Source organism: Amphiprion ocellaris, chromosome 17, assembly GCF_022539595.1.
Source record: "Amphiprion ocellaris isolate individual 3 ecotype Okinawa chromosome 17, ASM2253959v1, whole genome shotgun sequence".
Classification (NCBI taxonomy): domain Eukaryota; kingdom Metazoa; phylum Chordata; class Actinopteri; family Pomacentridae; genus Amphiprion; species Amphiprion ocellaris.
Genome location: NC_072782.1, coordinates 11,411,807 through 11,555,985, shown reverse-complemented (window position 1 = coordinate 11,555,985; position 144,179 = coordinate 11,411,807). Strand labels below are relative to the sequence as shown.

Here is a 144,179-nt window from a genome sequence, read left to right as displayed (position 1 = left end):
AGCGTCCAACGTGAAAGAGATCCTGAACGCGGCTCAGATGCTGGAGATTCCCTGCATTATCAACGTTTGCATGGAGATCATGGACAGTGGTGATGGAGGTGGTGGAGGTGGAGGAGGGAGAGAGGAGGAAGGAGAAGAAGATGAAGAGGAGGAGGAGGAAGATGAGGAGGAGGAAGAAGAGGAGGATGAAGAGGAGGATGGTGGGTCAAGAAAGGATGAGCAGGAGGAGGAGGACAACGTCAGCGAAAGGTCCATGCAGACGTCGGAGAGCAGGGGAGGACAGACGCCTCCAGGGACAGAAGGTTCGCCGCCTCCGAGCACCTCCACGTACCACCAACAGTTTAACCTGCACAGAGAGTCGTCCCAGTCACAGTCTCCAGACGCCACGAGAGGAAAACAGGTACAGTTTACTCTACATTATGTTATTTTTGTTCTTTCTCTTGTATTCATAGTGCAAAAGGGAAAGTTTTAAATGGTCAACGCTGATGATGCTGTCTATTTTGCAGGAAAGCATGGAGAGTCGGGCTCTGAAGGATTTCTCCATTGAATCTCTCCTCCAGGAAGGGCTGTACCCACGCATGTCAACACTGGACCGGAGGGCAAACTTCTCTCCTCTCCTCCCAGGCTTCTACCCCTCCATGTGGGCTGCCGAGTTTCCAGCCTTCCCTCAGCAGCTGCTGGACCCTGGCCACCATCAGCATCCTCATGCAGGAGCCTCACCACAAACCAGGCTCCCTCACACCTTCCCTTCTTCTGCACCACTCGAGGCCTCCAGGCCCCTTGATCTAGCTGTGAAAAGAGAGATCATAAAGGAGGAGATGAAGGAGGAAGTGCCGCCCAGTCTGCTCCAAGGTGACTTCCTGAAAGAGTTTGTCGGCTCGGGTCTGGGCAGCACCATGAACGCTGGGTCAGTGCCATCAGAAGGTCACTCACTGGGTCCGATAAAGGATGAAGCAGACTTCAGGTCATATCTGAGCTTCCTGAGCTCCGCGTCCCATCTGGGTGCGCTGTTCCCTCCCTGGCAGCTGGAGGAGGAGAGGAAGATGAAACCCAAAGCATCGCAGCAGTGTCCCATCTGCAACAAAGTTATCCAAGGTGCTGGGAAACTGCCGCGGCACATGAGGACACACACAGGAGAGAAACCATACATGTGCACTATCTGTGAAGTACGATTCACCAGGTAAGTTAAGCAGCACATCTTAACCTCAAGAGTTTCATATTAGTAAACCCCAGAGAGATAACCTTGAGATGCTGTTTTTCTGTGCATTTTGCCTACAAAGCAGCAGGTTTTGTAAAACAGCAGAGTTAATGGAAAAGTACCCCATGCTCTTTTGACTGAGGTTAATCTGTTTGCAACTCATCTGAACATCAAAGACGTTCAAGTGGAAAGCCCCCTCCGCTGGTTTCTTTGCATTAGTGGCATCTTACATCCTCCTACTTTGGCATATTTTCCACCTGTATTTTAGAGCAGAGCTTAAATGTAGACTGTGAAGACAAATCATCTTTATTGGCTTTAAAAATCTGTCATTTCTACAAAACAAGATCTAAAAGTGCAAAGGAATGCAGGTGTGTATTTTTTGTGTTAACCTTTACACCCACAACATATATTGTATGAAAGCATGTGGTTTGTTTTTTCTTTCAGACAAGACAAACTCAAGATCCACATGCGAAAGCACACAGGTGAGCGCCCCTACATCTGCCTTCACTGCAACTCCAAGTTTGTCCACAACTATGACCTGAAGAACCACCTGCGCATCCACACGGGCGTCCGTCCTTACCAGTGCGAGCACTGCTATAAAAGTTTCACGCGGTCCGACCACCTACATCGACACATCAAGAGGCAGAGCTGCCGCATCTCCCGTCCCCGACGAGGACGAAAGCCAGCTGCTTGGCGGTCCACACCTACCAGCAACTTCCTGTGCCCCCCTGCTGCTGCAACCAACCGGTTTGAGGAGAACGGGTTAAGCCCTGCATACCAGGGGGTCAAGAGTCACGGACTTGGAGAATTGCTCGGCCTCAGCAACAGGGGTCTGGGATTTAAGAGTGTGGACGGTATGGGCAGGGAGAGCAGGGAGGAACGGCGAGCAGAGGGGAAGCACGTCGCAGAAGAGGAGAAAGCAGGCGCAGGGAGGCAGAGGGGAGTGTTTGCCTTCGCCCTGGCTGGAGAAGAAGTGCTTACCCACTCTCCATTTTATGCTCCGAGCTCTGACCCCTGGACCATGAGACTCGAGCGTGCTCCACCCATCCCTGAGCCGGCCAAATGAACTCTGGTTCTGTAGAAGAGAGAGGAAAAAAAAAGACAAGAAAATCTCTTTAATCTCTGTGTCTGTTCTGCTCCAGGAAGCTAAAGCACCTTTTTAAAAAGTGAAAGAGTGACATCAATGAACATTCTGAAGCCTGCTGATGTGGCAGTGGTAAAACAGACATTTTTCTAAAAACACAGTCCAATTACATAGTTAAATTAAACTATTGTTTTAGCCCAGAGAATGTTTACAAATACTTTCATAGCATTTAAGAAAAGGCCAACAATTTGACACTGCTAATGAATAAAACATATCGGAATGCTGCTTTAGATATATTATTTGCTTTATTTACCTAGAAAACTGTAAAGTGGTATTCATGGAAAACTGACATAATTTCTCAGTATTTCATCCGAAGGAAAATGAGGCTTTTGAAATTAAATGCAAGAAAATCTAAATCTACACTCAGAGCAGGGCCTCTCAACTAGTACAATTCGGAATTAGTGACTAAGATGAATGTAAAACAAATGATAACATGTAGAAAAATAATCAAGACTTTATTGTATAAAAATGGCATTTTACCAGTTCAGTCACATTGTAAAGGGAATTGAAGTAGGCAAAATTAAAACCCAACTGAGATATATAACCACACAATTCAGTGATTTTTATTTTGAATAATTGTGTTTGTGTTGAAAATAACCAGTGCTCTAGAAAAAAAGCCATTCAAAATGGTTGGATTATTTCATTATTATTTAATAATTTTCCAAAACAATGGGAACCCACTTGAAGTCTGAATCAGGATAATTGATACTGTGTTATTATTCTTCCACTGCCTTGTTCTGATTTAAGCTCCTTGTCTGCACTATTGTACATAGACACAAACCTTTGGCCATGGTGGTGTTAATTACGGTTCCGTTGCTGATGATGTAAACAAATATATAAATATATTGCTCTTTAATGACTTCCATCCAAAGATGTGTACTTTGATATTTCACAGACTTGAATAAGACTTTGTTTTAATGTTTATGAATATGTGTCTTCAGAGGATGTATATTTCTGACTAATCAATTGCCGCTTTAGCTACACAGTATGCTTGTGTTTTTTCTGCTGCAACAAATCAAGAGGGTTTCGGCCCCACTTTTCATATAATGTTCATCTCTGATTTGTGTATAAAGAAGTTCAAAAATTATTTGAATTGAAATGGGAAAGTATTTTCTTGCTATTTATGCGTATTTAAATGAATGAGCCTTGGCTATATTTTGCAAATCTTGTTTTATAAAGACACTAAGTGTTGAACTTTGCTCTTGTCTGGCAGTATAATTTTTGTAAAAATTATAAAATAGTGTGTCTGAGTGTGTGTGTGTGTGTGTGTGTGTGTGTGTGTGTGTGTGTGTGTGTGTGTGTTTGTGTGAGTGTGTGTGTGTGTCTGTGTCTGTGTGTGCGTGCACAAATAAGTTTGTCCTTGTCCTTGCCTGGATTGTGAGGACATTTTAATAAAGTGAGGACATTTTGGTTACAATGCTTTAAAATGAAGACGTGGCTTTAACATTAAGATTACTATTTAGTTTAGGCTGGAGTATAAGTTTGCGGTTAGACATGTAGTTATGGTGTTTAAGGTCAGGAGCAAGAGAATACAGCACAACATGTGAATGAGGGTCTTTACATTTATGGGACAAATATGTGTGTCTGTGTTTGAATAACAGCCTTTATATAGTGATAGACACAACATTAAAACCACTGGCAGGTGACGTGAAACACACTGATTATCTCATCACAATGCAACGTTCTGCTGGGAAACCTTGGGTCCTGATATTTATGTGGAAGTTGCTTTGACACATACCACCCACCTAGATATTGTTGCGGACCAAAGCACACCACACATAGCCACTAGCCTCCCCTACTAGGACAAATACATCCTGCCATACTGCAATAATGGCTCAGGAATGACTAAAAGAACATGACAAAAGCTCCAAAATCCCCAATCTGATGGCACATCTCTAGTATCGACAGAAACCCCATCTTACAAACCACAGGACTTCCACTTCCAACATCCCGGTGCCAGAGTCCACAATGCTACACTACATAATATTAGATAGATAACTACATAGTTAAATTAACAGATTATTAGAATATATATACCAAATGAAGTGATGAACTCTAGACTTTAGTGTTTTGCTTGGGACAAAACATAAGAAAGAAAGAAAATTATTCAATCAAACATCATTAAACTTAATAACCAAAAGCTCTTGATCATTTGTGAAAATGATCCAATTCCAGGTCCATTTGAATATTGTTGGTAGAAGTTGCACATACTGTGTTTATTTATTTTTTAAAAAAGGCCCTTTACACTTCCCCAGAGACGCTAGAAACCTAGGCACCACGTCACAGAGCATTTTAGAAGCCTGGTTATTCAGGCACTCATGAATAGCTTATTTAAACAAACTTAAATTTAGCTACTTAAGAATATCACAGTGACTTGTGCCCAAAAAGGTCCACAACAATTTAAATGTTTTTATTTGCACAAAAATGTTTGTAAAATTAGTTTCATACAGTAAAATCAACTGCATAAGCTCCATTACATGCTATCAGCTCTTTCCAATACCTGCCACTATGCTGTTTATTATTCACACCCACACAAATAACACCACAGAGCTCCTCAGCTGGAGGCTCATAGGTAGGCAGCATTTACTGTAATGTTGGGTCACACAGTAGTCATAGCCCTACTGAGGTCAACCAAGCTTTTCTGCCATGAATGGTACACATGAAATACAAATTTGTCATTAATGAGAGATGGTTAATTCATCACAACATAAGAAGAATATAGGTAAAATGACAGAAAACAGATAGACAGACAGTAAGCTGTGATTGATTGATCAAATCTGATTTGCTAAATGTGTTACAGAATCAAATAAAGCATCAGAGAAAATCCAAACCCAACAAACTCTGAACAACTTGTCTAAAATAAATCCAATCTGCTTTTTCAGTGCCACTTCACAGTAAGGCAGACACGTTCAACTCTACTTTCAGCAGTGTATGAGAGCTATGCACAGCTGGTTTCTGCTAAAAAAAAACAAACCTAAAATGACAATTACGTGATTTCACCATTAAGTTGAAGTAAAAAACATAAAAAGCACACCACAGTGTGAGACATAAACGTTATTTCAGTTAACAGACATGAGGTGTAAAGAGGTGGACTAACAGATCAATTAATTAATAAATAGTGCTGGTATTGCTGCTGAGTCATAGTGACCTTGTGAATTTTATCATTGTGTATCACATAATTGTACAGTTCATTCACAGTGGTGGGACTTTCTCTTCTAAATGCATGCATACCACAAAGAAGGTGCTGTGGCCTCTCACAGATTGAAAAATGCATTTATTTCCAGAATTTGGTTACAACCTCAATTTGTTTTCTCATGAAAAACCTTTTCATGACTTCAAGTGCGAATTTCATTAGCTGTGCCTCAGACAGTACAGCCCTCTTCTGCTTCTTTCCCCTGACCTCTAGTGGAAAGTAAAATGTACTGAATCTGACTTGTTTTTGACAGTGCCTGACACAGTATCATCCCTCCAGAGGGCGCCAACGATTTAAATTTAGTTTCAGGCTATGTGACACACAATGGGCTTAGTAATGGAAGAGGTAATGAATGATGGTTCGTGCATAAGGAGCATTATAAATGAATTAAAAAATATAATATTTTGCAGTAAAAGGAGGGGTAATTCTTTTTCATGGTAAAATTTTGGTACAATAATAAAAAGTTAAACAGAGCGCATAAAATAACGAGATGCGGTAGATGCTTTTAATGGGACACACAAACCACATCCTCCCATGTGGGGCAGAGACCGTCTGCAACAGCTGCTTTAAGATGGTTTTACTTTATGTATTTTTACACGGTTTGTTGAGGAAATGAATGATGTTATAAACTGTTCACTTACTGTCCAGTAAAGGATAGGTGATGACTCCGAAAATAACACAGTAAGCATTAATTTAAAGGTAAGCTTCACAGGTTTCTTTTCCCTATGAATGAAATCCCTTGCAGTAGTTTTTGTTTTTTTTTTTTTTAAGTTTGTAGTTTGCAAAGTTTTTTTTTTTTATAAAGATGTCTAAAGATGCTGACTAGCTGAATTGTTCTGATGGAAAAATTTGAAAAGGCATTAATGTAATCTGATGTTTCCCTTAAACTTGTATAACTAATATAAGATGACTGCAAATGCTGTAATAAACTACTGGCCGGAAAATGTAAATAATTCAAAAAGCACTGATGGTGGCTCAGTTTTGAGGTGATGCTCACAAGATATTTTAAGAAAGTTTAACTCACTTCTCTTGTATTACTGTACTGCAAGTACTGTTATCTTGCCTCTGTTTTAAGTTTCAGTTCGTCATCTATCTTTTGTCAGCTGTTAAATGTCAACATGTGCCCTGTTTGATTTCAAAGTGAGATTAAGTCCTAATTCAAACACTTTTTTCCAGTGAAGCAAATAAGCAGCCAGCATAATGTCTGAGCAGTTCCAGCTTGAAACCGCAGCGCACTGACGACTGTCTCTAAAGCACAGATGCAGACAGCTGGGTTTCAGATGTAACAAACCTAAAGAAACAATCCTGTCAGTTTGTGAGGTGAGGCTTTCTGTACCATTATTTTTCTTCAGAATCTATTTCAGGTTCAAACACGTATGAACAAATTCCTCAAATGCTACAACTTGTCATTGTACAGTGCAGAATAGTTTTACGGTGTTTGAGCAGGATCATAGGAGAGCTGGTGTGCTCAAGCTGCAGTGACTGGGGAGAGAGAGGCAAGGACTTCATAATGCTGAGCCTTTTTGAAGAAGCAACAGCGAGATGCCATTTTAAGGCACAAAGCGGAAAAATGTAACTTTGATACATAGAGATGAGATTTAGGTTTTTAACCAATGACCGGATGGGGACTTTAAATAAACAAGCAAAAGAAAGCTGAATCGTATCAAGTTACTTCCTCGCTCAAGGCCGTTACACCTGGCGGCACAACCAGGTGCTAAAGTGCCTGGCACTAGTGCTGGAAACGCAGCAGATGAGTGTTAACGTCCTTCCACCCACATCAATGGCAAGAAACAACATTTGTCCGGGAGGGTGAGGGTCAAGCCTCTCGCCACCTCAAGACCAGATCCTGTTCAGCTGAGAGGGGCTTGAGATGGGAGGATGCTGGTAGATCTGGACCAAAAGCTCTGCTTCCCACCTGAGATCACATCCACCAACCTGCGACCAGACCTAGTGCTATGGTCAGCTTCGCTTAGGCATGTCTACATCATCGAGCTCACTATGCCCTAGAAGAGCTCAGTAGAGGAGGCCTATGAGCGCAAGAACCTGAGATATATGGAGCTTCCCGCCAATGCAAAAACAGCGAGGCTGGAAGGTGAGGGTCCGACCAGTCAAAGTAGGCTGCAGAGGCTTCGTAGCCACCTCGACTTGTAGGTTTCTCTGGGAGATGGGAGAACGTGGGAAGGCCCACCGGCAGGCGATCAAGGACCTCTCCAGAGTCGCTGAAAAGGGAAGTCAGTGGCTGTGGATGAAAAGCCAGGACTCCACCTGGACCTTCAAGTGAGTAGATGGCATCTAGGGGGTGAACCTAGGACGCTGGGATTCACTGGAGGTGTCGTGGGCCTATCAGCGAAACACCAAGGAAGGAGGAGGATGCCCTCACTCACTTGACCATCCCACAGAGACTTAGGTGTCTCGTATGCATGAAGGGATATCAACATCTAGTCCTACACAACAGAGAAATGGAGCTCCAATCTAGAAACTAAAATCTATGTCCACGTTGCTATTATGTTGATTAAGGATGTGCAGCGTGAGTTCAGTAAAGCTGCACATCCATAAAGCTGCTCTAATCAATATTTTCACAACTGATCATGACTTTGTGTGATGTGAAGTGTCCCTCATAATGACAGACTCACAGATAATTATAATCTAACTATGCAGCTGACCTCAGGTTTACCAAGCTTTTTAGCACCTTCCTGCATGCGGTCCTTTTCACAGATATTTTGATGTACCACAGCAGGAAAAGCACAGGTGTAAATTATAAGATTAATTGTGGCTGAATTCTATTTCCAGCTCTGGTTTCAGGGTCACTCATGCTGTCATGGCTTACTGGAGCACTTGAACTGACCAGAACCACTGATCGTGTTACTTATAAAACCTATGGAATCCCTCAACATCTCTGTTGTGAAAATAACTATTATTTAGTTTTTTAGGTTTACTGTTCTGGTCACACTTACTACAAATAAAACAGAAAAAAAAGAAGAAGAAAAAAACAACCTCCAAAACAGCACCAAACAGCAGACAGAAAAGGTTAGTGAGTAGCTGGTCAATATAGTGGAGCTTTTAGCGGCCAAGGCAGACAGATATTTCCCTCAGGAGTTGGTGGAAACCAAAATAAGGGTAAGATGAGAAGGAATAATGGACTTACATTCAATCAAGTTGCCTGTAACATTACTCCAAATGAACACTAGTGTTGCTCAGTGTCTGCTGGCAACTGTTCGGCGATAAAGACATTAGCTGTATATCATGTTTATGGTGTAAATATTACACACTCAGTTATCAGTTAATAGGTGCAGAGTTAGGTTTCTTTTACACCATCATTTATATAAATGAGCGAGACAAAATACTAGGACATTCTCAAACAATTTACACAAAAGCTGAATACTGTGAAGGTAGGATTGTTGCAGAACTGTCTTAGACTGGATAGGTTTTATTAGATACAGCTGGATGTACCTCGATGTATCTACCTTTACATAGAAAAGACTTTGTATTTCTGTTCTCTGGGATAAAAATGACAATTTTAATAGTAAACCTTTTAGCCTTATGTAGTTGGGAAAGCATAAGCGTTAAACTTAATATAACTAATGGTTCTATTCTGTTCAAGCCTCCCTCTGGTCAAGGTGACAGTGAGCTGGCACGCACCAGGACTCTGAAACTTTAGTTACTGAACAGAATTTAGACATTAATTTCCTACTGTGAAAAGTGAAAATGTCTTCTGTGAAAATTTGTTAGTCTGACATTGAACAGCATAATATTAAACTACAGCTCAAGCAAAGTCAGGTTTTACTTTGCTTATTTGCTTTGATCTATTTTCTGAAATGAACACATATTACTGAAGCTGGATTACAGTAAATGCAACTACAGCGTCAGTGACATCAGACAGTGGTGGGTAACTGACACCAAGAAGAAAAGGCTTAAAATGTACATGCATGTATGGTGTATGTGTGTGCATGACTTCCCGAGAACCCAACCCTCCAGAGGTGTGAATTCCTGACCCAATAACCCACACTCCTTACTGGGTTCCTCTCCCTGGCTTTACTCAGTCATCACCCTGACGTTCCTCTGAGGCCTGCGTTGACACACACACACTGGTTCATTCTGTGTGCGGTTGTGAATGTGTGTGTACATTATGCCTGCACACACAAAGCCTTTCTAATGGGACATCCTCTAAGGAAGCGGCGTGACAATGCAGCTACACAATGCAGCTACAAGTTAGACAACAGGGACTGCTGAAGGTAGCACAGTCTGATGTTCTCTGTGGGGTTTCTGAGAGGCCGATGAGGAAACACCTTCAAAACAAAGAGCCTTGAAAATGCAACAGGTTTTTTTTTTCTCAAATGCAGGGAACAATATGTACGACATAATCAGAAAGTAGCCCAGTGACATCCACGTCAATGACTCCAAATTTACCAAACGTTTCAAATATTTGAGTGCTGATAGAAGTCCTTAGAGCAGAATCATTGTTATTTAAAGGATTTATTAGCAGAGCACGAGAGGTCACGAATGTCTTGCATAGTGCAGGGAAGTGTGCGCAAAGACTGTTTGAGTGTTGCCAAAAGGCCGCAACCACTTCCCTTTTGAAACACTTGCAAATAAATCTAAAAAAAAATGCTTTGCTGCAACAGTCTGATGACAGATGTCAAATTAAAGAAAGCATTTATATGACAGAATATCTGTCCAAATAGCGTACATCTACAAAAGCTGCTTCTTAAAAAGTTGATAAGAAAGGTGACATACTTTTTTTTTTGTTAACCAGAGTTGTTTGTCCAGAATATGCAAAGACATATTAGCATTAATTTTAACTATTTTCTTTGCAAATGTGTCAAATTTTAATTCTCCTTAGAGGTTCACTTTTAGTCCATACTAATATCCGGTTGTTCAGCTAAAAATAATCCTCTTTGTTCACCAACTAGTCATAAACTGTATCTATCTGATGTTTGCTGTTGAACATATGGTCTACAAGTACAGTGAATTTTCAAAGCGTTTTGCTCAAAAAAAAAAGTTGCTTGGGAATCAAAACAGTAAAGTTGGCGGTAAAACTGTAACAATGTCCTGAAAGACCTGACAGTAAAATGACAGAATAAATAACTATCAAGGATAACTTTCAGATCATATTTATTTAAATGTTAAAAAAAAATTTACTACAGCCACTTCAACCTATGCAAATGAGGCATTTGTAAATCTCTTCGGTTTATCTATGGATATACTATTAGTCTTGGTTCTCATTTTGCACAAACTCACTGGGAGATTATGCAATGTGATTGTTTTATATCGTGCTTTTAAAGTTCTTTGATACCAACTGCTGATTACTTCAGAAAGACAAACACAGCAATCCAGATGTCCATTTTCCATCCTCCGAGTTTGGATGAGCAGGTGACAAATATGCTAGTAGTATTTAAACAGTTTTATCTCTAAGGAACAGCGCTGGGCGATATGGAAAAAAAATCATATATCGCGATATGGATTATTTTATATCACGATAACGATATATATGACGCTATATCACAACAAAGTATGTTTTCAGTTCTCTGAAAAGTTTGACAAAAATTTCATTGCTTACTTTTCTCCATGAAACTTCAACCTGTTGCTAGGCCTGGACCCGAACATCCGAATATCCGGTCCCCATGGTGGTATGCGGATATTAATTTTGAGATCTGAATATTCGCCCCCTCCTACCTCCACCCCCACCCCCCGTCGGGCGTTACGAACCAAGCCGAAAATTCGGCTCTTTCCTCCGTTAGCTCACAGCCTCTGGCCTCACGGACCGAACCGAATATTCAAGTCATTCCTTCGTCCGTCCGTCAAATCCTCCCCCCCCCGGACGTTAAGTAGGGGGCCGAATATCCGGAGCCCAGAAGCTGCTATTCGGGTCAGCCCTACCTGTTGCGCGTCCACCGCTCAGCACTCATGAGTTAAGTAACGTAAAGCATGTCGCAAACCCGCGTGAGAATTAAAGAACGTAAAGCAGCGTCATGTCGCAAAAACCACAAGACGGAGTTTCTTTGCGAAAAATCTCTTATTTATTCTTCTTTATTTTCACATATATAAACTTAGAGTATGCATACTGACAAGAAAATACTAATACAATCGTCGCAGGCTATTTAATGATAAATTTGCTGTAATAATTGATAAAATTAGGTTAGAAACGATAGAAGAGAAATGGCATGATAGTTTTTTTTACTTTTATTTCATATCAATGTCAAAGAGGCTGGTTAAAATTTAGGAATAACAGTTAGTTTTGACAGGTAGAGATCAGATAATTTTACAACAGCAGATTCAAAGCAAGCCGAATGTTGTTGTTTTTTCTCAATAACTATTAAAACACTGATGGGAAAGTGAATTGGCTTAACTGTTTATTAACTGTTCAATGACTGGCATGAAATAAACAGAAGCTGGTAAGTTTCAGATTAGTACATTTGCAGTTGTCTACAAGAGTAAAAAAAAAAGTCTTGCAGCAGGAAGCAGTAAAACATCAAGTACTTTCGATTCCTGACGTCCGAGGATGGTGGATTATATGAATAAATACTGCAGATTATGCTGTTGTATGTAACATACTTCACTCCCTTTACACATCTAACTTACTGCACATTCTGCATTTTTCTCAGCTGCAGACAGTTTGTCAGCTGCCTGCTCTGGCTTTCGTTCAGACATTCACTCTGACTCCAAGACAGCCCTTCTACAGTCATCAATGAAAGACTGGACTAAAATGTGTGTGTGTGTGTGTGTGTGTGTGTGTGTGTGTGTGTGTGTGTGTGTGTGTGTGTGTGTGTGTGTGTGTGTGTGTGTGTGTGTGTGTGTGTGTGTGTGTGTGTGTGTGTGTGTGTGTGTGTGTGTGTGTCCTGAGAGAGTCACAGTCAGAAAGGCACCAGTCATGTAAGTTCTCATGAAATATGTAATACTATATCGTGAGGTTTTATTTTATGGAGCAGCTTTATGGTATTTACTAATGAGAGCAAAGTCTCATTTAACGTATCAATCCAAATCATAGCAGAGCTTGCAGCACACAAGCCCAAAGTGTAGACATGTACAAGAAAATATTAACATTAAATGAATGTGTTCGTGAAGACTTCTACCACTTTTATAGTTTAATCATATCTATTTTTTAAAATGATGTGATGGAGCCACCTTCACTGAAAATACTGTGTGAGGTATTGTGCTCTTTCAGGGAACCGGGCTTACTTTTATGACCTTGATAAAAATGGATTTTTCAAAGAATTAAATCGGACATTTTGATCCTCCTCAGGATCCACACAAACTCACAAATCGCTCAGGTAAAGTTTAACACGACAGAGTGGCATGATTGTCAGATGAGAGAGTGTAAATGGTGGTCTAAATATTTAATTACTTTGTGTCAGCACATACAAACTAGACTATCTTGTCTTACCCATGTTTAGAAGGTAGGTGGCGTTCTCATAGTCTCTGAAAGAAACAAACAGTCAAAACATAAGATACAATTAGTATTTTGTAATGTACCATTTTTCTCACTTTGTAGGTAAATGCCAAGAGATATTTAGAAAATCTGCATTTAATAATTATACTTTATATCTTGTGATCAGTGTCCTTATTTCTTTTGAAATGATTTCACACTAAACATAAAGGGTAAGTTGCATGAAACGTGCACAGAAAGATCAAACCACTTGAACATTTTTGTGTCCTTTCCCCATATTCTCCACAAGATGTCAAAATTATTACTAAGGTACAAAAGTTGTCAGTTCCAGATAGCATTTTCTTACATTTTTCTTGTCAGCAGAAGCTTTAAAGCCCACTCAATGTCTGTTTGAAAGTCTGTGGACATGTACGGATCATATATTGGCCTGGATGCACAGCTGCTTTGTAGGAAAATGTATACCTACATTCAATCAGACAGGCTATAATGGTTTCCTGTACGGTTACTATGCATCATGGCAAGTTTATAGCAAGCATAAGAGCGGTGTTATTGATTACACCAACAGGAAGAAACACATGGCTAATATTTTTTATCCCTCATAAGAAGAGTCAGCCTACTGGCATACTGGTAATATATTTGAGTTTAAATGAGAAATGAACTTCTACTGTATTGTGACTTGTGAAAACAGACCAAGAAAAATGTAAATAAAAGAACTGCGCACCTTGCAGGCTGTTATAACATCCTGACGTCTGGTGGATGCAAATGGAGATACAGAACATTGATCCAAAAGAACCTTTACTTGAAATAATCTTATTATATGAAACTAATGGTGTCTGTCTTGTGCAGAAATGCAATATACTGATGCTAACTGAGGCTTTCACTTGTGCATTTCAGACATAACTGGTTTTAAATACGCTCCTAATAGCACTTATGTTATGAGAAATTAATAAAAAATAAACAGTACTGATGATGGAAATATTGATTTGAAGTGCATTTTAAGCCAAGTAAACAATTTCATGTGGCTCCTTGGAATTTCTTCGCCTGCAGGGAGAGCGCTGAACTTTTTAATGTTGGCACTGGATAGTTTCAGAAGTTGTTGAGGATTAAACACTCTTGCTATATGACATGAAGAACCAGTTGAGATGTCTGCTGACCTAATTCTAAAGCTAGTTTTTTGAGATCAGTGGCTTGTCCTGTGGCAATGTGACCTACAGACAACAAAAAGTAACTAACACTAGAGGTTTTCTCAGTCAGCAGAGGAGATGAATCGAAAGTGCTGGCTGTAGGTTTGCCATCAAATTTAAAAGACGAAAGTAGAGCTTCTTAAGCCTTTGAAAACAGGTTCTCGATATTCACATTTATTATTCTCCTTCATGTATTTGTTACTTTGGATTGTTTTTAAATAAATATGTTCATGTAATGCAGGCAAGTTACAAAGAAGAGAGCTTTGAATAATGAATAAAATGTATGCACTGTGATATTAAAGGTTCTATATGGACTTAGCTCCACGGTCTATAAACTCCAAATTCCTTTCTGGTTAACGATAACATAATAGCCATCCATCCAGCAGTGAGTCAGGTAATGAATGAACAATGACTGCTGTACATCAATACAGCATGCTCTGAGTAATGTAGATCTAATGGGCCTGAGAAAGAAAAGCGCTGCTCAGCCCTGTGATCAATGGACTCTTGCTGCAAACCCACATTAACTGTCTGGTAGGCCAATGCAATTGCACTCAACAAAAATCACAGGAAGCTGCTTTGGTCGCTACCTGATGCAGTGGAGGGATACTGACCTACCTGACAACTTATCAGGGTCAAAATAAAGTTCCAGCATAAGGCAGAGATGGTGTTAAAAGAAATAGCATGGGCTGTATTTACAGTATAAAACACTTCTTAAAAAGTAGTAGTAAACCTCAGTATTAGTCTGAGTACAACAGTAAGATATAGCTGAGCAAAGTTCTGACAAAATTCTAAAAAAAACCAGTCTATTTTTGGTTCACACAGGAAGCAACTACGTGTTACAAGACAGAAGAGGTGTACGGAGAATTACTACTTCCCTCTAAGTTCAATTAACTGAAGATAATAATATCATGCCACAAGGGGAGTTTTAAATGATGACATATTTTACAGTGAAGAATTGTAAGAAGTACATACTGTACATTGTATCAAACAGAAGGCAAACAGTACTAGTCTCCAATAAGGGCCAGGGTTTAGCCATGGTGTAAAAAGAATAGAAATATTTGACTTTTACTGAAAATACTGAACTGAAAACTGATTTAAATCTGCATTTTGTGAATTCTTTTTTCTTATTTGAGTATAAAATGCATAAACCAATAATTTGTTAAATAATTTAGGGAAATGTTAATATAAACTGAATATATCTTATCATCAGGGCCACTGGTAAATTATTATAGGCTTTCCCAGATGTAAGTAAAGCGGTGCCTCGCCATATCACGGTTCACTTTTCGCAGTCTTACTGTATCGCGGATTTTTAAATTGCATTTGATATCGTGGATTTTTCGCTATATTGCGGGATTTTGCAGTATATAGGTATTTTTATACAGATTTTATTGTGGCAAGTTGTGTTTTTTAGAAATTATTTACAGTTTTTATTTTTTCAAAATTTTTTAAAAAATTTTTATTTCTTGCAAATTTGGGGATTTTAAAAAAAATTAAACTTTTAAGGGAAATTTTTAAGGAATTTTTGGAATTTTCTTCCTGAAGATTTTGCAAATTTTTATAAATTTGGGGAATTATTTTGTGTAATTTGTGGATTTTTTTTCAGAGAAAGGAACAATATTTTTTGGTGCCCGTAAGTGAGGACAACACGAGGGTTAAGATTTTGGGTGGTGTTGCATTGGATCATATTCCATTAAACCGCATGTCTAATATTTTGTTGCTTATGTGGAGGTGGACCAGCAGAGAGCAGGCACTAGCCTTGGCTGGGAACCATGCAATTATCACGGAAGCCTTCAGAATGAGTCTGCTGCAGAACAACTAGGGCTTCTGGGTTTCTTCCATGTTCAGTGCTAAGCGACTTCAGTCCATTAAATTTCAGCTCTTATGTTAATGTCAGACAGTTTGACACCGGAGACTCTGTTGAGGAGCCACTGATGTCTGATCTATTGGCAGAATCTCAAAAAAATAAACTCATGTGATCAATCTCCCAGCTGGAAACAAATGAAATGGAAAATTAAATGCGCTGCACTAAACAGTTAAAGAGCTAAAGGTAAGAGCACTAAATATCACTGCAGCCAAGGAAATGACAGAATTAAAGACTATTTCTGTTTGTGTGGCCTTCTGAAGTTGGCAGCTCTCAAACTAAACTGTGCCACAGTTGAAATTATGCCCTAGAAACATCTCCGAGGCCTTGTTCTGTTGAACTGCATGCAAGAGACCGCCATGCCTAGAAATACTGCCACCACAAAGCCACAGGGCAGGAGGGGACTGTCCGCCTCAGATTTGTAGCCCAGACTCACGGGGTGTGTTTTTGCCTCAAAATGGCGAGGGTGAAATTAAAGGCAGCGTTTTCGTGTAATTGCACATGGATGTGCCCACTGCCCACGGATCTGACCCCGGCTCTTGCACTCTAATGAAGGGTTCAGAGCACAGATTGTATAGCTTGAACAAGGCAAACACTGGCACAGTAATGGCTGCAGGGATGCCGGACAAATAGATTTTGTAGTATTGCTATAGAACAGGGGTGTCAAACTCATTTTAGTTCAGGGGCCACATTCAGCCCAATTTGGTCTGAAGTGGGTCGGACCAGTAAAATCACAGCATAATAGAGAAACAAAATGACAAAAAATAAGACAAATGACACGAAATGAAACAAAAAAATGAAAAAAGTGGACCAAAAAAAAAAAAAAAACTAAAAAAAAATCACAAAAATCACACAAATGAGACAAAAATGGCAAAAAAGAAACAAAACTACAAAACCATGCGACAAACAACTAAAAAAGACAAAAAACAACAAAAACAAGACAAAATATTACAAAAATAAGGCACAAAACGAGAAAATTGAGAAATAAAATGACAAAAAATGAGACAAATGAAACAAAAAAAGAGAAAAAAATTTCATTAAAAACTTACAAAGCGACAAAAAAGTCAACAAAAACAGGACAAAAAATTACAAAAATGACACAAACGAGACAAAAATGACAACAAAAACAAAATGACAAAAATAGTCCAACCACACAAGCGAGACAAAAAAAAACACCGAACGACAAAAACGACACACAAAACAAATAAAGCAAAACACAAAAAGACAAAAAAAACAAAAAAAAACCCAAAACACAAGCGAGACAAAAAGGAAACACAAAACCACAAAAGCATGAGACAAACGACAAAAGTCAGACTAAAAAAAAATACAACAATAACAAGACAAAATATTACAAAAATGAGACACAAAAGAACAATGAGCAATCTACTATTGTACTTTATGATCAAAACAACTTGTCATGGTCTAGAAATGATTTTAAATTCATAGTTTTACCAATTTACAATCTGCAGTTAATGTCTTCTCTCTAATTTTTACACTTTACAAAGTCGTCACGTGGGCCAGAATGGACCCTGTGGCGGGCCACTTTTGGCCCGCGGGCCGCATGTTTGACACCCCTGCTATAGAAGTAAAACACAGGGCCCTTATCTTTATTCTGTCCGGTCATTCTCATTTAACCATTAGTTCCCTGCTTTAAATGAGAGGCTATCAAGTTACGAGTTACGCAGCCTGCATTACAATCAACTATAATACTTTATACAAATAGGCATATGCTGGTGCACTTTGCTTTTATGATGCATTATGATTAATAATAAATATCTTGATGTCCTTACGCCCTGAGTCACAAGCTGTTAAATGCTTTATATCTTTCAGCAGGTTGATCCTGTACAAGGCTATTAACCCTCCTGTCATCCTGCAGGTCAAAATTGACCTGTTTTAAAGTTTGAAAATGTAGGAAAAAAAAATATTTTCACAGCGAAACTTCTGATGTCCACATTTTCAGGAAATCTTTGAACACTTATTGGTGGAAAAAAAATGCTCGATTTTGGTAATTTTTTTTTGTGAATGTTCTTAAATAAAATATTAGAAGTTTTACTGATATATATGTAATCACTCTAGATATTTTTAGGATTTTTTGGAAGATTTTTATTAATTTTTTTGAAAATATTCATAAGAATTTTCTTGCCAAATTTGGGGGATTTTTTAAGATAAAACTTGTAAAGGAAACTTTTAAGGGATTATTAGAATTTTCTTCCTGAAGGTTTTGCAAATTTTCAGAAATTTGGGGAATTTTTTTTGCTGAACTTTTGGATTTTTTTCAGACAAGAAAACTATATTTTTTGGTGCCCGTAAATGAGGACAACAGGAGGGTTAAACAGAAAGTCAGATATTTCATCTTCAAATTAACTGAATTAGTTTTAATGTATATTATTGCAGTCCAACACATCTCGGGTCAAAGTATGGCATTTATTTGACAGCTGAGAATATTGGTTATTATACAGATTTCTAAACAAAAACATATGATCAATTTGATGATAGATACGGATTTTTATGCTATAGAATAATCCACTTTGATCAGCTGCAACATTAAACTGTTGATGTCACTGTCATAGTAGAATAATGTAATATACACTAATAATATGCCACCAATAGGGGGCATTTTCAACATAATGACTACTTTTTGGTCTAATTCTTAAGCACATTTTGCTGAAAATACATCTGTCCTTTTACTTCAGGACATTTTGAATGCAGGGTTGGAGTAACAGAACAGTGTGGTATTGCTGTGTATACTTGACCCTCCTGTTGTCCTCATTTACGGGCACCAAAAAATATTTCCTTGTCTGAAAAAAATCCAAAAATCCAACAAAAAAAAATCCCCAAATTTCTGAAAATTTGCAAAACCTTCAGGAAGAAAATTCCAATAATTCCTTAAAAGTTTGATTTTTAAAAAAATCCCCCAAATTTGGCAAGAAAAATTGTAAATATTTACAAAAAATTAGTAAAAATCTTCCAAAAAATCCTAAAAATATCTAAAGTGATTACATATATATCAGTAAAACTTCTGATATTTTCTTTAAGAACATTCACAAAAAAAAATCAACCAAAATCCAGCGAATTTTGCTGGATTTTGGTTGATTTTTTGTGAATGTTCTTAAGAAACATTAACATTTCTTTTTTTCCACCAAAAAATCTTCAAAGATTTCCCAAAAATGTTGAAAATCTGGACATCAGAAGTTTCACTGTGAATTTTTTTTCTCTCCACATTTTCAAACTTTAAAACGGGTCAATTTTGACCTGCAGGATGACAGGAGGGTTAAACGAAAGGATGTGAATACCTACCCCTGACAAGATCACATAAAAGCTGTATACTGTAAAATGTCTGTGGGGCAGGCTGTAGCTAATGCTGTGGAAACTTTCCCTGTGGAATGGTTTTACCATCTGTAAGGTCAGCTAGACTAAGGGTAGGAAGGTTATATAGCACAGTGCTTTCAAATGAAGGGTTGCAGCTTGTAGGGTATACTTAAATAATATAGCATTATAATGGCAGGAAATCACACATATGGTGCACTGATGATTTAGGGGCATCTTACAACATCTGATGCTGAAATACAACCGCTACAGAGGGCTTTAATTACTGTCCTGCTGACAAAGATGACAGGAAAATTCAGCCTCGCTTAAACCAAAGACGTGGCTGCCTACGAAGTTTTAGTGAGGGTGGTCCTGCAAAAGTGAAAACCCTCCACCCAAGCTCCTCTTCAGTAGTCTATGAATACACAGACTTACCCTGACCACATATTATGGGTTAGTACTTGCTGATGGTTTCATATTTAGCCTGAAGTTTATGTAAATGCAGATGCGAGCCCCACATCACTGCAGTTTGCAAAAAAAAAAAAAAAAAAAAAAAAAAAAAGACAAGGTTTTTCCAACCATGTTCCCGGTCTGTTAATCCAGCTGCCTTTACGTAGACCTGCTCTGTGATTGGTCCCAGATTTGCTGTGGGTCCAGAGTTAACTATTTGGCTCTTTTCCCTGAAATTTTCCCATTGCTGCTGGCACAGTGCGACCTGCAGGAAATGACTGGGAATTGTGACTGTAACAATGCTAATGGAGCGATGCCAGACCACAGCTGTTTATTCAACCACACACAACATTCCTCCGGGTTAATAACCACATACACTGGAATAGATCTACTATTTAACGATTTGGTCTGTGACACAGTACAGTATGTGCTTCGTTTGGGGAAAATTGCAAGCAGCTAAACGTGTGGCACTATAAAGAAAAGCAGTAAGATTCTTAGCATTTGAGTGTGTGACTCATTTGTTCTGGGCTCCAGCTCTGGATTTTGTTTGAAAATAAAGTTTATTGTTTCAGTCTCACTTGGGTTCTTTTATGTTTAGCTTTTGTCAGGGAAGTTTTATGGATTCCACTTTGTCACATGTATTTTAAAGAGTCATCATCTGTCTTTCTGCCTCTCAGACTCCTTGCTGCCCGCCCTGCCCATCCTTCCTGGATATGAGGTCACAACAGACGAACCAGAACAAAGGATGGGCTGCAGTCATCTTAACTTAAATTCTTACAGCATATTATATGCTCTCTCTGACTGCTCTTGCTCCTTTTCATCTACATACAGTATTGCAATAGGAAAAATGCACTGAAGACTTTTCTTATAATCAGATATATTTATGATGTGTAGATTAATCTACACAGACAAGGTTGTTTTACATGGTGTTTTTAAGGTATTTGCTTGAATTTCTTCATAATATCGCTAAGCAGTTTGAGTTTATTTTAAAGAGTATTAGTTTTTTGTTAAATTTTGCTTCTGTTCTAAGTTTTTAATAGGGCTCCAAGCTACTGTTATTATTATTTTAATAGTAGTTACTAGGGATAGAATGATTCTTGGTTTGGTCGATAATCAGATCTGATATTCAGCACTATCTGCATGTTGTCTTAACTGATTCCCAATAGAAAAAAAAATATTTGAAAATGCCCTACTTTGGCTCTGGTGCAGTTGCCTTTCTTGATCTATAGTCACAGCTCTGTGGTCTTGAGTAATGTCCCACCCACAGCACGTCACGAGTAATAGCCTATCAACACTGAGGGATAATTGTTCAAAAGCTCTGTTTTAATGAAACATGTAAAACACAATAAAACCAGGATATTTAACAAAATTATTGTCATAATTGATGTATCATAATTTACATAAGCATTCTAAAAATGCTATTATTACGGCTGCCTTTTGTTCGATATCTGCTTTAAGGAGGAAGTTAGCTAGCAGTAAGTTCAACTAGCCTTTAGCCACCTAAGCTAAGTTATATTATGTGCATTTTTCTACTCAAAAGCCATTTAAGTAAAACAACCAAAGTTGCTTGAATGAACCAGTTTCTGACGTGTAGAAAAATTGAGACATTTTGCTTCATACCTACCTTTTGTTGTCAGATTTCTATAACTTAATGTCCACAAGTATTGATAAAATGGTAATATTAGTTCTGTTTTCTGATCTAGCAAGTTAGCTAGCTAAGAATAATCTAAGCTCGCCTTTAGCTAAATGAGATATTTTGTAGTATTTACATTAGTCTACTAGAAAGCCCTTTTGGCAAAAAAAACCAAAAACAAAGTTGTACTAATGGCTTGTGTATGGTTAGAAGAATCATAAGGTATTTTCCTTCATGCTTTCCATATTTGTTGTCATAATTTATGTAACTTAATGTCTATAGGTATTAATAAAGTACCACTGGTAGCTGTAGCTTCTGTGCTATATCTGCTCTAGTGAGCTAGCTAGCTAGGAATAATTTAAGTTAGCCTTTAGCTAAATAAGCTATTTTAAATTATTTACATTTGTCTACTCAAAAGCCTTTAGGGCAAATGAACCAAAGATGCTTTAATGTGTTTTTGTAGAAAAAAGTATGTGATATTTTGCTTCTTACCTACCTTATTTGTTGTCGTAATTTTTGTAACTTAAGGTCCACAAGTATTGATAAAATAGTAATATTAACTCTGTTTTCTGCTCTAGCGAGCTTGCTAGCTATGAATAATTTAAGCTAGCTTTTAGCTAAATGAGCTATTTTAAATTATTTATGTCTACTCAAAAGCCCTTAAGGCAAAAGAACCAAAGTTGCTTTAATGAGTTTGTGCAGAAAAATTGTGATATTTTGCTACTTACCCACGTCATTTGACTTATTTTTGCAACTTAGGGTTCACAAGTATTAATAAAGTACTAATATTAACTCTGTTTTCTGCTTTAGCGAGTTAGCTAGCTAGAAATCGGTTAAGCTAGCCTTAAGCTACATAAGGTATTTTAAAGTATCTACATTTGTCTACTCAAAAGCCCTTTAATGACTTTTGTATATGTAGAAAAACTATAATACATTATGCTTCTTCCCTACCTTATTTGTTGTCCTAATGAACCAATAAAGTACTATTGTTAGGTGCAGTTTCTGTGCTAGTAAGCTAGCTAGCTATCCTTTAGATACCTAAGCGTTTTTTTCAAATTATAAATATTTCGCAGCTCAAAACCCTTTAAGCAAAACAATTAATGAACCGACTTCTGACTTGTGCATGTGTAGGAAAATGATAAGAGAACATAGTTTTCTTTGGATAAAATAAATTCTGGCTAACTGACAACAAAAGAAACCTATTAGCACCAATAGGTAGTTAATTAACTGACCTGCTAATCCTGCTTTGTGACTGTTTTTTAGCAAAAAAAAAACCAAAATAAAATAATCTTTACACGTGTACTTACAGAAAACCAGATCAGGGAGCAAACTGTGAGAATGAATGATTGCGGCATATCTGAGTTTCCTCCCGGCTTTGATATGCTGGTGGATTGGAGTGACCCCTCCGCCGCCTCTCGGCTCTGCCTGCCCGGGCTGCAGGAGGGAGGGAGGGGTGTGACTTCCAGGCAAGCGTCCGCAGCTCCGGAGTTTTCAGATCAGCAAAAGATGAGGAGCTGCTCTCTCCCACCGAGCGCTGAAGGACCTCTAATTCATCGCCCAATCTAGGGAATAACGGAGAATGGACTACTCAGCAATGAAATGTATGTCTCCCGGTGTTGGTTTAACTTTGATGTGAACTGCGAGCGTCCAGCGGTAAGTCTGTGTTCAGGCTGGAAAAACTGCCCTCAGCTCAACTTAAATAGGTGAAGTCAGACAAAAGTAGACTTGTATCATGGTTGAAAATCAGAGAAATACATTATTCTTGTTTTTAAATGGGCTTCTTGATAGTTTTAATTTCAAAATTCCTATGTAAACAAACAGCATCAGTTTATTTTAAGGATTTAACTCTATTTTTTTTAAATTCAGCTTTATTTGGCAGATATTTGCTAGATTCAAACACAATGTGCTTCCATAGAAATTCTTAATAAATCAGACACAACTCTAAACTCTCTGCCTTACTGTAATTTGATAACATGATGACCTATAAAGCTGCTCTCTGTATTAAAGCTCCCATCTGGTGCTGCAGTTGAACACCACTGGACTCCCTGCTCAAGTCTGACCTCCGGTGTCAGCAGCCGGCGTTTCCAAGATGATCAGCCCTCAGATATACCTCCACTACAACTACACGGGAAAGCTGGACCACCGGCCCAGCGTTGGCACAAGCTCCGGCACCGTGGACGCTAAAACCATCGTGTTCCTCGTCGTGTGCGGCTTCATCGTCCTGGAGAACCTCACTGTGCTGCTGGCCATATGGAGGAACCACCGATTCCACAACCGGATGTACTTCTTCATCGCCAACCTGGCGCTGTGCGACATGCTGGCCGGGGTCGCCTACCTGGTCAACCTGCTCCTGTCGGGGGAGAAGACCCTGCAGCTGTCCCCGGCCCTCTGGTTCGTCAGGGAGGGCAGCATGTTCGTGGCACTCGGCGCCTCCATTTTCAGCCTCCTGGCGATTGCAATAGAGAGACACCTGACCATGATCAAAATGAGGCCTTATGATGCCAACAAGAACTACAGAGTGTTCCTGCTCATAGGGGCCTGCTGGCTCATTGCGATATCTCTTGGAGCGTTGCCTATCCTGGGCTGGAACTGCCTGGAAAACCTCCCCGATTGCTCCACAGTCCTCCCTCTCTATTCCAAGAAATATGTAGCTTTCTGCATCACCGTGTTCATGGTTTTGCTCTTAGCCATGTCAGTGCTTTACGCCCGCATCTACATACTGGTTAAGTCGAGCAGCAGGAAGGTGAGCAAGCACAGCAACTCCGAGCACGCCATGTCCCTCCTGCGCACCGTCATCATCGTGGTCGGGGTCTTCATCGCTTGCTGGACGCCCATCTTCGTCCTGCTCCTGGTGGACGTGGCGTGCGAGGAGCGCTGCGACATCCTCTACAAGGCCGACTGGTTCATCGCCGTGGCCGTGCTCAACTCCGCCATGAACCCGGTCATCTACACCCTGGCCAGCCGCGAGATGAGACGGGCCTTCCTGGGTCTGGTTTGCGGCGTTTGCTACAGGGGGAAGGTTTCCGTGAACGGCAGCGGGAACAAGCAGTCTCTGGAGCCCAGCCGCAGCCGGAGCAAGTCGTGGAACAGCCAGAACAATCCCAACCAGAACCAGCAGAGCTCCAGGCAGGCGGAGAAGGGGCCGGAGATGGACGGCGGCCGTGGAGAGGTGGCGGTGGTGGCAGGAGCAAGCAGAGGTGTTGCCGAGGCCATCCTGGAGGGTGACAGGAAAGACTGAAAGAAAGGAAGCAAGGAAGCGTCATATGGTGTGTTTACTGGCATTGGTGGAGAACATTGGTGACAAAAAGAACTTTGCTCCAATTCGAATGAAGGATTTATGTTTAACCCTCCTGTTGTCATCATTTACGGGCACCAAAAAATACTGTTCCTTTCTCTGAAAAAAAATTCAAAAATTCAGCCAAAAAATTCCCCAAATTTATGAAAAATTATCAAAAGCTTCAGGAAGAAAATTCCAAAAAAATCATTAAAAGTTTCCCATAAAAGTTTTATTTAAAAAAAAATAAAACTCCCCAAATTGGCCATGAAGTAAAAATTTAAAAAATAAAAAAATAAAAATTGTAAATATTTTCAAAAAATGAATAAAAATCTTCTAAATTTATAAAAAATTAGCAAAATCTTCAGGAAGAAAATTGCAAAAATTCCTTAAAAGTTTCCCATAAAAGTTTTATTTTTGAAAAATCCCCAAATTTGGCAAGAAATAATAATGTAAAAAAATGTTAAAAAATTGTAAATATTTTCAAAAAATGAATAAAAATCTTCCAAATTGATAAAAATTATCAAAACTTCAGGAAGAAAATTCCAAAAATTCCTTAAAAGTTTCCCATAAACGTTTTATTTAAAAAAAATCCCCAAATTTGGCAAGAAATAAAAATTTGAAAATAAAAAAAATTAACATTGTAAATATTTTCAAAAAATGAATAAAAATCTTCCAAAAATATCCTAAAATTATCAAAAATGATTCCATATATATCAGTACAACTTCTAATATTTTACTTAAGAACATCGGAACAACTGTATTTTGGTAGATTTTTTTTTCTGAATGTTCTTAAGAAACATTTTTAACATTTCTTTTTTTCCACCAAAACATGTTCAAGGATTTCCCAAAAATGTTGAAAATGTGGACATCAGAAGTTTCACTGTGAAAATATATTTGTTTTCCACTTTTTCAAACTTTAAAACGGGTCAATTTTGACCCGCAGGACAACATGAGGGTTAAATGAAGGACAGATTTCAGACATTTGCTGCAGGGCAGTAGTTTTCCTTTGTGCTTGATATTGACATATATGCATCTTCTACAAATGAGAAGTTAATTTATATGCTCACACTTCAAACTGATTAATATATGAGGCCAACAAGTAAGTTCTTCCTCTTTGTCAAATCAGCTGTCTAGCGAGAGCCAACTATCTCCAATTTGCTCATTTTACAGTTAACTCGACAACCTTTTATCTGAAAAATGCACTCTCACAAATCTAAAACAGGGTTTCTGCAGAAATCAGCAAGTCAAATTTAATGCTTTTTAATGCCATTTTAATACTATAAAGTAAAATTTTTAGTGCCACGACCACAAACTCAATAGATTACACGGGTTTGGGGGTTTTTTTGTAAAAGATGATTTTTAAATGAAAACTGTCCCTACATTTCACGATTTCTGAATCTGGAAACCACCCCTGACCACACACGGGCCGTAGTCATTCTCTGAAATCTACCTTTTTGAGCCGTTTTTGCTGGAATTAGGTAAACGAGATGCAAAATGACAAAAACGAGATGCAAAATGACAAAAACGAGAGCAAAATGACAAAAACAAGACACAAAATGACAAAAACGAGACACAAAATGACAAAAACAAGACATAAAATGACTAAAACTAGACGCAAAATGACAAAAACAGGACACAAAATGACAAAAATGAGATGCCAAGTGACAAAAACGAGACAGGAAATGACAAAAACTAGACACAAAATGACAAAAACAAGACACAAAATGACAAAAACAAGACACAAAATGACAAAAACAAGACACAAAACGACAAAAACGAGACACAAAAAGACAAAAAAAACACCACCCCTGACCATGAACGGGCTGTAGTCATTCTCTGAAATTCACCTTTTTGAGCCATTTTTGCTGGAATTTGCGTTTTCCCATTTCCCAGCTCTCCTCCACCTGGTCCAGCCTGCTGGCCACTTTAAAAACCTGCAGTTTTTGGCAATTGTACCCAACCGGCCGGAACAATTACCACAATGCTTTGGCATGTTTACGCAGATGCACATATCTGACGAATCGCAGTCTATAATTACATATATTATTATTGTCAAATATTTTTCTTGAAAACTGCAGAAAGAATTTTTAATGCCACTGAGAATCAAATTTAATGATTTTTAATGCCATTTAAGGCCTTAATTTTTGCGATATCAACTTGATGACTATTAATTCTTTTTAATGCCCTGCAGAAACCCTGTAAAACAGGGCAGCTCACATTTGGAAAACTCACATTTTTGGAGAGTCATGGTTTTCACAGAACAATGATTTCAGTAAATGAATGGTGCTCTTACCCCTGACAGAAAAGACATGTGCCTCCATGGTTACAGTTGTGACCATCCAAGACAAATAGAAACTGAAAATTCACCTGTAATCAGTTAAAAGTGCAATTATATGTAACTGCAAAAACAATGTAACGAAGAATGATTGTAGACAAAACATTATTGTAATGAGATACAGCTGGAGGTATTTATTATTCTATGTATTCTGTCATTTTGTATTTACCCAATAATGCTACAGTATGCTGTGCAGTTACTGTAGTCTGTGTTGTACATTGTATACTTGAGGTTTGAGACACAAACACAAGCTCAAACTGCTACACTTTTGTTATATTGGTAGCATCTTCTTCAACATGAAAGAACTGCATTAGTTACACAGTAAAAGCAAATGTAACTGATGCGTATAATTCAGCAGCAGTAGTTGTAGTGATACCAGGTCTCCATCTGCTGGTTTGTGTTCAGTACTGCTGCATGTTCAGTGCACAGCGGTTTCACCCGTCCTGTGTGCAAAGTTCCTATCAACCGTGAAAGCATGAAGTTGGTAACCTGAGTTATGAAACAAGTCTTGAGAGGCATGTGTATGCAGCATGTGAAACATAAGCTAAATACAGATGCAAAATATCAGCTTTGGCACAATAAAGTAAAAACAGAGTAAACACACTGAGTAAGGATGTTTCATACGTGGTCAGCAGAGTGTAGTTCTATTATATAGTTATATTCCCTTATTTACTGGGATATCTGGTCATGCTGACAGTTTAGATTTTGCAGGTCAAGAATTAGAGATATTAGTTTCTGAGATATTTGCAGTCTGTATGTAATTTGAATCATGTTTGTGTGTTGTGGGAACTCATTTAGTATCGTATTTTAAAACCAATGCCATGGTAGGTTTAACAGCTCTGGATTATCCAGCGCAACAAGGACACTGTTTGTGGAGGCTTTAATGCTGTGAGCATCCTAAACAATTCAGTTCACCAACATTGTGATGATTTGGAAGAAAAAAAAAGTCAAAAATTGGTGTCAGAATTAGAAACTGTAAATCAGTGTGTCTGTATGCCTGGATACAATGGTAGTAAAGGAGGAGCATGTTTTTCAAAGGCGCCCTCTGGTGAAAATCAAGGTTTTTACGTTGAAAACATGCCCAAATGGTGGTTTCTTTATGGTGGAAGACATAGAAAGAGTGAAGCAAGAAGCCAACGCCATGCCTGTCTTCTTGGAGGATGGAGCTTTTCCTTCTCATAGCTCTTTTTCAGAATTGGGGTGCATTCCAATATCCATAGTACCATACTATAAAGTGTGCCAGAAGAAGATTTAGTATATGTATATCAAATGTAGTATGGCAAAAATATTCAGATGTCCTACTCACTGTTCCCTCTAAGCTGCGCGCGTGTGCAATTGCGCACTGCTGTCACGGTCTCCGCGAAATTGTAAATAAAATAAACACGTCACAATTCATTCTGTGCTATTTTTCAGTGTGAGTCAGTGAGTGACCGGTGACTGGCTGCTGCAGCCAATGATGCGATTCACATACGTATTTACCATAGACTGTATATAATGGTATTTACGCAGCTAATCAACGTCAGGCGTCCTTATGTGCAGCCACTGTTGTTCTCATAGATATGAATGAGTAGATAGGACACGCCCCTTAGCTATGTGCTACAGCGAGGCTAAGCTAGTGGGGGCAAAGTTTCAGTGCATTCAGTTGATGTAGACGGCATGAAAACGGAAACAACAAGTATGCCAGCTCACTGTGCTACATACAGTTACACACTACGTCATACGATGGAGACAAGGAAACTTGGAATGACTTTTCATAGGTAAGAATAGTTTTTGGCTCTTTTTTCATGATAAAATCTTGTTGAGAGCTTCCAGTCTATGAGAGCTAACTAGTTAGCCACTAGCAAAACACTAAGGCGCGCTAGCAGCTTGGCAACCAAATACCAGACGATTAATAGTAGCTGTAGTATAGTTGTACAAGCAGTAGTAGTAATACTAAAAGTACAAGCAGCAGTAGTAGTATAAACAGCTGTTAGAGTCGTAGAAGTAGTATCAGCATTTGTAATATTATTCCAAGTTGTAGTAGCAGTGCCAGTATCAGCAGCAGTAGTGTGTACTACCACTACTACTAGTAGTAGTCACATTGCTATTACTACCACCAATACTACCAATAGTAGTTGTAAATCCTAACTCATATATATCCAGATTACCATCTATGTTCTTCCTCCAAACCCATTTTATGATTGGGATTACAGGCAGTTCTTTAGGACTTCTCTCAAATAATTGAGATGTTACTAAACAAGGTTATACTTATCAAATTAAATAGCTTTGGTCTCCAGTATATTAGCTAATTCGGTTCTTTGGACTTAATTTATTAGCATGATTTCTTTTTAAATATGTTGTGTACAGACTTATTTACTTGTCTGTCTACTTTTCTTACTCCATGTAGGTTTCCACTTTTCATAGTCCACTTTTAAAAGTTCAGCAGACAGGTGCTCTGCTTTGGAGTGTGACGATGTCATCGGTGATGTGGAGAGTGAAGTTTCCGTTTCACCCACAGCGGGCTTTAGGGCACCCAGGTTGGACTTGATGTTTGAAATACTGACCGACAGCTCAGATTTAACTGTCTGTTGTTCCGTTTTGATGGATGTTAAATTTTCACTCAAAGCCGCCAGAAGCTGGGTCTTTAAAATAACCACCATTTCTTTACAGAGTGAAAGTAGCAGTTCCTCCTTAAGGTCAGAGATTGCAGCATCTGAGGGCCTCTTCAAAAGAAGATGTAGTTGATGAAGGCGTTCTGGAGCAGGACCAGAAAGACCACGACCAAGCAGCCTTGAGATCTTAGGTAGCGTCTCCCTCAGGTGGGTGTCAACGGTGTTCACGGTCAGGTCTGTGGTAAAAAAAATCTATAAATCAACATGTAACCAAAGCACTCTGTGTGTAACGCCATAGTATAGGATGTAGTTCAGAAAATGTCAAAGTATAGTATGCTTTACTCAAGAATAACATAGTATGGCCTGTAGTTCATAGTATAGCATGTTGGCAAAAAACCCCCCATAGATTATTATGTGGTTCAAAATACACAAAATGATAGGATGTTGCCTAAAATTGTCATGTATGATATGTGGTTCAAAAAATGTCATAGTGCAGTATATTGTCAAAATAGTATGTAATTCAAGAAAACATCAGAGTATAATATGTCGTCTAAAAAATGCCATAGAATAATAATTTCATTGCACAAGTAAAAGTATAGTAACTTTTAAAACTGTTCAAATTCTAATATGTTGCTAAAAAACAAAAAAAACCCAAAAACAAAACAAAGTCATAAAAATATGTCAATTAAAAAAGCCTATAGTATAGTCCAAAAAACATCATAGTATAGCATGTCGCTCTAAAATTGTCATAGTGTAGCATGTCATCCAAAAAACGTTATGGTATAGCATGTCACTCTAAAAACGTCATAGTATAGCCTTTTGTCCAAAAAATGTCACAGTATAGCATGTCGCTCTAGAAAACGTCATAGTATAGCATGTCGCTCTAGAAAACGTCATAGTATAGCATGTCGCTCTAAAAACGTCATAGTGTGGCCTTTGGTCCAGAAAACATCCATAGTATGGCATGTCATCAAAATAACATAGTATAGCATGTCGCTTGAAAAATGTCATAGTATAGCATGTCGTCCAAAAAACATCATAGTACAGCATGTCGCTCAAAAAACGTCATCGTTTAGCATGTCGCTCTAAAAACGTCATAGTATAGCATGTCGCTCTAGAAAACGTCATAGTATAGCATGTCGCTCAAAAAACATCATAGACGAGCCTTTAGTCCACAAAACGTTATGTCCCAGCTGTCTGAAGTAGGTGAGGAGCAACACAAAAACAGTCCAAACGCTGGTTTCCAGAGGGTTAGACGAGTATTTATTTGAAAGAGGAAGTTTACAACAACACGTGAGGGGGTTAAAAACAAATGGGTTGTAGTAAAATAAAAATAAATAAACAGAACTAAAAGTGAACTTCATGTTGACATTGATGGGCATTCCAACCAGGAACAAAGTAAAAGATAATCAATACGGAAAAAAACTCTTCCTGTTCACCTCTTAAAACCCCAAAACAAACTGCAGTAGCACCCTAAACTAAAACTACCAATGGGTTTCCTGTTTTCCTATGTGAACAATTCAAAGGTCCCTCTCTATCTCCCCACACATCCACCAACCACTGGAACACATCTCCAAAGTTCTGCCGGGCCAGCTCAGCTTCCCCTCAGAAGAAGTGCCGCCACCTGCCAGATGAAGGAGCCTTTTGAGAGGCAGCTGGCATCGTGATTGGACTGTACTTTGGTCTGTTCCAATCCAGCTTCAGCTCCAGAGACGGCAGGCGGGACGAGTCAACGGAGGCCGGGTGGACGAAGGCATGCAGCTGAGTACAATCCAGAAAACAACAGAGGAGGAGTACAGTGGCCCAGGGACAGAACAGACAGAGTAGCATTGTATGTCTCTTAGAAAACATCATAGTATAGCCTTTGGTATGAAAAAACGCCATCATATACATCGTATATTGTACAAATAACAAGTCAAAGGAAAGAGACATACATTGTAGAATTGAAGTAATTGTGGGCTGACTGTTTTACTGATTATCAGTATTTTATTTTTTACTGATTTACAGTGATAAATTTAAAAATGGTGCTACTTTGGCTCTGAACCTTTATCTACCTGTGGTCACTCTGTCTTCTGGAGTGATTTGATTGGTTATACGTCACGAATAAAACTCCTTTAACTTAACATCTGTAACCAAAACAAAAACGTATCAACAAAGTTTTCTGTTAGAATTTGTGTTCTTCTAAGTTTAACTCCAAGATTTTAAGATAAGTCCTTTATTTCTCCCCACGCCAGGGGAAATTTACATTGTCACAGCAGCCCATGCAACAGTAGACGTAGTGATATGAACAATACAACAATAGAACAGTAGTAACAATATTTACAAAAATATACAAGGGTGAGAGATGAGGATAAAGTGGCTTAAAAGAAAAAAAAAGTTTAAAAGTGCAAAGATGTGCAGTGCAAGAATTGCTGTGCAAATTTTATGGTTTGGGGTGGTAATGATATAGTCCAGTTTATGTTAACATCAGCCAGTGATGCTGATGTTGTAAAGTCTAAATACTTTCATTTTCTGCAAATGAATATCTACTCCAAATGTCTCACTAATAATCATTATCAGCCTTAAAATCCCACAAAACCCCCCTCTATACTCGACCACACTTAGTACAGTCCGGTTCCCCTTCTATAAATCTGCTTGGAATCTTCCACTTCCTGTTTGTCAAAGAGGCCTTCTACCTGGACAGGTTTTGTTGGAGCTCATGCAACAAACATTTTGGGTAACTGCACTTTAGTATGGATGGATGACACTGAATTAGAGTCTGTTTTAATGAGACTGAGTTAAGATGTGTAGCTCTGTCATTAAATAGTCAATTATTTCTCAGAATTCACAGAGAAAAGTCTTAAATGTTTGCTAGGTTAGCATCTCACATGTTCTTTGGCTCAGCTAAAGCTAACTCTCTCCAACTTCTGGATCTCTTGAGTTGCTTGTTGTTAAAATATCTTGCTGTAGGTGCTGAAGCTCAGAAAGTCTAAGATGCTTGTTTAAAATAAGCTCATTCTCAAGTCTGATCTGAACTGTCCTCTTTTGTTTGAACTTTCCCTAAACTTAGGAGTTAATGACAGAGCAGCACATCCAGACTCAGTCTCATTTATGTAAAGATTAAACTTCAGTGTTATTCATTGATGTTAAAGTGCAGTTTTTAAAATGCTTGTTGCACATCCTCCCGACCAAAGCAGTCCAAGTGGAAGACGATGTGAAGAAAAAGCTCCAGAGGATGAATATCACACATTTACGTTGGAAATAAATGTCCTTTAATTAGACATTGTCATGCAAAAGTTGGATTTCCCTTTAATGGTGTTCAAATCTTTGTTGAGTGTTTTGTTGATGTTGGTTTCTAAATGTTTGTTGACACTCGGCCCCAAAGAGTAAAACCTTCTACGGCTCACAAGCTGCAACAATTCACACATTATCAACTATCTTTCTGACTAAACTAAGATAAAAAGTGAAAAACTGCCTGATTCCTGCATCATGAATGTAAATCTTTTTGGTTTTTATGACAGTAAACTGAATATATTTGGGTTTGACATTTTATAAACCAAAACAAGAAATGAATTACTGGAGAAAACAATCAACAGATTAATGGACAAAGAAAATGTGTTTTCCAACATATATGGCTGAATTACTCCAACATTACAAGATACGTACAATTTTAATTCAATTTTATTTATATAATGGCAAATACAGGTCAAATTGTCTCGACGCTTTATTTTTATATTTTTTTGTCATATTTAAAATATGACAAAGTAAGAAATTTAAACCTCTTGACTAATCCAATTTATTAAAATTGGATTAATAATAATTATATTTAATTAATAATAATTAAAATAACTTTCTCCACTAAAACTAATAAACATGAGGTCAAATAGAAGGAAGAGTTTTAAATACTGCAGTCCCACGACGACAAGAATAAAGTTTGTCAACAAAAAGTAAATCTGCTGGTGGATTCCATTAAAGTTCTAATAAATGAAAATAAAGTGTGATACTAAAGGTTTGTGATGCTAAAAATGTCAAAGTAAAGATATGAAGTTGAACATCTGGATGGAGGTTGATAAAAGTTGACCTTTCATTTCTCTGGAGCGACTCCATGGATTTTATGGATGGTGGTTAAAGACCTGCTCTTCTAGTCGTCTTCCTTCTAGTTGCTGTAAAAAGTCAGTCCATCCTGGCTGACTCCAACATCTCTTCATGACAACTTGTTCTGCCTCGGACCTTGTGGAAACTCCAGAAACTCGGGAAAACCCGTGGAGACTCGAAGAACTCGTGGAGACTCGAAGAACTCGTCGGGCGGGGGAAGGTGTGGTGGGAGGTGGGGGAGTAGAGGGGGGAGGCCACCACCCACCTCCCCTCCTACTCTCCGCCCTGACTCCACCCAGACTCCGCCTTGGCTCTGCCCACGTGGTCACTTCAGGAACTACGATGCCAAAGGGAGGACGAAATTATATCATTTTATCTGATCTGTAGCTCAGTGAGTTAAGGATTTGCCTGTGGAGCTGCAGGTCGCTGGTTCAAGACCAGACCCTTCTTAAATTTTGTCAAAATCCTGACAAAGACGAACAAAGAAAAATGCCAGTGGTGGGTCTTGAACCTGCGACCTTCCAGTCAGCAGTCTCTCTTCTTATCCTCCTGAGCTATTCGCTCAGATACTAATTCTCCTTTTTTTTGCGCATTTATCATCTATTTTTTGCCATTTTCGAGTTGTTTTTTAACTTGAGTCTCGACTCGACCGTTTTTCTCCGGAGGTTGGACTTCAGCCTTTGTGCTGGAGGGTTGAACCCTCAGTTCCAAGACTTTCCAAGCCTCCAGACCTCCCGAGTCCTCAGGACCTGAGCTTTCACACAGTCTGAGGGCTGAAATTTTCTAAGTCCCACAGTAGTTCTCTGTTAGATTTAACTTTCAGACAGTCCAAGGACTGATATCTTCTAAGTTCCTGAGTAGTTCTCTGTTAGTTTGAACCTTCAGACAGTCTGAGGACTGAAATCTTAAAAGTTTCTCAGTACTTCTCTGTTAGTTTGAACCTTTAGACAGTCTGAGGACTGAAGTTTTAAAAGTTTCTCAGTACTTCTCTGTTAGTTTGAACTTTCTGGTTAACAGAAGCCTTAAAACTTGTGACTATGAGTCTTGATTTCACATTTAGACCATCCATCTGAGTTCTTCTCAGACCTTCACCTGTGGGTTTTTTAGAAATCCTCAACAAACTTTGATTCTCTTCACTGAACAATAAAGTTTGTGGAGATCAGAAGGTAACATTAGTTTGATCAATGCCTTCAACTACTAGTAGACTTTATCTGGAAAGTAGTTTTCTGAAATGAGTTCTTAGTAAATCAGTCTACAATCAAACCAAGAACATAGAAAGAGGAAATGTTTGAAGAAACAACTTGATGTTTTCATTTCAGACTAGACTATCTGTTTTTGCTCTTTTTGATCGTTTTATTCTCTTCTGTTTAAATTGATCTTCTAAAGTCTAACTGGTGTCTTTTCAAATGTTTTGTCTTTAGTTTGATTCTTCTTAAACGTTTAGTTTTGCTCTTTTCTCACCTTTTATTCTTTTCTAATGTCTGATTTGATTTCCAAATGTTTTTTCTTTTTAATGTTTAATTGTTTTTTCAAATGTTTTATTGGCTTGTTTGAGTTTTTTTTTCCTTTCCCAATATTTAATGTTTCGATTACATCTTTAAGGTTTTTATTTTTAAATGTTTTACCACCTTTTAATGTTCAGTTTTCTTTTTAAATGCTTCATTGTATTTTCTGTTTAATTCCTGTTTGAAGTTTTATTGTCTTTAAGATGTAATTTTCTAATTAAGCATTTAATTTTTTAATTAAATGTTTTGTCTTTTTAAAGGTTTAATAATCTAATTAAATGTTTTGCGGTTTTTAAAATGTTCAATATTCTTCTTGTTTAGTTGTATTTTTTAAATGTTTAATTATGGAAAATATCTGTAATTTTTAATATTTGTATTTTAAAAATTTTGTTTAATTTCATAATGACATGTATCGTATCGTGTTGAATTCTCTCATTCCATATTTTGTCTGTTTAATAGAGTTAAACATTAAATTACATTAAATAAACCCTTAAATCACAATGGAAATACTTCTGTTGTCACAATCATGAGTTAGTCAATTATTCAGTTTATCAATTCAACTTTATTTGTTTAGCACCTTTTACACAGATGACAAAACTAAACAAGCAAAGAGAAAAAAAACTATGCTAAAACTATGATTAAAACCCAAAAACATTTTTAAAAAAAAGATTGAACATGGTAATAAAATATGTTGTGTCCAGGGGATGGAGGGAGTTTATTGAAGTCTTCTTGGGCTCACATGATAAATCATTTAAAATATAAACTTGATATTCAGTCTAAGGAAACTGCAGAGCGACAGAAGAACCAACAATATCTCCTGTTTTCTCCTTTAATGAGTCTACTTTTCTTGTGCTTTCAGACCAAAGAACTACAGACTCTTCACAACCTGCTCAAACTCTTGGTACATGACCTCACCACACGGGTCAAGAAGGTTTCCTTCTCCTCATTTCTACTCTGAAGCTCACCTTCTCCTGCTCAAACTGCTGACAAATGTTTCTGCTGCTCTAAAGTCTGGTCTCCAGAACTTCCTAAAAACTCTCAAAGTCTCTTCTGCTGTAGGTTGCTTTGTAGAACTGTTCCAGAAAACCTCACTAAACCACATGGAGGGGCCTCAAGATAGTCATCCAAATGAAACCATACAAAAACCAAACTAGCACAACCCAAACGCTAAAGTCTCCTGCAGCCTACCAGAGAACCTCTGAGAACAGAGAATCAGGACAGGAACTCTTACCTTCTGGACAACCAATGCTGGTTCACAAACAAGAATACAGAATGTGTCTGACCAAAAACCTCTAAAGACTCACTACAGCCAAGATAAAGACACAACACAGCTGCACCAAATCCACTAATCACTGCACACATTAGCACCATGTGCTAACTGTGGCTAAAGAACCACATTTACCAAGACAACTATCCAGTACAAAGCCCTAAAACACACCAAGAAACACATTAAAGACGATTTTACTGCTGGAAGCTGCAAGCCAACGCCTAAAGAACAAACTAATGCAACGGAGTCAAACCCGGTTCTGTGGTGAAGAGAAGCAGAGGAAATGTTTGTCTGCAGCTAAATAAAGCAGGAAGACACTGAGCTGCTCAGGTGTTCCTGATAACACCAAGCAGCCACCTGGACAGCCAATAGGAACACAGCTTACTGGAAGTCCAGAGGGCTGGGTTAGTGAAGGAAATTTAGTTTAAAGTTGAAGCAGAAAGTTAACAAAGAAAGTTGAAAACCACCTTCTGATACCTGAAATCTCTGAGTTTTCACACAAAGAATGCCTGAACATGTCAAACTGGTTCCATAGTAGAACCATCATTGTAAAAACATCATAGTATGGTGTGTTGCTCAAAAAACATTACGACCCGGCTGTCAGGGGACAAACATGTAAGAAACATGAGAACAGAGAGAATCCAACCAGTAGGTCACAGTTTATCATCCCCCAGTCATCTCCTGAAGTCCATATGGTGAGAGACATCAGTATCTGGTTGTTCATTTACCAGAGGATGCTTATAATCATGCTGATGTGGTCTGTACTCTACAGTATTTTAGTGACTCAATAAATGCCGAAGTTGTTTTTTTTTTTTTATGCTTTTCAGTTTTTAATAAACATTTAAGAGCCTATATGTAATCAATAAATGGCCTTTGCCTATCTTAAGAAAAACTCACTCAGAACTCTGATATGTTAACAGTACTAAATAAATCAATAAATACATGCATACACACAAAAATAAGTTAATACATTAACTGTGTTAAGATAAGATTTAGATTTTTAAAAAGTTGTTTATGTTTTTGCAGAATCCAGTATTACTCACTGGTTGGTCATTACATTTTGTTAGTTTGATTTCACTGTTTAAAATGATGCCACCTCTTTTCAGACAGAACCTGTGATAATAAAACAATACAAAATTTTTAGTTCCGTGTTAATAAAGCACTTAAAGCTTTAAGTATGGCTAAATGCTTTTTTCAAAATTAAATATATCACTCCTTAGGTGGTAGTGGCCCCAAGTTCAGTAAAGTTGGAAAGATATTCACAGATTCGGACTTCCAGCATCAATAACTCATTAGATGTAGGTTGTCAAAACATAAACAGTGCCTCTTTCCCATTGTTGCAAGGCAGACAATGTGCTACAAGCCCAGTTTTATCAAAAGTAGCTGTCTTTCAAGCTACAGGAATAACATTGGTGTCTATGGAGTGAACAGGGTCCATCTGCAATTTGCAAAACCGCTGCAACAGTAAAGAGAGACAAATATTCAATAACTTCACTCTTATACATTGTAGTGTCACTAAAATCACTGCAGCCTTCAACTGGCTCCTGTTGACAAAGTGTTTTAACAGAAATGTAAATGCTGTAATTTGATTCTTTTAATGAACCATGTAACTTGAATGGATGTGATGCTGGTGTGACCACAGTGCACACGTCTGATGTTGCTCACAGTGGTCCAAGGGACGCTCAGGGAGTTTGTGTGTTTGCTCAGACTCAGGAAAAATCAGAGGGAACATTGGTCCTACTACATCCAGTCAGATTTTGCAGTATGCAAGCCGGTGTACTGCATGAAACAGCATGTATATGTATGTATTGTAGTACATCATGGATGGATGGATGGATGGATGGATTCTCAAACCGAAAACCAGCTGTATGTACTACAGTACAGCTGGTTTTTGGTTTGAGCATCCATCCATCCATCATCTATACACCGCTTAATCCTCATTAGGGTCATGGGGGGCTGGAGACCCCGGACAGGTCGCCGGTCCATCGCAGGGCTACATATACAGACAAACATGCACACTCACATTAACACCTACGGGCAATTTAGAATAATCAGTTAACCTCAGCATGTTTTTGTACTGTGGGAGGAAGTTGGAGTACCCGGAGAAAATCCACACTGCACAAGGAGAACATGCAAACTACATGCAGAAAGATCCCAGGTCCAGACCGGGACATGAACTGGGGCTCTTCAAGCTGCAAGGCAACAGTGCTAACCACCGATCCACTGTGCAGCCCCGGTTTGAACATGTATATCTAAACTGCATCTTGTTATTGTGCAGCGTGGAGTAGTCTTACAGTGTTTCAGCAGTCGCAGGTGACCTGGTGTGCTGGAGCTGCAGAGGGGAGTGCAGAAATGAGAGAACATAGAGGCAGAGACTTCCAAAATGCATAACTTCTTGAGGAAATTCTAAGTAATTTCAAGGCAGAAATGGGCTATTTTCACAGAAAAGAACTTCTCAATATGTAATTTAATACACAGAAATTAGTTTTTAGGGATTTAATAATTTAAATGACCCAAACCTGTAAAGTTTTATAGGGGAATTGTGATGACATTGTGTGTAAACGCCGCGTGTACCATAAGCTGAAATACAACACTGGTTACTGCTATGGCACAGACAACAACAGAGATTCTACACATTCACGGTTTTATTGCCAACAGTCATACAGAATAATGATAAACCCATACAACCAAAAGATTAAATCTGTAAACATCATTTGGACTTGTTGTTTCTATGTTTTTTTTTCTTTTTTTTAATTTTTTTTTTTTTTTTACTATACCTGTCCCAAAATAGTGAGTTTCTGTGATCTTTCCCCTCAGACAAAGATTTATATTTAGAATCTGGAAATGATACATTTATAATATATAATAGAGAGGGAGGGAGGGAAAGAGACAGAGAAAACAGAAGTCTCAAGCAGCAACACGCAGCAGGGCGAAACACAACCTCTAGTGAACAGGCATGCCCCATTGAAGATCAGCTATTGCACTTTGAAGGGAGAGAGAAAGAGAAATAAAAACACCATTTGTACAAATAAAAGGCACATTTTCATCAACAGAAATCTGGAAAGACACCATGTTCTTATTTGTGTCCCGGTGCGTTTGGTTGGAGAATTTTCTTTACGTCTAATCATCACGTGATCCGATAGGTTCAAGCATGGAGTCGTTTTTTTCTGCTTCCTTCAAAACTTTGCACATCTGGCCAAAGTGACTCTACAAATTCACTCCCCAGAAATGAAGACTCAAAAGAATTTTTTGACATTAGCGTAGTGCTTTTTAAAAATTTTAGCGCGTTATTCCTTCTGACATGACATTTGATGAAATTTTGTCACAAATACTCAGACAACGTAAACGTAAATGGCGGAAAACTCCTCAGTGACTCTTTGTGCCTGTTTTCTTCTCGCTTTTCTTTTGAAATAATTCTTCTCTCCGCTAATGAATCCTGAGAAGCAAACCAGGATATGGGACACGAGGAATCAAGAAAAGCCAGAGTGGATGCGGTGGATATTTACTAGAATGATCCCAATACGGCAAACTTTTTGCTAAATGTGTGTTGTTGTGAGATGCATGTACTGTACACTCCCTCTTGCAGCAAAACACAGGCACGTTATATTACATTGCATCTGTCTTGTCAAACTCATTGAACACATGCTGATTTTGGTTCAATTGAAGTGGTCCAGTGCATATCAAATACAATGCCCCATTCATTTGGTATCCATCAGAGTCCTGACAATAGTAAGGATGAGAGCATTTCTTTTTTTTTTTTTTTTTTTTTTTTTTTAAAGGCTGTTTTTCTAGAACTGCTGTGTACTATTTCTATAAGCCATTTCAAAATTTGGATTCCTTCTCTACAAAAACAGTCTGTATAACCTAAATACTGAACTGTTCAGAGGAACGATTGTGTACAGTGGACTGCAAAATAAAACAATGTTTGATTTACCCTCAGCTGTAGTACTGAAAGCAACACACAGCGACATTTTCCTTCCCTGGTAAGAAAATAACAGAAAGGAAGTGACTGACGGGTATCAAAGCGTTTCTATGATGACATCTAGTGGCAAGACAGTAGCCCTGCCATTAGATGTCAGCACAGTGAAAGAAAAATCCATCTATCATCAGTAACTGAACGTGATCTAATATTTAACATTCTGGATTGAGTGCACACAGAGTGAACATGTCTGTCAGATTCAAAAAGTGTAAATTACATCTCAACACATTGGTAATTGGTGCAACTGACACAGATGATCTAAGTGGTCGAACTTTTTTTTTTTCTGTGGTCGAACTTGTTGATTGTGCTATTCATTTGTGATCCTTCAAATAATAAACTCTGAAAAGTTCGTCTATAAAGAAAGAAGCTGAAAATGTTAATTAAGAATGTGAGAATATCCATTGTGTGACTCAAGCCCCGAAACTAATCACCGACTACACACCTAAAAGAATTCAGAGAAAACCAATTCAGAAATAATCACTGGTTGAAAAGCATAAATATTTTACAGTGTCAGCATACACAAGCACCTCTTTCAAATAAAGGGGTATCAAGGTCTACGAACATGGCCACAAGAACAGTTGGTTTTAAGTCATGCGACTGCAGTGACACAAGAAAATACTTGATAAAAAAGTTTATCTTTAAAGCCATTGACAGCACTATGAAGGACATCTGTTTGCACCCCAACACTTTGTGACAACTGCAAAGCAAAACACATTCAGTTCTAATCTCCAATAAAAGCAGGTTTCATATAGTGACTAATTGAGTAAGCTGTCACACTATTGGTGAGATTAAAGGACATTTTTCCTTATGTAACTCATTATAAACAGCATTTCTGTTTCCTCAACATCTTAGCCAACAGTTCCTGTAGAAATGTGGTTGTGCTTGACAGACAAAACTAAAATTTTAGATTTTTATTCTAAAATACTCTTGTTAACACCTCTTTGAGGTTTGATTTGCATTTCATCTAAACTACAAGAACAATTGTCTTTTTTTAATCTTTTAAAACACCAAATCAAGATATTATGTCCAAATGCACCTATGTCTTCTTAAAAATATAGCATTTCAGTCATCACAACAAAATAATAACAGTTCTATAAATAATTATTTATCTTCAACAAATCTTCCAGTGGCTCCATTGAAGTAACTGCAGGTCAGTTTTCCTAAAAACTCTGTCAGCACAAAGAGCCTTTAGGCATCTTCTTCTCATGTTTCTCCTTCAAGTTCCAGGATGGGAGACCGATAACAGCTTCCCATTTCCCATCAGGCTTTGCAAGCATCACTGTTTCCTTCCAACAGGCTGCAGGAGACACAGTTCACTCCCGGCTGACACGATCGGCAGACTGTTGTCACGGTGATGCCCAATAAGGTGGCTAATGCTGTCAAATACATGATCTTTTGTCCGTACCTTTCAAAAGAAGAACAGAGATATGAAAAGTTAGTTTTTGTCAAATAACAATTGAGTCTTTTTCACTTGCACATTGGAAAATTTGTCTTTTTATGCATTCACAAATCTGTCATTTTTTAATCTAGAATATCTCTCTGAAACACAGTCTTCATGCCCTTTTACGCCGCTCTTACCGTTCCCTCAGGGTCCACCAGCAGCAGGTGTTTGGCAAGTCCATTGTGCATGCCCGTCAGTACGTAGGACCCTGGGTTGGTAGTGCTCTTACGGACGAGGAAATCCCCATCGTCTCTCAGCAGTTTCTCAGCATCGCGGCGACTCATTTTGCCGTGGTACCACGTCTGGCCCTCCAGCTCCTCCTGCGCCCGGAAGGCCAGCGAGCGCACAAGAAGAGGGCTTGAGTTGTCCACGGACGCCGCCTTGTGGAGACCCGACATCTGTGACTGCACCTGCCCCAGGGAGGGAGGCTGAGACTGGGACTGAATGGCATCTTCGAAGGGCTCTGGCATAGGTGATGGCCACAATGATTAATTAGGAGGAGAACAGTAAGTACAGCACATTAAAATTATCATTATGGCTGTCCATTAATTCTTTAGCTTGAGAAAGTTTTCTTTGTATTTTTAGAAGAAGGGAGAGATTGTTAATGTCAGAAAAATAATGTGGATATAGTTGCCTCTTCTATTCATCCAATAAAACAAGCCATAGTTGGGGAATCTCATTCACATCCTGCATTAAAAGACACAATACAGAGAGTGCAGAAGTCATGGTGTTAAGTCTGAACTAGCCTCATTTAGCATTTCTTTTGTTGGTCTTTCTCATACAGAAGCACGTTTCTGGGGTTTACCTGAAATGTTGTAACAAACAACTTAGAATCTACAGCAGTATTTGCATTTAAAGGTTGAGACCTTTGTGACTTTAATACGGTTAAATGACATTTTCCTGGTGAGCACACAAAAACTACAGTTTCCAGTATCATTTACCAGCACTGTAGGTACCAGACACCTTCATAATATTCACCATAACTCTCTTCTAAGGTCATTTTCACAAATTCTTAGATTAAACCTGTAGTGCAGAGCTGCTGTCTCCCCCGTCTGGAAGTGACAGTAATTACACAAACACTGCTGACTCATGATTATGACATCTATTTCACAGATAATCACTTGTTTAGACCGTAATCCTTTTTTTGAATGACTAGTTTCTTTTCTTATACGGAGCATCAGAAACTTCTCTTTTTTTCTGGAGCTGTAACCTATTCCATCTCCATGTGGGAAGGTCGCTACAGAAACCACATGTAAACTTCTGCATATGGCAAAAAAAGCGAGATTTACCTGACACTGATAGGCTTAATCAGCACTGTGTGAATTAGGTGGGTAAGGGCCTCACACTCTAGCTTTAACAGTGAAGAACCTTATAGTAAATCTGCAAGAATAATTTCTTCACACGTACTAATTTTCTTTACCTCTACTTATATTTTATGTTATATACTTTGGCAATTGATGCAATGATATGGTGATGTCACAGTGTTGCATGTATTCCCTTTATGAGCATGTATATTATTATTTTCTCCCATTTATTCGGGTTGCCAGTGGCCCCTGGTGCACACAGGACTTGGAAGGAGACAAAAACTGTTTGAATTTTACAAAAAGAGACCTGAACTATTATTCAAATCCTAGGATATGAGGCAGCAGACTTAAAAACCAAGCCTGCTTGCTTTGCAAAAATATTTTGTAAATATACTGAACCAACAACCTGTTATATAATACTGCAGTCATCAGAAAAAAAAATCTACTTTTGAGCACTACATCATTTTTCATCAAAAATTGGAAAAAAGTAGTAGTAGTGTTTTTGTTATTAGAGACATTCAGTAAAATGTGACTGTACAGTTAAAGAACTAGAGTAGAAATAGACTTCTTAACTATATCTCCCACGCCTCACATGTAGTTTGTACCAGGACTTCTTCTACATGGTTGCACACATATTTATGCAAATGATCTTCTGTGTCTAATAATAGCAAAGCTGAGGTTGAAGTTGAAAGGAGGAAGGAGTAAACCTAAACACCATCATTAATGCTGTGCTCCTTTTGTCTTCATACCGACAAGATGCTATTATAACGCCACACCAAAGTCACTAGGAAACAAAAGGTAGGAAACCTCTATAATTAAGGACTCCGATTTTATAGTCATCCAACGGTGTTACAATGAAAGCAAGGTGCAGATTCTTTTCAAATACTTGGTGTTGTTTTAACAGGTGAATCTCAACCCTCTCAACTGCAAAATCCCACCAGCAAGCTTGAAAAGCATCTTATCCTAAAAAAAACAAACAAGATGACACCATTTATCAGGCTAGAAACTGCCTAACCCTAACTGAAAGACTTGGATTTTAACTTTCCAATATCTGTGAAGTGCAGTTTTGTCAGTAAATTTTGCCAAATCAACCCTAAAAATTGTGATATTTCATCAAAATCACCTCATTCCACATGTCTCATTCATACATTTTAAAACAGATTACGTGAAAAGCAAAAAAAGCTGCGCTCCTTGGCGCAAATGAAAACTAAGATTGACCAAAAATCTTAAGAAAAATTCTGACTTTTTAGCTGAACTACCAGCTGTGTTTACACAGAGCAGATAGAGACAAGTATGAAAATAGATTATAAACAGAAAATACTTCAATATACATGGTATGTATATATATATATTTTTGCAGTACTTAAAACACCAAAAAACTCAGCTTGGAGTTAAGAGGGTCATGTCCAGTCTGCCTGAAATTAATCATAGATACACAGTAGATTGAATAAAATGTGCTCATATTCATACTTATTAAAATCAATGACTGCTTTCAAATCCAGGATAAGTCAGCCAAGTCTTACTCATGTCAAACAGGTCCTTCTGTGGGCTCTCCTTGGCGGCGGCTGCCATGCCCTTCGTCACGTTTTCTGCCTCTGCCTGGAGCGCTGCGAGCACCTGGGCATCAATCTGCTGCGTGTTCACATACGTGGGCATCTCTCCGGTTTTTGGTGCCTGGCTTTTACTCTCTGGTAGACTGTTTATATCAAATGATCCTAGACATGAGAAACAATCACAATCACACTGTTGAAATGAGAAACTTATACAGAATTAATTCCCGCATGTAGTGGACTGAATGGGTTTTCTCACCCTGTTGCATGAAGAAGGCCCTTCTATCATCTCCCCAGTTTTCACAATGCCGCCCTTGGTAATATGTCTGATCCACTGATCCTGGACCCATCTGCTGACATGCAGAAAAACAGTAAGATATTTACGAATTACAAAATGAAGATCAAATTAAAAAATAACTGCACACATATTATGAAAACTTTAAAACCGACGGGTGCAGAATTTTTGTAGATTTGTGATTTTAGCATAATTTCAAAAGCTAAACTTCAAACTTCCATCTGCTACCTGTTTGCTGTTAATCTGATAGCCATCTGCGTGAGCCCTGTATATAGTCATGCAATTAATATGACAACCATGGTTACACATATGCATGTCAGCATGTGAGTGGAGTCATTTTCCATGATCAGACAGATTGTGAATTTGAGTTTGTATCCTATTTGTATAATTTTTTAGCTCATTAAAAAGCATGGCACAGCGATCCCTCAGTAATGACCTAAAAAAATAATGCTGTTTAATATTATCATGTAGTATCATATAATGTGCAACAGCCTCATAATGTGCATTAAGTACCTTTGCAAACAAGTATTTTATTAATTGTTGTGTTTTTATCTATTTATGCTAATATTTGCACTGATAATGTGCTTAAGTGTGATTTATTTTGTGATTCTTTTTTTTTTTTTTTTAATTGCTGCTAAATAATTTTTTGAATTGGAGTCACGTACAAGAATTCCAGTGTACCTGTTACTGTGATGTACATGTGCAAATGGCAATAAACTCTATTCTATTCTGTTCTGTTCTGTTCTGTTCTGTTCTGTTCTGTTCTGTTCTGTTCTGTTCAGTCTGTCAGTCTGTATATCTTGGTTTATGAACAGTTGTTATGAACACAAACCAAACCTCAACTTAAAATCCAAAAATTATTTAGGATTTTTTCCTTTGGTCCAGACAAAATTAACCAGACTACAAGTCAGAAAGTCAACATTATTCTTTTCATATGTCTGGGATAAATCCAGATAAACTGAGCTGTACCTGGCAGCCATCTGTTGCTGCATTCTGATTGGTCAGCCGGGTGTCGATGAAGCCTCCAGGGGGAGGCATCTTGCCGGGGATGTTGTTATAGTAAGGATGCTCTGCTGACTCCTCCTCTTCCTCTGTCCACGGCAACTCCTCCATGTTTAATACCCTAAGAAGAAAGGGTACTTTGATCCTAATGCATTATTATAATTATTGTTCTTATTATAATCATTTCCATCTGTATGTGCTTGTGTATGTGTGCTACGTTTGCTATCAGCACCTAACCTGTCATGTGTGGAGGACAGCTTGGTTGAGGGACACTGCAGGTACTGCTGGAAGCGAAGGTCAAAGGCCTGGCCGATGGTGCTGATGACGTCCTGGGCAAGTCCATCAGAGCACTCCAGGATGTGACATGCTGACAAGCATCAGAGCAACAAATGTTTATTAGCATGTTGCCTATGAGACAATCTATAGAGAATGAATTAAATAAAATGCTCACCTCTTCTGTTAACAGGGTCCTTTGCTACATAGGCAACATAATCTGTTGTGTCCTAAAATAAAAGATGCATTTTGTAAAATTATATTTGAATCACACAAATGTTTTCATGTTGAATCTTGTGCCTCAGTGCAACATAAACTCTACCAGTTTTAGCTTCTCTCCTGCTCTATGTGCTCACACATGCTGCATTTTAACACCATCAAAATGACCAATAAAGCGGTCGTCATTCATATAATTTTCTGTTTCTGTGGTCAGATAGTGGAACAAGTATGTAACATCTACTAAAACGTAGCCAATTAGGACTGCATGTTTATCCGCAGTCACTTCAGAGCCATTTCCAAGCTGCTGCTGTGCACCGCTAAACTACTGCTTTTACAACCACAATGTCATCTGATAAACTTATCATACATGTGAGTTTAAAATAGCAGTTCTGTGAATAACTGCATTAATAAACAATGAAATAAATCCCTCACTCATCATTTAACTAACTTTGATGTTCATATTATAGGATTCTTTCATATTATAGGACGATTCTTTGGGTTACTTACAGGGTCTCCACCTGATGCAAAGGAGATGGACTGCATGTGATGGTTGGCTATGATCTGTGAGGAAGAAAGGAACAATGAATTAATATGTGCTTCTGCATACATACAAACAAACATGCAGTCATTATATCTGTATACATAGTTAAAAGTGTTTGTCAGAATTGTGTTATATTCAACTACATCTGCACCTCTTTCAACTGTTCTTTTTATTAGATAAACCTCAAAAAACACCCAATACCTAAAATGATGTTTCCTTTAGAGCAGCAGCCTACATAGGGAAACAAATCTCCTCCTTTTCTAAAGTAAGAGTGATGAGATAAACTGTCCAGGCTGACTGATAGCAGAAATTTACTGGACAAAAAACAATTTGCATGTAGACTAAAGGAGGATGAAATCAGCACTGTTTTTGTTGTGGCTCTCCATGCTGCTCGTTTTGGACAACTTCATTAAATAATCCCAACGTGATGCACGTTTTCTGCTATCCATTTTCTGCAGTGGCCAGTCAGTTGTCAAACAGTTGTCAATTCAGATGCTCAGATATACGTTGAGTTTCTTGAGTTTCATGTCATTATATCAGTCTAATCTGAGCATCTGCTCATGTGCTGCTTCTGATTGCTAGTGATATCAAGTCTTTTAGTTTGTACAGGTGTTTCTTTGTAATCAACTGGTGGCCGTTTCTCTGTTTAACCTCCTTGCTGTCTGGGCACATTTCAGTTCCAGAATATTTTCATTGTATCGAGATACTATAAGTATTTTGTACTTAATTTGCATAATTACATCGTAAAATGATAAAAGCTTGGCTAGGATTTGAAGGGAATTGCAACATCTTTTGCCTTCTCATAGACTTGGTACATTTAACTTTAGAATTTGAGGAAAGAAATGCTCAACTTCTTTAGAGAAGATATAAGGTTTGGGAGAGGAGTGAAGGAAGCCATCTACTCTAAACTGGAAGAGCGAACTCTGAACAGAGGAATGGGTCTATGACATCACATATCAGGTACTTATAATGCAATCTTAAGATCTCTCCACAGAAAGTTGCACTATCAATAACACTTTTTGAGGCATCCCTGATCTAGCAAGTGAATCTTGGATTAATTAATGGGCCTTTAGTCACGTGATTGGATTGACAACATATATCTGAGGCTACCTGTCAGTCAGTTAGAGCTGAAGAAGTTTCACAGATGAGAGACAAAATGCAATCAAGAACCGTAAAAATAAGTTCTCCCTCAGGGATTAACATGACCCGGATGATTGAGAATCTACAGAAATATTTATTCTAAAATGTTTCTTTTGAATCTTTATACAGTTTATATCTTGTTAAATGTTTATCTGACATATGCTAGTACTTCTCATATGAAAATGGCTTTGCTAGAATTCAAGGAGAATTGTATTTTAGAGTTTTTCCCTTGTGTCGAGATACATCAGCATGTTGCTGTATGTTCATCTAAGAGTACCAGTAAGGAATATTATTGAATTGTAGGTGAGAACAGAAGGCCTTGCTAGCATTCAAATTGCAACATGTTTGTTTTGTTGCTAATTCAGGATGGTGGCCTGCAGTGGTTCTGTTGTTCTCAGGGGTTCTAATACGCACCCTGCCAATGTTTATTAAGCAGTAATTCTGAACTAAGGCATTAGCTCTGAGAGAAATAAGTTTCAATGAGATCTCCCTCAAATATCAGTCTTTTCTGTTAAATCTGACAGTAAAGCTATTTGCTGAAAATGTCCTCTTACTTGACATGTTACTCAAAATTATTGTTTTGAGTGGATACTGGGAGATCCTCTAATTATAATATGGTAGCATTATGAACAGTATCATTCATTTTATCACATGTTCAGTCATTGCAACTGACCTGCTTGCAGTCGGGGGTCATCAGGTTGAGACTACTGGTGGAGATATTTAGGTTGATTGACATACCAGCAAACTGCAGATTACTTTTCCCCAAAATGCTGGACAAAGCTTTGGATGGTGGCTGAGAGGAAGACACAGTAAGACATAAATGAAACAACACTGGAAACAGCCTGTGCAAAAGTAACAAAAACACCAGCACCTCACCAGTAGACCTCCAGAGTATCTATTTCCCCAGCACTCTGACTTACTGGAATATCTACTGGTTTGCCCAGGGTGGCAGCAGGATGTCAGTGGGGAAAAAGCTAGTTGTTTCCCACTGTTTCCAAATGTTTATGCTAAGCTTAGATAACAATCTGCTAGCTGATGGTCCTTTAATCATTAAACTCTCAAAGAATACTTTCTATATGTAGAACCATTAACTTAACCCTCTGAAACTAAAGTCCCCAACCTTTATTGACACATCACCACCATGGCTAGAAGCAGAAAGAACTTAAAAAATGTCTTCTGCACTGTATCACAGTTATAATACTTAGAAAGATTAAGAAAAATTTGAGGCTTTTTTTTTATTATTTATTAAAAAACAAATTAAAAATCTAATCAACAAGTACAACATTTGTCCAAGTGCCTACAAGTGTTATCAATACTGTGAGAAAAATGGTGGATATATGTGATATAGTTAATTTACTGATAACAAATTTGTCTTTATTTATATGGAGTTCAACCAAAAACGCCATAACTATGAGTCATTATGTTTGTGCCAGGAGCACAGAATTTTAAATTTTTTAAATTAGGTAAAGTGTAAGATCTAATTTTTTGGCAAATTTTTAAATGCGATGTGCTGAATAAAGGGATTTAAGCAGTTTTAAGCTTACATTTTGTTAAGTTGTGTGATGGAACAGTATGGTTCAGAGTATTTACTGAAGAACCACTGGAAAGTTGCAAAAACGAACAATTTCCATGTACAATTTCTGGCTGACGGTTGTGGAGTTTTGAAAAGATAACACCTTTTCGGAGTTCAACGGGTTAAAGAACAGTGTTCATTCATTATTCATTGATGCAATTTCACCACGACTGGATGAATACAGTGGCAACATCATCGTTCATTACACAAAATGTGTGCTTCTCCTGCACTAAAATTCAGCCGGTTGTGCTGCCATTAAAAAATAACTATCTAGAACATAGTGAGGATTTTTCATCATAAAAAGAATAGCAAAATAACCATTGAATGTATTGTTCTTTAGGTGGATTTATTTACAGTGATACTGATATTAATATTTGTACTGATTATAGTATGAGCCTCACAAATGATATCTAGTATTTGGCCTGCGAAGTGTCGGACATTATAAGAACTGTTGAAGAGCAGAGGATTCAAGAGGGCCGATAAAATTAGCCAAACCCATTCAAAATTCTCAGTATGAGGTTGATGTCACCATAGTGTCTTTGTCGCACAGCCAAAATAACATTATCTTATATCTTACATCTATTCCGAGAAACTCGTCTGCGCTGATTCCGTGTTATATACTCTTCCCTGACATTTGAACAAGCTCTAGAGAGCAGAGTAATGCTTCATTTCACACCCCACATTAAGACACACTCTCCTCACACACCATGTGAACACACACACACACACGCACGCACGCACGCACGCACACACACACACACACACTAGCTCAGCCTCCTGATCACAGATATTGTGCACTACATGAGTCACTAAGCACTGTGTGCGGTGTGCAATGCATCGTGGGCTGGAGCTACACCCACGCACATACAGTCCCATACCTCTTCATCTCTTCTCAGCCTCTCTCTCCCCTAAGTACAATCTCTCTCTCTCATCATTTCTTCCTCTCTGTCTCCATTTTCCCTCTCTTTTTACATAAAGGAAGGAAGAGAGGAAAAAAACATACAGAGGGAGTGCTATATATAGACCGTGGAAGGGTAAATGAATATCTAATGCTGTTTCCTCTTTTTTCATCTACTGAACATTTCACCAACATTCATTTTTTAGGTCTTGCAGTGTGGGCATCACTTTTCCCATGATCACTCCATCGTTTTATCCCTCAATCTTTATCTTATTGGTCCATCCATGTACCTTTCTCTTTCGCAGTGCTCCTTTGGTCCCTGGAACAGCCTCACACACCAGGCTGATGGCTTCCCTAGAGGGAGGGCGAGACAGAAGGATGAAGCCAAGATGGTGACCACAGACAGACACAGAATCACAGTCATTTTGGCATTAAGTTGGACTGTGTTTACAGTCACTAATCATGACTAAATTCTCAAAAAATGCATTTTGTCATCTTGAAAAGAACTAACAGGGTCAGGCACAACAGAACTTTCAGCTAAAAAGCTAACGTCAGCAGGGTTGGTGGTTAAGGTGGTAGATTGGGATGCCCACTAATTGCAAGGTTAGCAGTTCAAGCTATTGCTCGATGGCATGGAAGCACCTTGCATTTCGACTCTGGAACCATTGGTGTGTGAGTATGGGAATAAGAAAGACATTATAAAGCGCTTTGTAGAATCGAGATAAAGTTAAAAGGTGGTATGTCAATGGTTTTCTTTACTGATTGAGAAATGAAATCTCTCATTTCTATTTTTATGGTTAGAAAAGAGCTAAATCTAGCCAACTGTTCATTGAGTTAATCCCCACCCTTGTCAGGCGTGGCTTTTTAAGGACAATGATCAGTTAGCATTAACAGTACAAAGGCACTCCTTTGACCCGTAACTATAAAAGACCATTTTAAAATGCAGATTTATTAAAATAACACAATGCCTAGAGAAAGATGACAATAGGCTATTGGTATGTTAGATGCTGGCATGTCAGTTAAAGCCATAGCCAGACACTTCAATGTCCACAACTCTACCATTTGCTGTCTAAGAAATCGCTTCAGATAGGTACAAAGGCCCACAGTTGCTCACACCAAATTCCTGGATTCAACAGCAGAACATTGTCGTGATCGTCTTCAGTGGGCAACCCCTCATGTTTCTTGGACACTTGGTGTCATACAGTGGAACATTGTGTGGATGTCAGCGTTGTATGGAGACTCATCCATAAATGTGGAGGAGTGATAGCATGGGCAGGAATACATCATAGACAAAGAACACATCTGCATTTCATAAATGAAAATCTTGATATCCAAGGAGTTGGCTATTCAGGTTATGTGACGGTATGTCTGCCTGTCTGTCTGTTAGCAACATTATTAAAAAACGGACTAATGGATTTGGATGAAAATTTCAGGGAAGGTCAGAAATGACACAAGGACCAAGTGATTAGATTTTGGCAGTGATGCAGCTTATAATCTGGAACCACGGATTTGTTAAAGATTTCTGTATCATTGCGAGATAGCGGCACGGCGTCACTGTAGCTATGACAACAAGTGAACACTACGTCAGCTGCCTGCTGGCAATCACATGTTTACAATTCTACTACAAATCGACCGCTGCGGACCACTAATTCTTTCAATATTTCGGCTGTCAAAAATTATACAATGACTGAGCAGCCTTGGCAGAGTACTGCGCTCTCTGAATGCTTTTCTTGTTCAATACAGGTATTCAGCATCAGTGTTAGATGGATCCTGTCAACTTCCATTATCACTGAATATTTCTCCTAGCGTCACAATGAGATGGACATGTTGGTGGGCTGAAATTTGGTAAAGACTGTCGTGGTGGCCAGAAAATAAATCCTAAGATCTTTGGTGATTCCTTTCCATCGTTGCCATCAACGGGCCAACATTTTAATTTGGTTTATAAAATGCCTTCAGAATTGACAGCATTTCCAGTAGCTTCAGCTGTGCTTTGCAATTAATTAACATATTATCATGCTAAAAAGTAATCCCATTTCACCTCAAATCCCATCTGTGCATACTGCCTTACCAGAACTGCTAGCACGACTGTAAACTTTTGTTTCTGATCTGAGAGTTGACGCAACATTATCGAGATAAAACATTGACTGGATGAAAGTCCCTGTTGGTTACAAATTTAAATACCAGACTTGAGATGTGTTATTGCCATGTTATAATTTCATCTCAATGTACTTTATGCTTTCCTTTAGTTATTACAGTCATTTATTTTCTTTACTCCTTTATGTTTTGTGTGGGATAGAAAAGGGTAGACTAGAATGGCTATGATCATTTGTTTTAATTCTGTGGCTGTTCAAAATTGACTTATTCACAATAAATGCAGGAAAAGATAAACAATTAAACAACATCAAAAAATGCTAGATACGGTATGACTGAACTATTAATAAAACAATGCATCTCTTAAAAAACATGTATCTCATATTACATGCCATACATTACAATACATTACAGAGAAAAATCTATTTTATCCACATCAGCCATCACTGCGCTGGGATTGTTACGTAAAACACAACAATATGTGGATTAAATAGTAGCTAAAGATAGAGCTGCTTTGATGCAAAAAGTCAAACTCCCCTCTGAGACAAATCGAATATTGGTTTCATGACAGTTCCAGAAATGTTGCTGTCTTTCTAGGTGGATAAATCCCGCACAGCAGTAGGTTCTTTAAAAAAAATGAGAGGTCTAATAATAGAGGAACGCTTTCTCACTCTCTTTTGCTTTCTTTCTCTTTATTAAAGAGAAATACATACAGACAGTGACAGAGAGAGCGAGTGCAGGCCTACTGCTGTGTGGCCTTGCCAGCCGAAGTTACTGACTTCAGGAAGTCAAGTGGAAAAGTGAACATGACACAAACCGATTCACTGCTGGCCTTTGGCTTGCTGCACACTGGTCAATGATTTCAGAGATACTCGTGGAGTCACAGAAAACTCCGTGCAAACAAATTACAATAAGAGGCAGGCTTAATGTAAATTCAAGCATAGGCAAAACCGTATCACATTTTTAAATACATTTTAAAGAATTTTCTTGTTGTAACTTTATCTGTGCAAAAGCATGGCACAAAGCAACCATTTTCTTTACAAATATTTTGATATAATATATTTGCTGACAGACTACAATTCAGTGGCTGGAATAAATGACTATTTTCAATGTTAATTAACCTGTCGATTATTTTAAAAATGAACCCATTAGTTGAAAGTATAAAAAATGTCAATCGTTGTTTCCCAAAGATGACATCCTCAATCGTCCTGTTTTGTCCACAACCAAAATAAATTCAGTTTATTATCATAAAGGAATAAAGAAACCAGAAAGTATTTAAATTTAAGAAGATTAAATCTGAGAAGTTTGACATTTTTAACTTAAAAATTACTCAAACCAATTAATTGATAATCAAAATGGTGGCGATTAAGTTAATAATTCACAACTAACCAATTAATCACTGCAACTCTCGGCTCTACAAATATCTGCTGCTCTTCTTGTTTGACATTTTCTTCTGTTTCCTTCACTGTTTTTGGGGGCTCTTTTCTGCTCACAAGGTTTTTTTTGTCTTTTTCTACCCAGACACGCTATTGAGTCATTGTCAGTCTCTGAGTCACTATCATTATTGTGTGTCTGTGCCAATAGACAAGAAGGCATCCATACTAACACAACTAGGAGCTTGGCAGAACTGAGCCTCACACAATCAAGATGTTCAGTAATTTAGAAACCCAACTAGTAAAATTCATCTCAGATTTGTACATGTTAAACACATTATTTGGTATCGTGTCTACAATAGTCACATTAATTTGGTGCTAGTAATGGTAATAGCAGTAATGTTACTGTTAGCATGTGATGTATTATTAATCTAAGCAAGTGAGCTAGCTTGATGTCTAGCATGTTGTCTGATGGTAAAAGTCAGAAACAGAAATTATATTTGGTTTGATTATTGCCAAATATTTACCAGTTGAGGGGTATAGGTCAAAAGTTATGACTTACTATCATTGATATTTGAATTCAAGACATAAAAATAATGTAAAATCAACAGCGATGTTTAGCTTACAGCAGCAAAGGATTCCAGCTAGCTAGTGCTACAGCAAGTTAATATAGCATAAGGCCTTCAGCGTAACCCAAAGTCAGCTCGATCGTCAGATGGTAATAAATCTTTTCACTGCAGGATAGCTCTAATGTTATTGCTTTAGGTGATAGTGTGCATATTTCATCAGAAATCTAACATTAGTGAGGCTACAGTTTTGAAAATCATTGATGCAGGGCAGCGTCTTCCTTCAAAACTCCTGTTCTTGCATTTTCCCACCCAATTATCATTTAAAGCAAAATATTAGGAACGCTCTTAAATGTACGTAATGTAATGGACCCCTGAACAACGTCGTCACCACTATAATCTTAACAATGAACATACAGTAGAATCTGAAATTTTTAAAAGCATCAACAAAAATTCAAAATGTAGAATATTCATAAGGGTAGGTGTACATAATGAAGGGACTGGCCTATACAGTATATATTTTCATCCATCCATCCATCCATCCATTATCTATACACCGCTCAATCCTCACTAGGGTCATGGGGGGGGCTGGAGCCTATCCCAGCTGACTCGGGCGAAGGAAGGGGACACCCTAGACAGGTCACCAGTCTGTCGCAGGGCCACATACAAAGACAAACAAGCACTCACACATTCACACCTACGGGCAATTTAGAATAATCAATTAACCTCAGCATATTTTTGGACTGTGGGAGGAAGCCGGAGTACTCGGAGAAAACCCACACATGCACAGGGAGAACATGCAAACTCCATGCAGAAAGATCCCGGGAAAGCCGGGACGCGAACCAGGGATCTTCTTGCTGCAAGGCGAAAGTGCTAACCACTACACCACTGTGCAGCCCTTTATATTTTCATAAAATATAATTCATTTCAATACAGTTTTAACACCCCTTGCTGAATGCCCAAATGTTCAAGAGATAACTTTTATGCAACTGAATCTACACACAACATATTTACATCTGTAATGTCATATATGGACAAATCATAACCAAAAGTGAAGTATTTGTCTTTTCCATTAAAATACACAAGAAAATGTATGTGCATGAGTGACTGCTGAAAAAATCTCTACCTGATTTTGACACAAACTGGCATTTCTTTGAGGTTCTGTCTTAGTAATGAACAATTAGTAATGAAAAATAACTATAACTTCAAATGCAGTAACATTTAATAACTTTTATCTCATCAAAGGTGCGTGTGTTATTTTTGAGTTTGTCTTAAAAGCCTTAAAATCTAGTGACTTCTGGTTAGAAAACTACATTGTGTGTGAACATACCTTGTTATTTGTGACCTCGTGGTAAAATCCAGGGATCTCATCGACCGAAGGACTTCTATACAACCCAGATACTGCAAAGCAAGAATGAAAAATCTGCATTATAGTAACAAAGATTATACATCACTGTTTACAGGATAACACATTGGATTCCTTTGTGTTACCAATCCAACCTTACTAAAAATAACTGCTGTCCTTCAGTGTATACCTAATCACTACACACACAACATCAACTTATTAGACAGCAAGGGCTTGTTTTAGAAAGGGAAAAAGCTTTAGCAAAAAAAAGAAAGCATCATTTAACATCGGACATGACACAGTTGTTTATGTAAACGACTTGTAACTTCCTGGGAACTACCGGTACTTATTTGTGAGGCGATATTATGATGATTTTCTTAAATCTTTGTCAGTGTCAATGCTTTCTCCCTCTTTTGACCTACACTCTTAATTCAACTTTACCTGTAGTGATGTTTTTTAATCTCTCCAATCTTATTTAGACTCTCATAATTAAAATCGGAGTTAATGGTGAAAATGCCACATTCTGTCTGAGCTCTTTTACCATTGCAGGGCCCGTCACAGAGACACTGGTCTCAATGTATATGTTGCCCAATATAGGCTGAAATGAAAACTTGTTTTTACAGAAGATAATACTGACAAAGATTCTTGGAATACTTTACAAACTGTGTCATTATATGTTGTATGGAGCTTACTGTGACTCCATTGTATAGAATACTCTCAGCACTGTCTTTAGCACATGTAGCAGAACATGCATCATACTTTGTCTTCATAGTAAATTGCTAATTTGCTCGTAAAATACATTACTGGAAAGTTATTAACCAAGACCCCATCATTTTCTATATTTAACATATTTCTAACATATAAATATCTATTAAAACAATATTGGCCGAAATATTTATGCTACAAATTCTCATTCCCTAAAATATGCATTGGCCCAAACAATCCAGCGTCGGTCAGGTTCTCTAAAAAATGTTACCCTGCCAAGAGACACTGCTCATTTTCTGACTACATTCCAATACTCGTTGTCCCAGGATGTGTTTGAGTGAGTCAAAGCGTTTAATATTAGGTCTGGAGTGCAAATTTGTCAAATAACCATTACACTGATCGTATAAATTGGGACATAAGGGACTGAAGTGACCAAACATTAAATTGGTAATTTGAATTGTACTTCTTTTCCCTCACCTTCGTCTGTTCATGCAGGTGTGAACCAGAATTGCAAGCAGACCTAAAAATGTGTCACAATAGAAGTTGTGTTTTCATAATTTTGCTAACATCGGATTTTTCTACACTATAAAGCACAAAAGTAATTCAAGGCGCCTAGTCACACCACTTCATTAAATGCATACTTACAAAATAATAATAATAATAAAACTTACTAGTATAGATAATCTTTTAAAGCTGCAAACATTATTTTGGCACATTGGGTTAGCATAGCAATGTTAGTAACTGCATCAACTTAATATTATGTGTAACTTTAACTGAAATTTCTGCATTAGTTGATTTAAGACTAAATTCAAGTTGTTGTAACTTAATAAAACTGGCCTGATAACTTAATTTTTCTGGATTTTCAGGATTGACTATGTGGCACTACTGCTCATAGTTAATGCCAGTTATGTTTAGCAGTGGAATCCTACCCGTGAGTTTAGCAAACTCGAGAATAAAAATGAAGAAGCTTCATTTGACAAATCTGATCAGCCAAAGAGAGCTTTTTATGTTTAGTTATAATTTCTGCAGCAATTTCGATTTGTGTTTTTCATTTGGCTTTCAAGATTAGAATATTGTGGGCTCAAATACAAAGGAATTCCAACAATTTAGTTGTTGATTTAAATTTGAATTCCCTAAAAGCTACTACATAAACAAAAACAAGAAAAAGGCAAAACCTTGAAGAAAATCTAAATGAAACAAGTAAAGCTTTTTTATGCTTGCCAACTTGTTAATAATTATGGCAACTAAGTTCGTAACATACAATAAATAATGTGATTTGTTGGTTCAACACAACTTCAATAGAAGTTGCTTTTTCTTCTGAGCCCAAACATGATTTTTTAGACTTTATCATTTAAAATAGAGAAATCTACCTAGACAAGGAGTTCACATTGCCAAATTCTGACACAAAGGTGACGCAAACTTTGAAAACAATCAAGTCAATGCTTATTCACAATAAAATGTGATAAAAAGTATGCTACTACGCCATGTGATGTGACTCCTCCTGTGCCATCAGTACCAGCACAGCTACTCACATTACAACACCTCCTCTGATTAATACTGCAGACCAGGAACATTTTGTGCTGACGAGTTCCTATCGTTATGAGAATCGCATTCATAATCTAGCTGTAAACAAAACAGGCATCCAGACACACTAACACTCCTCTTCATACAAGCACTGACTTATTAGAATAATACATTTCACATTATGACTCCTTGTCTCTTCAGCGAGCATTTTGCAAGCTCTAAAAAACAAGGGCGATTTTTGTCAACATGACATTCGCAAATTTGTAATGTTGTCTATTTTTAGAACAATGAGTTTGAAGTGTACAATTCAGCAGGGACAAAAATATATCAGACGGTTCTAAAATTGGTAGAGACCTATTCTGAGCACGACATGGACAGCTTCCGTCTCTCATGCTGTGCGATAAACACGCACATGGTTCACAACGTAAAATTGAACCTCAGATCAATTATGAAAATCTATGTGAGGCCAGCTCTAAAGAGCCCATTAATGACCCCAGTAAACAACACAACTTGTAAGTGATCGCATTTATAGCCACATCAGAGCAAAGGTCTTCTGAAACATCAAGTTATATATCACATTGGCTGCGGTTTTGCTTACTGCTTGTGCACATGAATCTAAAAATGTTTGCTTTTAGATCATTTAGTTAGAGATATCACAGAACTTGCAGCAGTGAACTCCACACTGTGCTACTGTAGCTAGATTGCTGTGATGTGTAGAGGCAGCATTACCATGTACTCTACACCATGCAGTTCTGTGCAGTCTGGACAGCACAGGTCAGGTCAAAAGGATAACACACTTGGCCAACAAATGGATGGAATAACTTTAACCCTCCTGTTGTCCTCATTTACGGGCACCAAAAAATATTGTTTCCTTGTCTGAAAAAAATCCCAAAATTCAGCAAAAAAATTCCCCAAATTTCTGAAAATTTGCAAAACCTTCAGGAAGAAAATTCCTTTAAATTTCCCTTAAAATTTCCCTTAAAATTTTTATTTTAAAAAATCCCGCAAATTTGGCAAGAAAATTCTTGTAAATATTTTCAAAAAATCTTCCAAAAAAAAATCATAAAAATATCTCAAGTGATTACATATATATCAGTAAAACTTTTAATATTTTCTTTAAGAACATTCACAAAAAATCAACCAAAATCCAGCGAAATTTTTAATTTTTAACATTTCTATTTTCCACCAAAAAATGTTCAAAGATTTCCCAAAAATGTTGAAAATGTAGACATCAGAAGTTTCACTGTGAAAATATATTTTTTTCCCACATTTTCAAACTTTAAAACAGGTCAATTTTGACCCGAAGGACAACATGAGGGTTAAATTCAATTAGTCGACCAACAGAAAATGAATTGCAAACTGTTTTGATCAGCAATTAATTATGTCAGACATTTTTAAAGAAAAAATGCTAAACATTTATGGGCTTCTGTAATGTGAAGATGTGGCGTTTTGCTGTTACAAACACAGAAATCACTGCTAATGTTGCTCTGTATCTCCTATGTGTAAATGACAAAATGTTTGCTAACAAGTTCAGCTTTATAGAGTAATTGTGAAGTGGACCAGAAATCAGCTATTGTAGACGGAGGAAGTCAATTAGTTTTAGAAATCTGACTTGGAGCATAAAATATAGATGTCCTGCGCCCCCTGGAAACACAAAGCCTTGCAAAATGGTTTGAGCTATAATCTCCATCAAAAACAAACAATTGAAATAGTGACAAAATTTCCTGTTTAACATACTGGGGGGATAAAATGATAACATTTAGGGAACAACAAAACAACAACAAAATCTGGTGTACAATTGCACAAGCACATACAGTAACCACCATGGGTTAAAAGTGTGATTGTAAACAGTGTCACTGTCAGTCAATGTCCCTTTAGAGTAATGGTGCATGATGTGCGAGGAGTGACCACATGACGCTAATTAAAAGTGCTGTGAGCAGAACACCACATTGAGCTCGATACACGCTGGACTCAAACCACAGGAAAAGCCGGGGGTGAGGGAGCACAGAGCGGACCCATTTCCCCTCTCACAGTGTGGATGCTTTCAGCAGCATTGACTGGACAAATAAGTGCTCTCTGCCTTAATGCAGTTAATGGAATGTCATGCTGGTCACAGATACTGTAGGCTTTGTTCAGGCAAGTTGTAGTAGGTGTCATATGATGGCAATCATACTGTCTAACTTGATTTGGAATATAACACATTTCAATTGGCAAGGCTGTTCTGCGTGCTCATTCCATCCAAAAAACTGTTTTGTTTTTTGTTTAAATAAATAAAAGACTAAAAAAAAATCTATCTTCAGTCAAATCAACAGTTTACTGTTATTTTGTGGTTTCAGTGAAAATGGTTTCTTCCATTTTTTTTCATTCATTTCACACCTTGAAGAGCCAGGGCTCAGCATCATCACTCCTTATGCTAGTGACTCATTGCCGGAATGATGACATTCACAGCTCCTGTAGTTGTGCGCCAACTTGTGCTCCTTTAAATGATGTATGATGGCTGAACAACATTAACAAGAAACACAGGTGTGATGAAACAAACATGCACTGGATGTCGTTTTTCATTCAACCGTTTCACTTTCTGCGAGCTAAAACAGTCATAGAGCTCATAGAGGTGCACAATGTACAGAAATAACACATCACCATGGTTACAAAAGCATAACGCTGTGGCTCCACATACACAAGACAGACAGAAATGCAGTGGAAAATTTAATGTTTATAATATGTTTAAACCGACACTGATAATTCCTGTTTTTTGCCATCACAGGTTTTTCCTCTATTTTTCCTCACTGTTGACCTTCTCCATTTCCTGAATTATTCAATGTCTATTTTCTGGTTGCTGCTCCTTTGCTCAGCCTTCTGCTCTAGCCAACCTACATACACCCACTCAAGGGCATGTTGTGATGTGCAAGTGAAACTACATCATCTCTCTTTTATCACCCCTTGCACATAGCTAAACTCAAGTCATTGAAAGAAAATAGAGAATGGGTAACGAAAGAGAACGATTACAAAGACCAAAATGAGACAAGGGGGGACAGTAATTCCACCAACCTTCACTATGTATGTCACTCCTGGACCAGAGATCTTCTCGTTTGAGTGTAGCCATCCTCTGGAGGGTTTGCTCACCAGTCCACCACCTCCACCTGAATTCCAGTCCTCTCCGCTGGGCTGGAGCTCATCCAGCCTGCTCTTCTTGCTCATGCTAACAGCTGGCTCTAGCTGCGAGCAGGGGCTTGAATGGGAGGCCGAGCTGCACAAAGAGCCGCCCACACCAGAGGCTGCTGCCGCTGCCGCTGCCGATGCGCTGGGGCTCTGGCCACTGGAGCTGCCCGAGCCTGATCCCCCACCCCCCTGCAGCTTAGACACAGCCAGGTCCTTGACTGCCGAGGGCAGACCCTTGATGCCGAGCAAGCTGCCTGAGTTGCTGAATTTCAGGCTGGACACCTTGTTGATGAGGGTACAGAGGGTGGTGCCTCCATCTTCCAGGTGGTCAGAGCCGTGGCTGGTGGGGGTGCTGGAAGAAGTGGTGGTGGAGGAGGGCTGAACCTCAGTCGGGGGTGTGTAAGATGTCTCGGCTGCAGACTGGGGGGTGGCCGAGACCTTGGGGTTCATGGACAGGCCGTGGAGAAGCTCATCGACGGATGTTACTGACTCATTCCTGAAGCGGTTGTATTTGGTACGGTGAAGCATACCCTTCTCTCTCTTGCTCTCTCCCCTCTCTCCACCAACCAACACGCACAGCCTGCCTTGTTCACAAGTGTGCTGGCAGACGTGGCTGAGCCGTGCTGATTATCCTCTCTTGTAACATAGCAGCAACGGTACAGGCAGCAAAACGCCTTTTGGAAATCACAGGCCACCTGACTGTAATTTTCTCTATTGAGGTTACAGTGGTGGTTGTGTTGAGCTGCTGCTGCTGCTGCTGCTGCTGCTGCTGCTGCTGTCGCCAAAGTCCAATCTGCTCTCAGTAAAATCCAGAGCTGCAATCCAATCCGTCAGAGAGAAATATACAGACACAATCCATGGAAACACAACACTGAAGCAAAGGAAGAAGAGGATAAAAGGCTGCCAGTGTTGTGGTTCACCTTATTTGGTTTCCAGCGGTGATGCTGCTGCTGTTGTTGCCGCTGCTGTTGAATTCTAGCCTCAAAATCCAAAAAGTAAGAGAACAGAAAAAGGTCTGTGTTGTTGATGATCACGGACACTGCGAGGGAAGAGCAAATACTCTCTGCTGACTGCTGCCTGCCGGCTCAGAGCTAAAGCATGACTCACTGATCTGAGAAAACCTTCTCAACAAAAGGCTTGCTGAACACTGCAAATCACTTCCTGTTGGAGGGAGAAAAAAACCTCCCACTTACAGCACACTAGAGCCAATCAATTTTTAAACTCCCCAGTCTCATATTTATTTACCATAACTCTTTCCCCCTTATTTGTTTTTCTGAGAAAAGGAAATGAAGAATGAGAGATAGCTCGATTATCTAACTTACTGAAATAGGTATTCATAATAATTCACTTGAAATAATGTTTTAAACAATGTCAAAAATCGATGATCTGAGTTGTGATCAAGGGATGACAACAGAAACTAATCACAGAGTTGCCAATAAATAAAGTAAAATAAGTAATGAAAGCTAACAGTAATTCAACTGACAGCTACAATTAAAGTGACTGCCAAAACCTTCTGCAACAAACGATACAGATTTCTTTAATTTAAGGATAAAACCTTGAGTTGAATGGATAATTAAGATTTACCTTAAACGGGTATAAAAGAAACCTCCCTTAATCCTCAAAAGAAACAATACAGTAACATTTCAGCATGAACGGGAATATGTAACATTATTACCAAATTGGCAATGATAATTTATAATCGCTGCAGAACATGAGTAGACATCACTCTTGTACCACAGGTTTGTACTGTCCAAAATCTACGACTAGTTAATGCACTTCTTGTTTCTCCACAAAATACTTAGAAACAAGCATTAATTCCAAAAAAAAGCAATTTTTTTCCATTTTTACCAAAAAAAAACTGTTTTGATACAATGTGTCTAATATGTAGCACTAATTCTGTATAAGTATTCTGCAACAAAGGAATAAAAAATTCAGTTCCACAACTAGGAAGCAGATACAGATTCACAGCCAGTCTAAAATCCCCAGCAATTGGTCCAGGCTGAACTACATGAATGATACAAGTCAAAAAAAACACAGAAGGAACGACATGTTTCTCAGGCAGATAAGTCAATGAAACAAGCAAAAGGATAACAGAAAAAGCTCAAGAGTCTCCTTGAAACCAGCAGCAATGAAGCATCTCTGTCTCCCCGGTAGCGGAAAGCACACATTCATATAAAATGTCCTCAGGAGCATCTAGCAAAGCCGAGAGACTGACACTCATTCATAAGCAGCTTCCGCTCTCACTGTGCCGCAGATTTCGCACTGCAGTCCCTCCCAATATCTCTCTTTCCTGCCTTGCAAAAGAAAAAAAAAAAAGACCGCACGTCTGCCTTCTCTCCTCAGAAACAAAGGCAAACACAAAAGCAGGGAAGAAAAGGCAGCCCCTCGCAAATCAACAGAGGAGGCAAAAAGACAAAGGAGAAAAGAGCAGAGGACAAAAAAGCATGCAATATTTAGTCTTCTATGTGAATGAAAGAGCAGGCTGGCATACCAGTGTTTCTGTGAATGGAAGCAAGGCCTTTCTGCCTCTGCAAGGCAATCCCTAGGGATGGCATGGTCTTGTCCAATGAGGAGCCAGCTGGATGACTCATTCAGGGGAGGCTTGCAGAATAGTGGAACAGACCATTCCAGACACAGGTGTACATTTTGTTTTCTTTGACTGCACCCTAAAAATGCAATGTACATGATCAGATATGAGATGTTTGCATAATTTAATACAATGATGCTCTGATAAAAAAATAAAAAGACAAGAAAAATGCACAGGACATAAAATAGAAGAAATAATGACACCCCCGTGGTTTTGTCACCATTATCACCTTTTCTCTTCACATTCATGTGAACGATTACCACCTACACATTTAATTAGTAATTTACTGTTTATATGTATGAGGGAAGATAGTAAAATGCACTAGAACAACACATATATTTGGATATTGAACATTTACCATATTAAATACATAATTACCACCCTAACATATTCTATTTGGGTATCAGTTCTGGTACTATAATGACAATATATGGATGGTAATATTTTATATTTGTTGTTTGGGAAGTTTAATCATATGCTGTAAAGTCATAACCGTCACCCTGTGCCTATCGATTCATTTGCCACTAATCTGGTTAAATTATTGATAATTGCTATTGGTCAAGCACAAGCTCTTTTTTTGACTGATTTGAACAAGCAAAAATTACAGAATTGATATTATGTGGGAAATAAAGCCTTCACATTCCCATTTTATGATCCTATCTAACACTTATTCTTTCTATTAACTGTAATATTTGCCTGACTGGCTTTCAATTAATAAACTCCAACACCAAACAGCAATTATTTAATAATTATTTGGCAACCCTACCTAGGCAAGACATACCTGTCAACCTTTGCATTTTCCCATGTGTATTATGAATACTGGATTTGGCAACTTAGCCTTGTTGACAATTTGTCGCTGTGGCTAGCAGCGGTACAACAGCAAAAAAATAAATAAATCCCTTGCAGCCCTAAAACAATTTTCCTCATAAAGGAGCAATATAAAAGAATAATCTGTAAAACTGTTGAAAGGACATCTCCATCTATTACCAAGGTCAATTAAAGAAAGTATGCAAAACCTTGTATCTGTAACCTAGAAAAGCATTTTTTATGTACATGACACACCAGCAAACACCGAAGTGAGCACATGCTATGTCCCAAAGGTCCTCTAAAAACGCATTCTGCCTCCTTGGGAGTTGACCCATTTTATTGCTTTTAAACACTGAGTTCTAATCAGTTTAATTTGGCTTTTGGACTAGATATTACAAAAAAAGACTCTTTCATCTCAAAGTGAGATTAAATTCCAATTAATTAAAAATCTAAAATTTAAAAAAGATGGCTCCATAAGTATTCACCCCCTTTAAAGTGAGTCATCACATCCAGCGTAGGTGCAGCCAATTGATGTTAGAAGTAACAAAATTAGGGAAATGGATCATCTGAGTGCAGCGAATGTGTCTTAAGTGAGTGTAGCATAAAGAAATCTGTATCCGGAAGATCCACTCACTGGTAAATCAGTAGTCCTGGCTATAATTATACCACGAAGAAGACTCAAGCAACTCTGTAGAAAGACAAAATATTAATGAGGGGATGGACACAAGAACATTTTTAAGTCACTGAATATCCCCTTGGACTGCAGTTAAATCCACCAGTAAAAAATGAAAGGAAAATGGCATAGAGCAGGCTGTCCACAAAACTGAGTGCAAGTGAAGGAGGCCAACAAGACACCTATGACTCCTCTAAAGTAGTTACAGGCCTCAGCAGCTGAAATAAGAAAGACAATACAAACAACAGTTGTTGCCTGTTCTTCACCGGTCAGCCCTTTATTGGACAGTGATGTGGGAGATGCTGAAGTCTAGTGGAAGAAGGTTCTTTGGTTTGATGGACTCAAAATGTAGTTTTTTGGCCATCAGACTAGACGCTATAGTTGGTCGACAACACATCATCACGAAAGACACCATCCCTGCTGTGAAGCATGGTGGTGGCAGCTTCAATATGAGCAATATGTGCAGTTGTAGTGGTTGGAATGAACGATAGTGACTGGTCACTGGGGGTGTTTCCTGCTTATTGACTGGCACAGCAGGAGCTGGTGGGGCAGTGCGGTGCATAGCGCACAATGTGGAGCTTCCTGTATGCTATAACGGGATCCATCTGTGAACAGGTCACAGAGCATCTGATAAATAATAAATAAGAGCTCTGACCTGCCTGCTTATAATGAACATTCAAAGCGAACTACTTCTTAATAACCTATAGAATCGAATGACAGGTAAAACTCTCAAAATGGTAGAGCACACTGACACCATCAGCAAATCTTCTCCTAATTTTATAAATCCCGCGCATTAACTAGGAACACACACATAATATACAATTTACGTCATCCAGATACCCAAAGTTGAAAGCAGTTAATGGATGTAAGAATAATTATTGTGGTGAGAGCATTTGTTCCATCGCGATTAAACATGTGATTCAATATCAGTCTCCAGTCTCATTTTTAAGACGTACATTAAGAGTGAATGAGAGAGACAGAGGAAAAGAGCATCCATTGGTAAGGAAAGCGGCAGACACTTCTCCACTTGGCTACTGTTGCCAGGTTACCAAAAACATTCAAAAAAGCAAAAAGTTATTTTCAGACTAGCCGGAAGCAAAATAACCAATGTTACAGAATGGGCAGACACATGCAACTGGTAAAATGTGACCACTTATTGTAATTATTACAAGAATACACCAGCAATGATGACAAAAGGCTCATGATGGTTTTGTGGTGTTTGAGGAGACAATCACAATAAACTATGAACATACAGCACATTGTTAGCAATATTCTCAAAGAAAGGCAAAGTATATTATTGTGACATTTTATTTATTTATTTTTGTCCCGTCATAGGTATTTTATTTATTTTAAACAGGCTATCTCCCTTTCTTGAAATGCTGCTGCCATTCGCCCCAAAAATCTAAAATCCACAGTGCTAAACTATGCCTGGAAGACTGTTGGACCCTCATCTTCAGCAGGCGATCTCCCACCACAGCTGATATTAAATTGATGCCATTATAACTACCAACAACCTTTTAAGTTTCCTCTGGTTACATAATTGCTACTACAACATTTTGTGTCAATAACTCTTGACTCCAAGTCTCCAAAGTTGAAATCAATTTGAAAGAGAACAGAAGTGTAAGAATTAATCGATTGTTTGCCAACTATTGAATGAATTGTCAACTATTTTGTTAATTAATTAATTTGAGTAATTTATAAAGAACAAAAAAGTCTAAATTTACTGATTAATGCTTTGTAAATGCATAAATTGTATATAGTTTCTAGATTCCTCCTTGGCATTTTACAGAGTATCTTTGGGTTAGAGACAAATAAAAGGCATTTTTCACCACTGTCTAACATTTTATGGGCTGCAACAAATGATTAATTGTGAAAATAATTGACTGAATTATTTACAATGCAACTTCTTTTCTGGCCGGGCAGTGTATATGCAGCCAGTACTACAGATCATGTGAGAATGGAATAAGATGAACTGAATGGTCTGTGAGCTCATGTCATTTTGAGAGCTTTCTGCACAGTCATAGCAGAAACAGGAACAAGACTGAATTTGTTCAAATTCATATTGATCAATAACACAATTTGAAAACTTACTCTTTGATTTATAATCACCATTACATATATGTAGCTTACTTCTTTCATTTTGATTAGAGTCATTTTGGAGCCTGAGTAATATTAAAGTGACTTCAATTTTGTTGTCGAACTAAAAATTAAACTACAAATAATTCATAGTTTCGGTATTTAATTATCACATTCATTTATTTGTTCCACTGGTGGTTGAACCCTGCTGAAGCATGCTTATGTCACACTTTAAAGACTGATGGCAGCAAATAGTCAACCCCATATACACAAAGTCAGTCAATGTCATATGAACCAGGTACACTTCTACACCTGATGATAATATAAATAAAGGTTATACAACATCTGATTACCATTATAGTCACGCTGAATGAAATTGTCATTTCTTGCCCTACTTCCATGACCTAATATTGGGCCTGTATGAAAACGTATTTCTATAACATTGTTGCCTGTGGTTATACAATCATGTGTCATGTTTCTAAAAATCTCAATGACACAACAAAATGAATAGCAGAGGGAAACAATATTGATAGCCTGCAAGAGCAGAGTGATGTAAGTATTTCCTGTGTGGACAATAACATCCACAGCCTTGAGAGCTGATTTTCATAATCATGGCCGGGCCATCATTTGAGCTTTCTGTGAATGGTTCATTAAAAAGCAGCAGAAGCACAAGAGGATCACATATGCAAGAGTGTGTTTGTGTGTGCAACCCTATAGGCCCATTAACCTTATACTGTATATGCCATCCTAATCACTTCTGTGAATCAGCTTTGCAAATGCTGTACACAGAAAAGGTATTTCAGCACATTAGTAACACCCAAAGCTAACTTAATCTCTTCAGTGTATAAAGAGGGAATAATACACAATAATTATACAAAATGTGCTACTTCACATTATTACTGTGTTACCTTTCAGAAAAGCAATAAATGCCTGCAGAGAAATATGATGCTTAAAAAAGGCATACAAATACATTACACACACACATATATATATAGACAAAATACTTAGACCAAGTCATTTTGCAATTATTTGTACAAATATTAAGAGAACAATATTACATAATATATAATATACTAATAAAATATTGCATTTTTAAATTATTGCATTAGGAAATAATACCTAAAATTACTAGTAACAGTAAAGCAGTAAAGTATTGCAATGCAAGTAATAGAATGCAATGTAAAATAAAATAAACTAGCATTACTGTCACTTATTTAGCTACTCTTAGAATAATAATTTATTTAGCGCTGTGCTTAGCAAATGACCTAAATTCATGTTTTGTTTTGATTTGTTTTTTTGATTGCCTATTTGAGAACCTACCTAATGGCTGCAAATGTTAAACAGCACTTTGGATATGTGTATTTGTAAACATGTATATATATTTGCCATATACTTCCTTTTTTATGGACCAGCATAGACCAATAAAATTACATGAAATAACAAAATTACTAGTAACACTACAGTTTAGAATCAGGACAGAGAGCATTTCTATGGAGGTGCTTTGAAAAGAATACAAATCAATTGGTTATTGATTAGTTTTCTATTTTCTTCTTCTGAAACCACAAATAAAATAGCTATAATAAAATCCATAATCTAATAATGCAGTCTATATTTTTGTAGCAACAGTTCCCAAATGTGTATTGTTTTCCAAGTATCTATTGAGCACCAATCTAGACACATTAAATTGTGGTAAGGAATTAAAGTTACTCCATACATAGCAAATTCTGGCTTTCCCACATTTTATGTAATTCCTAGCACAGATTTACAGGTTTTAAACTGTTTAGCGTAGTCAGATTAGCTAAGTACATTCTGTTGCTGTTTTGTTTTTTTGGTCCCTTTATTAGCTGTCATTCCCTGCCAAATACGAATTCCCGAAATATCTGCATCATACAGCAAGAAGAATGGAGGCTTCACGTTGCATCTGTTCTACAAAAACTACAACTCCCAAAAACTATCTACTACTAGCTAGCTAACTACTTTAGCTCATTTCACTCAAGCTAACTGTGTCTGTATATACGTGGAAAATAAATTTAAAGTATCCCTATGTGTGGGATTAGAACTACCTGCAAATAACTTACAGCTGATAAATAACCGAAGCACAGCTTTGAAAACAGTCAACAATTTGAAAATTTACCTGTTTGAGCGAAAACTACCTGCGAAAAGGCGAGAAGATTCGAACCGAACTTCTGGTCACATGATTGAAATCATCCAATCAGAGCTTTTGTGCAATTTACACGCAATTAGCTAAAAGTGAAATGGTCAGTCATTTTGTAACGTTGGTTTGTTGTAAAACTTTTCTGAAGACTGTACCTGGAAATATGTCTGGCAGTAAGATATACTATTCAGACAGGTACAATGACGACCAGTATGAGTACAGGCGAGTAGTTTTTATCACTTATCTCGTTATTTGCTAGCTAACTGTCAGCCGTTTTAACTGCTGTACCATTAGCTAACGGTACATTAACAGACGTATATTCGGCCGAAGAAACGTTAGGTCTTCATTCTTAAAGACTTTCCCCTGGTAAAATAAAATAAAATAAACTGTTTGGAAACATCTAACATTAAGCACAAGTGTCACCTTTTTGTGTCACTTGCCAATAGTGCGTTTTTAGGATGCTAGTTTGGTCATAATACTGCAGCACCTTTAGTTTGTTGTGTTAGAAAATCGTTAAAATGGTGCTGCCTATGCTATAACACTTGTTGACAAGCAGTAAAATTCACTGAACCAGCACCTTCCTAATGGTGTCACAGCTGCATCTAATAAACCAGTGTGATTGCTAAACTCATATAAGCCGAAAAGATTCAGTCACTTAAAATGGCACTGTATATATTGTACATACTGTATATTTACACCTCCAGAAACTTGAATTTTTTGATAAAGGTAAAATGTGCAACAGCATACCGTTTTAAATGAAGCATTGTGCTGCTACAGGGATGCCTTGGCTTATGAATTAAATTCTCCAGAATAAGGGAACATGCCTACTTAGTACAGTCTGCAGTAAAACTCATGTCATCATTTCTATATATTGTTTTCTGTGGAAAATGAATGCAAAAGCTACAATTAATTCCATCTAAAATTGTGACTCATATTGCAGTGTCGTTCAAAATCTTTTTTTTTTTGCATATTGTTAAACTCTAAAACTAACATTTCCAGTTGATGAAACCTCACTGCAGGTTCATACAGAAATAATCTTTGTTTCTCCTCACTAGACATGTGGTTCTGCCTCGGGAGATGGCCAAGCATGTGCCAAGATCCCACCTGATGTCTGAAGACGAGTGGAGACAACTGGGCGTGCAGCAGTCCCAAGGATGGATCCACTACATGATACATGAACCAGGTACTGTATGGTTTGTATGCACTATGTAGCTCATTGTCTTGTTAACAGTCCTTTAAACACACGTTGTGAGAACAATGACATTCTTGGTTTGGTAACTTCTTTGTATCATGTGTCTGTCATTGTCCTTTCAGAGCCCCACATCCTTCTGTTTAGAAGACCTCTACTAAAGCATTGACACAGTTCCACTGGAAGATTCCTTTTGGCATCTTTTCTTTTTAAGTATTCAGTGAATACTCTTTAGTTGCTAGTTATTTGTGCTGCACATTATGTGTATTTTCTCAACCAAAGAGCTCATTTTGTATAAATATTGCTGCTATTTCTCATTCTGATTTGTCTCACTGGAGAAATCAGGTGGAAAAAGAATTGCTTTGTAACTTAAAACCAAAATCAGGAAACAAGGCCTGAATTTATGAGAGGTGATGTGATAGCTACAAATATGCATAGATTGCTTTAATGTTTTTGTGTTAGATATTCTGAAATTTTCAGTCTGTTTTTGCTGAAAGAACGTTTAGATCACTTTGCTGCTAAGTCATTGAGATGAACAAACAACTCCCCACATCATATTTTTTTCTTTTTTGCTCATAGTTCCCTTACTTGGTCAGAAGAGGGCGCAGTTGTCTAGGTTTTGGTTGAAAGCATGAAAACAAATGAAGTCAGTACAGCAACATCCTGAGATATGGAAGTGTAGCTTTGAAAACCATGTTTCTGATTTATTTTCTTCAGCTTTTTTTTCTCATACATTAAATGTCATGTATAGAACATAACTAACTAAGGCTTATTGTATTAAGTATTCCAAGTTATACTGTCATTAAATGTCAATTAATCTATACAATCTATGAGGCGTAGGTGTTTCAGTCTACAACCGACATCTCTCTATAAAACTAGACTACAGGCAAATGTCATAGCTGACTTCCAAGGAGAAACATTTGCTGGTGCTTGCTGGAGGTGAGTAAATAATTCAGATAGCAGAAAGTGTTTCTATGGAAAAGGCTGACGTGTCACTGTAGTTTGAACCAGCAGGAGTCATAACTCATTTAGAAATGGGTTGAAACAGCTTTGTGAATATTTCATTGATCAGCTGGTGTCAAAGGTGATAATGGGCTTGAATTTCAACATAACCAGAATGTGATGCATTAGTGTTTAAATCAATGTAAGCCACAGATAAAACAAACGATTTATTTCTGCTTCAGATAGGTAGTCACAGTTTGAATGTGAAGAAAATAACAGCAGACAGGAAGTAAGTGTGAAACTATTAAATTACTCGGATAAAATGTCTTTTGAATGCATAGTTTTTCATGAATTAGACTTCATAGTGGCATAATGTTGTTGTGTATGTTGTCAAACATAAGACGTACACAGTGGTTAGAAAGAATTCTTCTAACCACAGTAGCTCCATTCCTGCTATCAGATCCCTTTCATAAGCTTGGGCTTTGACTTTCTGGAAGGAAATAGTGCCCTCTAAAGATTAAAGACATCGGATAATCTCAAGTGAAAATGTCAAACTCCAAGGTAGCTGTGAAGGACCAAACCAAGACAGTGAAAGTGCAAACATCTCAAGATAAATCACACTATAAATAAAACAGGTCTGAACTGCCACAGATGCTGCATTGCTTCCAAACACTGTCCTTATATACAGTTGTATTGTTCCATACAAGCACTGCTTTAAGGATGTTTGGTTTAATCAATAAAAATATTAATAAGTCAATTTTTGGGGGGTTGAAAAGCAGCCCAGAGGTCCTCAAACTGAGGTAACTAATGAGCTTCATCTCCTCGTAGGGTTTGGTAGGAGTCCCAACACCATCATCACACCCAGGTGTGCTCCCTGCAGGAGGCAGGTGCTCTCAATTCTTTGCTTCGTGGTTCATCAAGCTCCCATGTAGGAAGTGACACTGAGACTTCATTTTCCATCTGTTTATGATAGTTTCAGTGTCACAGCTGTGGTTCACCTGGACTCGGGACCAAGTTCACAACCTGATGCAGATGACACAAGTCTTCACAAAGCTCTGTGGCCATCACAGCTTTCCTGCAGGGGGAAGAACAGAGCTGTAGTGTACAAGCAGTGGAGGATGTGCGCTATTTGATGTGCTAAAACTATACTACGTGTGCATAAAGTGACAAGAAGCCATCGCTCACCATTAAAAAGGCAAATTCTTTTAAATGTTAATAAGTTAACTGGCCTGGGTTCTAGACCTGTAACATATCTGCCTGTATATCTGAGTTTATCACTAATTTATAAATAAAACTAAATGGTAAATGAGCTTAGAATTAAACTAGTTTAACATTTGGACACTTCTTTGCACTTGATGCATGCAAGTAGTACAAATTAAACCCAGACTACTGATGGACAAGATCCTTGTCTTCTGTTTAATAATATATAACCTAATCGACCTAAAAAAAATGAGAACGCACAGTTAAATCTATAAATTCAATTTTATATATTGAAATATCCAATTACTTTACAGTTCTGTGAAAAATGTCAAGACTTGTGCATGTATTTTTGGGAGATTTCAATTAGTAATACTTCTAAAGGATTAAACACAATTAGCCAAATGTGGTTAATTGATCATGTGGTAGAGAAAATGTAGTTAGATATAATGAAGTTAAAAAGCACTTGACAGAAACAGCTGCAGGGACAGCCGGTAAGTCTTTCATCTCTTTAACTATACATCAAAGCTTCCAAAACACTGTTGCTCTGCAGAGTAGAAATAATTTGCAGAAGGTGCTCCTTTCATGGAATCAACTTCCTTTAGGTTTTTTTATTATTTAAATTTTTTCTCTCTAATTAATTGCCATGGCCCCAATAAATCTGGACTTTGCACTTCTCAAACAGGTGGCAAGAGTTCACTGCTAAAGTCGAACATGCAGAGCAGGTTAAAACTGGTGCACACAATATAGGTCAATCCACTACACAATGGTGTTAATGAGATTGGGAGAAAACACACTCCAAGATCGACGACCTACCCAGGCCTTTTCCCATCTTTTTAGCAGTTGCTCATGCTCTGTGAGTGCACCTCTCCACTGGTTCAAATCCCTGGATGGAATGTTCTCCTCATCTGTTGAATAACAACACCTTTTATGGATTCAGATCTTTTCCATTATTCCGGGCACTAGACTGTTTCCACTCCGCATGCGGTGCTGTGATCACATAGAAACAGTTGGCAATATTCTACTCTACACACTCCACACAGGTCCAGATACCTCCAATAGTGAGGCGGAGGTCGATCTCAGACATGTCATTTCCTGTGCTGGCTTCAGCAACACAGTGGTATCGGGCGTCCTTGATCAGCGGCCCCTCTCGGAGCCAGCTGCTCACCAGTACCTTCCTCTGACCCAGTGGCCGGCGGTACTCCATTATGGGGGTGTCCAGACTGTGCCCGTTTATTAGCCAGTGAATGTGGACGTCACTGGGACCTGCGGGACAGAATCGGACTTCATGTTGACCCCCCTGACTGTGGAGACGCTGATCCTCCAGGCGCATGAATACTTGCCTTTCCGTTCAGTGTGAGTAAACGGTTCCAAAGGTCTGAGTATACATGCATACTACAGTACATAAGAATAATTCCTGGTGTTCTTTTTCAATTACACACACATTCTTTAATTTTTTTTTTTTTTTTGTCAGTAGAAATGAAGTCAAAAACGCAAGAAAACAAACCAGTTTTGAAAACGTTTGACAAGGTTTATTTCGCCTCCCTACTAAGAGCCACAGTCCCAGAAAGTCCCCTAAATTTATGTACATCTTCAAAGGTATTTTTCCATATATACAAATATATTTACATTTCTTTACAGGCACGAAAAATATCCAGATAAAGTATTGAGATGTAAGACAGTTGAGCAGACTTTAATTTCTTTCTCAACACCCTAGATAAGAAGGATTCATTTTTAAATTTTTTACATATTTCTCATCAGACTGTGGTTACATATTAATATACACAAAACTGAGAACTGTGAGACAACCTGATCGCTGGGAAGTTGACAGATTCGCAACGACTCCCAGCTTTGTCTTTTTAAACATTCACCCATTTTGACAGGTATTTTGAAAGACTCCTAAAATGGAGATCGATAAAGTCAGACACCTTAAAGCAAAGTGTTGGCTCGTTACAAACAAATCCAGGAACACACTCACTCCCGGTTAGTTTGAGTCATGCTAACATGCGAGGAGAGAGAATGAGTGGAGGGTGATGGGTTAAGAAGTGAGAGGAAGAGGTTTCCAAACCGAGCAGGAGGGGAAAGTTGGGGTGTGAGCTGAGTCGGTGTCACAGGCAACACTCACCCAGGGCGAGGCAGAAGAGCAGGAAGGCCTCCTGGGCATGAACACCCCAGGCCTGGTCCTTCAGCAGGGGAGGCAACAGTCTCACCTCTGCCTCCCGAGCCTCCACGTTGTGGGGCTTGGTGGACGAGGAGGACGTTGAAGAAGAAGAGGAGGAAGAGGAGGAAGGGAGGACAGAGGGAGTGCTACTTCCAGAGGAGAGCAGGGAAGATGAAGTGTCGACAGAGGATGCTGTGAGAGGGAGTGATGGAAAAGAAGAGTTTTGAAGACAATCCAAACAAGGGATGACATGCAAACCAGAAAAAGGGAGACTCGTGAGTGATCTAAAAACCCAATCTGTCGCAATAAATAAAAGAAAATAGGAAGATCTCAACTCCTTGTGTAACACACAAAATGATATTACCACAGATCATTTTAAATAATCTAAAACTGAAGGCTTAATAACATCATAGCAAAAAAATTAGAACTTCGGATTGTTTCCAGGGCTCTGTTACCAAGCATCTGTACATTTTTATGTTATTAACAGACCACATGAGGGAAGATTACTAATGAGGGGTTAATACACAGGACCATCAGAGCTGTATCCATGTAGGAATGTTGACTTCACAGGAAGGAAATAAACTTAAATACACAGGGGACTCAGCAGTGTCCTTATGGAAAACTTGACACAAGACAGTGTTTGATATAATCCTGCATTTCTCCATCATGCAAGTTGTCACGTGTCCACTTGTACTTTTGTTTTTCTGACCTTCAAAGCCTGCAGTGCCACTGAACGGGGTGAGATTAAGGCCCAGACCAGCGGCTGCAGATGATAACACTGTGTGACAATGCTAGGCGGTAATGTACTGAGCATATCTTCCCTGAGAAATTACTAAAGACGAGACACTGCTTCCAAAAAAAAAAGATGCAAAAGCTTCAAGAGATTATTTTTTCACTCACGTTGTACAGAAACATGACTCCAATTTGGAAAACATCACAGTAACTTACCAATTTGGTAAACAATGTTTCCAATTTGGAATTATAAGAAATAGCTTTTCTTGCTGGACTAAGCTGAAAGAGTGCAGCTTTTTTTTTTTCTTTTAAATACAGTTTTTTGCTTGATCATCAAAAGCCCTAAAATCAGACAGCAAGAGTTAAAACTCTACAGCCAAATGAGACGCCTGACATCGGCCGTGTGTCCATACAGCGTTTTCTTCTGGCAGGAAAGCACTGGCAGGGCGCTGGAGAGCGCTCCATCAAAAATGCGCTCCCACGCTGAGTGTGGGATTTGTCTTTATCTATACAGCTTGAGATAGACAGACACAGCCAGAACAAGCTTCTCCTCCATTTTCTTGGTAACCACGGCGACAAGTCCCGCCTATATTGGCTGCCTGAAAAGAGGTGACACTGACGACACCAGTGCATTTCTAAAACGACTGCACAAAAAAGGTAGAGCTCTGGGTACACTGCCTTCTTTCATGTATGTTCTTTCCTCATTGGTAAGAAATTAAAAAAACACAGTGGTATTCAGAAAAAAAATGCAATATGGACACTCAGCCTCACGCCCTGCAGTGATTAAACTTCACGAGATGCTGTACACTGGACATACTTTCATATCGAGGACACCGTTCAGGCTTGTATGTCAAGGGCAGATGCAGAAAGAGCACCTGTATCCTCTAGGTTAAGAGAAACAAAAGAGGAGCAGAGGTTTCTGGCTAGCAGTAAGGTTAATCTGCATCTGCAAACTGGATGGGCTGCGATTCACAGTCCACATCGAAAGGTTTCTCCTGCGAGGGGCTATTGTCTCCAAAACTGTGAGATGGGATCCGACCGTTGCCGCACTCCGGTTCCGTCTCGTACCCGGTGTCACGCAGAGCTCGGAGGTTCTGAGTGGCCTGGCTGCCGTTCTGCGTTGGTTGCTCAGTCATGTTAATTTTGTCAGTTGTGGATGTTTCCATTAAACCTGCCTCACAGGCCGTGTACTCCTGCTGGTGGGTGCTCTTGTGGCTCCCCAACAGAGCAGCTCGCAGCTTGAGGCAGGGAGCTGGGAGATACTGCATGTAGCAGTTGTACACCAATGCAGCCAGGAAGAGGAGGAAGAACAGCAGAAAGAGGAAGAGGAGGGCCGTGCTGTTGTTGTGCTGCAAATACTCGGCCGCCGGGTCCTGGTAGTCTGGAGGGGGAACGTTGGAGTTCGGGGGAAGATACTGCTTTGGCGGGAACTTGATGGTGCTGCTGGGAGGCGGGGTTAGTGATGTGTCAGTTTGGGGTGGGAAGGTGAAGAAGGCTGTGGATGTGAAGCTGGGAGGAGCAAGCGCTGAAGTTAGTGGGGCTCTGTCTGTCTTAGCATTACCTTCTGCATCTGCATGTGTACCAGGTGTCTCCTGGCTGCTGAGGGTGGTGGTGGGCTGGCCTGCCTGGAGTGGGGGTCTGGGAGGAAGCTCCAGATTGAGAATGTATCCAGCCAGGAGACGGCTGAAGTTCTTCCCGGCAGCAGAGGCCCATTCCACAGACCAGCACTCGTAGTAGCCTTGATCCTCTGGAGCCACGCTGTAAATGAGGAGCCCATTTTCGGCGATGAGGTGGAAGCGAGACGCCTCAGTGAGAAGCGAGCCGTTGGATTTCCACATCACCTGGGCGAGGTTGGAGTGTACCAGGCACGGCAGCTCAGCAGAGCTTCCTGGTTTCACTGTCACACGCTGGTAGTCCGTCTGGGAAAGACCTGACACTAAAAAGGCCAAACAGAGAGAAAATAATTATTTTTGGGTGTTTAAAGTTGGGTCTAATAATGGTGGCCCCTAGAGAGCAATCACACAACATTAATTACATTTTGGACTAAAAAAACGTTGAGGAAACTGTAAAAAAAGTAAAAACTGATTTTCATTTGGTAATGAAAATACAGCATTCATGTTTTATAATCAATTCATAATAATTAACTCTTTGAAACCCAAAACCCACCAGTGTGCTTGAAAGGCATGTTATGTTTAAAAAAGACAAAACTAAAAAATGTCTAAGGAATAACAAAAAAATAAAATCTGTAAAATTACATAAATTTTCAGAGACAGACAGAATTACCAGATATTCATATTCCCAATGGTCTTAGAACTATGAATGGTGAACTTTGACATTTTATCAAAATCACATTATTCTACATGTCTCATTAAAAACTGCCAAAAACGAAACATTTGCACAAAACAAATTCTGTCAAAGACAAGATTCTGCAGTAATCGATGCAATCATGAAGCCATTAATGGTGTGACAAACAGTTACAAATTTGGGGACATTTTGGCTGAACTGAGCTAAACTGCAGGCTGTGTTTACATAGATCAGATAGAAGGCAAGTATAGCAATAAACTAAAAAACTAAGCAGTAAAAAACTATATGTTGCATCACTATTTGTGACACCTAAAGACAGAAGGAAAAACACTGTAGTACATGTTGTTTTCATTTTTAAAATTTTTTGTCGAAAAAATATTCAGAGAAAATACATTTTAAAAAAAAAGACTTATGTCTTTATATCTGATCTATTCTGCACAAGACATTTTTAAGGTTTGTCTACTTCTAGCTATGGTTGTGCTGCTTCCATAGATGTGAAGGACCTCATATTGTAGCCCACAGTGTAGAAAAATGACAGGATAAAAAGCCCACAAAATGCTTCAGAGGGTGAAGTCAACCTGGATGACATTTAGTCCAATATCCCACCATGTCTTATCTACACAGCACTGAGTTTGAGTCGCAGTTTGAATTGTATGGTGGGATGCTTTAGGCGAGAGAAAACACTGGCTCTGCCTAGATTCTACTCTCATTGTAGATGTTATTAAGCGTCTTTGACAGGTTGTCCGTGAGCACCTTACCTGAAGGACAGACATCTGCGTCGCCATTCAGGCTCTGGATTAGCCTCCTGAAAAACAAGCATTATTTTAATGAGTCTAAAATATGCAGAGATGACACAACATTTGACCTGAGATAGAAAAGCAGGTCAAACTGGACAGATTATGGTTTTAGCTTTGTTAACCGGCGCAATAATGCATGAGAGGAGTACTGGCATGCAGGAAAAAAGGTAACAATGATAGCAGGCTGTTCTTTTAGCTTGATGGTGAGTTACCTAAGCTTCTGGCTGGGAATATCAAAGACATTGACACAGGCAGCGGTGTGAGGGTCCCAGGCGCAGTAGGGGTCTCGTGCCAGGATACAGTCATGGCAGGACGAATACCTGCCACAGAAAGCTGTAGGTGACTGGACCACACCCGAGTCTGACCCAGCGTACAGGGAACGTGTCTGTGGAAGCGCCAGATTGTTCACGTTAATTTGCAAAAGAAGACTGCTTGAGCTTTCACATATATTAAGCAGTCTAAATCGTAGCTTGGTTTTAAAGCAGCAAAGCGGAACTCTTCAAAACCCACAAAGACAAACGTACTCATCTGAAAACCTAATGTGTAAAGATCATCTTGAATTAGAAGAAAAGCTGGTTTTGCCTTCAACAGTCATGCTATCTTGTCAGCCGCTCCTTATCATGAGCGTCTTCACAGCAGAGTAAAACGCATCAGAAAAATGTGCCACACACATACACAAACAACGTCACACTCTGGCTGTTTAGTTGTCGTTTGCTGTGCTAAAAAAAAGACACTTTCCATTTCTTGTTCTGCACTTGTTTCTTTGTACAGTTACTAACAATAACACAAAGTCACTGACCTCCGACGACAGCAGCAAGTTTTTGATGGGCTCAGAGTTCTTTAGGAGTTGGATCTCCTCCACAATGTGAACTTCTCTTTCAAACACCACTGACTTGTGCAAGACTCCTTTATCTAAACACGAAAACGGCATAATGCCAGTCATTCATCCAAGGTAAATGCAAGAAATGCTGATCTTTTTGACACAGATATTTCAATTTCAGCAACTCACACTAGCATAATTGGCTACTAATTCAACAACGATGTATAAACGTTTCCCATGCACCATATTAACTGATATGTGGTTACCTGTTCCGGTGAAGATGACATCATAAATGTTCTTGTCGAGCGCTCTGACTCTTTCCACAACAATCTGAGTGTAATTGACGTCTTTGGTGATGAGCCGAGGCCCGTTGCCGATGGGCAGGACAGGATCCTCCAGCAGGGGGTGGTCCTTCACAAACTGAAGGGTTTTATCCGGTAAGTGGAGCGAGCTGCTGATGTTCTGCTGTCGCATCAGGTTGTTGATACACTGGTGTAGAAGACAGAAGGGAAGATGTAGTGTAAGACAGGAAACTAAGTAGTTCACAGCATGTACATTCACATCCACTCTATGTGCAGTAAAGCTGAAGACATGTTATTCTTAAAAAAAACACATCAAGACTTGCCTGAAAAATGCGCTAGTTTAGTCAATTAAGACTAAACTGTGTCTAACAAATGAGCCCATTTTTCCAGGTAAGTAGTATAACTACTGGATAAAGCATTTCTTATCCCAGGTTTGCAAAAATATTTACACAAAACTGAGCTCATTGTTTATTCTTCAAGCTGTGTTTGAAGCACTTACAGCTCCAGGACGTGGAGAGGGAGTGATGCCGTTGTACCGCACCCACTTGGTGTGGGACTGCTCCACTGTGGCCTTCTGCATGTACTTTCCCTTGGAGAAGACCTCTTCCACTGCCGTCATGTTGTAGGCGCAGACAGCTGACAAACCCACATTACCCCTGGGGAGGCGAGGGCACGAGGATGATGATGGAGTTGGGAGAGAAAATAAAAATAAATAAGAAAATAGGGGAGAGAAGTGAACTTGAAGAATGCATTGTATTGTATCGTCTGATTCCCATCTGAAAATCTTCAAATCACTGACCACTGAGAAGTGAAGACGCCATAGATGACCGTGTCTCTCCAATCTGTCCCCTTCAGAATGAAGACATCGTGCACTACGTTGAAAACAAAGTTGAGCTCCGGCATGGAGCACACCAGCTTGGCTTTCAGAAAGGATGTCCATTTCTTCTGCAGAGTGCGCTGCCCCCCGAGGTCACCCTGTGGTGGGACATTGAGGGGAGAGTCAGAAAAGAAGCGAAAGGAAATGGAAACAAAAAGAGGGAGTTGAATTGGCAGGAGGGTTGTACAAGGGTATAATTCCCATTGGGAGAACACATCTCCTCACTTTTTAAAATCCAGTTTTTGTCTCCCCTTATATGTACTAATTTAAGTTGATTTTTAAGTAATAATAACAGAGAAGAATGGTAAAAAAAAAAAAAAAAAAAGTTTGATACACTCACCTGAGTCAGCTTAACAAGCTAATTTAAGTCCAGAGTGTGAAGTAATGATGCAAGTATGATATTTTGTCTCAGATGGTGACAAAACTGTAGTGCATATACAATGTAGACCTCTAGAGGTTTTCAAAGAATTTCTATTTTTGTTATATTACTATTAATATGGAAAGTACAACTCTATTTAATTCTATATATGTATTTTTCAAATCATATTTTCTTAGTCGAGTTTGGGACAGGGCACAAAGTTCTTTCTTTCCGCTGTAACGTCACACTATATGTCACAAGTTAAGTTTATGTCTACAAAAAGCTTTGCCGCTGCAACAGTACTGTTTGCCGTCGCCCATAAAAGCTGAGCCCCTGTGTGTCCGTGACAGAATTATGAGCTCAGATTAGATTAAAAAAAGAGACAAGGAAATTGAAGAGGGGAGGAAACGGAGAAAGGCATGCGCACACAAACAAGAAGAAGATCGGAGCTAAACAGGAATGGTGCTGGTATGTGCAGATGGTGCACAACGTGTACCGACCTTACAGACGCGCGCCACCCTGGGGATGAGCAGCTTGCCAAAGAATTCGTACTCCACTGACACCTCAGTGAAGAAGTAGTAGATTTTGTCATCCTCGCCATCTGCTCTGTTTTTCCCTTCTCTGATCACGTCGGCAAAAACAAAGCTGGGCTCTGCGAGGAAAGCAGAGAGAGGAGACGGACAAAGGTGTTGTTAAAAGGTCATATAGGAAAGAAGACTTTGAAAGTGACTGCTGTTGTGAAAGTCTCACTGAAATCCTGCTTCTGGAAGGGATATCATAAATTATTTAGCAGAAACCTTCAGAATATCAGATACCAGGGATGCCTTGATAAAGTTTTCAGAGTCCATTAATATTAGACTATCGGGTTTGATATTCAGCATTTTTCCAGTTATCAGTATAGTTATAATTTTAACAGATTTCTGATGAATTCATTGATTACAAATACAAAATTAATGTGTATCAAAGACACACATTTAGAAGTTCTCTCTATAAAAATAACCCTTTACTGCTTTAAAATGGCTTAAATAGATTAAATGCTCTACACTATTACTTCTTGCCTCTGCCCACCCACACCTCATCATTCACTGCACCTGGAGCACACCAGCTCACCTACAACTCTGCTCAAACACTGTAAAATTACACAATGTGACACAACTTGTAATGCTGGAGCAGTTCTCACATAATACATGTTCAAAGTGAAAACCAATTCTAATGAAGGATAATGATACAGAAAGTCCATCCCAGCAAGATGACAGTATTGGTTCCTTGTTACTCCACCAAGGAGTATGTGATGATCGACGTTGGTTTATCCGTCTGTTTGTCTGTCTGTTAGCAACATTACTCAAAAATGGACTAATGGATTTGGATGAAATTTTCAGGAAAGGTCAGAAATTACACAAATACCAATTGATTAGATTTTGGCAGTGATGCGGCTTATAGTCTGGATACACAGATTTGTTAAAGATTTCTGTATGCGTCACTAACTATGACTACAAGTGAACACTACGTCAGCTGCCTGCTGATGATCACATGATTGCGATCCTACTACAAATCGACCGCTGTGGACTTATCGGGACTTGTCCATCAGAAACGATACAAGGAACAATTGATTAAATTGTGGGGGTGTTTCCAAGTCCCATCAATTCCCGCTGCCCGCTACATAGTTGGTCATGTAATTCGGTATCTGTACATAACATACACATGCATAACACATGCCTGTTTATGGGTACATCTATATTAAATGGCCACATTCTACGGTGCCATGATTTCTGTCACAAATTTTTTCAAGATTTCAGCCGTCGGAAATCATACAACAACTGAGCAGCCTTGGCGGATTGCTGTGCTCTGAGTGCTTTTCTTGTTTAGTATGAAATCCTGAAGACTCCAATTCAAGGTCAAAATCCTTATTCTGTCTGTAGTCTGTGATCTTGAGCAGTGTCTCACCAACCGCATCTGATTAAACGTCACGATTACTAGCCGACACTGAAGCATAAATCAATATTTAATTTTTATTGCAAATGTGTGTCAGTTCTTGGTCTCCTTGGTTGCTAATAATCGGTATCTGCCCTGAAAAAAACATATCGATCGACCTCCAATTCTGCACTTAAATGTTGAATAAATATGCATCAACTCTGCCACACCTAAATGTTTTGCTATAGATGGATCAGAGAGTGGAATTTCTTCCCTCACAAACATTATTTGGCTGTGTAGAGACACCAGCTGGCTATATCCAGAGAACCAACTAGTTTAATTTTGGCCTGCCAGCAAATCACCTCCAACATTAACTATAATAAGTGGGTGCTGATAGTTAGCAGTTCAGCAGTCACAGCATGTTAGTGATGAGAATCAACTAGCTGAATGTTTTTCACACTGCCCTTTGCTCACACGACAGAAGAATAACTGAAAATAGATTTAAATCGGTTTAACTACTATGTCGGAAATAAATCGCTCAGAAGCTACACATGAGAGTAAAATGTTCACACGTTAAGATATCTGAGCAGCGCTGCAACACAAGGTGGTGAAAACACTGTTCAGTAAAGAAAGGATCAGATTTCGAATGGCTTTATATAGATCCATTAAAATATGCCCCAATCAGCCCCAATTCTGATATCTGGGGACAAGCCAACAATTTAAATAAGTTTCATTTGATGTAGCATGGACATGTGTCACATATTTTCCTAACTCACCATTGAGCCATGACGTGGAATACTCTGTCCTCAGCAGGGACTGGGATGGAGAGTATCTGGAAATAATCGGTTCACTTCCTAAGAAGTTATAAGCTGTCCCTGAGTACAACTCTCCATCTGATGGAAAAACAGAGAATAAAACAACAACATTACTATCCACTCAGTCCCCATAAAACAACAGAGATTACTGGGCATTACTATATATTTTACTGCAGGGCGGACAACCCAGAAAGCTCTTTGTGGAATAAGATAAAAATCGGCCTCCCACTTACCAACCATGACAGTAGTAAAGCTTTGCGAGGGGTCAAAGGAGCACTTCCCTCGGCCGTCTTCAGGTCGACCGTCCAGTGAGAAGCTGCCGAGGTTCTGAAAGAGCAGATTATACTCAGTTAAAGGTCGCGACGTCGATCGGCAAGTCTGAGCACATGTTTATTTGTGCAGCATGGCGTCCCCAGTCGAGGAGGCATTGGGCATCAACCTACCAAGTAATCGCACTGCGGCTGAAAAGCGTGTGTGCCGCAGACATACAGCCGCTCATCGTCTACAACTTGAAGCACTCGAATGTAGTTTAGACAATCCCTCTGAAAAGAAACATTATGTGAATTTATTATAGATTTTTCATTCATCAAGACAGATCAAACAACTTGAATATAAATCTGAATTAACAAACTAACCTCTTTTGATTTTCCTTTGAGTGTGCACATCATCATGGGGTTGTCTGCAACTGTCCACAGAACCTGAAGATAGTGGGGAAAAAAAAATCACAGTCAGTATTAATCAAAAGTATTTTTTCCTCTTGTTATCACATATTTAATTCGTATTTTCATACCTTGTTGTTTTTGACTGTCACATTTTTCTTGCTGAGCTGAAAGATGGCCTCTCTTGCTCCCACATACAGTGCGTCTCTTTCCTCACTCAGCAGTAACGTGGAGTAGTTGAAGATGCCCGGCTCCGAAAACTCCATCAGATCTAAATCTGAGCAGAAAACCATTTGATCGCTTTAGTTCAAACACCCAGAACAAAGATAAAGTAAACACACCATGTCTGATTCATCAACATCAGAATTAAACAGTAATCAGAATTTAATTTGAAGCTGCTGCGAGTGACATTTTTTTCATTACTAACAGATCAAAGGAACATCTAGATAATTATAAAGATTATTCTTCGTCAAGTCTGTAGTTTGCATCAGCTCTGTAGAGTTTTAGTAATTTTCATCTCATTGCACGACCAACTTAGTGACAAACTGACAAAGTTAGCAGCCAGTTGATGGACACTGTCAAATGCCTGGCAGCTAAATAATGTTCCTCAGCATCTATTGGATGTATAAATAGCTGCTGGTTTGCTAACAACTTCACTGTAACGCCTTGATAAACTGATTATATATCAATATTGTGTTTGCAGTGTGTTTCTGCTGCCCCCAAGAGGCCAAAAACCGATACCCTCTGTACCCCAAACAGCTTCTGGTCGTTCTTTGCTCCAGTCACATTTTAACTTATTGTGGACTCATTTGTCACTGCAAGTCCTGCACCTCTATGGAAACAGCTAAACCATGGCTAGAAGTACAGAGAACTCAAAAGTGTCTTTTGTGCAGCATAATTACAATAATGCTGTAAATTATAAAACCTGAAAAAAACGTGTCCTCAGTGACTTTACATACTACAGATATATAACTATTACTACCTTTTTAATTAGTTTCAGTACTTTTCTCCTGTCTTATCTGTGTAAAGACAGCCTGCAGTTCATTCCAGTTTAGCTAAAAAGTTCCTGAATTTTTAAGGCATTATTTGTTGTTCGCAGTTCTGTCACTAATAGTTTTGTAGCTGCACAGAGGAGAGCAATTTTTTTTATTTTTTACAGAATCTGATTAGCGCAAATAGTTTACTTTTCAAAAATGTTTAAATGAATCAAGTGATTTTAATGAAATGTCATAATTCTAAATTTAGATTTGATTACATTTTCAGATAGAATGGTGCGTCACAGATGACTAGTTCTGATGTAGTTGAAAATCTGATTATTTTTTGTGTTTTTGCAGTTTCTAGCTCTGACAAATAGTGTCACTTTAACCATTTTTTGAAGATAACATGCTTTGCAAACCCACTGGTGGGTTTTGGGGTTTCGAGGGTTATTGAAGTTTTTAGCTTTAAAGCTGTATTAACCCTCATCAGGGGTGCACACTAAAAACCAACACAAGCAAAGATTTCTTCTCTGTGACTGACTAACTGAACCCTTAAACACAGATTCAGATATGCTTGTGCCTCTCAAAGTACAACACATTACCATTATATAAGTGTGTCTCTCATTGTACATATGTTGTGTTGTGATTGATGGGAAAACTTAGTGAAGAGTTTGTGTTTTGGATGGCACTGGTTGTGCCAGGTGCAACTGGGTTCGGGTTGCAGGTGCCGGGTCATAAACACCACAATGATGAAAGCAAATACCCTGACTGAGTGACTGACTGAAACAGTGACTGGGCCACAGTGAGTGCACAAACTTTGTTAAAGGGTGAGCTGTGCTCGTTCCCACACACAGGCTGAGTTACTTGAGCTATTTCTGTAAACGGCGGTATGCAAATAGAACTTCCACCTGACACAAAAGTGCTCTAACTTGAGAGCTTGTGGTGAGACTGAGAGCCGTTCTTCTGAGATAAAATTAGGCAACAGGTGCTACCGAGCAGTCAATTGTGAACTTGATACACTGACTTAAAAGAGAGCTTTGATAAATTACACAGATCCATAAAAGGTGAAAGTTCCGTTTCGCCTTCATTTCCAGTGAAGCGATTGAACTTTACACTACGCTCTCACGTTTCTCGTTTTCAGATCATGTAAGCTCATAAATACCAGAGTTGACTAACAAGCATGACTTCCCCTACTGAGTGCTTTCAAACGTGAGTGCATTGTTCATGCAAAGTTTCAATTTAAATCAGCACTGGGAACTGGTAGGAACATTTACCAGAAATAAGGAGGGGCTTATTGTAAAAAGGAGGTAGCAGTATAGGGTTGATGGTAGGCTTTAATGGTAAACATTTAATAATTAATTTCATATTTCATTGCTTGACATATTATAAATCCCTTTAGCGTCAAAACTGATGTCTTTCATTTGCTCATTTAGTTGCACTATTACTCATTTATACACATAACTGGCTGTAATGGCTGACATAGTAGTTTGGTTAATATGATTTGGATGGAGAAATTTGTGATAATAGAAAATACCAGTCAACTGTTTGTTTAAATACAACTCCTTTAAGGCTTACCTTGGTGCCTCCAGGATGTTCGAGGCACGGCGTGGGGTCCATGGGTGGAGACCTCCAGGAGCAGCCCCAGAAACACTCCCAGTACGCCAAATCCCATATTAGACTCTGATAACTTCGGAACTGTGAAGTTTCCTCTGCAAGCACACACAAAGATGAAACTGAAGCAGCAAACCAAAAGCTGCACTGACAAAGTATTTCACGCGGATGTTGAGTTCCTCATCGGCTGATCTAATCTCACAGCACGAACGCTGAAAAGGGACAGGCATCAAATCCCTGATACTGAAAGCTGGCAGGACTGATTGATCCTCTTTTGCATCAATTAGGTTAGTACAGAAAGTCACAAGCGTTTGAATAAAATCAGCAAAAAAAAGATATTTTGGCCAGAACCTGTGCAGTAAACACCCTCCACCCACCCACTTTTAATGTTTTCACATTAGAAATACAAATATTTCACACATTAAGAACACATTGAGCAAAGAAAAAAGGCTATTCCTCCTGCATCACACTAGATCTGCAACAATTAGCGAATCGATTATTCTCTTCAGTTATTATACAAGCCAAGAAAATAACCATTTGGAAGGATTAGCTGCTACTTTGACTTATATACATACACATGACAATAAATGAAATATTTCTGAGTTTTGGACTCATACAAAACAAGCAGTTTTAACATACCACTTAAGGCATTCATCCGGATTTGGATGTGTGTGAAAACAGGAGAGTTTTTAATATCACGTGAAACATCTGGACGTGTTTGTGTTTCACTTTAAAAAAAAAAAAAAAAAAAAAAAAAATGCTGTTTTTTTTGTTTGCCAGCTGGGCCCTGCAAAAGTCATCTACACATCAGGAAGTAAGCAAACTCTCACTAGTGTTATGTAAAATGATGCTGAACTCTGTCACAACAGAGACAATGCTGCCATGTGCAATTCCAAATCCCTTTACTTCCATCCCAGCGCATAACTAAAAGGCTATCTTGTAAATGACTGCCTGCTTTTGGGACCTGGGGAAATGCAGGGTTAAATAACAAAGCGGGAAAACAGATGGACATGGAGTCTTACTTGAATAAGATAACAGACGGGACAGTGAGGAGGACGGAGAGGAAGGGATGCAGCATCTGTACAGGTCCCGAACAAACATGACCCGCAATGGCAGAAAACTGCCTGCTCTTGTTTGTAATGAGCACGAAAACAAACACACACACCCAGCCGGGACGATACTCTGGCATGCAAATAAATTCATCTGTGTAATGGAGCATGTGGTGTGTGTTATTATGACTGTGGTATGACATCTTCATTAATTGCTGCGTGTTATGTGAAGATTTACCACCTCAGGCTCACGAAAATGCCATCCTATGCTGCGTAATTGTTGAGACACAGTAGTAGGTGTATCCTTTTGCCTCGGGTGACGATGACGACAATGACCGTAACGATGACAGCATTCCTGGTAGCTATCAGCTCTTATCAGATGCGGGTGTCTTTTTCCATTTGACAATTTGTATCAGAGCATTGTGATCTTTCTGCCTTCTAGCAGCTCTCGCCTGGTTTATTCACTTCAGATAAAGACCCCATTAAGCTGCTCAGTGTCATTTATGAAAGCGTTTAACTTATCCAGACACACCTTAGCTGGTTCAGGTTGTCACGTTCAATAAACCTTACATATCCTATTTATAGTCGGCTTTTCGTCTCTGGCGTTAAGCTATAGAAATGATATAAAACAACAAAATTATGTTTGTTACTTGCCTTTTTGCTGTGGTTAATATCTCACAGTTTAACAAACCATGTTACAAGTTGGCAGTTTTAGGTCAGCAGAAAAGCTGGGGTGAAAAGCACAAGCTTTGTAGCTTAAGTAAAATATTAAAATAAATCTCTAAATCTGTTCCCAATCCTGTTTGTAATACATGCACTGTGCCGTACCACGCAGGGCACACGCAAAATAATCTTGAGGTTGATTTTCACGACTGTCAACCGAATTCATCCTGACACGGACGGAAGACTGATTACCTTCTTTTACTCTATGAACATTTTTACCACTGAAAAGGCATTAGCTCGAAAAGTGATTAACTGACATAATTCAATTGTAAAGCTCTAGTGCTTCCTTTCTCTTGATCCAATCATGTGAAAACAGGAGTGTTGGACGGTGGCAGCACAACTAGAGCTTTGTACTCGTTGAACACAGACGAAGTTGGCTTTTACATTTCTGGAGATGACTGCTGACGAAGCTATGTGCCGCCCGCATGCTAAAGTCAAGACCAGTGTTGCTGGAATAAACATGAGGCAGGTGGGTTTGGCTGGTCAGGTGGTTTGCATGCACTCCTCTTAGGGAGTAAACCGATCTGGCACAAAGCAGGTTATTCTGGTTCTTACCACATCAAGAGAAGCTGAAGTACCCGCACAACAGCTCCACAAAATGGGTGGACCAGTCACACTGAGAATGCGATTAAAGGTTATCGTATGTCGTGTAAGACGGGGATTAAATCAAGTGACTGACAGTAAAAACTCATGAAAAAAATTAGCATACAAGACACTATTCTACAAGGAGCATGTACAGTGTTTTACCGTTTTATTGGGTCATTTGTCTTCATTTGTTATCTTAACAAAAATTAGAGAGCATATTTTGAGCTCATGGAACAGATAAATCATTGTCAACTACTTTTTAATGACCTACTAGCACCATTGTGGTTCACGTCACTCAAATATAGGTTAGTAATCAGTTACCCAGCAGAGGGGGAGGTATATTGTATGGCACAGCACATATAGACAATCAATGAGGCCCACCACAGCTAGAGAAAAAGAGGGAGAATGGTAATTGATTATTGATTTGGTTGTAAATGAGAACAAATGGCCCCAAAGGCCATGACCCTCCTAATACTAGGATTGTTTTTTTTTTCTTTTATTGTGAGGGTTTCCACTGACAAAATCTGGCAAAGATGGAATTCCATCCCGGCTTCAGGCCTCGCCATGGACTCCACTCTGCTAAAGAGGGGGTCAAATACACAAGGACCTATTGTTTACTGAAGATGAGGGTAGCCCCCACTCCACTCCACCCCCATCACATCCACATCATCACTACAGAGTAGTTAACAATGAATAGAGAGAGAGAAAGGAGAGAAAGGCATCACTTCTCCCTCTCATCTCGTTTGTCTACAGTCTTGCCAATCTAAATGCCAGGACAGCTTAGCCATGAGGAAACCCCTGAGCCAAGGCAGTGTTTTCAAAGATCACAGGAGCCCATGAGATCTGGAAGCATCCCATAAAAAAGATGCACAAACTGTGTGATGAGAGCAGCAGAAACTGTCCCTGTTAAAGAGAGGCAGAAAGGGACTGAAATAGCAACAGTGTGAACGGACGAGATAACAATGCAGACTGCACTATGAAGACCCCAGGCACACTAAATTTCTGTTTCAGTCCTTTGGAAAATTTTCTTTTGTTCCAAATTCCAAAAATTAAATCCCAGCTAGAGTCAATGCTCTATCTTCACACTTCTGAGGCCCTCTTACCATTCTGACCCCCATTTAGAGCAACGCTTAAGCTTCAAAACCTTTGAGAGTCAGAGTTACAGTAGCAGAAAGAGCACACTGGCAGCTACCCTATGCTGCTGAGAGATTTAGAGGAGTGGCCATACTGGCCTGGGACATTTAAGACGGTTACCATGCTGGCAGGTCTCTTTGAGTCTTTTGTGTTCCCCTCTCAGCTCCTTTGGCTGGGCAGGGAGGTTGACACCTGCTTGGGGCCTTGGGGTTCCCAGCACTGTGCTGTTAACTGGGCACAGATATTGGCAGGCTGCCCGCTGACAGGGGACAGAGAGGGGGAAACTGGAGCTCAGCCTATCTGTGCAGGGCAATTTTCAATGTATCGAGTGTGAAAGAGAGAAAATTAACACAAATTATTGGGGGCAAGAAATCAGTTCATTTTGATTGAAGATAGTCATCATACTGATTCACTGAATAAGTAACAACGGGTGAACTGGATTGAACTGCAGGTGGTGTTTACACAGAGCAACTGCCAGACATGTATGGAAACAAACTAAAAATGTAAAAACTTAAATGTGTAGTATGCAGAGTTATGCACAATTGTAAAGTATGTAGAGTGTTGCTAATATCTGTGGGCAATAAGAAAAATGTTATACGTGTGGATTCAAGGTTTTTTCAATTTTTGCAAAATAAAATTTAAAGGTTTTCTTTAAAATGAAGAAAGACCTTCCAGATCTGTCTTTTCTTTTGTTTATCTATAATTTAATGGAATAACCCTGACATACACCAAACACTGTATTTTTGAGTTCTCTTTACTTATAGCCATAGAGGTGCGAGACTTCATATTGCAGAGAAAAATTAGCCCACAATTGTTTTTTTAGGCAAGCAATACGTGTAAACAAAAAAAATCTATTAGTCTGTAATCAATGGGGGAAAAATCCTAAGAAAAAAACCCTTTTCTCTGAATGGTGAAGATATGAATCTAAGCAGACTATAATACTAAATATAGACTTTCATTCGCGTGTGAAACTGTGGTGAAGACAAATCTGATTATGTGGTGCAGCAAAACCTTGCTTGCTCTCATGTATTCCCACCTGACTGCGACTGATTATCCCGCTGCTTTACCTCTTTGCCATCTTATAAACACTTCAAAAGGTGTTTCTCTTTCAACTTGTCGCTCTGATGAATCACTGTGAAGCAAACATATGATCTGAACGTATATGATCAGCTCCTGGGCAAAGTCAGCCAGAACCAGACTCGGCTTCCCTCATGATCAATTTGGATCAGCTGGCTCCAATCTAATTTCCTAATGAAATGCTGAGCAGACCCGTCACGCAGTACCACATGGCGACTTCACCACTTGCCACTTCATTTCCAATGCAGAGAGCGCAGACAAGAAGCTCTGCATCCTGTGAGCAGAGAGTGAGTCGAGGATACAGAGCGAGATGTGAAGGAGTTGGACATTCAGTGCCTGCCAACAGCTCCAACCCCTCACTTCTTTTTCCCCTCACTGGCTCTCTTTTCCATGTACTCACTCATCATCAGCATCAATGCACAGAGATGCTCTTCTTCCTTTTGCTGCGGCATGCCAAGAGGCTGCGACTTATTTTTTCTGCTCTGTCTGTTGCTATAATACCAATGTGCCTGACCATGCACAAACAAGCTGTGTAATGGGAAACATGCTATAAGGAGATCATGTTGTGGAAAAAAAGCATGTCTTTTGGCTTCTGCTGTGCTGCACACAAACTTTGCTCAAAGCTGTTCATCTTCCTCTTAGTAAATATAACTTTCACAGGTTGTCAAGGTCTCATTTGACCCAGGAGCGTTACTGAGACCAACAATGAAAGTCTCTATACTTTCTTATGATGGCTGACTTAATCAGCAGGACCATCTGTACAGTACCCACCTAGCTGCAGGAATGATGATAACCCAGCAGCAGGAATGATGATAACCCAGCAGCAACAGCTCATTAATATCCGACTGCTTTACTGAAGGTTTTCTAATAGTCCTGTCCAATTGGTTTATGTCAGAACTGGTAATAATGCAAATAACGTGACTGTCACAAGATATTGCTGCATAAATTAATCATGATAATCTGGATGAAGGCACCCAGTGCGTTCATTCACAAAACATTAGTCTATGAGGAGGGCCACCAGTTGACAATCTTATTAAAGCAATTTTGATTTTAATCAACTGCAGATCAAACAATTAGTTAATTAGCAAATTATACAAAATTAATCCACATCTTATTTTGGCCACAATTCACTAGTTCTAGCACCTTAAATGTCAATAAATAACAGTTTCCTTAAACAAAAAAAAATTTTGCCCTTGTTGATTGGAACAAAACAAGACATTTTAAAATGTCACCAGAGGTCAGGTGACTTGTAAGGGCCAGTTGTGTGCTATTTGCTGACATTTTCTTGTCTAAATGACCGAACCATCTGTTGCAGGACTCCTTGTTCTTCTAGTTGCTTAACACTATGACTCTGGGGTTGGTTAGTTATTTGCCACCGGGCCTGTATGAAGAAGCGAGTGAGAGAGAGAACCATGATATGAAACAAAATACCGAGAGCACAGAGGAAGACACACTGATGGGGACAGATGTCTGCTCCGATGTCATTTACAGATTAATGGAGTTTGGCTATAGATGTGGCAGCGACTCGAGCTTACTCACATGTACACATGATAATGCCAACTGTGGGCATCAAATCCCACTTATGAGACCTGACAGGGACCAAGAGCACGTCTTAAAATACTGCCAGCTGCATCACAGTTTTGGGTTGCATTTGCCCACTGGCTGATGAACTGTTTTTGACATTCTGAGTATAGACAGCCAAGGTTTTACAGTCTCTCAGTATTGGCTAAGCTACTGGCTGTACAGCTCCAGCTGACTATTACACTTCCATCTGATGATCAAGAGCTACATTTTGTTCCCAGTTTTATGCTACTTGCAGGCAGCATTTTAAAAGAGTAGTCCGCTAACTTAACGTTACAATGTTATGACATTGGAAGACAAATTAAAACAAATAGGTTTAAAACTGATGGCAGAACCACAGATGGTTTTTTTTAAATGCCATGTATTCTTTGGGAAAATCTGCTACCGTCATTACCAAAGTGTAATCTAAGCCACTGACAGTCATGCTGTGGTTGAATATTTGTCTTCACTTAGAAAGGTGAGTGAAACTGAGTGAAATGACCCAGAATATGTATTTAGCAGCCATGACAGGAGCTGGTTAAATGCTCTAACTGCTACGGAAAAGTGCTTCAATGTTTCCTTTTTTACAAAACTGGATTTAGCATGTGATGCACTGGCCCATCCTTGACAAAAGGAAAATAGATTAAACTGTCCCACTATTCCCTGCAGCAGCAACATTCAAATCATTGCACCATCCACGGCAGAAGTCAATTATCAGTCTTGGCAATTATCAGATCACATATTCAGCATTTTTCCAATTATTAGTTTCATTATTTTTCTTTTCTTTTAAACCAATTCCAAAACAAACAAATATATTTAAAAATGCACAACTTTGCCTCTAATGCAGCTGTCTAAGTCTCTGTGCAGTCACCACAGTTTGGTTTAGAACAATGTCTGATTGCCTCTCACTGCTGTCTTGTAACCAATCAACATGAAAGGATAAATGTTTCTTTTAATTAAACAAATGTTAAACCTAAATAAACAAGGTCATTTCAACAAAAATAGTTGTTGGAGATTCTGTTAAACCATATTTGCAAATATATATCAGTTCCAAATATCAGCTATCAGTCTCCTTGCTTATTTTTAATCAGTATCCATATTGGCCCTGAAAAACACAAAAGAAATCATCTAAATGCATGACAGACCCACAACGACAGCATCCACTGGCACGATTAAGTAACCGTCTGCAGTTGGATTCTATTAGCATAACATTCACATCTTTCCTAGACCTACTGACATTTCAATCAATGTCAAGGGAAAGTCTTCAGAAAAAGACATATGAGATCATTTTAGAACTGTCTGACTGCAACTTCAGTCTGATATTTGGATGTTTTATGCTAATAGCAGCAAATGTACACCTTGAGCTGACAATTTATGTTCATCCGGAGTCACTATAAACTGTCTTTCCATATATGTAGTTGTACTTCTCCAAGACCTGAAGACCGATTCTGATGCGTAAAATTGGTTGGTTCCCTTTACTTTCTGAAACTGTGTGATTTGTTCAGCTGTTTGGGATGAATGAACACATGATAGAAAGAAAATTGAAAATTCTCTGATTCAGTCCTCTTAAATTTAATTGGTTTGGTTTCTTTACTTTTCTTTGACAGCAAACTGTACATTATTGCATTGTGGACAAAACAAGACATCAAGGACGTCCTCTTTAGAAACACTGATGAACGCTCTCTGCATTTGATAGATCAAACAACTCATGAATTTATCACAAAGATATTTAACAGAATAGATGACGATGGCAATAATCATTGGCTGCAGTCCCGAAACAGTTTAAACTGCAGTTATGGTCCAAACCATCTGGAATTCACAGAGGATAGACATCAGCTTTTAGTTTAGACGTGTAAAGCCACCGAGTCAAAGCCCATCATGTTAACATAAAGTCCTCTGAAATCCGGTGAACAGCTGTACAACCTCGGCCGCACAGCTGACTGTTGGTCATATGGAGAAAATCATCTAAAAACTGCAACAGATGATGCAGCAGTCACTGTACATTATCCATGGTGAAACCAGCGGATGACAGATGGGAGGAAAGGTTCGAGTTTAAAAAAGCCAGATCAAGGATTAATATGATTTAGTACATTCACAATAATAACTCACGCTTAAGGCTGAATGATGACAAGGTGCTCATTTCTGATGTGCAACAGGCTAAAAAACTATTTCTGGTGACAGAGATGAAGTAGGTAGAATTAAAACGGAGGTACACCATCAATGACAACCCAGATGTCTAAATTGAGGAAAAGAGCTTGTGTGAAGGCAACACTATACAGGGGATGTAAAATGGAAACCCTCCTATATAATTACTGGTTGTAGGGCCCCTGCTGAGCTAGCATGTCGACCTAAAGTGGCCACAGCAAAGGCAAATGAGGGGTCAGGTCCAGTAAAGGGTATATTTAGTCTGCCGATGGCAAGCTTTTTAAAAACAACACGCCCTTTCCCTGAGTCACATGGCTCTGGTAAGGCTGAAAAACTTCCCTATAAACATACAGGCAAGTGAAGTACGCTAACTAGAGGAACAAGGATTACTGTGTGGTGTTCCCTGTCCAAGTACTGAATGTGCCTCTGTAGTCTAACATGAAAACATAATCACCAGGCTCTTTTACTTTTAATTAAAAGGAGGGAAACATGGAGGAGTTTTACTATTGACATCTGCATTGGCAAAAAGAACAAGAACTTTAGTTTTGGGGATCACCCAAAGAAGCCGCTTTTACAAATCTGAACATTTCTTTTTTGTCAACATTCAGACATGTACTAAGGTAAGCAGTCACCTGAAGACAACTATAGTATTACTACTGTACCAAAAGCGCCTTGCACTGTCATTACAAGAATAGTGTGTAAGATGCAAATGCTAATATTACTAATAATGCACATGTAGGGATAAGGATAAGAAAAGATATTCCCTGAAGTAAAAGCGCTCACTTCCAAAACTAAGCTATGCTCACATGTGGCACTACTCTTCAAATCCAGGGAAATATTTAAGTTTTGTCACATTGCTTGAGGTCTGATAATCCATAACACTGCCTGGGGTCACATGGAAGCCACCACTCACAGCTAAGTCATAAACCTTTCACTTGATGTAATTTCCTTGAGGCTACTGTGATGCCGGCTAGGCCTTGGGGCGTATAATGTGGGACTATTTTGGGAAGCTGCAAAAGCCCAGCTGAAGGTCTTGTGGTCCCCCAGCTGAAGGCCTTGCAGTTCCAAGTTAGTGAATGGTAGTCGCATTGGTAGTAGTTTTTTTTAAACAGCGACAGAAAACGGCAGGTGATTTCAACTCAGAAAGTGGAATATATCTATGGTCTGGGTTTTAAATCAACTAACATGGGGTAAACATCTACATGATTGCAGAAACTTATCAGATTTTTTTGTGCAGCAAAGAAAGAATATGATGGGATAAATAAAGAAACCAAACCAACTGTCTTTCAAATTACGGTTACTAGGCTTTCCCACCAGTCAAGGAACATTTGAAGGAGCTGTAAACATCAGCCCTACTATATTTTCTCCTACTCTTTCTGCTTTTAAAGAGGACTCCTTTCTCCTCTGCTTTTCTCTCAATGCAGTCTTCAGCAGGCTCTGATTTCATGGTGGTAATTTTGGCTGGCCGACACAAAAACCTCCTTTGGAGTGCTGTGTGAAAACTCACCCCATCACCCACAGGCTGCCACAACACCAACAGTGTGTCCCCCTGAACTTGGCATACCACTACATAAAACACTAATTGCACCGTTTCCTTCGCAGCACAGAGAGGGATAAACAACACAAAGCCAAGTCTAAAACTTTAAACACCTATCACACCGATTTCTCGTGATCTGGCCGGCAGATTTAGGTCAAGCATTCTACTCTTGCGCAGCACAGTTTACACCCACAGTGGCAGATTTAGCACTTGTGGATTTGTGGTAATTTTTGAAACGCTGGTGTCTTGATTTCACAAGTAAAAAGTTGATTTTCTATCCCTGGTTGATTTTATTAGTAGAAAGGCATATTTAATTAGCAGTTAGCTAACTAACATGAACTCGAAGTTAGTTAAAAACTGTCTCTAGGCTAATTTTTAATTTTTATTTTGTAGCCATATAGAAGGTTTTTCAATATGCAACTGATTGCACATACATGATCATACTAACCTCACCTGTTGATGACCCATGTAGACGACAAGGCAAACAGCAGCATTGCTCAACTAGTAAACCCGATAGATGGGTTTCAAAACAATGTCATGAGTGAGATCCGTGCACAGGCAGCTGTAGAAAACAAACTGCGCTGACATGATGCAATAACAACATGTGTGCTTTAAGCTGCATTCATCTGAGTGTGGAATTAGCCATTAGCTTCACATATCTAGTCGAGGTAGTTTTGAACTACAACTACAGGAATAAACACCCATTTTATAAGGCTTTTTAATAATGACAGCAAACATTTATTAGCTCCTGTATTCAATGGTCTGCCAAATAATCTGATGTGTATTTAGACTTTGAGTGTGCAGACTGATCCACCTCTATGGGTTGATGATGCCGTTAATCTTATGATTGTCCAGTGGAAAGAAAAGGCATAGAACAGGTGTTCAGGATCTCTTTTCATGATGTGCCTGTCTGACATCCTGTATTTACAGTTTGTTATGTGTGAAGCTTGTGTGGCTTTAATCCATGCAGCCAGCTGATATTTTGCAACATTCACTGTACATTTCTTACTACCTGTAGTGCAACTTTGAGCAGACTGTGTGTATTTAAGCTATAAAAACATTGTGAATAGGACTTTTCTATTCCCTGCTGCATGTACAGCCTTGGCTGTTTGTAAAAGGGAAACCACATTCTAGTTTACTATCATAAACAAAATTTCACATAATATTTTTCTTTATATATTAATAAGAACGCTTGTTCTAGAAAACAATTTTCCCAACCATTTTTCATCTTCTTTTCTTTTACAAGAGAAAGAACTCTGAATGTGAACACATTTAGGATACTTTTAGAAATGTAAGGCTATCTTGGGTAACAGGTTATTTAGCTGCTTGAGTGTAAAGTTACCCAAACCAAATATAGAGCTGCTAATCTAAAGAATTTTGATATAGTGGCATCTTGGTTCCCCTATGAACATATTACACTCACAACCGACTCCTTGCCTAGGAGAATTAAGCAGCAAGGTAGTTAGTATGCTCACATTTGCAGCTCACATTAGAGAAGGCAAACAACAGTTTTGTCCTTTCCTGACTCCTCTGGTTTCAGAAAGGTGATAAAAAGACACCACACTCCATCTCTTTAGATGCCAAGTTTTGCTCTTACTAGAGCCACATGGATACGACTTTGGCATTTGAAGAAATGCAAAGCTTGACAGACCGTCCGTGCCTAGTTACGGTTGCTAAGCTGTGACAGGACAATCACTGTCTGAAGGAGGGACTAAGTCATTTCAAAGCAAAGCCAAAGAGCAAAGCTGTCCAGAAGGCCTCCTGAAGCAGGCAGCTGTGTGTGCACACAATCCTTATCGCTATAAACACTATTTGATATACAGTAATTTAGACAACACAGACCAGCAGTTGGCGTCCAAGCTGACAAAAAACAAGGGAACCAAAAATGAAAGCGGAAAGAAACGCCAAATCACATTGTGAATGCCATAGGGAAGGATTGGTGGAAAAGGACAACATCAAAATAAAATAAAAAATCTTTTTTTTCCAGAAGCAATAAAGCAAAGAGGAATAAAATCAGGAGCTGGGTTGCCCAGGTGTGGTCATGCAGGGGAAACAAAAAAAAGAGCATAGCCCCAAGGTGGTTACGGGGGGATTGGAGAAGCATGCGGCATTCGTGTTGAAGCATGCAGGTCCATAGCGGTCTGCAGCAAACAGGGGGGAGGGAGGGAGAGGAGTAGAGTTTCTGACCTGTGCCTCCTTAAAAGATGCGACGCTCTTCGTCCGGAGAGAATTATAAAATCCTCAAGCTAGGGAGGGGGAAGAAGACAGAAAGATCAGACAAGACAGTTGTTGATGTTGTGTGTGTGTGTGTGTGTGTGTGTGTGTGTGTGTGTGTGTGTGTGTGTGTGTGTGTGTGTGTGTGTGTGTGTGTGTGCGTTTGTATTTATATCTCGATGGGGTCCACAACCTGACAAATCACTCACGCCGTGGGGTCCAATTTTTCCCGTGGGGCCCAAAACCGGGGCCCCACAGGCACAAGCATTGCAATCAATAGAAAATGGCCTCCTGACATGCCTGGTGCAATTTTCTTGAAAAAAAAAAATGGACCCCATGGAGTCTGACTTCACACAAAGTGTGTGTCGGACAGCGTCCCCAGTGGTCATTGGTGGGTACTGCAGTGTGTAAATTTGCATCCGTGGGGTCCATTAACGGAGAGTGTGTGTAAGTGTGTGTGACAAAAAAATTCATATTTCATACAGATTTATGCATTTTCAAGTGATTAAACTCGAATGTTATTGAATTACTTTGCCTAAAATCAATTCAGGAATCAATTTAATCACTATAGCATCCTGTCATAGCAGTCAATTCGTTTTATTTGCAGTATGTATATGTAAATATAAATACATATTTTCATATAAATATTGTCATAGTGATTTTAGGATCTTCTCACTATCCAATGTTAGGATGGTTATTGTGCTGTTCCACTGCAATGTGTTCGGTCAGAAACACGAGGAGATGCCACTGTAGTTTGACGTCTTTATTGAGCACTGCCTCACATATAACACATTCCATGCATATTCTGTGCAGCTCTGTATCTCCCACAGCTTCAGTCTCCTCTCCACTACAGTCAGATACACTACCAATAGCCGTAACATCCTATTGGCTGTTGGCTGAGGTGACATGAGGGGTGAGCATGTCACTCACATGGGAGAGAGGATGCAACCTGGCTCACAAGAACTGCAATGAATCCTTTTTACAAATATAATGAATGTACTAGTTAAAGGCAAACTGTGAATGTCATACCTCAAGAAAGTCCTGAGGGAATTTCTTCACATTTATGCCACACCTCAAGAATTTAAACATCCACTTAGACTTGGACATTAACTGATTCGATTTTGAAGGTCAAAGGTCAAATGATGTCAAAACATGTTTTTGTCTATGACTCAAGAATTCACATTAATTATGACAAAGCGTTAAACAAAACCAACTGAGATAAAATTATTAAGTGATGACATGTATCCAAGGTATAACACTGAAGGTCAAAGGTCAGGCTCATTCCTAATAGTCAGATATTTCAAGAAAGGCTTGAGAGAATTCTTTCAAATTTGGCATAAATGTTGACATAGACTCAAGGATGAACTGAGTAGATTTTGATGGTCAAAGGTCAAGGTCACTGTGACCTAACAAAACATGTTTTTGGCTTTGTTTTATGAGATCACGTCAAATTAATTTGTTAATGATGACAAAACACACAAATGTCTGAAAGATTAAAGGTCAACAACAGAACACTGTCTCACAAAAATGCTATTTATGTCAGTTTATGGCCAACATCTCTCATGTTCCTATATCAGTTGACATGAGTGATGTCTATTTCTAAGCCTGTTGTCCTGTCTAATGCCTGATCTTCAGCTGACAGTGCCTGCTAACGTGCTCCTGACACACCTGCAGCTCATCCTCACTAACTGCCACTCCCAACACCTGCAGTTTAAAGACCAATCTCTCCCTCCGCTCTCCACCAGTTTATTGTAAATCCACTCATGCTATCTGTTCAGTTTCTTTTCCTCGTGTGTTTCTTTCTGCTTGTAGCCCTGCTATTACCTCCAGTTCTGTAAATCCTCACTCAGACTGCTTCCCCATCACACCTCAGTGTTAGGATGACTGTTTTACAGTTGGATAAAACAGGAGGCTTGAGGCGAGATAAGATGCAGGTCAACCTGGCATTTGTTCACCAACATTCACATTAAAAGAACACAAATAGCAAAGGTGGTTAACTGGTGTGTTGTGTCGCTCCTTTCCTCTCTCCTCGCTCTCACTCAACTGCCAGTCTTTTATAGGCATCCCCCTAATCAGCCCCTCAGGCCTACCAACATAAGGGTTAACCAAAATAATCAAACACAAGAATTTCCCAAAAACGCAATGTCTTTAATTTTAACTATAATAACAAACATTAAAACTGGATATCCATTTCCGAAAAACGACTACCAACATCCTCATCAAGCAATACATTTATTTTATCACCTGAAGAGATTTCTTCTCACCCTCTCCTCACCTACACTTGGTTCCTCCCGGAACCTTTAAAAAGATGTTCCAGCCCATGGGGACTCTTTGGCTGGAACACCTGCAGTGACAAAAGACAGGTGAGTCATGTCACGCTTTTCAATTTATGCATTATCAAAACAATGCCCCACACCCACTTCTACAGGCATTCAGTTATAAATGAAGTCCAATCAATTAATCCTTGTACTCAAACTGTTGCTTTCTGCCTTGTAGGCCTCAGCAGGGTTTTCACCCAATGTTGCAAGGAGAAGCCACCAAACAGCACATGGCTGCACATGGCAGCACATGCCAGCCTCAAACCCACACTCATTAAATCCATAAGACACAGTCATTGTTTTGTGTCTTATTGTATCTTGAATGTGAATTCCATATAGGTAATGAAGCTACCTTCATTAGACCCAGTTTTCCTCCCTGGATTTTGCCCACTGCCCCATCTCCTACTAAGCTCTGCTTTCCCTCAGTTATAGTTTTTGGTTTTTGTAATTAACTCTAAACCTGCATCCGTCTCTGTGTCTCCTTTGGGAATACATAATATCAATATCTACAAACTGAATTCGCAGTAAACAGAAAATCTGCCCTCTGTGCCCTTCTCCTCCCTGACTGAGTATTCAGTATTTGTACAATGTCACTGCTTGTCTGTCAACAATAGTCACCTACAGTGTATATCAAAGTACGTCAAAGGAAAAGGTGAATCACTCAAAAAACTAAGCTGGGAGATTTAAAAAAGCAATTGGATATATCCTGGCCTTTTCCTTTACTTATTTTTAAACTTTTACACTGATTCATTAACTGTACCACTTTAACAGGGCTCTGCTTGAGTCACACTTGTAACTGTCTGAACAACAGCAATGATTCTGTTGCCTTTTGACCAATTTCTTAGTCTGATGTGATGTTGGAGGCCATAGTTATGCCCTGTTTCCCACATATTTCCTATATGTTTGCAGACTGACTCAGACTCAGTCCCATCCTTCATTTCTATCACAGCTGATCATCATCTGATTAACCATGCCAGGATATCAGTCACTAACAGTGTTTCAGTGTGCTGTTTCAGCAGTGGAGGGACTTGAGGGCATCACATTTCTAACCATTAGCATGAGGGTCTTCTGGCTCACTTCAAGTCAGCTACCAACCTCAATTGCATGTAGCATTTACCTGTCCTTTCCTGTGCAGTAAGCGTTATGCAAGGAACCCTGAAGCATGAACATTTTTTGAGTTGTTTCTGAATTTTGCTACCAACCTAGCATAGCCTTCATCTGCCAGCTGTGGTTGCAATGGTAACTTTGCTAATGTTTACCGAAATCTGGTGTGAAGTCTTTGGTTCCTATAAAATATTGTCTAATTATGGAACATAGTGGTGGGACCTCTGCATCTTACTCACTCCATTAGATTGGGATGCTGAGCCAAACTGAAGAAATCTATTTGAAATGGCAAGATGTGCTAGTTTAGCTTGAGCAGAAGCAAACTCCACAAGGACAGGGCCTAGCTGTTCAAACAGGAGTGTGGGTCATAATGTTATGGGTATGAGCATGTCAGACAATTAGGACAACCAGGAAGAAGAGCATTTCAGATTTTGAATACAATGCTCTGGTAAAAATTAACCTTGATTACAGCTAGAGTACATGACCAACTACAGACCTCTCAAAAAGGCTCCTTAAACACAAATGTGGGTTTGTTATGGAAGTTGAAATTATATGCTCACACACATATGCACTGCTTGAATTTTATTTACCAGCTATATACGTTGTATATTTAATGCCAAAGTCATACATCATAACAGTAAACTATGAATCAATTTCAATGCTAGCTTGTACCTTGTATGTATCATCTAGCTATTCATACATGTATCCAACTGTATGTTATATGTTCCTTGTTCCCCTCCCCCCCTTCTCCCCTTTCCTCTCCCTCTCTGCCTCTCTTCCTCTACCTCTACCTCTCCACCTCTACCTCTCTCTCTCTACCTCTACCTCTCCCTCTCTACCTCTACCCCTCTACCTCTCTACCTCTCTACATCTACCTCTCTACATCTACCTCTCCCTCTCTCCCTCTACCCCTCTACCTCGCTTCCTCTACCTCTTCTGTCCCCCTCAACCCGTCCGGCCAGCAGCAGATGGGTCCCCCCACATAAAGAGCCGGGTTCTGCTCAAGGTTTTTTTCCCTGTTAAAAGGGAGTTTTTTCTTGCCACTGCCCCATTAGGACTGCTCTGGGGGTTCAGGCATATGGTTTCTGTAAAGCGTCTTGATACAATTTGACCTGTAATTTGCGCTATATGAATAAAACTGAATTGAAGTGAATTGAAATGGTTACGCTAATGGAGAATGACACTTTCATATCAAACACTTACTAAAAACAAGTACGCAGTCAACTAGTCTATTAAAAATACAAATGGACACACAAGCTGGGCATATTGATGAAGGTTATAGAAGTAAGAAATCTTTTCTCCAACCACAAATATGAAAATGGCAAATAGTAGAACATGTCCTTTACCAAAGAGACAATAAGCAGTGTACTGGTGTACTCCATTTGATTGCGAGATTTAAATGAAGCAACCAGAAAATTAGTTTGCACAATAGTTAGCAGGTCTTCAATCAAAAGACAAACAGAACAATCATTCTGGGAATGGCAGTGTATTGTTGTTAATTTGGGGGATTATGAACAAAGTGATGGTGTGGTGAAGAAGAACCACAAGAGGTTTATATTTTCAATAGGCCAGCTTTAACAGTTTACACTGTAAGTCAAGATGAATATCATGTAAACAAGGAGAGTCCTGACATGCCACTGGCAGAAGGGCATTCAGACATGGTAAAAAGATTGACTGGTTAATAAATTTCATCCACACCAAGTCATACATCATGCATTTACTGACATGAAAAGCCACATTAACTTTGAAGTTATGGCTATGGTTTTTACCTTTGACTGTCTTGCACAACTGGAGAAGTATAGCTTCTGTGCTGAAGTATATCTCCACTCATATTTTCAGAAAATGTTTGCATTAATCCTTCCTCTTGCAATGTTTTAAACAATGAGGTGCTTTGTGTACTGCCTTTTTGGCCAGTTGTTCGTTTTTCCACTCCATGTATGGCCATTTAATAAGTCCTGTTTGACGCGTTGAAAATACTGGTCACGTTCTGTGTGAATCTGCTTAATGCATCTCTTCATCTAACAGCTCATCCCCACTGCACTATGATCTCCTGCAATATTTAACTTGATCTGCAGATTAAACAACAGAAAATGGCCAAAAACTACATAACTAGACCCATTTTAACGTAAGTAAAGCACCAGTAATGAAGCTTTGCTAAGTTAGTGTCATAAACATCACATTTCCTGTTGCTTTCTTCATAACTGAAGTATCCCACTTGTTCCCTGATGGATCACTTTTATTGTGAAGGAATACCAACAGGAAATGTTAAGTTTTCCTTAACAGCAACTTAACACAGCTTTGCCATGTCATTACTGAGTGGAGGATGATATAGTCACCATGGGGACCACTAGACAGTAAAGGTGTGTACCAGCACCAAGTCAGAGGTAAGGGAGAAACACACACCTATAGCGGGCCCCACGCCGACCATGCCCATCCCCCATAGTCGGCATGGGGCCCGCTATAGGTGTGTGTTTCTCCCTTACCTCTGACTCGGTGCCGCAAAAGTCAGGAAGTGTGTACCAGCATCCACTCAGACATCAACTCCGCTCTGCTGTCTCTCCTCTCTGCTGTCTCTCCTCTCTGTCCTTTCCGCTGTCTCACCTCTCTGCTGTCTCTCCTCTCCGCTGTCCCTGTTGTCTCTTCTCTCTGCTGTCTCTCCTCTTCTCTGTCTCTCCTCTCATCTGTCTCTCTTCTCTGTCTCTCCTCTCTGCTGTCTCTCCTCTTCTCTGTCTCTCCTCTCCACTGTCCCTGTCGTCTCTCCTCTCTACTGTCTCGCCTCTCTGCGGTCTGTTCTCTCTGCTGTCTCTCCTCTCTGTCCTTTCCGCTGTCTCACCTCTCTGCTGTCTCTCCTCTCCGCTGTCCCTGTTGTCTCTTCTCTCTGCTGTCTCTCCTCTTCTCTGTCTCTCCTCTCATCTGTCTCTCTTCTCTGTCTCTCCTCTCTGCTGTCTCTCCTCTTCTCTGTCTCTCCTCTCCACTGTCCCTGTCGTCTCTCCTCTCTACTGTCTCGCCTCTCTGCGGTCTGTTCTCTCTGCTGTCTCTCCTCTCTGTCCTTTCCGCTGTCTCACCTCTCTGCTGTCTCTCCTCTCCGCTGTCCCTGTTGTCTCTTCTCTCTGCTGTCTCTCCTCTTCTCTGTCTCTCCTCTCATCTGTCTCTCTTCTCTGTCTCTCCTCTCTGCTGTCTCTCCTCTTCTCTGTCTCTCCTCTCCACTGTCCCTGTCGTCTCTCCTCTCTACTGTCTCGCCTCTCTGCGGTCTGTTCTCTCTGCTGTCTCTCCTCTGTCCTTTCCGCTGTCTCACCTCTCTGCTGTCTCTCCTTTTCTCTGTCTCTCCTCTCTGTTGTCTCTCCTCTCATCTGTCTCTCTTCTCTGTCTCTACTTTCTGCTGTCTCTCCTCTCTACTGTCTCTCCTCTCTGCTGTCTCTCCTCTCTACTCTCTGCTGTTTGTCCTCTCCACTGTCTCACCTCTCCACTGTCTGTCCTCTCTCCTCTCTGCTGTCTATCCTCTCTCCTCTCTCCTGTCTCTCCTCTCTACTGTCTCTCCTCTCTGCTGTCTCTGCTGTCTCTCCTCTCTACTCTCTCTGCTGTCTGTCCTCTCTGCTGTCTGTCCTCTCCACTGTCTCACCTCTCCGCTGTCTGGCCTCTCTCCTCTCCACTGTCTGTCCTCTCTCCTCTCTGCTGTCTGTCCTCTCTCCTCTCTCCTGTCTCTCCTCTCTACTGTCTCTCCTTTTTTCTCCTGTCTCTCCCTCTCTCCTCTCTGCTGTCTCTCCTCTTCTCCTGTCTCTCCTCTTTGCTGTCTCTCCTCTAAACCTCTGTCTCTCCTCTCTGCTGTCTCTCCTCTCTGCTGTCTCTCCTCTTCTCCTCTGTCTCTCCGCTCTAGGTCTCTCCTCTTCTCCTCTCTCTCCTCTTTCTCTCCTCCTCCTCTGTCTCTCCTCACTGCTGTCTCCTCCTGTCTCTCCTCTCTGCTGTCTCTTCTCTGTCTTTACTCTCTGCTGTCTCTCCTCTCCGCTGTCCCTGTTGTCTCACCTCTCTGCTGTCTCTCCTCTTCTCTGTCTCTCCTCTCTGTTGTCTCTCCTCTCATCTGGCTCTTCTCTGTCTCTCCTTTCTGCTGTCTCTCCTCTCTACTGTCTCTCCTCTCTGCTGTCTCTCCTCTCTACTCTCTCTACTGTCTGTCCTCTCTGCTGTCTGTCCTCTCTGCTATCTGTCCTCTCCGCTGTCTGTCCTCTCTCCTCTCTGCTGTCTCTCCTCTCTGCTGTCTCTTCTGTCTGCTGTCTGTCCTCTCCGCTGTCTCTCCTCTTTGCTGTCTCTCCTCTTCTCCTCTGTCTCTCCTCTCTGCTCTCTCTCCTTTTCTCTGTCTCTCCTCTCTGTTGTCTCTCCTCTCATCTGTCTCTCTTCTTTGTCTACTTTCTGCTGTTTCTCCTCTCTACTGTCTCTCCTCTCTGCTGTCTCTGCTGTCTCTTCTCTCTACTCTCTCTGCTGTCTGTCCTCTCTGCTGTCTGTCCTCTCCGCTGTCTCACCTCTCCACTGTCTATCCTCTCTCCTCTCTGTCCTCTCTGCTGTCTCTGCTGTCTCTCCTCTCTGCTGTCTCCCCTCTCTCTCTCTTCTGTCTCTCCTCTCCTGTTTCTCTTCTCTGTCTCTCCTCTCCTGTCTCTCTTCTCTGTCTCTCCTCCCTGCTGTTTCTGCTGTCTGTCCTCTCCACTGTCTCACCTCTCCACTGTCTCTCCTCTCTGCTGTCTCTCCTCTCTGCTGCCTCTTCTCTCTGCTGTCTGTCCTCTCCGCTGTCTCTCCTCTCCGCTGTCTGTCCTCTCTGCTGTCTCTCCTCTCTCTCCTTTCTGTTCTTTCCTCTCCTCTGTCTCTCTTCTCTGTCTCTCCTCTCTGCTGTCTCTCCTCTCTGCTGTCTCTCCTCTTCTCCTCTGTCTCTCCTCTTTCTCTCCTCTTCTCCTGTCTCTCCTCTCTACTGTCTCTCCTTTTTTCTCCTGTCTCTCCTCTCTACTGTCTCTCCTTTTTTCTCCTGTCTCTCCCTCTCTCCTCCTGTCTCTCCTCTCTGCTGTCTCTCCTCTCTGCCGTCTCTCCTCTTCTCCTCTGTCTCTCCTCTCTACGTCTCTCCTCTTCTCCTCTCTCTCCTCTTTCTCTCCTTCTCCTCTGTCTTTACTCTCTGCTGTCTCTCTTCTCCGATATCCCTGTTGTCTCACCTCTCTGCTGTCTCTCCTTTTCTCTGTCTCTCCTCTCTGTTGTCTCTCCTCTCATCTGTCTCTTCTCTGTCTCTCCTTTCTGCTGTCTCTCCTCTCTACTGTCTCTTCTCTCTGCTGTCTCTCCTCTCTACTCTTTCTACTGTCTGTCCTCTCTGCTATCTGTCCTCTCCGCTGTCTCACCTCTCCGCTGTCTGTCCTCTCTCCTCTCTGCTGTCTCTCCTCTCTGCTGTCTGTCCTTTCCGCTGTCTCTCCTCTCTGCTGTCTCTCCTCTTCTCCTCTGTCTCTCTGCTGTCTCCTCCTCTGTCTCTCCTCTGCTGTCTCTTCTCCTCTGTCTTTACTCTGCTGTCTCTCCTCTCTGCTGTCTCTCCTCTCTCTCTTTTCTCTGTCTCTCTTCTCCTCTGTTTCTCTTCTCTGTCTCTCCTCTCCTGTCTCTCTTCTCTGTCTCTCCTCCCTGCTGTTTCTGCTGTCTGTCCTCTCCACTGTCTCACCTCTCCACTGTCTGTCCTCTCTCCTCTCTACAGTTCTGTGTAGCTCTGTATGCACTGATTGTGCATGTTTGGTTGACATGTTGAGGACTGAAGAGATGTTGTTACAGTACTGTAAAGCTCTGTATGGACATATATAGTACTTAAACCATCTAGTGTTGTTAAAGTACCTTTCAGTTCAGCTGTTGTTGTGAAATGGCTGACTTATCACCATGGTTACTTATGAGTAACATGGGGGACAAAATAAAATCATAGCAGATTGATTTCAGAAGCCTGTCTTTTGTTCAGTAACACTTCCTTACAGAGAAGAATGATCCTTCTAATGGTCACAGGAGATGCTGTTCTCTCTGGTTCCATCAGTGGAGACCTGAAGAACTGCTTCTCTCTGCTTCTGTGAGGCTAACAGACGTAACATGACTGAGTGGTGGTGGTGGAGTTACTAGTCCCCATGGGGGGCTACAAATCTGACTGAGGTGACTGGACCCCAGAGGGGACAAAATTTCAGGTCTAAAATTTTTGTGAGAGTGTTTGAAGTTTCAAGTGATTTTCAACTTCACAGGAATTTTTAAAAAATTTAGGAGTTAAAATGGTGTCTCTAGACCATTCAGAAAGGGTGGATCCCATGAGGAGGGTCCTGGTCAGGGGGTCTCACGGGGAAAGAAATACAAGTATGTGTGTGTGTGTGTGTGTGTGTGTGAGTGCCTACAAGGGGAAGAAGTTTCTTTGTGTGTGTACATGTGGTTAGTTGTTTAGAACATGGTTGACAGATACAATGATGAAACATTGAAAACACATGTTACACATTAAAACTGACATTAAACAGTATCCTTCAATAAACATTGAGGAAAATCTATATAAACTCACACACACGCACACAATGACGGTAGATTATCGTTCTAGGAAGGACAAAACAATTATACAGTGACTTAAATATCCTCAAACACTCAGCCGGTGATATCATGTGATGTATATTAGGATACTCTGTTGACTTTTTATAACCAAGGACAAACAAATGGTGAGCAGCCAAATGATAAACATTATCCTGTGTGAATACCATCACAGGAACCTCAGGTCTGTGTTTATTATATCAATTTCCTCTTATTCTACTTCCTTGTCTACCACAGAAGGACCAGCACTTTGTGTGAGATCAAATATAAAGCTGAGGTCTGCTGTGTCTGTGGAACAACCAGATGTAAATAAAGTTAAAGCATTTGCCCTTCAACACTCTTGAATTATGTCTGCTCTATGTGTGTTAATCCCATGAGGTCAGGCACAGTCGAGCATGAAATCTGCACAACTTCTATTCTGAGAACAGCTTGCGCAGTTTGTGAAATGAATTGATAAAGGAAAACAAAGAATATTGGATTATGCAGTAGCTAAAAAACTGAGTTAAATTGTTTGTTTAAATACTTAAAAAATAATCAGAGTAATAGTTTAAATATAGAGACAGATACACAGCAAATCTGTGAGGCTGTACTTTTGCACAGTGGTGCTTTAGGCTAAATGCTAATTGTCACTAAAGATAAAGTGCAGCTGGGGCTGATGGGAATGTTATTAGTTCTTAACATGTTGCTAAGCATATGGAGAGAGATGAAGTTTTACCCTTATTTGTTGCTAAAGGAAAAGTTAATAGATCTGCAAAACTTAAACAAATTAACTTGATGGGAGCCATTAATGTGTGTAAGGACGGTCAGTAGATAATCATTAGGATCCATCATCCAGGAACAAAGAATTAACAAACTTTTGCACCAGTTCAGCTGTTGTATGTTGAGATATTTCATTGGATAATTAAAAATGTCAATCTATTGCTTGTGCTAACCTGATTGCCTTATATTGTTATTATTAAAAATAATAAGAGCTAACTTATCTGCATCATTGGGACTATATAGCTATGGTTGGATCACATTTGATTAGTAATTGCTGAGTTTACATGCCATACATTGTCATCTACTTTAGTTTCATACATTGCTACTTTCTAAGTAATTCGTAGAAGTAAACATATTAACTTTTTAAAACTCTTCAAACCACTTACAAGAGCACAGGCAGAAATTTGGCAATTGAAATAATTAAAATTGCCTCTTAGATTTTCTTTTCATGGAGGAAGACATCTGGAAAAGCCTGGAGCTGACTGAGAAAACAGGTTTTAAGGGAAATTTTGTACAGCGTCAGCATCGGTGCTGTGCATCGCTAATGAAGCTAAAAGAGAACAAAGACTTTAGGGAATAATCTGCAGTCAGCTGGGAAATTCTTTTGCTTTCATTTAGTGCACGAAAACAAGATTTTATAATTCCAAGGAGGGAAGGTAAAAATCTTCTTATTGTCATCGTGACAGATGGTTGGGCCTCCATTCACAACGCTTTCCAGTCTGTTCCCTTAGACTGCTTCCCTGAGCAAAATGAAAACCCTCACAACAAGGCTGAATACATTCTCCCTGCACAAGTACACCAGCTTTATTCCCACAGTCCTCCACAATCCAGCTCTGTTTGAGTGGAAAACACGGGCTTACATATTTACTTTGCCTTGACTGTAGTTCAGTTTGTGACTCATTGGCAGTTTCCTCTTGTACTTTTTAAACAGAGAATTCAGGCCTGGCTATCACTGCACCCTATTAAATCTCCAATTCATCTTTAAATAAGTAACAAAGATAAACAAAAGCCTGTAAACTACCAAGAAAAGAGAATAAAACTGTCAGGATTGATAGTATGAGCAAAGCAACAGATACTGTCCCAGGACAAGGAGATAAGTCTTCCAGACAACTGAATTCAGGTCACCCAAATCAACCCAAATATGCAGATTCATTAGCATTTGCTTGGTGGGGTAAGCTACTGTAATGCAGGCCCCCTGCTCTACTGTATAAAAGAATAATCAGATTATGTTAAGCAGTGATGATACACCCCAGACTACAAACATTCGTAGCTGACCGATCAGATGAAAAAACGGATTTGGATGTGCACAAGCCTTAAATGTACATTAGTGCTTTTCTGAGGTTTCACATTTATTAAAGTGGTGACCACAGTATCCTGTAATGAGCTGGTTGTGGTGGTGGATGTTTGTCAGTATTTGGACTGCTTATTATATTTCTGACACCAGGTAAAGATTTCAACTACCCATAAATTATAGCATAGAAGCAAAGAAGAGGACGATTCACGGACATCAAGGTCAAGACACATGTTCTCCCTTCAATATGCACAATGTATCACACTGTGATTTTCCTCATCTTCTCCCACACTTTCCTATTCTTCGTTTTTTTTCTTTCACAGAAAAAAACTTGCAAACAAGCCCAAATACACGATATGTTGAATCCCTGCCTCTCGCCGTCCTCTGACAGCATCAATGGTGCACTGGGGGCAGATGACAGTTGCATAAGATTGATGAGCTGTAGGCCAAAGGGTGCATCCCACCCGACATCTTCAGGAAGCACTTTGACTTTGCCTTCCTCAGCTCCCACAAAACCCTGTGACAGCTGATACAGACTTTTTACTATGCACCCACGAATCCCAGTGACACCGGCGACACCATGTCTTTGCATGTCTCAATTCACGACGTCCTGAGTGGGTGTCGAACCCAGCAGCACCCCTAAACCACGCCCTTGGTGACACAGTGGTCTGGAGAGGGGAGAGAGAGGAAATGGAGATATCACGGGTCTGGGGTTTATAATTGATGAGTGGACTTGAATGAGGACCCGGCAAAGCTGGCCTTTTGAAGACTCTTCAAGCCAGAACAAATGTATTATTGGCTCTACTTCAGAAACTGGGCGTATGGTAAACATACTGACAGGATGTGCTATTCAGCTCACTCCACTGTGACACCTGATTTTCCCCCAGATGATAAAAGGTCACAGTGTGAGCTTTGTCTACACCTCATGACCTCCACAACTCCACCTCTCTTCCCAGTAGCTAACACTAGTGTATTTAATTCAGGTATTTTGACCTACTTCTGTCTTGTCGTTCTCATGAGAACAGACAGTAACAGTTTAGACTGATAAAGGAAAACAGGTGGACGATTTTCTTTAAGCACAAGATGTACCAGACAATAACAAAGTTCAGCTTTGTCTCTAAAACAGGCGAAATGTCTCGAAATGCCTGAAGAACACCTTATCTGCTAGTAGCTCCATGAGGCTACACTTCAGCAGAGCAGTACTTTGATTTAAATAGCTGCTGTTACTAACAAAATCACAATGACAAGGCCAACATCCTGATGTTTAGCAGGCATCATCATCACTATGTTCACCATTTTACTTTACTGTGTTAGCATGCTATCATTTGTTAATTGGCACTAAACACAAATTGCAGCTAAAGGTGAAGGAAGTGTCATTACTTTGCAGGCAAATGATCTAAAATCAGAGTACTGGACTAACTGGGAAACGGGCTCTGGACATTACTTGGAAAGCGAAGGGATCACTAAAGTGATTAGAATTCACCCTTAAAGGGAATTTAAGCCTGTACATCCAACAGCTGTTGAATGAATTCACCCAAACCCACAAATGTCACCCCCATGGCGATCCTACAGCAAAAGTCAGTGGATTATCAAAGTCATTAGGATTTATCCTCTGGGCACCATTAATTTGTCCATAAACTTTAATGACAATTCATCCAGTAGCTATACAGATATTCTAGTTTGGATTAATGACGATTGACACTGATCCCTAAAAGTCAGCACTAAATGATACGACAGTTCAGAGCAAAGACCATTTTTGCTCCATGTTTCATTCAGGTGGTTGTTGGAAAATAGGTAGTAAGTATCCAATAATTAACCTACAAACATTGAATTAAATTGCAGATTGCACTGCACTAAAAAGTGCAAGCTTCCAATATCTTTACTGTCAATGATGTGACACATTCAGGAGTTTGTTAGGTTATTAACTGGATGAAGCCCTGTAGTTTAGTTTAAGTAACAGCTAGTTCTTGACCAGCCTCTCTCAGCCCCCCCGAGACTGACATGAACACACACATGGGACCTTGACTGAAACTGATAGGCAAAGCACACAGATACACAGTAGGCTGGGAATGGCCACTCATCCCCATGACAGTGTGGTCATTCCAGTAAAACCCTCAACCCTCATCACCCCTCACACTCACACTCACACTCACACTCACACTCACACACACACATATATATATAACTGTGCAGCCAACCTTACTGTCCATCTATAAACATCCCAAGTCTCTGACAAGGCTGTCAGCGAACACCACCTCAGGTGGGGGAGGGAAGAAAAATAAGAAGGACAGAGGAACAGAGAGAAAACAGGGTTTCCTATGAGAGGAGAAATTCTAGCGTGAAAATTCATACAGTGATTGAAGCGAGAGGACAAAGACAAGAACGAGGAGATGTGAGTAGGAGGAGGATTCTCCTTATGGAAAACAAGAATGGAACGGTTGCATAAAGAAACATGATCGTATGGTTGGAGGGCTTAAGGAACAATGCACATTCCCATCCTGAGTTTGTTTTTGTGCTCTCCTAAAGGAAAGAATAGATTCATCCAGTTGGAGACACACCACTAAGAGATATATGCTTACCATACTTACATTTTCTTCCATTTGTAGAGTGACGTTTTGTACAGAGCCTACATTTGCATTTCTGTCCTACTTTCCTACATGATGCAATCCAGTGAACCCTGGTGCAAATCTTTTAGAGAGAGAAAAAAAACAACTAGGTGAAATTCCAGTTCATTCAAATCCTGCATGGAGGGTGCATGGACTCTGCACTTTAGGACACAAACATACACACACAAAAGCTGTGTGTTGAAGAGGATTACGCAGGCTTGAATTTAAACAGTAAGAAGCGCTGTCTACAAGCACTACGGAGCAAATCTGGCTTTAGAAACTTTCCTCATCCCAGAGCATCCTGGCAGGAGGTCGTACTTAAAATCCTGCAATTGAAACATGTTCGTTTTTGAGGATGCAAGAGCACATCTGCAGATGGATTAGCAGCTCCTGAATCAATAGCAACATCTGCATGGAAAACACAGATGGAAAGCTGTCTCACTAAACAAATGATAAGGCTGTGTACTTAAGGGTCCAAACTGTCTGAATATTGTTAAGAAGACACAAACATTAGGTATTCCACTTGTGTCCACGGGCCAATTTGTAACCGGGAATACCAACTGGAATGCACGTATCTGTAGGAATGTCCACTGATATCTTGCAATGTGTAAATGTTTGTTCATGAGCGAGCAAGAGGGGAAAAAAAAGCGTGCGGGGGTGCATTTGTGTTTGTGTGTTGGAGAGAAAATAAGTAGCCGTCTTCTTCAGCCTTTTGTATGAATCTTAAGTAGTCCCATGTTGAGGGAAGCTTTGTTCGCCGTCACTGTTGGGGGGCACGTCCTCCAACTTTTCCCCTCACTTCCTTTTAGCATAACATCTATCATTCTTCCCAGTCAAACAATCATCCTACAACATGGACTTGCATCGAGCGCACAATAAACTACCCCTCCCCACCACCATCACCACTTTCTGGTTGCTTGGATACCTTTCATCCAGCGGGGCAGCTTGTCAACAACATCATCACTTACTTACAAACTTTCAACCTTCACTTCATTCGATTTGGACCGGCCGGTGCCTTAATAAAATTCTGCTGCATCTTGTTTTCAGAACAAAGTTTCCAGGAACATATTTTTTTCTCCTTCTTTATGTGACATCCGAAACACTTAAAAACTTCCAAACATGAGCCATGTCTGGCTCTGCAAAAATTGCAACGCATCCTTCAGGGAACCGTTGAAGTGGTAGAGCCTTCTAATTTGGAAGAGAAATTCCCCTCTGGGCAAATATAGCATTATCCAGTTCTACTAAACAACAACATGCACAATATTTTATGCTGACATTATAGCGTGCCAGTGTTAGCCAGGGGAGGCACCCGGAGGCCTGTTTCACAGAAAGACTGAGTGATTCACCAGAGCCCCCCTCCTCTTCTCTCGTGCACTCTCTAAAGGGTGAACAGGTGCATTAGTAATAAGTGGAGAGATGCTGGATGTTGACTAAGTGCATACAAACACTGAATCACATCAGCCTCATTTCATCTACCAACAATGCCTCGCAAACTTCACTCTGTGCATGTAAACCTCTCCACTGCTTTATGGACATGCATCTATTACCACTACACATTATAAAAGTACTCTGAAAAAAAAACTACTTCTTTGGTCTTGTTACAGGCCAAACTTTCTTTTAACTACTCCTTTCATTTTTTGTAACTCAAGCCCATAATAGTCCTGGACTTGTATGGCCTTTGCAGTGTTTGTGCCTGTCCCTTTCAGTTGATTAGCCTGCACCACTTATTCCGCTTATTATGAATGCTGACAGCAAATTATTTTGCTTACTGAACCCAAATTCTCCAATCCTTTATAAATCTAATCCAACAAACACTGGACTGAGAGACAAAGTTGACAAAAGACACAATAAAAGAAAAGAGATAGGGGGCACAGATAGAGAACTGGTGCAAAATGAGAAGAGGGGGAGGGGAAAAGATGAAGACGGAACCCCCAAAAAAAGAAAATCAGGGAGAACACAAAGAAAGAGCAGAAGAAGAGGTAGTACGGCAAAGGCTCAAAACCCTTTAAATGGCTGTGTTTTGTCAGGGAAATAAAGACCAGCTACCAGCAGCAGCAACATACCAGCACAGTGAACGAGAATGCAAATCAGTCCTGATGCAAATGTCATACGTCTTCAGGGGCAAAACAGACTGTCTTTATACCAACCCCCCACCACAACACACTTCTCTCTGTGCTATCTGAACCCCGGTTTCTGCAATGAAACACAATCCTCACATAAACACTTCCAGGAGACAATCTTGTGGAGAGCGAGCGAAGTGTAACCACAACAGACAACATCATCTTCTTACTTCACTCTCAAACAAAAGGCCAGAGTACAGTGAGCTCTTCACACATTTTTACACAAACACGCTTAAGAAGAAGAGAAACCACTTACTTGTCCGTCATGGCGTCGGCTAACGAAAACTGATTCATTAAAACGTCTTTTCACTTTTCTTCACACAGTTGGAAATGATTGAGGAAGAGGATGAATGTCACAACGCAGGTCTACAAAAGAGGTAAAAAGAAATTTTAGTTTATTCATTTATTTAGATCTACAGTAAGTAAACAAGATCATATCAAAGTCCCCTTGGAAAATGCAGATAATCAGTTTAATATTTAAATCACAAACAAAACACAAATCTTTGCATTTGAGAAGCAAAAAAACAACTATATTAGGGATGCAACAAAGAATTTCATTCACCATCACTGAATGTACAGATTTTTTCCCCCTCAACGAATGGATTTAGTTCAATCCAAAAAAATATCACCTTAAAGATGAAGAGCCCAAACTATTTAATTTGCAATTTTATAGGAGAAAGATATGCAAAAATCCATTATATTAGAAAAGGTGGAGCCAGCAAATACCTGCCATTTTCTCTTGAACAAAGGGCAACACGATTCTATAATAAATAAAAATTGTTGTAGATTGATGTTCTTTTGACTGATTAATCAATGGGTCAACTGGTTGTTAGCGCTTTAGAATATCAGCATTTTTGCTTAAAAATAAATACTTCAACAATAACTTCATTATTAAATTAAATTAACTGACTTATCACTGAAATGCCCTAGTTGTGATTCAATTCAAAGTCTTTTTATCTTGAATTATGTGCAATATTTCGTTCTACATGCAAGTAGGTCAAGCAATTAGATTTCTATGATTAGAAACAAATCATTATCAAATCTTTTGTGATGGCTACTGCAAACCAACTGAACAGGCTGTAGTCCAGATCGGGACTATGTCGAACTTTGCAGATATGCTTCACTTGCTCACAATTAGCCAAGCAAGGCCTGGTCTCTTCAGCTTTCTGGGGGATACTGTTACCATAGTTACCAAGGCAGCCAACCAGCCAGCTAGCTAGCTAGCATAAGTGGAGAGCACCAAGAAATGCACTGATGAGTGTGGTGAGCAGACAGTAGGAATGTAGTCACAGATGAAAACTGCACTGCTAAGTCTATATGGAGTATAGTCTTCCAGCATGAATAATTTGTTAATTGTGTCTCATAAAAAAGGTCACAAATAGTCTAAATGATCAATAAGGCGTAACAAATATAACACGATAGAGAAATCTATAAAACTGGTCTCTAATGATGCATATTTATGAATGCACATAAATCAGCAGATTTACCTCCCTGCCAGCATTCTGATTTTAAATTTTAATAAGGCCATGAGACATCCTGTGTGTCCCGCTGGCAAACTCCAAACCTGGCATTAGCTCTTCAGCTTATCTGTCTTTAAAAGATTACGATATCAGCACATCAGATTCATAGATTATACTCTGTAATGTGTTAACGCACTGACATAACACAGATTGTGACCTGCCAAAGTGGGATTTAACTCCTGTAAGCAGATAGACAGTAAATACTAATTCACAGATAGTGAAATATACATAATAGATGTGAGGAACGGAGAAGGGGATGTAAGGTCTTGACCCCACCCAATCCAATCAGCCCCAAACCCAGACAGACAGCCACCAGCCAATGAGCCAGTCTGTCTGCATGGGGACCATAGCTAAATAAGCTCATGTGCCTCCTTTTCCCTGCTTTCCTTTCACCTCCACACTCACTTACTGTTCATTTCCCCTGAACTCTGAACTTTGGGTCTGCAAGACGTCTCTCTCTTCTGATTCAATAATGCATTTGCTAACCTGTCAGTCTGCCTCTTTCATGTTCTTGCCTGAAAGCAGTTCACTGAACTTTTGGCCATATGTCTGTCTTCAGGGCAGAAACAGGGAGTAGCTGTATACAAGTAACGTCTGGTAATCACTTTAGAAACCATTTCTGCTGGTCTCTTGAGCCCTGCATTGATCGGAAATATTTTCAAGGAGGAAATATACTCAAATAAACATCTGAGTTACCTTGAGAAAACAGGGATGACATTTGATTTTACATGAAGATGACATAATGGGAGAGATTCCTTCCTTCCATCCATAATATCAGAATAAATTAAATGTGACCTTGTTTTTCTAGAATTACAGTAAATCCATTTTCAAACTTTGTTTTCCTACAAAACTAAAATGTTCAAATATGAAAGATCACATGAATGTGCCACCCAAGTATGGGAGTTTCATGCAAAAACTGTCACATGCTCTCTGTGATGATGATCTACGTAGTGTTTTGCTGCAAAGCAAGTAGTTTCTTACCCAAAACCCCAAATTAAACTGCCTTCTCCTCCTCACGCAAAGAGTGATGCAGTGCCTTGATGCTGGCTCAACTTTCCACACAGTGCTGAACGCAGTGCACAACAAAGAGCAGCAACTGTGCAGCGAGACACTTGCAGCTAGTGGTTTAAAAAAAGATCATATGAATGCCAAAATACGGAGCGGTTTCCACATGTGCACGGCAGAGATAGAGACTTGCTCCGAGCCAGAAGAATTCTTTGAAGTAAAGTGAAAACACTTGTGAAGACACATTAGCAAGCTTTGATCTACCTGTGCACAGTGCTCAGAAACAATTAAACCGAGCATATTTCTGCAAGTGTTTCAATGCCTGGCTGAGGAGACCAACTTGTGGCATGGTACAGGAAAATATGAAATGTCCAAGCGGGGAGGGTTATGCCACTCCTTCCTCTCTCGTGGGAGATTTATGAGCAGCCTGCCAAGAGAAGACAAACTCTTTCCACATCTTTCTATAAACAAAACATTGAGGAAGAAGAAAAATTTAAATGCTGTCCCTTTTTCTCTTCTTTATGACACCTTAAATCACACAGCTAAAGAAGACAAAAAGCAGACAGGTTAACGGAACTAAAATAATTTCTAAAATAAAGGCACATTAGAGTCCCACTCACTGCATGATGACAACCTGCCATCAACCACAACACTGAATTATTTACCTCTTGGATGAGATTTGGGTAAAAATAGCATGCGCTAGGCTGAAGACTCCCTGCACTCTACAGAGCAGGCTTTAAAAACACATCTTCGTCTATTGCAGAAGAAGAGAAAGGCGTCAACATCATTAGATGCCAGCAGTCAAGACACTCGCCGGTGTCAACACGAGCTGTGTGTGACGTGAATCTTACCATAGTCTGAGTGGGAAGATCCTGCAGGTTGAGAGGGAGGAACGCTGTAGCAGAGGCTCTTCCAACCTGGCTCAGTCACACTGTTATTACTGGGAAATTCACCAGAGGTTTGCATGACAGATGAAAAAATAGAATCCGGTCATCCAGCACGACCAGTCTGTCACCTCCTCCCTCTCTCCTCCTCCCCGGTCAAGCTCCTTCTCTCTGACTCTCCCTCCTTCGATCTCCCTCTGCCTCCCCCTGCCTCTCTCTCTCTAGCTCACTGAAGAAAAAAAAAAGAGCTCAAGATGCTCTAAAGGGTGGAGAGGCAGTGCTTGCATTCAAAACCTATTTCACTTTAGCGCATGCTGGTGGCAGACTGTCTACACCTGAGTGAATAACAAAACAGCTACGACTGCCTCTTCCCCCTGTCACAGCAGTGAAACGCTGCTCGCCAGTGGAGAGCGACAGCGCAGAGATCGCGCCTCTGGAAAGCGTCAATGCACACAATTGCTGAGGAGGGGGAGGGGGAATTTGGGGTGGCGGGTGAGGGGAGAGAAAGGGGGGAGGGCGGCTGAGGTTGGGGGAGAGAGAGTGTGTGTGTCTGCAGGAGTGTGTCTATTGTTACGGGGACATTTTTTGCTTCTTTAAAGGACTGAATGAGGGCTGCAGGTTCAGCTGCTGGTCTCTCAGCACTGTATTCACTGGATGATGTAAACTGCACACACAGGTTAACGGTTAAAACTGTTTGCATCCTCAGGCAATGAATCAGCGGTGTCAGGGCTTCATTTTCTCTATGCAAACATTACACAAATCAAACAGCCAGCAGCAGCAAGCTGATAACAAGAAAACTGATTAAAATCTGATGACTGTAAATTAAGTTTCCGCCATGACAGTTCTTTCCTATGCAAACTCTATCACCTATAAACAAATGACAAAGGGAGTCTGATAACAGATCAAAGTTGGACAAAGGCAGAAAACACCTTCTCTCTATCCAGCAGTGTCAGACAGTGATATCGTCCAAAGCAACAGAGTGTACTGTATGCAGACTCGCTCTCCCCACTCCACTCCATTCCCTTCCAGCTCCCTGCTCTCAGCAACACAATGCTGGGGACCTTTTCAAAACATCAAGTAGGCTGTCAATAGCGCTGCAGCAACGCATCAATAAGCTTCCTGCACTCTCAGCAATATCAGTCATAGCAGTTGGTGTCTTTGGGAACTTCAGATTTCCAACACAGTTTTCGTTAAAGCAATTACTTTCTAATATGTAACAGATATGCTTTTGGTGAATGAAAAAATTTGCAGCAGGTCGTGCACCGCTCTTCACTTTTATCATTTCCTAACGTGCTAAACCAAGAAAAACATGCACCCAGGCTTAATGTCCGGTGTTTATATTCATGCAGGTCAATTCAAATCTACCGTTCAATCATGAGACAATTTTGCTGAGACATCTCTGGAATGCAGCAATGCATTATGCATGGCCAGTAACACACAAGTACACACATAAAGTGCCTACACATGCAACTGTCTGCTGCTGCTGATATGCAGCCAGATGCTACTCTGTTTGCCAGGAGGAAATTATTCCTGCCTGAGGGTGTTGGGGTTCGAGGGTGTGGCTGTGGAGGCTTGTGTGCTTCAGAAGGAGGTGGGGGTCGTCCCAGATGTCCGTTTCACGGAGCCACAACGGCACACCTCAACATCAGAGCAGCACAGGCTGGCCCCTGACCTCTACCCCTTTAACTCCTGCAGGACCAAAACAATGAGGTTTCTGCAAGTCATACATCAAACTCGCCTACGCTGTTTCCTAAAACTGTGACTGTCATTGTTGTGTGCACCGAATGGCTCTTGTTTCGGCATGCAGTGCGTATGATTTTGATTTAAAAAGAAGAGAATCGTGTCTACAGGCTCCTCTGCCAGGAGAAAATTAGATTGCTAATGAGCAGGAGGGAACAATAAGGGTCGTATGCATCAGTGCCACAGACGTGACACCTTTTAAAGTGACCTAACAGCAGGAGGGGGAGAGCTACCGCTCAGATCATGCAGGTATTCAAGGCTTTTCTATCAGAGGAACTGGTTGACGACCAACGGAAAAAAGCCTCTGACGCCCATGAACGGTCACCATCAAATCCATTAAGAGTTTATTCAATTATGTCACAGCCACTCAATGTAGGCACGTGAAGAAACGAGGCATCTCTAAAAGCAGGGCCTTAGAGGTGGTTCGAATAATTGCATTTGGGTGTGAACACAGATGCAGTATGTGTGCTTAATGCGAGCACCCTATATGCAACACTGGATACGCTCCAGCAAACCAATTTCAATGCTCCAACTTTTTTTTTTTTTTTTTACAAGAGAGAAATCTGACAAACAGCCAGAGCTTGGTCTGAAACCCAAACAAGGCATCCAAGTAAATAACCCCTGACATGCAAAACAAATGCCATTTCTGCACAAAGTTCAAGTTTAAAACAAAGCTCTCTTTCAGCTACGCATTTCCTCACTAAATTCCCATTTCAGACCCATTTTAAATTGATTATTGATTTAAAAAAACTCACTCTAAAGGCGTGTGTGTGTGCTGATGTGTGTTTGTCACTGACAAGCAACAGCATTCTGTGTAATTTCATTTCCAACGTGAATCCTGTGCTTCCAATGAAAGTGAGACAAAAAACAACTTAAAGATAGATCAGTCTGTCACAAACAGAGTTACAAACGTGTTAAAAATAAATGAGTTAGATTCATGTCAGCACAGAAATCGGTTTAAGACATGAAGGCTACAGTTTATCTACTAAAGTATGTCTGCGAGAGGAAAAAGCTGCATCAGAAATTACTGTATTCAAGTCTCAACGCTTGTAACGTGCCTATTTTTAAAGACAACAATAAATCTACCTCACCATTCTTTCCGACTGAAATTCCAAAACCAGCAAGAAGCAATTACAACCTCACAACGCAACAAGTAACCTGAGGGAAAGTCAGAGTGACGGACAGAAACGCTTGCACCTCTCAGTGGCAGCCTGCAGCCAGTGGTTTAATGATTTGTCTGCTGCTGGTGAATGATCACACAGTAATATCCTGTTCTGGCCAGTTCTCTGGGCCCCCCTGAGGGTTTGGCTGACATGATTCTGGCTCGCCCGAGTGCCAGCCTGCCCATCATATTGACAAGATCCGGGTGCCTGCCTCGATGCCTGATATGACCCGGGCAAGGACCTGTGGAATCAAGATCGACGAGGAAGAAGAATTACTTATTGAGGGACGGGATGTCATAGCCCATGCATTTTGGTGAAACGCTGAGCGGAGAGGAGGGAAAGGCAGGGCGGGTAATGTCACTAACGAAGCAGCGGAAAACAGATTTAGAAAACACAAATGTTGTATTTAGGGGATAAAACCTCCCAGCTGGCATGTTCTGAAATTCCACAGTGCTTATGCAATGTAAACTAAGCCTGTATATAATGTGAGGGGCGTTTCTTTAGACTTAAGGGAAAAGCATTACGTATTACAGTGTTATCTATGAATGCCTGAAAAGTTTAGGGTGCAACTAACCATTAATCATTACTCAAGAACATTTTCTAGATAAATCCATTAATCATTTTGCCTTTAAAATGGATCCAAAGTCCAAAGCAAAGTCAAAAATATTCAGTTATCATATCCTTTGGTTTAGAAATGCTGAAAATTCTCTAATTCTACATTTCAAGCTTGTGTATTTTATAGTTCTGTATGAGAAGTCTTCACCTCTCACTCTGTATATTTTAAATGTCAATTTCACCCTATTTTCTGACATTTCATAGTCCAAAAACAAATGTCAGAAGAATTAATAATGAAAGCTGCAACCATAATTTCATTATCCAAATAGTTTCCACTGGTGCTACATGATTTGCAGGGAAAACATCGAATTGCAATTTTTCTACCAGGCATTGTGACTATGATTCGATTTGCGGTTTAACTTGTTAAATTCCTGTTTCTGTTTGATCTTTACCGTGAACTAGATTTACAACGCGACGAAGCATCAACATATGAGATACCAGAAAAAGTGTCACGCAAGGACGATGGCAAGATTTTGTAAAACCACTGACTTGACAGGTTAACGTCTGGGTCAGATGTGTTGCATAACCTCTATCGTAAACTGCAGCTTTTGCAATCTGCAAACTGCATTGCTTCAAATTGTGAAGCCGATTTGAAATCGATTGACCGTGAGTTTCAAGAAGAACCGAGCACATCGAAGTCTGTACTTCACCCCGAGGTTTGAAGGTCAAGAGAAGGCAAAGGATGATGACAGCGGTGCGCTCTGAATTATACTGCAAAGAGCCAAGAAAGTCCAAGAGATGCAGGGTTTCAGAGAGCCAAGCCAGAGGGCAAATGGTGAGACAGGGAGCAGCTCCATAACTTCTTATTACTCCCTGCAGCCTGCACAGCTCCACACCAGCTAGGACTAGACATGCAGGTGAAAGGTTTATGACCCTCCACTGATGAGCCCCAGCTGCCCTCCTGTCCTGGCACAAGATGCCCCGAAGCCTGCACAAAAACACATCTTAAAAGAGACATGAAAGCTGCAGGTATGTGGCTGCTGCTCATGCTCTGCAGATAAACTGTGGTTACGTGGCTGTGTGCTCCAGTGCTGTCAATAAAGCTCTTTTGTTATTGCAGTGAAAGAGCACCCTTGATTTATGCATGCCAAGGGTACGAAACCCCCGAGTGACCCCTGAGTGCCAGAATGGCATTTTTAGAAAAAAAAAAGTGCAAGTGGAGTTTAAAGTTTAAAAAGATGCGTGTGTGCTGCTGGATAAATTCTCATATCCTGCAGTAATTTGCCCTTCATGGACGGTGACAGCGGCTGCGCAGTGCCACGGTCGCTTGCTAACATCTTATTTATTAGCATTTTGCGCTGTGAAACGTCGCGGGAAAGTCGCGTAAAAGGGCGAAACTTCGGCGAAACGCGTAAAAGCTCGAAAAAGAAAATAAAAACGAGTATTTTTTTTGTGTCTCTGTGGCGGTTTTGGACTACGGTGCAACAAGTGCAGCTGAGCTGGAAGTCCGCGACAGCACGAATGAGTACGAGCAGCGGGGCTCAGCCTGAAATAACTTTCAGCGATTTCACACAGAAAAAAAAAAAACTCCCGGAGCTACTTTCACCGGCCAGCTGCGGTTAAATAAACCCTCCGGTGGGGCAAAAGTGAGGATACTTACTGCGGGGAGGTTTTCCTCTTTGTCCCGGTGTGTCCGGAGGTGAGTGTTGCAGCGGCAGCGTGACAGAGTTTGGTCGGTTTCTCTCAGCTCAGCATGGCGGCGGCTGGAGCTCAGACTGGAGGATTCAAACCTCTCCGGGCTGAGATATCAGACCCAGGGGGAGGTGCAGGAGGAGGAGGCGGTGGAGGTGGAGGGAGAGACCGAGACATCCATCAGAGAGCTCACAGACACCACCACACCCGACTTTACACCTGAATTTCCGTCTGTCGTCTTTTTAATGCACGTCCTTTAGTTGTATTCCTACTGTGCGTTTTGCTACTTGACTAACCAGCCATAATATATACAGTGGAAGAATTTCTAAAAAATAAAATAAATCATTAAAATATATATCAATGTGTAATTTTATAAAATGGTATATTTGAAATATATAAAATTTAATTTTTTTTATAAATTTTATATATTGCTTGTATTTTATATTTTTATATTTTTTTTTCTTTTTTGTATTTGGTATTTTTAACAGTTATTGCTTATGTTGCAGATTAGATTTTCGTCAATCATGAAGTAAGGTGCATTATTTTTAATTTAACCTCTTAAGACCTCAGCTTTGGTTGGGCTTGCATTTTTGATTTCGTCTAGTTATTTGGATAAGGAGTAACCAATAAACATAATTGTGTAAAATCTAATATGTGATTATTATGTTTATTATATTTATATTATATATATTATATTTCTATTGTTGTTATTATTCTAATTATTATTATTGTTATTATTTTTTTATTATAATCATTATTATGAAAAATATGCTCTTTTTGAAAAAAAAAAGATGTCCACATATGTGGACGCCAGGTCCTTAGAGGTAAATATAATTTAATTTTATTTGCATTTTTTTAAAATGCTACTACATTTATTAACAATTGGAATTACTGGTTATAGAGTGGATTAAAATTTTCCCTCCAAAACATATAAGAGCAACTTGTGAGTGAATGTGAATAAGGAATTTTCTAAAAAAAAATAAATCAATAAAACTACTACTACTACCACTACTACTACTACTACTACTACTATTACTACTACTAATAATAATAATAATAAAATTTTTGTCTTTTAAAAAAAAGGAATTTCTCATTGGCCTTTGAAGACCCAACTTTTTAAAAATACTACAGATTCTTAATAGCCAACATCTACTCTGCTACATCTCAGAATAATATGGACACTGTTTTTTCTTTCTTTTTTTTTTCTAGGCTCCACTGCATTTATTACCATTATTAACAGTTGGAGTTGCTGGTTACATTGCAGATTAAAGTTTTCCTTGAAGCATTTTCTTTGTACTGTATACTGTTTTATTGCATCACGGTTACTTGTTAATGAGTATTTCTACTGTGTGTATTGTTAGTTGACTTACCAGCCTAAATTTATGAGTAATGGAAGAGTTAATGTGGAATTTCTAAAAAAAAAAAAAAAAAAGACAAAAAATGCATGAAATAATAAAAAAATATTTTTTCATTTTTTTTTTAAAACCTAAGATAACCTAAAGTATATTTGCTGATCATTTTTGAGGTACTTGTTTTTTTACTTAAATATTTAAGTTTTGTGCTACTAATGGTCTACTGCTACTCCATGTCTCAAAATATGATTAAAGTTGATCTCTGGTCACTGATTTAACCCCTTTAAACTCATCTCTGTGTGTCAAAGCTGCATATTTAGAACTTCTTTTCATGAAAAAAATCAATCCATGCTTTAAAATGGTTTAGATGTTTCTCTGTACAGTTGTGTCCTCTAAAATGTGCAGATCTACGATGTCCCTGCCTCTCTCTCACCCATCCTCCTCCACTGGCTGTAGCTCAAGCACACCAGCTCACCTACAACTCTGCTCAAACACTCTAAAACAGCTCTATGCTACACAACAAGTTGTAGCGCTGAAGTAATTCAGCCATAAGTTCAAACCAGGAACCAATACAGAGTTCCACACCCAACAACTTGACAAGAAGAATTCCTTAGGTTTGTTATGTTTGAAAACCTAAACATCTGAATCCATGTTTTTGTCATCAGTACGCTGCAGTTTTAAGGTGGAAATGCTCAGTCATGGCATTAACTGCCTTTTTTGCTCTTGATGTGGCTTCTACCCTATAAACAAAACATCATATGGAAATGTTAACAAGGTTAAAACTTCATTTTCACAGGAAGGGGTCTTTATAGGTTCCACTGCATTTTAAATAATTCATCTTTGTTATATAATTAGTTCCTGAAGTGTGATGCATTATTAAAGAAAACTGCCAAACACTGCATTAGTAATTAAAATTAGTGTTTCCTCCAGTTAGTACATTCAAACACACTATATTCTATATTTTGATGTAAATACTCTGTAAACCCTTTCATTTCTAATAATAATCCAGTCATATTATACATAATAATGCACCCATGCAATGAAAATCCACAGAACAAGTGCACACATCTGTGCTTTTACTTTCTTAAATTTATGTGTGGAGTTTTTTTTATAGTGTGGTTTGCTGCTTTTACTTAAGCAAAGAATCAGAATACTTTTTCCACCACTGCTGAAACCATAATAGACAGCTGCTGAAGGGTGACCACACTGCACATGCTCACTATATGGCAACAGGGTGCTTTATTTGTGTATTTTTTTTAGTGACCTTTCCTTGTGCTTTACGTGACTGGCCATGGCAAAGATTTATGAATCCTGAGTGCAAATTCCCCACTAAAATTCTGGTTGCTAAAATTGTTGACTGGCCACCAGCAATGCATTTTAAAAATGTCACAGAACTATGCATTTAATTGTGTTTGTATGTAACTGATATCTGTATTTCTTAGAGTACATTAGCATTTATATATTTCCATATTTCTTTGTTAGTGCTGTAATTTGGACTTCAATGTCCTCTGTGGTGGCAGAATCGGTTATCTTAAACTCTGCTGGGGAGGACTCGATAGGTGGGGCCAGTGAGTTTAAAAGGTCACTGTTGGAGGTCAAAGGTTATACAACATTTTCCTAAAGGAGAAGTGACTCAAAAACACAGTGGAGGAAAGACAGACTGACCTTTGTGTGATTGTGCAGGCCATAGGAGGAGGGAGTGGGGCTTTCCACAGCAGTGCAGGCCGAATACAATACCATCTTTGAGTAAAGGACAGATTACTGCTGGTGGGAGATAGAACAGTATTACAATCTACCTCTATGGCTGCTTTGTGGGTTCACTGAATAACAAATGTGAAGAAATTTACCTGCCCAGTTGAGCTGCAATAACTTTAAAATGTCCCCTTACTTCGACGAGGGAGAATCAGGCCGTGCCCTTAAATATGCCAACACTCCCAGGCATTGTGAGCGACACTACAAATTGTTTATTTTCATATCAGCCCGTGGTGATTTGAGAGCTTAGAGTTAAAGGCTGGCTGCAGTTAAAAGGGGATGGCAAGTGCCGCCTGAAATGAATACGAAAAGCAGCTGGGTTTATCTTCACTCGCTCTGTGACATGTGCTGCTAAGAGAAAACAGGTGACGCAGGAATGTGTGCTGAAACCTAAATGTAATACTGCAGCTCAAATGATTTGTTGCCACTTAGGCAAGTATGGATTTTAAAAGACATATTTCATGTGCTAATCAGATTTCTGTGTTATAAATCCTCCTTTCTTATCCTGTCTGTCACCCTTTTCTTATTCCGTGTCTCTTTCGCGGACACAACCTTGTTACCATGAGTCTGCACAAGAGTGACATTTAATCAGTTAAACTGTATACGTTAAACAAGTGGAACAGGCAGACACAGAGACATACAGACACCAGAGGCTGAACCTTATTTTAATGCTGCATTAGATAAGAATATCAGATTTAAGCGTAACAGAGACGGGAGTGTCACGAACGCTCTCACGCACACACAATGGATGGGAAAAGTAATAGAGCAAGGTGTAGATTTCCAGTTTAAGTATATGATCTCCACGCCTGAGCTCTTCAGACACACCAGTTGGATATATTTAGAGTCCCTAGCCGGTGTATCCATGCTACAAGGCAGACCACAATTATTCACAACACCGGAAGAGCCAGTGCTGGTCTGAGATCAGTCAAGAGGAGAGTGCATGTGTGGCGGCTGATACGGGACAGAGGATTAAGACCACGAGGAGTCAGAGGTCAGGGCCAGTGTGCCACTCATAATAAAGTATGTGCAGTAAACTTAGGAACTTTAGGTGTAAAATGACCTCACATTCAACTTAACATTATATTAAAAGGGTTTTCATATTTATCCGCTTTCACAGCTAATAAAAATTAAATGTCAGTAGATTGACAGGGGTTAAAAAGAGTCAATAGTTTTGTCACACAACTAAATGACAGAAAAACATGCTCGCTGTGTATTAATGAAATAAAAATGCAACAAACAGCAATATCACAATTGGCTGCAACAGAGCTTTGCACATCACGTTTTTTCTCAGACCCCTGTTAGGACTGCTGTTGAGCTTAAATCCCCATGGAGAGGATTTGTTTGGCCTTTCTGCTCCATTCATACCAGATACCTTCAAAAACATGCAGAAGCGGCAGGAAGAAGGGATTTTGTGCACTTCTTCTTTATATTGCATCCTGCAGCTGCCCTTTCCTGTCCTCTCTGATGTTTCCTCTTCCACTTTGAGTTGGCTTACTGCAATGAATTGCATGAAATGTCAAATACATAAGCTGCTGTATTTGCATTGATACTTTCCTAAACCAGTAACAGTAGAGCAATAACCATTTTGGAGTTATACCTGAGCAGTGGTGGAAGAAACATTCAGATCCCTAAATAAATAAAAGTCCCAATAGAGTAATGCAAAAATATTACAAGTAAAAGTCTTGCATGAAAAATCCTACTTAAGCAAAAGTACATTATTATTGGTAGTAAACAGCAGATAGAGTGTTGTAGTGGATGCTTGCCTCTGACTGATCTGTTATTATGTATGGGATCATTTAGTGAGAACTTCTAATATTATCCATTGTGAAAAATCTTCATCTTATAAGTAACTAAAGCTGTCAAATAAATGTAATAGAGTATGAAGTACACATTCACCCTACAGTAGTTCAATAAATGTACTTTCTTAGTTTCCACCACTGCACCTGACTTCAAAAAATACTGCAGTCCTGGGATAATAAAGCTGAAGTTTGTGTACCGTTGAACTGGACTGTATTTTACAGAAATGTGCATCTGTTGTGCATTCTACACTCACTGATATAAATAGGGTGGACAAAATAATGGAATCACTTACCTACAACACGATGCAATTCAACAACAGCATAAAGTACATGCTCCAAAATTACCATACAGTCGATTTAACATCTCTTTAAAACAGTTTCTAAAACAAACAAACAAAAAAACTCTAATATTATAAGCTTTATAAAGGTAGACGTTACAGCAGGACTGCATTAGTTTTAGCTCAGATTAATGAACTGGACACTGGGTATATAACTCTGCTCAGGTTGCTAATTTCTTCCCCTCCATAAGATGTGTGAGGCACCATCATTATTATGCAGTGAGGCAGCTGTAGGTTGTCCACATAGACTGTATATAAAGTCTATGGTCGTCCAACACAAAAGTGTCAAAGCAGCACCACCTAGCGGCCAATACTGGACATGTCAATAAACTGGATGAACCATTACCTTCTGTTTCTGCTGCAATTGTGTAGCTAGTGTGCCTGTGCTGCTGGGGCAACATATCTTTCAATACTTCCATCAGAAGACACTGAATTGTTCTAGAGATAGCTAGACAGTTTCATTGTCTGCTTCTGTAGAGATAAAAACAAACATGGACGTTAGAACAATACGTAGCTGCTAGTGAAAAGGTTAGATATTGTCAGAAACAGGCTGGTTTGATAAATCTTGGTCACTGATTCAATTGATTGCAAATACAGTGAATTAGTATGCTTTTATACAGATTTTTCTTAACTCAGAACTCTATCCTGCCATCCTGAACGCAAGAGATGACAGTGGTTATTTACTGGATTACACCAGAGTGCTGTTTTCTCCAGATATCCTGTCTTGGATCTCCAGCAAATCAAACAACAGCGCCCCCTGGCTGTCAGCTGATGTGTCCAGTTGTACACAATATTGTGTAGAGGGTTTGAAATGTGGCCCCACTTACTATCAGCACAATGAAGTTGACCTCAAGGTTTACTAGGATGGTGCACCACACCTACTCAGTGAAATTAACATGAGGACAACTGCTCAATAGAACGCACAATAACACCACAGCTGCAAGTCACAACAAGGCGAGGCCTGATGGATTGGATAATGTGACCTTGCACTGGGACAAAGGCGCCTCAGTGATTGAATTGGTTTTGACTGCTTAGATGATTCAGCTAAACTAAATTCACAGTTGTATGTATCCTCTCAAAGCTAGCTATATTCCCACTATAAATACGGTACATGTGGACAAACATCCATCCATCCATTAGCTATACACCACTTAGTCCTCATTATAGGGTCGCCAGAGGGCTGGAGTCTATCCCAGCTGACTTGGGGCGAAGGCAGGGGACACCATGGACAGGTTGCCAGTCTATCACAGGGCTACATAGTGACAGACAGACATACTCATATTCACACCTATGGACAATTTAGAATTATCAGTTAATCTCAGCATGTTTTTGGACTGTGGGAGGAAGCCAGAGAACGTGGAGAAAACCTACGCTGCACAGGGAGAACATGCAAACTAAATGCAAAAAGAAAGGGTCTTCGAGCTGCAAGGGTGGAGAACCATACATAGTTCAATTTATTGTTAATAATTACCTTTTCTTTTATGCCACGTCTCAAAAAATGGAGCCCCATACATATTTTTTTTTTTTTTTTTAATCATGGAATGAAGTCACAGTGACAAACTTCCAAAACTCATCAACAGTGTGGCACTTTTTTTTCAAGCCTCTGTATGCTAAGTATACTTTAAGAATAATGCATTAATATCATCATTGATAGCAATTATGCACAACAAAATGTCCATTTGCACAGTCCTTGGAGGTGACATGGTGTTATTTGGACAGCTAACATGTCTAAGCTGAAACTAAATTTGTGGTATATAAAATGGTTAGAGTAAATTACATGCAGTGGATGCATGAAGTACATTTACTCAAGTACTGTAGTTAAGTGCAGCTTGGAGATACTTGTACTTTTAATTGAATATTTCCATTTTATTCTACTTTATACTTCTACTTCACTACAGTTCGGAGGTAAACATTGCACTTTTTACTCCAGTACATTTATTTGGCAACTTTAATCATCTGTTTAATACAAATATGATCAACAAACAAATTATGGTGTAATTTTATAGATAGGCATAAAATTTTATTGATCGCCTGGGGGGAATTTTTTTAAAGATATCTAATGGATAAATTATAAGAAGTAGTTAAACCACCGTTACAAGCTTCACCATTAAAACGTTAATCATATTATCAGTATCAATAACTATAATCAAATAAAAGCAAGATTCCGGACTTTTTTTTTTGGTACTTTTAGTGTATTTTGATTTGTTATACTTTTTTTTTTTTTTTAACTTTCACCATAAATTTAAATGCACGACTTAATTGAAACAGAGTATTTACAATTCTATAATTCTACAATTTCATTTAGCAGATGCTTTATCCAACACAACATATATCTGAGACTAGACACAACATATAATATTAATGTGCTATTTGTAAAATATATTTGGTATACAGAGGTTTGAAAAAAATTGCCATATTGTCAATAAATTTGCAGGTTTTTATGAAACTGTTTTGGAAGTTTGTAACTGTGGTCATGCTGAAACTTCATTCCATGATAGAAAATATGTATAGGGATCGATTCTTTGAGAAGTGACATAAAAGAAATGTAAATAATAATAATAATTTGAACAGAGTATGTTTGTCCACATGTGCCAGATTTATAGATATTTATAGAGTTTAGCAATACCATTTCTACATTATGGTATTGCTACTTTTACTTGAGTACAAAATCTGAGCACTTATTCCACCTCTGCTTAGATGTTATTTAGAAAAAAATGCATTCAAATCAGTAATACAATGCAGTTGTGTGGCTCAGGATACCAATTTACAGTTACACATTATACACTTTTCTCTGAACAACAGATAATGCCTGTTTTTCCCCCTGTGTAAGTGAACTGAGAGATAACCTGAATAAATATTTAACTGATGTACAAATCAAGAAGATTCGATTATTAATAAATAATAAAAATGTGTGACTCCACCTTCGCTTTCGTGGGTTTAACTTTCAACAGTGAAATGAAAATCCAGTACCTCTTTTCGAAGGCGGGCCTACAAAGCATTGTCCAATCATTGTCCTTGCTGATATCATGTGATTCCAGTTGGCCAATAGCGAGCCGCATCTTATCCCGTTTGCCGCACCCAAGTAGGATGATGGTGGATGGGCGGAGCGACGACGGAGGACGACAATCGCAGGGAGATAAACCCACTCTGAAACCAGCAGGGTAGGGGATAAAAATAGTGAAAACCACCGTCCCGCTTTCACCCAGAATTGTTTATATTTCATCACTTCATCAAAGAGAGGGTAAGCTGCGAGATAACCGATGCGGTTTGCGTTTCAGCGGCGGTGTTTATCCGGTGCAACATGGCCCATGTGTGTTTTATGTTTGTCGTTGTGCTTCACTGTGGCGAACTGTGTTATGCTAATATGCTGCCTCTAAGCGGGGGAGGCTGCACACAGGCTGCTGTTTAAGCACTGTAAAACTGGTGTTTTTGTGTTTAACTGCGGTGTATTGAATTCACCTTGTCTGTGTGGGTTTCCTGGATGGAACAACAACAGTCGAGGGCCACTCACTTTGTGTCCGGAGTGTTTTGCCCCCAAGTATCGACAGCTAGCTGCACCGAGCAGGCCTGTGGTGCCATTATTTCTTTAATTTTACATGCGCACAGTTACTGTAGCTGCTAAATATGGATTCTTATCGATAGTCGTGTAGTCGGTTCCTTCCTGTGCAGGGCTTTTTGTAGTCAGGGTGCGTTTCCAAGTGAGATAATTTGGGTTCTGTTCAGCTATGTGGGGATGGAGCAGCTTCCTGACCGAGGTCAGGCAGCTGTGTGTCCTGCATGAAGATATCTCTGCACGTTTTTAAATTGTATGGTGGTTTGACAAAGAGGAAACACCATGAGGTCAGATAGAGAACTCTAAATCCCAATGGGGAATTGTGTTTGTTAGTACAGCAGCTGTATCACACATTAAAAATAAACATAGATAAGAAACTACACATTTTAACTAGATACTGAGATAAAATTTGAGCCACATTTCAACAATAAATTACAAAATGACTGTGCATGCTAATATTCTGTGCAATGGTCGTTAAAAAATCACAGTATGCTGTAATCTGTGTATATATGCAATTTTATCTGCAATTTATCATAATGCAGCCTCTCAGATGTGATCGTTTACTGCTGTTTTCGCTTTCATATGACTGTAAATTGAACACTATCAGGTCTTGAGGTGTAGATCAGACCATTTGTCACTGTTTGCTGTAATTTTCTTACACTGAACCAATAATGGAAAATATGTTACTCCCTGATTTAGTTGTCCAGCTCAAATACAAATGTTATAAAGAGGTAGGGGTGGAAATAATAGTCACAGTATGAAGCATGGTCAAGTGCAATATCTGAATTGCAGAAACAGCATTTGTTTTTGAAAAAGGTAGAATGCATCACAGCATACCATTATAAATGAGCATTGTGGTGCTACAGAGACACACTGCAGACATAAGGGAATGTGCTTCTTTTTTGGTAAAAATGCAAGAAAAAACCCAGCATTTTTTTTAGTTAAAAGGGAATGCACAATAACATCCCACTAAAATTGGGACTTGTATTACAATATTTGTCAATTTGCAAGTCATTCAGCCTTAGGAATAGGATTTAGTGGTGAGGAGAGCAAAGGAAGCTGGTGTCTTGCAGTGAAAGGTGTTTAATGTTTGAAGATAAATTGTTGCGTGTTTGTTTTTTTGGACCAGACTGTAGCACATAACCACTAAGCTGTTGCTGTTTGGCTTCTTTATAAAGTCAGCTGTGAAGTCCCTTCCCCCTCTTACTGTATGAGGATTAGCAAAGCTGAACTGCCAAGATAAATTTCTGTGTGACAGTGTGTGTGTGTTAAGGGATGGTAACTCCCTGGATTTGGTAATTCTGTGAGAATGAGTAAAACTCCCAAAGGACGGAGCTTAGCTCGGTCGGTCTGGCTCCATGTTGCCACCCTCGACACACACTATACTACTACACACACACACACACACACTGACTGTAGATTCAGAGCTCAGTGTTTGTTTAACTCCCACTCCCCACGCCCACACCCTTGACTGCAAGTGCAGCTGAAAATGTGTTCCTCATTTCAGCTCCATTCTCTCTATTTCACTCTTTCCTTCCCTCCTCTCCATATGTGATCGCTTAGCAGAGTCTCAGACTTTTTTTTTTTTTGGTAAATCAGAGAAGTGAAAAAAGTCATTTGTGAACTTTCCTTCACACCACAGAGGTCAGTAAAGATCATGTCTAGGTCACATATTTAAATAGAAAAATGCTGTGCAGATACACAGATGATATAATAGCCCTGAGTGTGAGACTAGGGAAGCTGTACAGGGAGGAGTGTGTTGTTTCAGGCAGCAATCTCCCACCACTCTGTTCCATATGACATGCAACAACCAGATAAACCTTGAACTGTACTCCCACAGTAACACAACAGAGCGTCTCGCCAGGGCAGTTGGCAACAGATAAAACCTTTCTCATGCTGATGGTCTCAATGATGGTGAACCTTATTTATTGTACTTTAAGGTAAAGAAAACATGTCGCTAATTTTCTCTGTGGTTTCCTGCTGTGGCAGCTTTAACAAGGACATATCTCTTGACTTCCTTCATTCTGGTAATAATTAATTGAATTTTACTGCTCATAACCTCTTGGAATCGGTGACATTGTTTTTCAAAGCGGCCGCTGAACCGAAGATTAGTTCTTCTTTGTGTACCGCTGGATGCCACCAACTCAATTTTCCCTGTGATATTGATTAATGCAGATGGATTATGGATATAGACAATCAGGTCTAGTTGGGACACATAAATTAAATGAGGTCCACTGGAAATATTGCCCATGTTCTCTGCAGAGGGTGGGGTTCTTTGAAAGGTTTCTCAATTAAATAACCACATCAGCCCTGCCTTAGACTGCTCTTTGCTTAATGTTTCCGATTTTTGTTTCATCATCAGTGTCTTAACAGGACTTATCAGTTCACTAGTTTCCTTTTTACCTGGGAAGTGATACAGAGATCGATGCAATGTTTGCTCCAGTAATTGAGGCTGCTTGGTGGATTGTATGCATTATCTTTGCAAAATGCTCATATGTTTATATTGTGTTTGGGATAGAACGATATTGTACCAAGTCAAAGCAGTGTTTAATAATAATATTGCTATATATCTATCATTTTTTTCTTGCCTCAATTGGAGATGTTTTGTTGCCTCCTAATTTAGCTAAACCCTAGATTCGTTTTTTTTTTTTTTTTGCTGTTAGCAGATGTTGATAAATAACACTATGACTTCTGTCTACGCCAATTACGGTCTAGTGCACAGGATAAGCCCATACATGGGTCAGTGCTAAAATGACACCTAATGCATTCTTACTGGCCACGGTAGTCAGAGACTCTGCACGCACACACGGAAACACACGAGCAGTTGCTATTGGATTCTTGAGCCACAGTAATGACAGGCATCCAGCTCAGAGATATAAAGAGGTCTTGTCTGAGTGCTTCCCTCGAATGTCTAAAAGCTGATTGAAAATCCAACTGTACACTCACACAAACGCACATTAAAACAGTCTGAGAAAGACCAGCAACACTTTGGGGCCTTTTTTTTTTTTTTTTTTGAACGTTCATAATGACCTTTTCACTGGCGACTGCTTGATTGGCATATTTTTGGACAGAACAAAATGGATCTTTTAGTCACAGCTTAGTCATGCTGAAAAGATGTTTATAGTGCAAGTTTCCGGCTCTCAAAACTAAATTATGATAGCAGTGAAATACTAAAAGCACTATGTAAGTTAGAGTCTATAAAGGGCCGGACACAGAGAGAACAGAGAGCCTGGTTCTGGTTCTTGTCTTCATACAGTATTTCTGCAGCAGAGAATAGAAACCTCTGTATTGGGTGGTGTCATAGCGAGTTCAAAACATCAATTATCTAGTGAACATTTGATAATTCCTTCAGTACAGCAACATCCTGTTCATCTTCCTTCCAAGGTTACAGATGTACTTTTCCTGAAAGAACACAAGTTTTCATGAGTGTCAAAGATAGATGTTTTGCTTGAGAAAGTAGATTTTTCTGGCACATTTTAGCAATATGATGATACATACTGTAAAGTGATATATTTAAATGAGTCTATCTGCTGTTGCTGAGATTATGCCACACTGTTGATACTGAGGAAGGGTGACTCAACAGCTCTGAGTGCATTAGGCCGTCGTGGATAATGTTGAAAATCATTTATCAGAGCTGTTGTATGACGGGTCTGTCCTGCACAGAGGAATATTTGGTGCCCCTAAATTAAGTTTTAAGTGCACTGAAAAGCTAGTGCTGAAGAGAAATTGACAAACTGATCAGAATTGGGTTGGGTTTGTTATTTGGGGTTTCATTTACTCAAGTATAATAGACACTTTTGTTTTTCGAATGGTCAGAAATAACAGGAAATGCATTGGTTTCTGTCAAATAAGACTATAGAATTTGTATGATTTTTCACAGTAATATGGTGAAGGACATTAATTTGTCAGGTATTTGAGTTATTGGAGTGACAACCAGACATTACAATGATATTATTTTGTCCGTGGACTGTCTGTCTGTCTGTCTGTCTGTCTGTCTGTCTGTCTGTTTATCTCACAAAATGTTTACTCCTGCTGAGATATTTGCAGATTATTTGCTTGATTAATTATTTGTTCAGACTATAAGAAGTCAGAAAATACAGAAAAGGCACCATTTTTAAAATCAGAGTTCCACAAAGCCTAGCATAGTATTTTTTTGTAGAATTTCATCTATGTGACTTTTGACTTTCTGGATGTTCTGTAAGTATGCTCTGTATACAGTCTGCACCTTTTGATATGATTAAATTTAAGGTTAAATACACCTTTCGTTACAGACCAAGGATTTTCATGATCCACAATGACAATCGAGACAGAGAGGTTTTTGGTATATAAGATACTCTGCTTGTCAGTAGCCCTGAGTGCATATCAAACCTTTAGTAGCTTGAGGTGTTTCCAGCAGGCCGTCCACAGCAGCACTCTAAAGGGAAAATTTCACACAAGGTGATTATGCCATTACTCTAGTCAGAGATAATAGAAAGTCGGCCATTAGCCAGAAACTTCTCAGAGCAAATTTCTCGATCCATATCTCCTTTCTGATTGTCTTTTCTGTGGATTAGAGATAACTCAGTTATTGTGTCTCCACTATGCAATGGACAATGATGAATATTCAAAGTGTAGAAAGTTGGGTTTCTGTTCTAGTATGTCATTAAAAAGTCCAAATCTACCTCAGTATGACCACTTTATAACTTGCTTTGGAGAAACTGAACCATTTCTTCCAAACCTTCTGGACCCTTTAGCATCGGTTAGGACAGACAGTACAATGTTGAGATAAAATACTGATGGTCAGGGTAGTCATAACATCTCCAGCATTTGAATGGACAGTTCCATTTAGTGAGTACAGAGCACTTTTAAATACATGTTGGATTGTATCAGTGTGGTTATGAAATTCACTGTAAATGTGCCTTGAGGGAGGCCATCACAAGACGTTCCATTTATATTAGTACTGCATTTTTCAGTTATTATTCTGTCCCTTCTAAGAAAGACTAAGCTGAGGACTTTGTGGTTGTCATGATTTGGACTAATGCAGCATAGGATTAACTCATTGATGCAAAATGATGGATAGACTGTGGCATTTCTGGAATTTAGTGTTTAGTTAACATCTTGAAAGTAAAATGCATTTATGAAACAGCTTATTTTTCCTGTGTGTTAGTCTGATTCTCTGTTTTCTGTTTAATTCCTGTGAGATTGTTTATAACCTTGGAAACTGACAGTATTTATTTTATCAATTGTTTCAGTTCTTCATTAAATTATAGTATTTGATACCCAGCCAACCTCCATTTGTAGTGCCATTTGTAGTTCAGTGCATTTTTCTATAAATACATGTACACTTCTGACTTAGAGTCTCTAAAAATGAATCTGAGTCTCTGACATGTTTTGATCTTAATGTGAAATGTGTAACACATTAGTTTGAAACTGTGCGCCTTGTGACACTGAGTGGCTCGCTGTGTGATGTTGGCCTACAGCTGTTCTTACATAACAGTAATCTTTAAAGGCTGTCCCGTGTTTCCATGGCAATGTGTTTGGTTTCCATAGCGATTGGACTCTTAGCAGGAGAGGAGGCTAGCCGAGCCCGTGCACCTACATTTCCGAGGAGAGACGAGAATAGGTCGTCTGGTGAAACGGCATGACAACATTCTGCACAGATGGAGAAAACGTCCTGCATTTCCAGCCGGTGTTGTTGCTTCACTGTCCGCAAGAAATAAACAGCTTTGGGATCTGGGCGTTTGTTCCAGCAGCATGTTTACATGCAGTTAAAAAAAAAAAAGATCCACTTGAGATGTTCATGCTGGAAGAGTGTCGTATTATTTCACAGCTGGAGTGATTCAGTTAACATTTGTGGCAAGGCAGAGTGGAGCAGGAAATTAGTTTACTCAAACAAATGCTTTTTGAGTTGGTAGTGGAAGTGACCTGATTTTAATGCCATTAGTGGTTTTTGTTAACGCACGAGGTTGTACGCTGAATCCTTTTGACCTCTCCTTGTTTTGTTTACGCTGGCAAAAAGCTGATATAATGTAGAATTTTTGAAAGCTAGATGATTTTCCTGATAGTCTGCTACACTCCTCTCTCCAGCAGCTCCTCTTTTCTCTTTCTGCCATATGCAGTTTTGGATATAAATCACTTCATTCACCGTCTATTTGCAGGTGTTAGCAGATTTTGTGCACTGCAGCACTGGATTCTGTCTGGAGGATCCTATTACACAATTCCTGCAGTGCTTTAGTGGGTCATTGTGAGCAAGATTAGCATTAAATTAACATTAAATTCTGCTTTTAGGGCTTAAATAATTTCCTGCTGTCTTGATGAAACCTCACTATACCTCAGTTTTTCTTTGCAACAGCCTCAATAATGATTTGCATCTCCAAAACTCTTCAAAAACTTTTAAAAATCATAGTACACTTAGATAAAACGCTCAGTGGATAGTAATGAAGATGATACACAATTCAAGCATTAAGTAATGTTGATTACAACATTGATTATGACAAAATGTCAATTTTAAGTCGTCAAGCTCAAATGGATAATACTGAAATATTTCTATCATGAGTCATTAATGTTACAATGAGTGTGTTTATGTAAAAGCAAAGACTACAGGCTAAATGAAAAAATTACAGTTGTATAAAACACTATTCGTTCTCTGAGACAGTTTTCTGTAAACTGCCAACACGTCGTGCCCAGTGGCCTTGCTTTGTTCATTGTAACACAATTGGATACATTAGTGAAAATGCTGACAACTCTGTCTTCACCACTCAGATGGACGTCTGAAAAGGTATATTCTCTGTAAACAGAACGGTCAGTAGGAAGAACAGCTGGATTGTTCAGTCCTGTACAGTCTTTTGCTTCAGTTGTTCTGTTGTTAGCGGTGCACAGTCGTTTCACCTGGCAATACACACCAACACGAACAAGCAACAGCAAACGCAGCACTCGGCTTGTCAATGAGTCAAACTGTGGTGAATAAGATGTGACTAGCAGTCAGGAAGCATTAAGACCTTCTTGTGAACCTGGTTTTGAAAAAGTGCACAAGGCAAGGGAGCTTTGATATGTGTTAGACTCAACTTTGCCTGAATCTATCAGAAATTACATGAAATGTTAGTCCAGTGTGACTTTAAAGGACATTTTGTGTTTTATGTGGCAGGTTTTGATAGGAGTCTCACTGTTGTTGCTCAATTATAACGTCACTCTAATCCAAGTAAATTTTTACATTTTGGTGAAACACTGGCTGACTCTGTCTCCCTAATGAGTGCATTTGGCACCAGATTAATGATGTCCTTATTTCTCTGTCAGTAAATGATGTCCTAATCACATGAGAGAGACAGAGCAACAAGAGATTTCCTTCCTGAATGACTGCAGAGGAAGCATGCAGCCTGGTTTTCTCATATTCTTTTCTTTTTTAATTTCTATTTAATGTTTTTATGACAAAAGGATAAGAAGAGAGCAGACGCCAAAGTGAAGAACATGAAGGGTTTTAGGAAAACAGGAGCGAATGTTGTTTCAAGTCAAACTGCCTCTTCTTTGGAGAGGGTTCGGAGTTTCTTCACACGAGGAAGGCGTAAGGACTTATACAGTATTTAATTTTATTATTTGTCTTGCAGAAAAATGTAAATTGAGGATGAGAATGCTATCGAGAGAAAAGCTTGGATAGGGATGCACAAAATGTAGAAACTATTTAGTAGGAATTTAGTTTGTAAAGAGTTTAGAAATATGTGTTGACAAATAAATGTTTTAAATGCTATAGGTATGTAGATCTACGATGAAATTTGAATTTGCAGTTTTTGTTGCCGTTAAAGAACAAAGTAAATAGTTAAAAGAAGAGAGTTAAGTTTAGTAAATATGAACTATCCTTGGCTAAAGCAAAATGGTAACAGTTTACTCGTAGTTTTTTTCTAATAGCAATCTATCAGCCATAATAAACTTTGCAATTAAGTTTGATAATCCATTTAAGTAAAATGGTAGCCAATTCCAGTTAAAACTGTTAATGTAGAAGTAGCAACCCTACATTTTGATGCTAATTGGTATCATTAACTTGATTTTCAATAACATATTTAAAAGTAATAAATTACATTACAGTAACTCTATTTACAAAAGACAGAGGGAAGCTTTATGTGTACATTGTTAGAATAGTTTTTACTGTAAAATGGTCTAAAAACTACTTTTTTTGTTTCTGCTTTTTATTTATAGTTGCTGCTAGCTTCTGCCTTTTTGGGGCAGCAATCTCTAATATTTCGACAAGTTTGTTTCATGTTTTTATGAAGGGAAAAAAATTTGACAAAACCAATTGTAGGCCCAGAATTAGACAAACAGCATGCAAACACAAAACCTTTTATTAAAGCAGGTGGCCTAAGACTTGTGAAAATGTTGCTTTTGTCATCGTGGAAAATCTCTGAAAACCAATAAAAGCAGACAGGAACAGAGAGAGGGTCTGTCAGCTCTCAGTGTGACACCGGATGCTTTGGGTTCAGTCTGCAGTTGTCATGGTAGTTCTGGCTGCACATTGGTATTGATGCGGACTAATGGGCTGCATCAGTCTCTAGCAGAGCACCGCCCATTACCCACGCATACTTGCACACACATTTCCCTTTGCTCAGAAGTCTGCTGTGGCCTTCAGAGTCAGAGCTCCAGTAGTCTGTGCTGTGACAGACAGGTGGGGACTATTCATCCTCACAAACAGCCAGCCAGTTGGATAGACATGGATCTTTAGGAAGTCTCTCTTCACTGTTTGTCTCTAAATCTCTTGCTGTTGTTGTCAGTTAATTATTTTCTGGAAGCAGATGAAGGGATCGTGTGATGTGTGAGCCAATATATTGTATAGAAGAGTTTTGTCTCTGCTGTTTTTCAGGCTAAATAACATAGAGTTTTCATTTTCGTTTCCTTTGCCCAGTGTTGAGTGGTGTTGAGATTCCAGGAAACACATTGTGGAAATCAATGAAAACCTGTCGGAGCTGAGAAGAAAAAGTCACATGACCGAGGCAGGAAGTAGAGGAGTGTGTGGTTTATGCGATTGGCTTTCTGGTCTAATGACTGGCAATACTCACTTCATCTTTACATGAGGAAACTTTCTCCATGTCTCACTGTCAGCATCTTAGTGTCTTTTACTTGATACTTTATTACTAATCAATATTTAGATGGCATTCTTTTAAAAGTAACAAAGCATGTAAAATGGACTGTCTTATTATTAGTATGTGACAAATGTTTTAGTCCATGGTTCATAATGTTTTACTTTTAAAATATTTGGCATGTTTTACTCTCTTGCCAAATGCATTGTTTGTGTTGAGCGTACAACACCAACAATAAACACAGAACACACTGAAATTTAAACATAAAAACCATTAGAAGTGAAACATTTAGTCGATAATCAAATTAACATCAAATCAGCAGCTATTTTGATAATGTTATGGTTATTTTCAGGCAAAAATAGTCATGTAAAGTTAATCATTTTATGCTTGCTGTTTTGTCAATGTGTAGCTTTTGTGGTTTTCACTATTTAACGTTGCTGTAAACAAAATGTCTTGTGGTTTTAGAATGTTGGGTTTAAAGACACCAACTTGTTGGATGATGGGTTGCTAGGATGATCTTTTTCTTGCCATTTTCTTCCATTCTATAGACTAAATTAATAGAAACAAATCTTGGTAATAATCCTGATTAGCAGCCCTAAGGCATACAGTCAAGCCCGAAATTATTCATATCCCTAGCAAATTTTGACTTGAAGTTACTTTTATTCAACCAGGAAGTTTTTTTTGATTGAAAATGATACAGGTGTTTCCCAAAAGATAATAAGATGATGTACATGAGGCATCATTGTGGAAAAAAATATTTCTCAGGTTTTGTTTACATTTAAAAGTAACTTTAAGTCAAAATTTGCTAGGGGAATGAATAATTTTGGGCTTGACTGTATATTAAGCTTGCCACACAAGCTTACATAAAACAATATACATCAGTGACAGCATAATGTAAAGTTACATTGCATAACTGAAGCATACGAATGCTTTAAGTTTAGCTCGTGGCCAAAACACATAATTCATCTGAAAAATTATGATTGGAAGGGTTATAATCTGTTCTGATCTTACCGTTATCCATGACCTCACACAGATACTTGAAAACCAACTTTTAGGTGCATACTGCCATCGTACTGTAATGGGATTTGTTGAAGAGAATCCAATTGCTCCACCATGTTGTGCATGAAGATTCTATGCAGAGTTGCCATTGTTATACCATATGTGACAAAAGCTGGTGAGTTTGATGAACTTTTTACTATTTTACCACCTTCAAGCGCTGCTTAAAAATGGCACTGGTTCCAAAGAGGGTAAATCCTAGATATAGACATCCTTATGAGTTATATGCATCAAATGGAGTCATTTGTCTCATTAGCTCCAGTAATTTTTAATTTGCTTGTGATACGAGCCTGTCTTGATTGTAACAAACTCTGGGAAAGAGTCATATCAACTTTATACAGGAAAATGTTTGTGAAATCCCCAGAGAAACCTTGATTGGTCACCCAGATTGGGAGAGAATGTAAGAAACAGATGCGTGGAATTGTTTTGTGGGATTTGTTTGTCTTATTCTGTGTTGAGCAGTTGTCTCTGTCATGTCTTCAGGAGGCCAGCCCAGGATGAACGGCGAGTCAGGTGCCGGAGTGGTGACGGCCCCCCCTCCCACCACTGCCCCCCACAAGGAGCGGTACTTCGACCGGGTGGACGAGAGCAGTCCAGAGTACCAGAGGGAGAGGAACAT

At 39.4% G+C, this 144,179-nt stretch overlaps 6 protein-coding genes across 39 annotated transcripts in view; 4 read left to right on the top strand and 2 right to left on the bottom strand.

The window, feature by feature from the left end:
- The window catches only part of LOC111578683 (zinc finger and BTB domain-containing protein 7C), a 19,493-nt gene extending 15,952 nt beyond the window's left edge, over positions 1-3,541 (top strand). For both annotated transcript variants that reach the window (XM_023285600.3, XM_023285599.3), the window contains exons 2-4: positions 1-400; positions 507-1,180; positions 1,643-3,541. The exon at positions 1-400 is cut by the window's left edge and continues 333 nt beyond it. In XM_023285600.3, coding sequence (XP_023141368.2) covers positions 1-400; positions 507-1,180; positions 1,643-2,264 — 1,696 coding nt within the window. In that variant the 3' untranslated portion in view covers positions 2,265-3,541. The remainder of the gene's footprint in view (positions 401-506; positions 1,181-1,642) is intronic.
- Positions 3,542-22,829: 19,288 nt separating this feature from the next.
- Positions 22,830-28,360, top strand: LOC111578684 (sphingosine 1-phosphate receptor 3). Of its 3 annotated transcripts, none has more exons than XM_035955219.2 (2): positions 22,830-22,954; positions 23,361-28,360. In XM_035955219.2, exon 2 carries the CDS (start codon positions 23,443-23,445, stop codon positions 24,589-24,591), a length of 1,149 nt encoding a protein of 382 aa, XP_035811112.2. In that variant the 5' UTR covers positions 22,830-22,954; positions 23,361-23,442; the 3' UTR covers positions 24,592-28,360. The 3 variants fall into 3 exon arrangements, with proteins under 3 accessions (XP_035811112.2, XP_023141369.2, XP_054860065.1); XM_023285601.3 differs by having other exon boundaries at positions 22,865-23,006; XM_055004090.1 differs by having other exon boundaries at positions 22,867-23,006; positions 23,380-28,360.
- Positions 28,361-39,029: 10,669 nt separating this feature from the next.
- shc3 (SHC (Src homology 2 domain containing) transforming protein 3) lies at positions 39,030-63,914 on the bottom strand. 2 transcript variants are annotated; one of them, XM_035941286.2, is made up of 12 exons: positions 61,270-63,914; positions 55,978-56,048; positions 50,908-50,971; positions 48,820-48,939; positions 46,973-47,026; positions 46,425-46,476; positions 46,211-46,340; positions 45,941-46,094; positions 44,936-45,029; positions 44,650-44,841; positions 41,960-42,285; positions 39,030-41,786 (listed from the first exon to the last, which is right to left on the bottom strand). In XM_035941286.2, the coding sequence occupies exons 1-12, from the start codon at positions 61,906-61,908 to the stop codon at positions 41,658-41,660; spliced, it is 2,025 nt and encodes a 674-aa protein (XP_035797179.1). In that variant the 5' UTR covers positions 61,909-63,914; the 3' UTR covers positions 39,030-41,657. The 2 variants fall into 2 exon arrangements, with proteins under 2 accessions (XP_035797179.1, XP_035797180.1); XM_035941287.2 differs by having other exon boundaries at positions 44,936-45,026; positions 61,270-63,913.
- A 5,853-nt stretch (positions 63,915-69,767) lies between these two features.
- Positions 69,768-71,129, top strand: zgc:86839 (Cyclin-dependent kinases regulatory subunit 2-like). Its single transcript, XM_023294805.3, has 3 exons — positions 69,768-69,900; positions 70,734-70,861; positions 70,993-71,129. Exons 1-3 carry the CDS (start codon positions 69,779-69,781, stop codon positions 71,034-71,036), a joined length of 294 nt encoding a protein of 97 aa, XP_023150573.3. The 5' UTR covers positions 69,768-69,778; the 3' UTR covers positions 71,037-71,129.
- Positions 71,130-72,023: 894 nt separating this feature from the next.
- On the bottom strand, positions 72,024-124,798 carry sema4d (sema domain, immunoglobulin domain (Ig), transmembrane domain (TM) and short cytoplasmic domain, (semaphorin) 4D). 6 transcript variants are annotated; one of them, XM_035941284.2, is made up of 20 exons: positions 124,638-124,798; positions 116,367-116,476; positions 87,295-87,428; positions 84,874-85,019; positions 84,719-84,781; positions 84,527-84,625; positions 84,317-84,410; positions 84,045-84,161; positions 81,858-82,009; positions 80,922-81,097; positions 80,622-80,778; positions 80,087-80,309; positions 79,800-79,912; positions 79,213-79,385; positions 78,962-79,008; positions 77,461-77,835; positions 75,132-75,359; positions 74,060-74,272; positions 73,823-73,914; positions 72,024-72,884 (listed from the first exon to the last, which is right to left on the bottom strand). In XM_035941284.2, the coding sequence occupies exons 2-20, from the start codon at positions 116,402-116,404 to the stop codon at positions 72,855-72,857; spliced, it is 2,670 nt and encodes an 889-aa protein (XP_035797177.1). In that variant the 5' UTR covers positions 116,405-116,476; positions 124,638-124,798; the 3' UTR covers positions 72,024-72,854. The 6 variants fall into 6 exon arrangements, with proteins under 6 accessions (XP_035797177.1, XP_035797178.1, XP_023150569.1 ...); XM_035941285.2 differs by lacking the exon at positions 74,060-74,272; XM_023294801.3 differs by lacking the exons at positions 72,024-72,884; positions 73,823-73,914; positions 74,060-74,272 and adding an exon at positions 99,328-99,386 and having other exon boundaries at positions 75,217-77,835.
- Positions 124,799-133,005: 8,207 nt separating this feature from the next.
- Positions 133,006-144,179, top strand: part of add1 (adducin 1 (alpha)) — a 28,168-nt gene continuing 16,994 nt past the window's right edge. For 9 of the 25 annotated variants that reach the window (XR_008604541.1, XM_035941268.2, XM_055019206.1 and 6 more), the window contains exons 1-2: positions 140,860-141,000; positions 144,044-144,179. The exon at positions 144,044-144,179 is cut by the window's right edge and continues 73 nt beyond it. Coding sequence is in view for 24 of the 25 variants with exons in the window: in XM_035941268.2 (XP_035797161.2) it covers positions 140,907-141,000; positions 144,044-144,179 (230 nt within the window). In the remaining variant the exon portion in view is untranslated. Of the gene's footprint in view, positions 133,152-140,859; positions 141,001-144,043 lie in introns of those variants that run through there. The other 16 variants (XM_055019212.1, XM_035941276.2, XM_055019213.1 and 13 more) reach the window with 9 other exon arrangements.

Excerpts from the sequence above, each read along its gene's own strand:
- shc3 (XM_035941286.2), bottom strand. The coding sequence starts at position 61,908 with ATGCTTCACCGTACCAAATACAACCGCTTCAGGAATGAGTCAGTAACA. Across the intron at positions 46,477-46,972 it reads TTGCATCAGGTGGAGACCCT|GACACAACAGATTATGTTGC; the intron begins GTAAGTAACCCA and ends CTTTTATTTTAG. Across the intron at positions 44,842-44,935 it reads GGCCTTCTTCATGCAACAGG|GATCATTTGATATAAACAGT; the intron begins GTGAGAAAACCC and ends TCTCATGTCTAG.
- zgc:86839 (XM_023294805.3), top strand. The coding sequence starts at position 69,779 with ATGGTCAGTCATTTTGTAACGTTGGTTTGTTGTAAAACTTTTCTGAAG. Across the intron at positions 69,901-70,733 it reads GACGACCAGTATGAGTACAG|ACATGTGGTTCTGCCTCGGG; the intron begins GCGAGTAGTTTT and ends TCTCCTCACTAG. Across the intron at positions 70,862-70,992 it reads CTACATGATACATGAACCAG|AGCCCCACATCCTTCTGTTT; the intron begins GTACTGTATGGT and ends TTGTCCTTTCAG.
- sema4d (XM_035941282.2), bottom strand. The coding sequence starts at position 116,404 with ATGAATCAGTTTTCGTTAGCCGACGCCATGACGGACAA. Across the intron at positions 82,010-84,044 it reads TTCCACGTCATGGCTCAATG|AGCCCAGCTTTGTTTTTGCC; the intron begins GTGAGTTAGGAA and ends CTTTCCTCGCAG. Across the intron at positions 81,098-81,857 it reads GGGTGGCGCGCGTCTGTAAG|GGTGACCTCGGGGGGCAGCG; the intron begins GTCGGTACACGT and ends GTCCCACCACAG.
- LOC111578684 (XM_035955219.2), top strand. The coding sequence starts at position 23,443 with ATGATCAGCCCTCAGATATACCTCCACTACAACTACACGGGAAAGCTG.